Raw genomic sequence first — 141,508 nt, forward strand, 5'->3', positions numbered from 1 at the left:
TGGCTGGCGTGATTTCTCCTGATGAAGAAAGAAATTGGTTTGCTACTACACAATGAAAGTAAAGAAGAATATGCAGGAGATACCCTAGGGCATCTGCTAGTCCAGTCAATTTTCCTTACTTGTGGGAGTTATGTTCTATAGAGCCGCTGTAAACAGAGTTAGAAAATACTGAACCACTGCTCCTAGGGGAAAAAAGATACTGTATGTTGTATGGGGCTAAGGTGTGAGCTCCATTCCGCCTCAATCCCAAGGGGAAAAGGAGGAGCCTGCCATCTCATGGGGTGGTGAAGCTTCCCCAGGGCTACTCAGAGAGCTTTGCATGTTATTTGGGGGTGGGGATGGGGAGTGGCTCCCTCCTTAGGCTGTAGAGGTTACCTTTCCCGATGGCAGAGGCAGGAGTGGGATACTGTGCTGGAATCTGTTAGGTTGTTACAAAGGTAACTGCAGTTTAAAAGGTTAAAAAAACAAATTGCAAAAACTGCAATTAGTTTTGCACCAACCTAATATATCCAGAGTTTGTCCCCCACAGGAGAAAGAGAGCATACATGAGGTCACCATAGGCCCAATCCAAGCAGATCACCTGGAGAAGCAGAGGGACCCAAGCAATAGTTTTCTCATTAGTGTCTTTGATTCAGTCTTAAGATCAAGTTCCAATTCAATCTATACTACATTGATACCAAATTTTCCTGAAAACATAGTGTCTCTCCATGTTTTCTAGCCTAGCATTCAAAGTCTTTCATGATCTGACTCTACCTTCTTCCCACCTCAACTCCTACTTCTCTAGCCAATGTTTTTGTTCCCGGTACGCCTCTGCATCTTTTCCCTACGTCTGAAATAGTCCCATGATTGTGGCTCTATTTCAATTCTGTGAAATCCTATCCTTCCTCAAAGTCCAACTCAAATGTCACCTCCTCCATGAAGCCTTCCCCAAACACCTCAGCTTAAAGGTATTAGCTGCAGTGTGAGTAAGACGGATCCCAGAATGGGACAGATTGGCCTGATTAAATGAGCTAACAACTGGAAGAGGCATAACATTAGCACGTTCCCATCAATACTGATTTGACTATTTAGTAAAATGTATACAACTCAACTGACAAAAAGGGACATGATTGACATAAAGAAGCAAGATCTCTATTCTATATCCAGAACTTCTCAGGAAGATACAAGAAACAGATGAAATTTTGTCACAAGAAAGGTACTTTTATGGTAGAATAGAGTTCATCGGGTTTTCACAGAGATTGGATGAAGGACCCACATTGATAGTCAATGTCCAATTAGAGGGCAGAAACCATATAGTAATCTGAATAAGGAAAGTTTAATTTATAAAGTTATTAACTGTAGCAGAGGATTAACTAGAAAGAGAGAACCCTGGGCCAAGGGAGTATATCCACAGAGGGAAGGAAATAACTTGGAAGAGAAGCCCCCTTCGCAAGGCTAGGACTGAGGCCTGGCTGGAGAAGTCCACTGGACAGAGAAAATCGCTGGGTTGTTCTGGGCCTGAGCAGCTCCATAGCTGGTCTGAGCAGAAGCTGGCAAGCAAGGAATTTGAGCAGGGACTAGCACGCAGGGATCACTGCTGTGGGGTGGAGGTAAGCAGAGGCTGGCAAACAGGGAACCCCGCTGGGACTCACTGGGAATTTACCCTCTGGGAATTCTGCGAGGGAAAGCCATCCACAAGAGGTACCACCAGAAGAGATCCTGGGTAGAGGTCCCCACAGGGAAGTGCTGTGTTCCATTGGCTGCCAGACGCTCAGCTGCCACACGTGCTGCAGGAGCCAGGCCTGCCGGAGCTAGCCAGTCCTGGAGGCTGCTGGAAGGAGGACAATGGGTGAACCAGAAAGAGGAGCCTAGTCCTCTCCCAGTGGCCCTCCAGCTCCCTCTACTGACAAAGCTGAAAATCGTGCTAACTGCAAAGGAGAGATGCTTATAAATCCAGCTCCAGAACCGCGAATTAATCTGGAGCTGAGAGATGATACATTGATAACTGAAACACTGCCAAAACCATTATCTTCTTGAATTTTTTAAAAATTTATTCGGGTGACAATTGTTAGTAAAATTACATAGATTTCAGGTTTACAATTCTGTATTACATCATCCATAAATCCCTGAATTTTTATTATTCTATTCAGGATACAAAAGGATTTGTAAATCAACTTCCCAGGTACCTAATCCCAGGATTTCTCTAGACGCCACCACCACCACCATCATCAAAGAATCCCAAGGGAACAAAAAACATTATTCAGACTTGCTCTGGAAGAAATCCCTGCATACATTACCTCCCTGATGTAGGACAGCATGTACTATGGTATATAGTAAGCACTATGTAAGTGCATGCTGCCTTTCTTTTTAATGTAACATGAGAAAACTGAAGCTTAAGAACACACAGTAAGTGATGAACATAAAAATTTAAACCTGGGACCATTTTATTAGAAAATAGGTGTTCTGGGGGCAGCCAGGTGGCTCAAGCGTTTGGAGCTCCGGCTCCTAACTCCGAAGGCTGCCAGTTCTATTCCCACATGGGCCAGTGGGCTCTCAACCACAAGGTTGCCAGTTCAATTCTTCAAGTACCACAAGGGATGGTGGGCAGCGCCCCCTGCAACTAAGATTGAACATAGCACCTTGAGCTGAGCTGCGCCCTCCACTCCTAAGACTGAAAGGACAACAACTTGACTTGGAAAAAAAAAAAAGTCCTGGAAGTACACACTGTTCCCCAATAAAGTCCTGTTAAAAAACAAACAAACAAACAAACAAACAAAAAAAAACAGAAAAGAAAACAGGTGTTCTGTTCACTAACTCAGCCTGAATTTCTTACCAAAAGAGCCTAGTTGTACACACATGTCCACTGGTGGGGGATTCTATCAGCCTTCTGTTTCTGGAGCACTGGGTAAGTGCTATCATCGTGCTAAGTGCCGTGTGTGCCTTTTTCTGTGTAATCCAGGTCACAGTCCAGTGGGTAGACATTACTAGACCCATTTTTCAGATGAGGAAACTGAAGACTGGAGAGGTTAAATAACTTAACCAAAGTCCTCACCTAAGTAGTGGCACTGGGATTACAATCCAAATAGGTCTGACTTGAGTGCTGAAGTCCATAACCACACCATGAGGCCATCCAGTGGCCGTCTGTTGTACACTGTATTTCAAATATTCTCAATTCTTAAGTTTTAAAAATACAAAATGAGGTTAATATATTTTTCAGCTGCTTCCAAATAATAAAGGGGATTTTTCATTTGAGACTCCTATGCTCTTTTAAGAAATGTCCAGCTGTTTTACCAGTAGCAGCCCCGTTACTAACCCTGTTAGATTGACAGGGGAAGAGTTACTGATATGGTGCCCCTTGCCCATCTTCATTCATTCCAGGGGAGGTTGGGCAGACCCGGGGGAACTTGACATGAGCAATCTGCAACTGTCTAGGATGAGGATTGTGGCTGATATAGTAAATAGTTTTGGGCTTGCGTCTTACCCTGCATCAGCTTGCTGGAAGCATCCCACAGAGGGGATGCGCGACCCAAGCTGCTGAGTCCCCTTGGGCCTCCACTTTATGTTTAACCAAAAGTAGATCTCAGTGCACATTTTTGTGCCACAAACTAGAGCAGAACTTATATAAGTACTGAAAGAAAAACCTACTTAAATATTTGCTTCACCATTCATTACATTTTATTATCTCATTTATATGACTATCATGCCAAAAATATCTGACTGTGACAAAGGCAGATACAAGGAGAATTTTAAGAATTTAATACCTCATAACATATTGTTTTAATTAACTCGATTTTATAAAATAAAGTTCTGACCTATTTTTAAGATGAAAAATAGATTTCTGAGAGCCTTCTATAGGCGTCTCAATCCATGGACATTTGTCAGTTGTGATATTTTCCTGGAACTTCAGGCAGCTCCACAGCTAGGTCTAATGTCTGTCTGTTCCAGGAGTTCCGGATGTAGCCTGAAGAGGATTTTACGTTCTTGTAAATCTCACTAAACGACAATTACAAAACTTGATAATTGCTGTTCTAATTAATGGAAAGTCACCTTGCATAATGTCCCCAGTTCTCACACTTGTTCCTGTAAACTGCTCCATTCCGTTCTAGCATCGCGCCACACGGTGGCAGTCTTGTTTCTCATTTCTTCTGTATTTTCACAGCAGGGATTCTCACTGTTAATGAATGGGTGTTAGGTTTAGAAAGAAACCAATTGATGGAGAACCAAGTTCTGGAGGAAACTAGTAAGAAAAGTAATGTGGGCCTTTGTTTCCTTATTTATAAAATTGAATTGATGTCCAAAGTCCCTTCTAGATCTAACTTATGATTCCAAAGGTGACTGGACACTGAACCTGAATCTATTAAGATGGTGGGAAGAGGATGGTGGGACAAAGCCTTCAGGAGTAAGTGAAAAGTAGGGAAGTGAGGGTGTTCGCAGCATTTTCCAAATGGAAGGCATGAAAACAACAAGCCCAGCAAACCTCTTGAGTGGTTAAAAGTCTCCAGAACAAAAGAGATTAAGGAAGATTGTGATGGAAGTTATAACAAGCTAGAAAACACTGGTGTTCAGTATTTAACTTCCATATCCTAGAAAATGTGCTAAAGTCAATCCTTGTGTATAAAATTACCATCTCAGAAGAAAATTGATTCTATGATTAGAATCAATTTCTAACCATAGTAACTCTAACAGCTTCTAATATGGATGAAAAATACAAAACCACCCAATCCCATCAAGGCAGAGTTTTGGTGAGGGGGAGGGGCAATACATGATCAATAATATTGTTAACTCCTCTGAAGAAAAATTAATACAAAGACAGCAGTGTACTACGTGTTTTTGTCTGTGGTGTCTAAAAAAGGGGAGACAAAGAATTTAAAATGCCTTCTGCAGCATTCTTCAGGAGAGAAAGTCTTGATCACATTGCATATACTATATTTGGTCTATTTGAGGTGAGTACTATTAAATAAGATACTATACAAATTTGATAACACTTGTCCTTGAAAGTATCCAAGTATTTTTCTTCGGACAATTTTTCTGATCACCAGTTATCTCTGTTATAGAGAAAATATCTTACTCAAATATTTATTTGAAGACAACAAAGTGTTTCAGAGCACAAGCTATGGAATCAGACAAAGCAAGTTCAAACCATCATGCCACTTGAGCAACTTACCCAACCTAAACCTTTTCCTTATTATTGTAGAGATATACTAACATACCCCGGAGGGTTGCGAGAGTTAATTAATGAATGTAACGTGTTGAGCAGTTTCCGGCACATACTAGATATCCAACAAATGGCAGATATTTCTCACTCCTCTCTCTCATCCCTAGAGAACCACTGATCTACTTTCTGTCATTATACATTACTTTGTATTTCCTGGAATTTTATGTAAATGAAATCACACAGTATGTATTTAGTTTTGCCTGACTTTTTTTCACTCAGCATAATTATTTTGAGATTTGTCGATGTTGTTATTGTCCGTATTCATAGTTCATTCCTTTTTATTCCTGAGCAGTACTCTATTTTATGGAGACACCACAATTTGTTTACTCACCTACTTGTGATGGATATTTTGATATTTTCTTGTTTTGTGCTGTTACTGCAAAGCTGCCATGAACATTTGTGTTCAAGTCTTTGTATAAACATATGCTTTCACTTCTGGGAGTAGAATGGCTGAATCATGATAGGTAGAGATTGAACTTTTAACATACTGCCAAATGGTTTTTCTAAAGGGGTTTTACCCTTTTCATTCCCACCAGCAGTGTATGAGAAATCCATTTCTTTCATATCATTAACACTCGGTATGATTTTTTTTTTTTAAATTTTAGCCCTTCTTTGAGTTGTGTAGTAGTATATTGTGGTTTTATTTGCATTTATCTAATGACTAGTAATAGCATCTTTTCATGTGCTCATTTGCCATCTGTATATTTTCTTTGGTGAAGTTTCTGTTAAAATCTTCTGTCTTCTTGTTTAAGTTTTCTTACAGTTGAGTTTTTAGAGTTTTCATAAGGCATATAATTTGCAAGTATTTTCTCCAAGTCTGTGGCTTACATTTTCATTCTCTTAACTATGTCTTTTGAAGAATAGAAGTTTATTTTGATGAAGTCCAATGTATTAGTTTGTTCTTCAGTGGGTATTCTTTAGATGTCATACCGTATATAAGAAATATTTGCCTAATCTGAAGTCATAAAGTTTTCCGTATGTTTTCTTCAAGAAGTTTCATAGTTTTATGTTTTATCTTTAGGTGTAGGTTCCATTTTGAATTAATTTTTATATATGCTTCAAAGTATGAATTAAAGTTGTTTGTTTGGTTGATTTTTTGTTTTGTTTTTTTGGTTTTGGTTTTTTTGTTTTGTTTTGTTTTTTTGTCTTTTTGCAGGTAACCACTGAATTATTCCAGCAATATTTGTTGAGAAGCTCTGTTCAAGAATTTTGTCTACTGATTAAAATTGTCCAGTAATTTTCATATCTCGGACTCTTTTTGTCATGTTTTGGTAAAAGTCATTTAAGTTTCATAAAATAAATCTAAGAGTATTTAATATTTTTCCATTCTTTGAAACACTTTATGTAATATTGGAATTATTTTTCTTCTTTGAGTTTGGTACCTAATATTTGGTATTCAGAAAAGCCATCTGAAACTGGAATTTTTGTGGGAAAATTTTGGCTATTAATTTAAGTTCTTAGGTGTGGCAAAATATGCTTTCTAGGTATTTGTCCTTACATTCTATATTTTCAAATTCATTGGTATATATGAATCCTTATAATATCCTGATTATTTTTAATGTCTATAGCACCTGTAATGCTGTCCCTTTTGTGTTCCTGATAGTAATTGTTTGTACTTTCTCTTTCTCTCAAGTAATCTCATTTAAACAGATATTTGTTATTTTTTTATTATATATCATATGTTCTATTAAATATATGTGTTATTAAATATATATATTAGCCATTATCTCTTCAGATATTACCTCTGCCCCATTTTCTCTCTCCTCTACTTTCTAGATTCTGATTAAATGTACATTATTCCTTTCTCCTCTATCATTTATGTCTCATACCTTCTCTTCTGTATTTTCTTTTTGAGTCTGTTTCATTTTGTTAAAACTTTTATGTATTTAAATGTGTTTTTCCAGGACCCATCAGCTCCAAGTCAAGTACTTGTTTCAATCTAGTTGTGGAGGGCGCAGCTCACAGTGGCCCATATGGGGATCGAACCGGCAATCTTGTTAAGAGTGCCTCACTCTATCCAACTGAGCTAACCAGCCACCTCTGTTTCATTTTTTTAATATATTTTTTTACCTAGCTCATGGTTAACCAATTCTCTTTTCAGCTGTATTTACTCTGATGTAGAAGCCATCAGTACATTTTTAAATTTGTTACTATATTTTTCAATTCTACAAATTTCATCTTGTCCTTTTTCAAATCTGCTATATAGTTTTTGCCTACAGATATTTAAAATTTGCCTTTTTGTGTTAAACAGTAAGCTTAGTTGCTTTATTACCTGTACGATAACCTTCTGAATTCAAATATGAAGTATTTTGTGGCTTTATTTCTATTGTCTGTTGTTTCTGGTGGTTCTTGTTCAAGTTGCCCTCTTTCTTTATGTGCCTGTTTAAGTCTATATATGCTGGTGATAGAACTTGCAAACTTATTCATGGGAATAATTTGAAACCTAATAGAAATCTACCTTCTTACAGAGAGGTCTGTGTTTCTTCTAGGCACCTAGGGACACTCTCAATCTGAGATCATCTTGATATAAGTTCAAAGCTTGAAGTTCCCTGGATTACTGAGGTGATGAAAACGATCACAAGAGGACTTTTTTACTTCAGGTACATTCTTACCCTCAGGATATAGCCCTTCTGTGTCCCACCTTAATGTCAGTAGGATCTCCTGTTCAACTTTCCACTTTGTGCAATCCCTGGGCTACTGCTGTACCTTTCACTGTGTGAGGATATCAAAATGAAAAGTTCCAATTCTAAGGATTGGCCAATCCACACAGCAAAAATGCCTTCTGATGCTCACTTACCTTGGTTTTTAATTTTGAGCTCATAGTTCCTTATTCTCTTTATAGTATTTGCTTTTACAAAAGGCGTCTAGATTTTTCTCCCAACTTCTTTTCAGTAGTTTTTAGCAAGAGAGTTGGTCAATTATCAGAATCCTGAGGTCCATTCCTTTCTTTCTGAGTCATTTTGCTATTATATTTTTTTAGGGAGTAGTGTGTGTCTTCAAAATATTCAAACTTATTGGCATAAAGTTGTCCATAGTGTTCTCTTTTTACCTTTGCTATATCTGAAATTAAGACTCCCTTTTTCATTCCTAATTGTTCATGTTTGGGCTTTCTCTCATTTTTCTTGGTCAGACTCATAAAAGGGTTGTCTATTTTACTACTCCTTTTTAAAAAATCAACAAAATTCTCTTTATTTTCTCTGTTTTTTATTTCATTAAGTTCTGTCTTTATCTTCATCACGTATTTTTCTACTTTCTTCAAGTTTTTCATGCTATTCTTTCTCTAACTTCTTAAGTTGAATAGTTAGCCCATGAATTTTCAGGTTTTTCCTTTTAAAAAAAAAGGTTATTAAGTGTGTTAGTTAAACCTTCTATATCTCTACTAATTTTATATCCTTTATCTATCAATAATTCGGAAAGATTTATTGGCATATCTACTCTGATATAAATTTGTCTATTTCTTATCCCATATTAATTTTTGCTTTTATTTTCCTAATATTAATATGGCTACTAGTGTTTATGGTACATATTTTTCTGGAATCCTTTGCATTTTTTTTTTAACTTTCACACTTTCTGTTCTTTAAATATAAAGAATCTTTTGGAGACAATATATATATATTTTTTTAATCTACCAGAATAATCTTTGTTTTAAAAGTGGTGAACTCAATATATTTACACACAGAATAAAGTTAAATTATTCTTAATCCATTATTGTATTTATTGTATTTTCTGGGTTGTTTTTTTGTTGTTGTTGTTTTTCGTATGAGAGTTTAATCTATTTACATGTATTATGTTTACTTGAAATTTAGAAGTTGTTTCCACTATCTTGTATTATGCTTCTTTTTTGTTCTACTTTCTTTTTTTCCCTTTCTTGTCTTCCATTATAATTGTTTATTTCTTTTATTCTTTAATTTTGCCTTCTACTAGATGGGAATTTATATACTCTTTTATGTTCTCTTTATAATTGTAGTAGTCTTTTAGTAATTTTATTTAACAACTCAACAAAATCTAAACTTAACCACACCTTACCTCCTCTTTCAAACAATATATCAATCTCCACTAGATCCCCCAACTTAATTGAGTTGCTAAGTATGCATGATAAAATTTCCAAAGTAGAAATAAAGTAAATAACTTCCCTACCGCTAGAGAGTGAGATGCATTTTCAATTTAATTTTTTATTTTATAGATTTCCAAATAATGTCATTTATCTTAGTTGTGAATTGAATTGCTTATCAAATGACCAGTTGAACTTTTGTTTCAAGAAGATGACCTAACAACACATATTTACCTCCTTAACCTTTCAAAATTCAATAAACTAGAAGAAATACAAACATGAAAATTAACTCATAGCAGCACTAAAAATGAGTCGGAGTGCTACCAGAACACCAGAACAGTGAAGAATTTCTGAGTCATACAAAGTAGATTTCACCCTATACTGTTAATTCTGAGAAGGGGAGCAGAATGGCAGAAGGAGAGGGATTATAGGAGACTTCATTTTGTGTGTGTATGTTTGTGTTGTCTGAATTTCTACAAAGAAAATATATTCATGTATTATTTATGTAGAAAATAAAGGTTACATATTCATTTATAAATAAACTACATGGATAGAGATTTAATGGTGTAACCTAAAAGAGCTAAGGATCTTTGAAACCCATACATTTGACAAATGTCACAACAACTCTTCCAAAATGTGTTGTCATGCAGCAGCCTAGCCGACTGTCTCCTCGTGCCTTTCTTTCCTTAAGGAAAGAGTCTGTGAGACTGTGCCTTCTTGGGACCTTGGTTCATCTGTATTCTTATGCTTTATGTCTCCCTATTTGACCCCCAAAAGATGGTTTGTCAGCCAAGGACAGGTAAGATTTCTCACGGGAGAGACAACCTAAGACAGGCAGAACCATGTGGGGACCCCCATGAGCTACCATGAAAAATATGGAAAGGGGTATTGTCTCTTTCCCCTGTTCAAAGAGAGCCACTGCTGACACTGGCTTTCCCTCTCACTCGATTGTGAGAGAAGTCACGAGAGCGATAATATCAGCTCTCCCTGTTTAGCTCAACAATAAGGTTTCAACATGAGAGACTTGTCCCCAGGAGGGTGCATACCTTGATTAAGTCATCATGAAACTTTCTGCTTTGGCTGTTTGCAGGCAAGGGTGATTGGTTTAAATCATTTTTCTTGTGTGATGTATGAGACTCACAGACTATGGAAAAAACAATGTTACTTCCTTGTAGGATCAATAAAAGCCACCAAATGGCTGGATTCGGGGCTCCAGTCTTTCACAACTGTGAGACCCTTGGCCCTCTGTGATTTAACTGCATTAAGTCTCTGTTTCTTTTTTTCTTAAAAACTTAACCAACGCCGCCCCTTCTCGTTCCCTCACTGCCAGTGTTGCGCTGGATGTGACAAAAATGGAGCAAACATCAGAGACAGTGGAGATATTTAATCCATATGGAATTTATTTTGGTTATGAAATAAAGATCTGACTATACACACAGGGTGCCAAAAAATGTATACACGTTTTAAGAAAGGAAAAAAACTGTATTAATATATACTGATAACAAAAGATGAATACAAGTCACATTTGACTTCTGCAATTACAAGAGGTGCTCAAAGTGGTTATCTTCAGCATCCAGACACTTCTGATTTTGGTAAACTACTGTTTGAACAACGCAGACTAATTTGTTAACATTGCTTAAAATGTGTATACATTTTTTTGGTACCCCTAGTATATTTTTTCAAATGGTTAGCCAATTGTCTGAATACTATTTATTGTTTACCTTCTTCCAAAAGAGTTGAAATGCCACCTTTATCATTTACGAGATTCCTTTAAATACATGATCTGTAATTTCTAATTTTTTCCACTCATATTTTTGTCCTTATCTGCCCAATTCTACACTGTATTAATTATTGTTGACTTTTAATGTGTTTTTATATCTGGCAGTTTAATATTCTTTTGCAAAATTGTCAATGTTATTCTCTTGCATTTTCTTTCTCAGATGCAATTTAGAATCTGATTAATTTCATTAAAATTACAATTGGCTATTGATTGGGATAATATTAAATTTATAGATATTTATTTATAAAATTAATATTAAATTTATATAATTTGAAGAGAAATGACTTCTTTATGCCCTCGATCTTTTCCATTGAAGCAGTTTTAGACTTGCTTCTCTTTTCTCTCCATTTTCTTCTGTTTCTCTCTCCATGTCAGCTTTGTTATCTCCTAGTATCATCCTCTTCCATATAGAAGAGGATATATCAGCCTGTTGCCCTCAATTCACAACTTCCCAGTTTAACTAACAGAAAAGGAAATTGTTTTTTGCTAGATGCACCTCAATAAATCCTGGGGTTGGACACTCTTTATCGTGGCTTAGTCATAATACCCTCTTTTCAACCAATCACAAGGCCCAGAAAAACCACACAGTAATTTGAGCAGAGACAGTGCAATACAAAGAATTGTAAACTATAATAGGGGATTGGAGTATTGAGGGATTGGCTAGGAAGAAATAAAGAAAACTCTAAATAACATAGAAATCGCACATACAAGGAGCAAGCACTACCCTAAGGCTGAGATGGAGCACCCAAGGAAGAGCCCCCCCACACCCCACATGGCTGAGCTCCATACCTTGTTGGAGAGGCCATAGCCACGGCTCCCTGAATGACACAGAATTTGCTGTGATGCTTCATACACAGAATTCACTGGAAACCCATCCTCTAGTTGCTGGGGAAAGCAATTCATGGAGTGGTATCTTGCTAGAGGCACGCTCCTAAAAAAAAACCTCACATGATGGAAATGTTTTGGGGATAAGCTGCATGTGTTGCAGGAAGCAGACACTTGAGAAGCTGCTCACATTGTGGGAGCTACATGCACTACCGGAACCTGCCTGGCTACTAAGCTTCCCGATGCACCTTTCTACAACAAAACAATGCTGTATTTCTATGTAATAAGATACTGCTACCCTTCTTAGAAGTGATGTTCTCACCTTTTCCCTGAAATAAGGAGGCAGAGTCCTACAAATTATTTCATCCATCACTGGCTATATTAATTAATCCTCAAATTCAGTTACAGTTCTACTGAATGTTCTGTTACCTAAAGACTAATTGGGAAGTTAACTTCGGTAGTGAGTTGTATTGTGGCCTCAGAAAGCTACAACTAAGTCCTAGCCCCCAGTACCTGTGAATGTGTCCTTATTTGGAAATGGGGTCTTTGCAGGTGTAAGTAATTAAATTAAGGATCTTGGGATGAGATCATCCTGGATTTAGAGTAAGTCCTAAATTAATGGCTGGTGTCCTTATAAGCAAAAGAAGAGGGGGATTTGAGACACAGAAACACACAGAGAAGATGACATGAAGATGGAGGTGGGGGATGATGGAGATGCCTGATCACTGCACTGTGCACCTGAAGCTGAAGCTGAAGAATAATGAATGTCAACTACAAGTTTATATACACACATATATATACATATACATGTATATACTTACATATATATGTGTGTATATATATATATATATATATATATATATATATATATATATATGTATATACTTACAAGAAGTGGAGCACAGCATTAGGAATAGAGACAGTGGAAATGTAATGGCTCTGTGCAATGTCAGAGGGATAGTGGATGGGGGAGGGGGGTTCACACAGTGTGAGGGATATAAATGATAAACATCTAAGTACTACTTTGTCTTGTGCACCTGAAACTAATAAAAAAAAAAGAGATGGAGGCAGACATTGGAATGATGTATCATAAACCCAGAATGCCAAGGATTATCAGGCAGCCACCAGAAACTAGTTAAAGGCATGGAACACATTCTCCCTCAGGGACTCCAAAAGAAACCAACGCTACAAACACCTTGATTTCGGAGTTCTGGCTTCCAAAACTGTGAGAGAATTAATTTCTATTGTTTTAAGCCACCAAGTTTTTGGTACTTTTGTTGCAGGAGCACTAGGAAACTAATCGAATTTTCAACAACTTGAATATAAAATAAACATGAGAAGGAGAGAAAGAAAATGATATAACAAGCCAATTGAAAATATGCAAAGATACTACAATCCCCATTTCTGTACTTGTTCCCAAGACTATAACTAATATCTATAGCTTCCATTTTCCTCTAATTTGTAGTTCCCTTACCCTCAGCTGGAACCTCAGTTGGTTGGGATTCTTTGCTTGGTGGAGTGATCTAAACCTTCATTTCCAAAGGGTCTGAGTCCTCAAGCACCCTACCTTTTATTCTGGGTTGCTATAATTTTTCATTAACCTTGATATTAGACATGGAAATACTAAGCGGATCCCCGAGAATCCCATGGGTTCCAGACTGTCTTCCTTGCCTCCATAGTGTACAAGCAAGCCAATTTCCCTGATAGTGCCACCATTTGACTATATAGTTCTAAACGTTTACATCTTTGGATGGGGATTTATTTGTATTATTAGTTTAGTTAAGTGTAAGAGAGTTCAAAATTACTGTATTTTGTGTGTGACTTTTCTGTATATTTTGTTCATTTTTAGGTGGTAGTATCATCTTCCCATTTAGTGAAACGATTGTTGCTTCTCCTGCAAGAAGTATTCTGTCCTTGGGGACTAAAGTTTCCACATGAGCAGCAGTTCAAGTTTCCAGGTAAGGGAGGAAAAATTCTGAGAGTGGATTATTAGGTGAAATTGTGAGAAGAGCCACTGCCACTGCCATATCTTGATTCATACGCATCCTGGCTATGAGAGAGAGACCATATGATGGTCTCTGATCAAAATACAGAGGGTGCCAAACAAATACATACACATTTTAAGAAAGGAAAACTCTGTTAAAATTGTAATACTCAATATATACAGATAACAAAAGATGATTGCAAGTCACGTTTCACTTCTGCAATGACAAGAGGTATTCGAAGTGGTAACCATCAGGGTCCAGACACTGGTTATGGCTAACTACTGCTTGAGCAACATTGACCAACGTGTCCACTTGTATACATTTTTTTGGCACCCCCAGTACACGAGTTTCCTGTAAGATAGAGTACCATTTTTCCACAATGTTACCTCCCAACCGGGCCATAAATGAGTTTTTAGTAAGTCATCTCACTGTTCTGTTAAGCCAGTTGCTTCCAAACGGTAGTTCATGTGGTGAGATCAGTTAATTCCATAGACATGGACCCATTGCTACACTTCTTTTGCTATGAAATGAGTTCCCTGATCAGATGCAGTGTTGTGTGGAATGTACTGTTGGCAGGAATGTGTCGCGTCCAGCGCAACACAGGCAGTGAGGAAACGAGAAGGGGCGGCGTTGGGTTAAAAAAGAAACAGAAATCAAATGAAGTTAAATGCACAGAGGGCCAAAGGTCTTGCAGCCTCCTAAGACTGTGAGCCCCGAATTGGGCCATCTTATGGCTTTTATTGATAATCATACAAGGAAGTAGCACTGTTTTTTCCACTGTCTGTGAGTCTCATACATCATACCAGAAAACTGATTCAAACCAATCACCCTTGCCTGCAAACAGCCGAAACAGTAAGTCCCATGATGTCTTAATAATGATGGTATGTGCCTTCCTAGGGACAAATTCTTCATGCTGAAACTAATTGTTGAATAAGGAGGGAGGGCAGATGTTATCACTTCACTGACTCGCTTCCCAAGCAGCTGATGGGAAGAAATAGCCATAAGCAGAGGCTATCCTTAACCGGGGGAAGGTGGGGCTGTGCCCACCCAGATCAACTCCGTGAGTTTCCCTGGTGGTACCCACACAGTTCTGCCTGGCTTGGGTTGTTTCTCCCGTGAGAAATCTTACCCATCATTGACTGACCAACCATCTTTTTGGGGGCCAAACAGAGAGGCATGAAGCGTAAGCATAATGATGAAACAAAGTCCCAAAAAGGCACAGTCTCACAGACTCTTCTTTCCTTAGGGAAAGGCACGGGGGTGGGGGGCGGACAGCTGGCTAGGCTGCTGCATGACAACAGGAATGTACTCTTGTGAGTTCACAGATAGTGATGCTGGCGGACCTATGAGCAGTAATGGCCAATCCATTTCCAGAATATGTGCTTATTTTAATAAGGATGAGTCTTTGTTCGCTCAATGATGAAAGAAGTCCAATGTAATCCACCTAGCACCAGTGACTGGTTCATCACCTTGGGGAACAGGGCCATATCGGGGACTCCATCCATGTTGTTCTTTGCTGTTGACAAATTAGACACCTGGCAGTAGTGTCAGCAAAGTGTGCATTGGGAAGGAGAAATCCAGTTTGTGGAGTACATGCACAGCATGCATCCCTACTACCTTGGCACTTTGTTCATGGGACCACTGAACAACACTGGGGTGGCTGGGGAAAGGGGCTGGCTGACATTCCAGCGTATGCCATTTGGTGGACCTGATTAGTAACAGTCTATTCTGCAGTGGATGCTTTTAGTGTGCCTTCAACTAGGTCACAAATATCTCACTCAGATAAATCCACCCATATACCTCTTCCACACACTTCCTTGTCACCAATCTTTCAATCCTATTCCTTCCAAGTCCCTGTCCATCTAGACAAACCATTAGCAATTGCCCATTCTGGTCATTGCTCACTCCAGACGTGGTAAACAAACAAACATACTGTTTGAATTATGCCCACTTGGAAGACTTATAAAGAAGGCTTCCATGCTTTAGGAGCTTATCAGGGGAGCGCATTGAAACCAGGAGGCAAAACCCTTTCCTACTTCAATGTCTCTCCAGCGCTTTCTACTGACAAAGCTTAACATTGTGATAGCAAGCAAAAGAAGCATATTTAAAGGGTCAAGACCCATCTTCACAGAGCAGTCATAAAGAATGAATTTGGAGCTAAGAGCAATAACTCAATAATAGTATAGGTGCTACATAGTTGCCCCAGCTTAGCTCAGAAACCCATGTCTCTATCAATCACTGTGGCTGTCGCACCTCCCATTTGGACTCACATTAGATTCAAAGTAGGCAAAGAGCAGTAGTTCCCCTAAATATGAGGGAAGAATACTACTCCCAAAAGAAAAGGAGTTCTGGGTTAACAAACAATAAATGTTACCTATACATCACCCTTGAGCTGCTTAGTGTACACACACACACACACACACACACACACACACACACACAGAGCTTTCTCCATTATGTATACTTTCTCTTAACATAAAGCAACTATCCCACCGATAATTGAAAATGTCCTCAATCTCCTCCCATTGGGAGGAGAGAACTCAATGTCACATCCAGACCAAATTCAGCATCTTTGAATGTAGTCAGTTTGATCAGGTCCAGATACAGCTAGATGATGAATAATGAAAATTTTCCCTAATGCGCAAACAAACAATAAGGGGCAAGGAGGGGGAGGAATAATGAAAACTAATGAGAAAGGGCAAAAAGGAAGTTCAATATGCAATGATTGTGAGACTATACCACATCCTGTTGGACAAGAATAATACCATGTTTCCCCCAAAATAAGACCTAGCCGGACAATCAGCTCTAATGCGTCTTTTGGAGCAAAAATTAATATAAGACTCAATCTTATTTTACTATAAGACCGGGTATAATATAATATAATACCAGGTATAATATAATATGATATAATATAATAACGGATCTTATATAAGGTCGGGTCTTATATTAATTTTTGCTTCAAAAGACAGATTACAGCTGATTGTCCAGCTAGGTCTTATTTTCGGGGAAACAGGATAAGGGTAAGAAGGACATAGCTTTTCCAACAGAGAAATGAGATCTTTGTTCTAAGTGCCAAGATTTCCTTTGTCTATTATCCTCAAACACCCTGCCTTAGAGTAGGGAGAAGGAATCTCCTGAGACTGCCCTGACAACCAAATTCATCTTTCTAAAGATCCAGACTGGGACTTTGAGACAGCACACCAGTAGATGCCTTTTGTCAAGCTGAGGACTTTCTGGCAATACCTTAAAACTTACTTGGCTGCCAGTCAATGTCATTTGGGGGAAATCCATTAGCTTGTTATCAGAAATCTTGTTGCGGGCGTCTGGATGGCTCAGTTGGTTAGAGCGCAAGCTCTTAACAAGGTTGCCAGTCCCATTCCCACATGGGCCAGTGAACTGCGTCCTCCACAACTAGACTGAAAACAATGGCTTGAGCTTAGAGCTGAGCCACCACTGGGCGACCGGTTGGCTCAGTGGTTGGAACGCAGTGCTCATAACACCACAGTTGCCGGTTCGATTCCCATATGGGGCAGTGAGCTGCACCCTCCACAACTAGATTGGAAAAAAAAACCCCAGCGACTTGACTTGGAGCTGAGCTGCGCCCCGACCCCTACCCCAACTAGACTGAAAAACAACTTGACATCCTGGAAAATCACACTGTTCCCCAATATTCCCCAATAAAAAAAGAAATCTCATTGAGACATAAACTTTGAATATAGACTCCCTCTTAGGGTTTCTCTCTCTTAGAAACTGGCCTGGCAACTCTGTTAATCTCCCTAGATCTTAATTCACTGTCTTTGCCATAGACTTTATCTGAGGGCAGAAGGAAGGAACAGGATGGGGTCATAAACCCAATTTACAGCATCAGACTCTATGCCCTAAGTTGCATACCACTCAACTGGCATACTGATTAAGGGGGCACAGAAGATATATGAGAAGCATCCCGAGGAATGAGGCATGACTGACTCCACTGCTCTGCTAGGTCTTCACATTCCTAGTTAGTGTACTGTGTTTCCCCGAAAATAAGAGCAGGTCTTATATTCATTTTTGCTCCAAAAGACACATTAGGGCTTATGTTCAGGGGATGTCATCCTGAAAAATCATGCTAGGGATTATTTTCCAGTTAGGTCTTATTTTCGGAGAAACACGGTATTAACATTATGTGGGGCAGAAATTTTAGTTGTCTCAATTGGCAAAGTAGATATTACTATCTGATCCCTATCAGTATAGGATAACTAAACCACTGGCAGAAAGGACTCTTAACAATGTTGTTTGTCATCCCCACTATCGCCTGTTTCAGAAAGGCCATGCTGAACCAGTTTGTCTCGCTCATAGCACTAAGGAAGGTAAGCAGTAGCTAACATATTCCAATAGACTGATTCTGTTTTTAACCAAGTTCATAAAGCTAGAGGCTTAGTGGTAATAACTGTCATTAGTAAAGGATCAATATTTGTTTTAGATACCAACCCAACACAGACAAATGCTTTCATAAATATAAACTTGAATGCTTAGATGTCACAGGTCAAATTATTAAAAGTTTCAAAATGTGCTTCTCAATTTCTATACCTATTTCATTGGTGATTGGTAATTTGCAGACTGGCTTTGGTCTATACATCACATTTTAAGTAGCACTGATCTAACTGATAAAGCTCACTATTTGCCCAGCCTAAGTATCAATTTCTATTTAATCAAGAGTCTCAGTTCAGAGCATATACTGTATATTCTAACCTTGAATAATGGAGCTCATTATAAGACCAGCAAAGGCCATGCACGGTCTTTATCTCATTGTCTTACTTCTTTCATTGTGAATTTCTCAGTCACAGGAATAGTGTATGGGCTAACGTGATAGTGTATAAGCATTCTATAAGTCAAGTCTATGGAGAATGGTGCTTGCAGAAAAACCAAATCCAATTCCAGAATGAGGAACTATTAGAGTGAGACAAATTGTTGACTGATCTATGCCAAAGGGAGTCCAAAGTAATTGACACGCTTGATACCAGGTATCTTGCCGCACCCAAGAAGGAGGGTGCCTCATAAAGACCTTAGAATTGGTCACCATTGCTGTAAAATTGACTTTTCAGCAGTAGCAGTAACCACCGGAATACTGCCTTTTCCTTGGTAAATCAAATCACATTACTTTACAGCTTAAAACCCTTCACCTCCCTATCACTTGGAAGAAAATCCAAATTTCCTTCTACAGTCTACAAGGCACTCAAGGTTCAAGGCCTTAGCTTCTCTCATGTCACTCTTGTTGCTCTAATCACCATACCCCATCTATGCTAATACAACAGCAAACTCTTAGCATCCCCTCTTCCCTCTGCCTGGAACACTATGCCACCCCTTCTGCGCCCATCCCTTTCAGATAACGGTTGAAATGTTACCTCTTACAAGTTGTCTCCCCACTACCTCATTGACATTATTTTCGAACCCAGCCTCTTGTTCAGTTTCATTATACCTAACACAAGCAATAATTAATTACTATTATTTGAAAAACAATTTTGCACAGAAATTGAAACATAATGGAGATTCCACAATTCTGCAGGTTTTAAATGCTCAGATATCTTTCTGAGCACTCAGCCTGGGAAGCAAAAGATCGAGGCATCTTTGGAGACCCAAATGGCTTCCACTCCCCAATTCCCCAGAAGTCAGCCCGCGTCTTCTCTTTTCCAAGGAGAGTGGCATTATCATTTTTCATCCACGAGTCACATCAATCACTGGTGGGTGCCTATGAGCCCGCCTCGTGGCCTTTCAGTAAGTCAGAGCTGCCCCTAGACCTCATCCACGGCCAGAGGTTTCAGACAGCAGCCGAGCTGGGAGTGGGCTCCGGGGAATGGAGGAGGCGCGGGGTCCGCACGGCCCCGACCTCCCGGGCAATTACTCGTCTCGCTCCCGCCCGCTGCGCCTCTCAGGCCACCCCCCTTAGGGGCAACGAGGGCGCGCTCGGACCGTAGAACGGCCCTTCAAACGGGCGAGTGTGAGCCCCTCCGGATTCCTCGCGTCGTTCCAGGGCTACGTGGGCGCAGAGCCGTGCAAGACTCCGGTCGCCCGGCTTCCCAGTGAGCGCCCTCCTGCACCAGTCATCCCCACCTGCTACTTCTGCCCAGCGCCCCAGCCCGAGCCTGCAGCCGCCCTCTCCCACCGCCCATGCTTCCAGAATTGGCTCCGCGGTGCAGAAGCCTCTGCGGGGCCTCCCGAACCCAAAGGTCTGTCCTGGCCGCACACCCACGTTAAGTAAGGAATCTCGGAGGGACAGGCCACAGAAGTGTGACCCGAGATGCCTGCATTATCCACATACCTATCGTCTACCTACCTACCTACTCTCATCTAATCTGTCCATCCATCCATCGTCTGTCAACTTCTTTCCATTTTAAGATTAGGATTAGAATTCTTTAATGAGAGCTTTATCGCCACGTCGTAAATTAACGCTCTTATTTTAACTGAAAAAGCGAAGTAGGACTTTTTGAGACAGGAAATGTCTTAGGCTTGGAAAATAAATTATGTTGTTAAGAACTAGCTTTGCTAATTATTTTAAATGGTGGAACTTTTCTATAAATTGAACGCGCTAACGAGAAAGTGCTAAGGTTTCGACAAAAAATTAAAGTCCATTTATTATACATTAGGCCAGAAATTACATATTCATGTTTAGCTATCATCTAAAAGGGTACAATGGACACAGAGTTGTTTTCGAAAAAAAAATTTATTTTGAAGTCTAGCCCAATAGCACCGCCCGTCCCCCCCCCTTACCCCACCTTCCCTAGTTCGTCGGCTGGAGGGGCCTGACTTCCGGATCAGAAAGGAGGAAGCGAAAGTGGGGGAAGAGGCGGGGAAAGTGACGGGAGCAGTGAGAGCCGGAAATGACTGGCTAGCGAGGCACCCGGGGGCGCCCTGTCCGGCGGCGCTCTAGCCCCCGTGCAGTGTCTCTATGCTCCTCCGCGTCTGGTCTATTTATTGTCGCGGAGAAGCGGCGGCCGCCCCGCACCCGGAACAACAAAGCGAGAAAGACGGAGCCCGAGCCTCGGGGGCTCCTAGCAACGGGCCGGGGCGGGAGTTCCATGGAGACTGGGGAGCGTGCCCGCCTCATCATCATCCTTGTCCTCCAGCTTATCCTTCGCGTCCGACGCAACCGGCAGCAGCGCTGCCGCCGCGTCCTCTGCCGCCGCCCCCTCTTCCCACGGTAACCTCGTAGGCGACCCTGGGAGGGGGGAACACGGGCGGCTGGGCGGCCGGAGTGCCCGGTGCAGGGCATCTGGGCGCTGGGCGGGCGTGTGAGGAGCGGGGGCTGGGCTGCGGGTGGGGTGTGCGGGGGCGGATGACTGGAGGAGAGGCGCTCAGGTGGGGGAAATAGGTCCGGGGGCCGAGGGAGTGTCCAGTTCTTCGGAGAACAGAGTGGTGTTTGGGGATCTTAGGGATAACGGAGTGGGGGTGGGGCGTAACTGCTTGGAAGCGTTATCCAACGGGGTGTAGGACAAGAAAAGAGGTGTTTTATTTTTTATGTTGGCCACCACTGGGAAAGATAGGAGAAGGGAGATTTCCCCCATCTGTCTCTCTGAAGCCCTCACCCAGGGAGAGAGGGATCGCGCAAAGATGCTCGGGGTCCGTTGCTTCCCAGGAAACTTAAGCAGCCTTTGCTGTGGCGGGAAGGCTCCCAAATAGCACCATCGTCGGTCCCTGGTTCTAGTAATGCCAAGAGCCCCGTTTTATTTTATTATTTTTATTAACCAAAAAATGTGCAGAAGGATCTGGAAACTGGGGAAGATAAAATGAATTGTGGGTAGGGCTGAGCAGGGGCAAGAGTCAGGATAAGCGCTTAATAACATTAGCCAGTAAGAATCCTAAAAGTAAATTTAATTGTGAGTGACGGTTTTTAAAACTCTCTTCTGCCGAGATGTGTTATCTGCGGGCTCTGTATGTGCTCGTTGCAATAAGGCTTAAACTGCAGTCAATCCACATCTGTGAGCTCTCTTAACTGCATCTGTCACCTGCAGTTCCAAAGCGACACTGGCAGTTAACCAGCGTGGGCTTGTGTATTTAGGGTTAAGAACAGTGCCTTAAAATTGGCTCAAGAAAACAGAAGGAAATAAGCTTGGTGTGATTTTGTGTGAAGAAACAATGGCAGATTCCCTAGGGAAATTGAAAAAGAGAACTATAAAGAGCAAGTTCATCTATAATCTGCAGTCTCTTTGGAAGTTTGAGAAAATGGCAATTCATTCAAATCGAGAAGGGGTTTTTATTACTGTCTTGTTTAAAGAATTATTCACAGTTTGGAGTGTCCAGTTAAATACTTACCCGCGTATGTTCTCTCTCTAAACCTTACACCACTATTTAATGGTTTTATACTTTCCAAAACAATTCTAGGTCAGTAAATGAGGTTCTTCTGTGGCACACGGAAAAGGTCTCATATACTCACTACAGTAATACCATTTTTGTGTTCAGTGGGAACAGAGGTCTTGATATAAAATCAAAGATTAAAGATGAAAATAAAACTGATAAATCACAGCTTCTGTTTGTCCTCTACCTTTTTTTTTTATCACTGTGCCTTGTTTCTCTTAAAAAGGTGTCATCCTTATCCCCAGCCCCTCCTTTTCATATTTTCTGCCCTCAAAATCATTCTGAGAAACTGTAATGATCTATTGTGCGCTCTTGATTTTGACTAATACCATAATATAGAGTTTTTAACTCAGGCTTTTTCATGGAATTGGGGGTCAATGTCTCTTGTTAAAGGAATTTCATGTGCAAAGAGGTGGGCTGTTTTCCTTTAACAAAGATGGGAAGTGTAAACACTGGGAAACTTAAAATTGCATTTTGAGAATCTCAGAAGAAAAACCCAATATTGTCATCTTTAGGTTAATGAATCAAGGACCTTTGTATAATTTTTCATAATAGCTGTTCTTCTTTAAGGGACCACACTTGAGGCTGTTGGATGTTAAGCCCCAGGATTTTCATAGTGCACGTTGAGACATAGTGAATTCCCTGTCTCAGGGCTGCCATCACATTCCCTTCACCTAGACCTTATTTGCTGTTGCCTCTATCCCTTCCACGTTTGAGTGGGGGGTCAAGCCCTTCCACCTTTATTAACAATCCAATATGCTTTCCCTGCTCTCTGCTCTCACACTCTCAGCATTTGGTGTTTTATTTCCTCTCCTTACTTAATCATGTCCCAATCAAAAATGATTTGTTATGCTATTTGTATTATTTCTGTTTCTTAGGGAGTTTTCAACATGCGTCCTTGGCCTGTATATCCTTTTCATTAATGTTACTTTGTCTGTTGTATATTCCTTCTGTATCCCTCCCCTTTACTTGGAGAATTGGAGTGGTCATGTCAGATGTTCTGTATTCATTCTGAATAACTTGGTTATGCAATACAACAGGTTAAGAGCCTTATGCTGAGAATCAAAAGACTATATTAAAATAATGCATGTAAAAATATTTGAACTTTTTAATAGAATAAACGGTAGTTTTAGAAGTCCAAGTGGTGGTACTATAATTGTAGATGTAGTCACTTTTTTAAGGGTAAAAGAGTATTTGCAGAACCTGCTGTGTGTTTTTTAACTGAGTCTTGGATTTTCATATTCTAAAAAACTTAACATCAGTCTTTTCTGATCATTTTGCATCCAAATATTTGACTGAAATGACATTTTGCCCAATTTGAGGGGTCATTTGAAGTGACTTCCACAAATTTTTCTTCATGTGAAAAATTGTCATATCAAAATTGTTGTGGTTATGGATGTGGCATGTTATTTGAAAAATCAGCAAATACTGTATAATCTAGTTGAGTGGGTATCAGTGCTGTTTTAGGTGAAGGAGGCCTGTAATCTGGTGATTGATTTCCTTTTGTTGCATCATAGACTATGTGATGAAATTATAATTGCTATGAAAAGGAAAGTTTAAAATGAATTTAGAAGAATTTATAGTAGACTGTTTCTTCTGTGTCTCTGAGTCAAAACCTGTAGTGCTTTGAAAATTTAGCTCTATTGTGACATTTGAATTAATAAATAAAGATTTCCTGCAATTTACACCCACATTTGTTATACCTTTTATATGCCTGATGCCACATCAGGTATGCAAAGCTGGGTGAAAGTTGTTTCTATTCACGTGCTTTTTGTGCACTTGTAGATAGCAAAGAAATGACACACATGGATATAGACAAAATATGACAGACAAAAATTTGAATTTAAGATGTTTTAATTACATGCTGCTTGGTGCTATAGTTACTGGTGTATGTATTTCATCATGCCTACAAAATTAGAAGCTTCTTGAGGTTCAGGACAATAAGTCACTATCACATTGTATGTTCATGCTGTGTGTGTGTGTGTGTGTCTGTGTGTGTGTGTGTATAATTGTGAAAACGCATTATTCCAGGAGTATGTCATTACTGGAAAGGAATCAGGTCATATCAGAAATTGTACACATTTGGTCTTACCCTGTGACAAAGGGTGATAAAATTCAGAATTTGGTTAAATGGCTTATTTTGTACTTGAAGCATGCTGCTGGGGATCCCATAAAACGTTAAACACACTAAGGTGAATTCTGGGCTGGTTCACATCAGCCTTCATGTGGGTCAATAATGAAACTGTTTAAAATTTCACCAAAAAATGCAGCACAAAAGTTTGCTGGGAACTCTGGCCATGCGATATTCCTCCATCAAGACAAAGTACTGAAAACTGTATTGTTGTGTTAAGGACAGAGTTTTCTCAGGACATGTGTGGATGACTTCAGTACTTCGTGTTTGGCACCATAGACATTATAGACATTGGTTTATGGTATGTTTTTGTTTTTAACTCTTTTTTTTTTTTTTTTTTAACTCACAACCTTTTAAAATAAGTAAAAAATTGTTTTTATTCATGAAATGGTTCCACAGAATCACGTGTTAACCTTCCTCCAACCAATAAATGACAAATATTTTCATTGCGAGATAATAGTTTTGATGAAAATCAGTTAGACTTTCTTGGGATTAGGGTTAGTATAGAGCCTCAGAGTGTGGACTCTGGATACAGGCTGCCCGAGTTCAGCTTGGTGCCAGTACTGCTTCCGGCCTTGAGCCAGTCACTAAGTGTAAAGTGCTTAGAACAAGGCTCAGCAGAGTTAGCTGAAAAAACATGAACTGGTGCTAGTAATGGTGCTCAGTAGTGCATTCAACATGAACCATTAGACCACTTGAATGCTTTGTTTCTTGCACTTGGAAGCTTTCTATTAAAGCATTGACATTCTTTGTGATCACTGACTGTTGGACTCATCTCTGCTGTTAGATTTTGGGAGGGGAAGCACTTTTGTTTTAATTTTGAATTGTCACACAGGCATCTGGTTATCACTTATGGCAGATGGACTCAGTAAAAAGAGACATCTCTGTTTCTAGGAAAAGGAAGGCAACAAAGCCTGGTCTGGCTCTGTGTCGCAGCTATTGAAAGGCTATTTCCCTGTGGACTCGACCGCTTGTTTAGCTGTGTGGTACTTCTGAATAAAAGCAATAGACCCCAATGGTTTCATTTAGCAGAATTAGTCTTTCTTTAGAAGACACGATTTTTTACTTGTATAACCTTAAATGATGGTAAACTTGAAACTTGTTGGTGTCATTGTCAAGCTATTTAACTTGAGTTTTCTGTGTCACTATAAATGTTCTACATAGTGGCTGTCGTGTAATTTTAGAGGTAGCTGAAACTGCTGCTCTAGTCCAATAATTTAAGAGGCTCAAGAGTGACTGTATAAGATTGCAAAATTATTTGTTTATGGTAAGGCGAACACCAAATACTAAGGCTACCTACTTGGGTAATAACTTGATAATTATAGCTTTGTTTAACTGTTCATTGAAATAGCTAACTTTTTAAAGTTAAGTCCAAATGTTACAGTTTGGTTGTATGGACATTTGAAACTTCTGACTAGAAAATAAATATTTATACTTATATACAATGAATTGCAAACTCTTTTTCCAGTTTTGGCTCACATCCAGGTCTTGGTTTTTAGTTGAAATATTTTTTTATAAAATATGTACTATAGAAGTTTATATGGAATATATTATTAAAAGTTTGTTTTGCTTTAACTGTTCAGAGGTAACGTTTTAGAATTTCTTCTTCTATGTTGTGCTGTTTTTGTTTATTTGTTATAGTTTTTATACCCTTCCCCCCAGAAGATTGGCAAATATGCTTGTATTTAGAGGTGTGTCTTTGTTTTCTTGTTTAAAGAGTATAAAGTCTAGTTGATACTGTTGATCTGAGTGATAACTACCTTGGCCAGAATAGATTTAGTATTGATGTAATATTGTTAACATTATTTCTGTAGTCATCATGGATTCTGGATCTAAAAAATATTGAGATAAGTAAGGAAATGATGGCGCGTGCTCTCGCTCTCTCGTACTCTCTTGTTCTCTCTCTCTCTCTCTCTCTCTCTCTCTCTCTCTCTGTCACACACACACACACACACACACACTGTATTAGAGGATTTTTTTAGGAAAACAGGTCTCCAAGGTGCCAGTGTTATTTTCCATAATAAAACCTGCCTGTTTTGAGATAAAGATCTGTCTAACACATTGTTAATGGCGCCCTAGTGTTCTTTCCACCATACTTTTTCAGGGACAGATGCTACCGTCCTTCAGATGTGAAGATACTAAAGCCCATGTGTAACCCAAAAGTGCATATGTGAAGATGGATTATTTGGTTTACGACAATAGTCAACATTTATAGAACCTAATTGTTGTTTGCACCTCAGCTAAGATTCATAGTGAACGTGAAACTTTTGTGGAGCAAGAACCACCTCATTCTTTTTAATTTGCCAGATAACTTTTGTTGAGCCACAAAGCCTCTTTTTTCTTTCCTGCTTACGGCTCCAGTGAGCTTCGTGGGTATATCCAGTTACTTGTCTGCATGTGGAACGGCGTGAGGTTGTAATGAGCCTCCTGGAATTGCTCGTGGGTTGCCGACATTCCCGCATCTCTGCTGGATGCAGGTTATGGTGGTTTAGGAGGCACAACATGTTGAAGACATGGTCCCTGATTCATTAGACCTTCCTCCACACAGACTTAGTGTGCTCATCTCAAGGGGCGCTAGATTTCCTAACTCGGTTCTCTTTTTTGGTAGTGGTGGGACGGGGAGGAGGAGGTAAGAGATGTGACAGGTCTCAACAGTTCCCAATGGAAAAAAAAGCTTGATGAATAAAACTTTTGTCATCTTCTCAGCAGCATATTGCTAATGTGAATCTTTAAGTCATGATAGCAGAGAAAACCGTTGGCTGGCTAGTAATCTTGAAAATTCTGCTTCCATACACAGTGTGACACTACTTGGATAATTGTTCATTTGTGTGTACATGAAAAATATGTGACTGTTAATTTACTCTGTAGGCTTTTTGTTTTGGGCCTGTCAAATTGGAAGAGATTCAAATGTATGAAATTATATTCTTAACTTAATTTGTCTTGTCTTGTCTCCTCACTCTCCCTTTGTAAAAAAAAGGAATAATGACTTTATCATCAAGCCCTGTTGAATTGGATGGTTGCTGTGCTAGAAGTAACTGACAGGATAGCCAGCCTATGACCAGCCGTCATGGAATGAACTTAGCTTATGGATGAGTTCGGACCCTTGGGAGTGAAATAGAGGGAAAGGAACTATGTATCAGAAGTGCTGAGGGTCTGTATGCGTGTTGTAATAAAAATAACTCTTCCTTACCTCAGAAATGTATTATATTTCTGTATTTATAAATGCTCCTGGAACACAGTTGCTCCTCAGGATTTGGGGATCTGAACCCAAACCAATAACAACATGTTAAGTGCAGGAACACTAAGGAGAACATACCAGAAAGTGGAGGAAATAGTAGGATACTGTTGAAGAACTTACATGGTTTGGGGTTACTAAGCTTATTGTTACAGTGAAAAGCGTCTATGCTTTCCACTCAATCTCCTAACCCCACAATTCTTTCAATTGTTCTTAAAGCATTCATTTAATTCAGCAACTATTTATTCAGTTGATGACCCAGTGCCAGTTACTAAGCCAAATTCTAAAGACTCACATTTATATGAAACAGTTCTCTTCAAGGAGTGTGGTGCCTCCAGTCCAGGAGCCAGTTATACAGACAGCGCCTTTGCATTTTCTGTGCCCTCTGCTTGGGGTCTTTTCTCTGAGTGTTTCATATGGCCGGCTCCTTATCCTTCAAGATCTAATTTTAAGAATAATTTCTCATCTTTGAGGAAGGTAAGAGGCCTTCCTGGATCATTCCTTCTCAAGTTTCTCTTGTGTCGTCTTTTTTCTTTATAGCGTAGATCACATTCTCTCATTACTTTTATGGCTTCTCTATTTTGTTGTTTCTTCCTCAGGAATACAACTGTCTTGACCTTGTTGTTCTGAGCTAGGTTCCCAGTGTCTAGCCGCGGTGCTTGGTTCACATCAGTTGCATACTGAGTCAATGCAATAACGAGTAATAATTTGTTAGTTGAAGGAGTGGGGAAAGGGCATCCTAGGCAGATATAAAATCAGGAAAGGGTCTGCTATTGCAAGAGGAATGGTAAAAAGTTGAGACTGTTAATGTGTGTTGGAAGTGGGAAATTAGGTTACAAAAGGTATATTGGAGATGTGAAGCTCACTGCATTCCAAGCAAATTAGATTCTGTTTTGTCCCTAAGAGCCAAGAGATGTTTCTTTCAACAGGGCTGTAGCACCATTAGGAAGATAATTCTGGTTGCCTATTTGGTGGGTAGATGGACCAGATTGGAGAGGTTGCAAGCAGGGAGCTCCATTAGAAGGCTGTAGCCATCATGACATGTGAAAGCCTAAAATAAAACATTGATGCTTTTGATGTGGAGAAGAAGCTAGATGAGAAGTTAACGGGGTGTAGGAGAAAAAGACCAGCTGACGGGTGATTCTGAAATTTCTGAGTCACGTGTGTGAGTGTTGGATGGTCGCTCCATTAACTGAAATTAAGAATGAAGAGACAGTATTTCTGAGGGGATTAATTAATTTTGGATGTGTTTTAATGTAATTAATATGCCTAACAGATGGTTAAGGAGCCATAAACTACTGAATAGCAATAGCAATTGAAGCCTGAAAGCTTAATGAAGAAAAGGATTTAAGGCAGTGATCTTAAATTTCAGGGATCTTAAACTCATTTGAAAATATCAAGAAAACAGAGGCCTCCTCATGTACATGTCCAAATGTGTGTGTACATATATAAATAATTTCAAGGGATTCCTTACCTAACCTGTTGTTGAGCTTTTCAGGGCCTGGCATAGACTTCAGTTAAGAACTGAGTTAAGGAGCAGACAGAAAAGTATTTGAGATGGGAGGAGAACCTAGGAAAGGTACCACAGAAACAAAGGATGGGGGTGGTACCAGAGGGAAAATTTTGAAAATCAGAGGTTCCCCAGTACTTTATGACCTGGATGGGTCTAATAAGAGGGAGTTTCAGCTGTGACACTATTCAGCAGTGAGCCATTCAATCATCACGTTTCACACCATGCAGAGGCAAAAGGCAGATTGTGACGATTTAGTGCATGAATCCAAGTTAAGGAAACAATGCATGGTAAACAGAGTGCAGAAATCTTGATGTTCTCTGTGATAAAGTCCTGATATGAGACTATAGCCCCTTTTAAAGACCTTCTTACTGAAAGGAAAATTCCATTATTTTGATGACCTATTGTGGTGTTTCAGTCCAGTGGTTCTCAACTGACTGCCCATTAGAAACAACTTGGAAATGTTTTAAAAATCAAGGCCCTACAGAGGTTAGTTAAGCAATATCTTTAGGGATTGATCCTCTTCATAGTTTTTATTTTGTTTTGTTTTGTCTTCTTGATAGTTAAGAACCAGTGTTCCAATCAGAACATTTCCTTATCACTCTTGTGTGTTGTATGTAAGAAGCCTCTTGTTTACTTGTGTGTTATTATTTAATTACTCAGTTTAGTATTGTTCTAATTTTAAATCAGTGTCCTTTAGTCTTTCTCACAGACCTTAGTTTCCAATTTTAAAAAAAAATGTATGGCTTTCTTTTGATCTTTAGCCAAGTTCTCCATATGTATCTTTTTTTGAGTGACATAGCTCTCAATCAATTAAAGATCTATCTAGTTCTAAGTAAAACAAGAAATTTTGTTCGTTTTTAATTAAAATATGTGGGGTGACAATTGTTAGTAAAGTTACATAGATTTCGGGTGTACAATTCTGTAATACATCATTTATATATCACATTATTGGTGCTTATATGTAGAACGAGTATTCATTTTATAATCCTGTTTCCTTTTAGTTAAGTATGTTAAATTTTTTTCCCAAATAGTAACAAAACTATTTTTTAACTGGAAAAGTTTGAACTCTGTGCACTATTTCCCAAGCAGCTAATTTCATAATCTTAACCTTCCTTTTCTTAACCTGGATGTCATGCATGGCATAGTCCTTACAACAGGCTGTCTACACGAACACAGGCATTTTTAACGAAGGGTAAACCTATGAAAACAGTTGAAAGGAAACTGTCAAAATAGGAAATTTCACTTCTTACGTTTTCACCTTGCGGTGCTTTCTCTTGACTAAATTCTTAATGAGCTGTCAGTGGTTCAAGTTTGAACTCTGCATTCACACTCGAAATAAAAATCAGAATACAGAGAAGTTTTACTTGACGCATGCTCACCCTGACACCAACCAGAAGCTGAAGGAGGGTTTGTTAGCTACCTAGTGAATTAACATTTATACTTGCAAAAAAAAAAAAATAATAATCTTTACAAAATTTTGCTGTTTTATGAGTGAGCATCAGCTTAATGGCTAAATTAGTCTCACAAACTGCAGTTACTTATTATGGGTAGCTTGGGACAAATATCAAGATACTCTAGAAAGAGATAAACTTCTACTCTTTTAAATGATCACCAGTAATATGGGAAAATAGGGAAACAAGTAATGCCTGTGGAGAAAACTGATGCCTTCCACTTGAAATGAAATGACCATGATAAATTTACACTTTAAATGAAAAGAACATGATAAACAGTTTTGTTGTAATTTGATATCCAAACCAGTCTACAACTATTTATTATAGTTTGAAACAGTTTTGTTGTTGGGACTTTTTTTCTAAATTTGCTGTTAAAATTTAGCTGGTTTTTTAAATACTAATTTCATTTATCAGATACATCAAAATTGTATTTATTTTTACCCCTTGATTTTAGACTTGAGGAACGTTATCTGTTTTGTGTTCCAAAGCTTGAGGACCGTAACAAACAACTGGAAATCCTTTCCATTTTTGAACATTTCTCTATTCGTGGAAGATGAAGAAAGGATATAATAATATCCTTTAACAATGAGAAGAGTTAAATTTGAATGCTTACCATGCGCAAGTACTGTGTGCTAAGTTCTTCGCATGAAATTTCAATTTTCACAACACTCTGTGATGTAGGTACTGTTATATGCATTATTTTACAGATGAGGACATCGAGGCACAAAGGTGTTAAATAATTTACCCAAGGTCACTTGACTGATAAATGGTAGAGTCTGGATTTAACCCAAGTAATCTGCTACAGAGTCTGCGCTCTTAAACTTTAGTGTGTGTGTGTGTGTGTGTGTGTGTGTGTGTGTATAGGTACTGCTTTTTAATAATGTCAAGCTAACAATTAAGCTCTTACAGACATTGTATTGAATGTGTTTAGTGCCTTGGGAGCTATGCCAAGACTAGGGTACAGAAATAAGTAAGATTTGCTGGTCATGCATCTGAGAAGCTCATTGTCTACCAAGGAGACATATATAAGTAGGAAATTTCACTAGTGTTGGAAAATGCAATGATAGTGGTATGGATAGCAACATGGTAATGGGACTCAGGGATACTCTGGTTCAGTCGTGCAGGTCAGATGTCTTAGTTCCTTTGATTTCTTATTTTACCCATCATGGTTTTCATTACCTTCTATACTAGGGTTTCCAAATTTTCACCTCCAATCTAGACCTAGAGCTATCCTGAGGAACGGACTCTTATCTGATTGTTTTGTACCTCCTCTTGGATGTCTCCCAAGTTCCTTCAATTCAGCATATCCAAAACAGAATCCTTACCCCTCCTTTCCATCGCCCCTGCAAACCTGCTCTCCCTCCAGTGTTCCAGTCTCAGTACATAGTATCTTAGGCCACAAATCTGGAGTCATCCTCCAGTTCCCTTTTCCTCTTCCCTGGATCAATCATGAAGCTCTGTTTATCTGTCTCCTGAAACCTTCTCTCTTCTGTCACTTAGTTCCGTCTTCATCCCCCCTGCTCCCCACGACTGCCATCTCTCACCAGAACTACTGTACTAGACCCTGCCTGCCTTTTCTGCCCATTATTATCTTCCAGTCCATTGTCCTTTCACAGAAGTGGCAGTGATTTACTCGTATGTTTTAAAACCAAATATATCGTGTGATCTCTTGCTTCTCTTTTAGGTCACTATTGCTCTTGGGATAAATATGAACAATTTTCACATGGTCTAGAAGGTATGATTTGACCCCGCCCTGCGTCTCCAGCCTGGTCTTACGCCACTTTCCCGTTTCACTCTTTCCACTCTAGCTATGCTGGCTCTCCTTCAGGTCTGAACAGTTTATACTTTTAACTCACCTTCTCAGAGCTGAGAGCCCCTACATTCCCTCTCCCAAGTCCTGTCCACTGCTGGATCCCCAAGCCCTAGCAAGGGGCCTATGCTTAGATTTCCAGTTCACTTGCTATAGAATTGGTTGGATGAAGGTGATGCTGAGCTATAGAACAAGGAGAAGTGGGCCAGTGTAGAAGTGGAGATAGATCATTTTTAACAAAAGGAATGGCATAGGCAGACAAAACGTTAATATTCTTTACATAGAGTTTTTATACATCAGTAAGAAATCTCAGAATTAATGAACAAAGAATGTGAGACAGTTCACATACAAGAAATACAAGTAGTAATATTTGAAAACTTCACTCTCGTTAGTATTCAAGGAAAATCAATATTGTTATTTTTTTATATCCCAGGTTGTCAACAATTTTACAAAATCCTTTGTTGACTAGATACCACAGCATACACATATGCCAATCTTGTTTAATTTGCACAAATACATGGGTTTAGCAGCTTCAAAATGTGTCTGTATGAGCATAGAAAAAAACTTAGTAATTACCACTGTGGTAGGATTATGGGTGACTTTTTTCTTTTTGAGTTTTTCTTATGTAATCAGAAAATGACATGCTGTCTTCTTTAAAAGGTATATATTAAGACTGTTGATTTGAAATACTAAATCTGTCCAGAATTTTGCTTTTACATAATAGGAAATCGATATGCTACATTTCTCGTCTTTGAGTTTGAATCCCTAAATTTCAAGTTATATTCAGTAAAAGTTTTTCTCTTGTCATCTGTACTTAGACATTAGTTAAAATTAATAACTAATTTGCATTGGCTAACATGACATTACTTTAGTAGAGCCTATTTAATTTGTGAGGTGTTCCTGTGGTGGTGAGTAAATGGTGGTATTTGCGTTTTACAAATAAGGGTAGGAACAGTTCAGAGCTGTCACATAGCTTCCAGTAGGATCCTCATTTTAAACATCTCAGTTTTCATTACAGATACATTTTAGTCCATTCTGAAATAGTGAAATTCTTAAGTAGGCCACTGTCTAAACATTTGGTTATATATTCTTAAATTTCCAAACACTTCATTTGTTTTCAACTGAAACTTTTTTCATGAGAGTGTAAACTACTGACTTAATCTTTTGTTTTAATCACTCAGAAAAATCAGCATCATTTAAATCTATCTTCACCTTTTAAATACCATTACAAATATTTTTATTGACTGAAACATAAAATACACTCCTCTTTACTATTTTTTTCTTTAAATAGGTAGTTGCTGGCAACCCTCAGAGTTACTGTTAATTTCCGTAAAAAAATTTTTGTAGTGTTAGTACAGATTTTTTAAAAATTGTAACAATTTATTTTGATGCAAGTTATTCACATGAATGCTACCTGTTCACCAGTCTTCAGAATTAGTATTAGATTGAATCAGAGATATAGTAGGTGGAGACATTCTCGTAATGAGGATGGTTACTTTCTGTTTAACTTAATGTACTGATGGCTTTGTATATCAGATACTTTTGCTTTTACTTAAGCACTTGCCAGATGTTTCACATTATATGATGGTATCTATATAATACTTTCCTTGGAAGATACAAGGGTTTTTGTAACCAAGCATACTGTTAGTATATATATATGTATATATATATATTTTTTCATGTGTCTATAATACAAACATGCCAAACCCAAGGACTGGTGTATAAGCTCTTGGGCCATGCACAAAAATGTCCTCATGATAGAATGTCACCCCACCAAACAAGTTAAAGGTTTTACAGTTTTGTTCACTGTCTATGCCATTGCCCCTTAGTACATCTAACTTTCTTCCTTTACTGCCCCTTTGAACTCAAATGCATGTTGAAGGAAAAGTAGGAAGTTCAGAATTGGGATGTTAATTTAGCTAAAGTACCATAGTAGCTGTAGACTTAAACGAAATTTAGTACGTAATTTCTAAATTTGTCTATAGTATATCTTTAAGATGTTAGAATCTGGGATTTTAGAATTAGATGGGATCTTATAAACCATCTTGTCTCATCTGCCACCTACTATCTGAAGACTCGTTCTATAACATTCCTAACTATTAGTTAATTATCTAGTACTACGTCCCCCTTTTTTGACACTTACCTTCTGTGGAGCCCACTACTTTGCAGTTATTTGTTTTTTGGTGTGGCTCATGAGATCTACTTCTGTGTGACTTTAATTGGATCTCTCAGTTTCCTTTTTATTCAGATAGTTGAGAACAACTGCTGTCTTCTTTGTGCTAAATGTCCTGAGACTTTCCTCACACGACTCTTTTTATATCTCAGACCATCCTACTTTCCTCTGGATATCAGTGCCCTCTTTAAATGACATGGTCAGGATATTCTAGATGTTTCAGTAACAAAGGGACTCTTACTCCCTTTGCTCTGGACAAGCCTATCTAACCTAGGCGTGTTTTTGTTTGTTTGAGTGTTTTGTTTTCTTTAAAGTAACATAATAAAAACCCCATGTTGTCTTAGTGTAACCTATTTTGAAGAAAAGTCTTTCTTAAATAGCTTTTAAAAATTATTATGGAAATTTTCAGACAAATATGTAGGGAGAACAGTGTAATGAACACCCATATGTCTGTTGCCTAGATTGAACAATTGTTAAGAGATGAAGCAGTAATAGTGGCATTTTTGGTCTTAACATACAATTATACCTACTATCCATATCCATTCTGTACCTCAGAATAGATTGTCTAAATTGGTTCCTATGGCAAGATTCCAGATACCAAGAGAGTCATCTGAAACTTTATCCAAATCTATTTGTTACTAAGTTCAAATAGTGAAAAATACCTATATTTTAAAACTACAGACATGACATTCCCCCTTGAATATTTCAATATGCATCTCTAAAAAATAAGCATATTTGTCTACGTAACCACTCTATTATTTTATCTAGCAAAATGAACAGTAGTTCCCTATTATCACTTATCACTCAGGATTCATGCTCAAATTTCCCTCAAATATCTCTTACAGCTGTTTTGTTCAAACCAGTATCCAGTGAAGGACCATAATATACGGATGTTGTGGTCATTTTAATAAAAATGTGAGCTTTACATTTTTCAGTATTAAATTTTATTTTATTGATACTGCCTCATTGGGCTTGGCTCAGGAATCAGCAAACTTCTTAAAGGACCAGATAGTAACTATTGTAAGCTTGTTGGTCATTTGGTCTTTGTCAGAACTACTAGTCATTACGTAAACACATGAGCATGATTGTTTCAATAAAACCTTTTTTGTAGAACAGCACTGGCCCTTTGGCTGTAGTGTGCAGATCTGTTAAGGTCTTGGTTTTCTCTGTCTGTTCATGTGACTTCACAAGTTTTGCAACTGTTCATTAACCATTTGGTTACAGTATTCAACTACATGTGAATCCATCATACAGTAATAGCTGCCATTTAAGAAACATATGTTGTATGCTATGTACTTGACATAGATAATAATATTGGATCCTTAAAAGCACCTGGGAGGTACAGTGATATTATTACCAATTTTCAAAAGAGAAACGTAAGGTGTATGCGGTACTATTAAACAGATGTAAAAGAACACCCTCTTTCTAAAAGGCAGAATGTTCAGTTTTCTCCATCTTGGTCACAGGCCTGGGTTGAGAGGCTATCAAGTGTAAGTAATCTGTTGGAATCTCAATGCAAAATGTCTGTTTCCTTATCTGCTATTTTGGGAGCTTTATAAAGAAGAGTTAGTTTAGATGGCATGTCTTACTTTTAGAAAAGAGTGATCTATATAAGACCCTGTGGGTTCGTGTTGTGTTTGCAAATGAGTCCATATCCTTCTGCCATTTTCTAAATCATGGATGGTAATTTATTTGGTGGTTAAACCTGTCAGGGCCCTCCCTCCGTATCCTCAGATGCAACTTGAATACATTTTAAGTTGCTAGAATCTACTTTTCTCTATACTCATGTTTATTTAGTTTTATTCTTTTGGCTTTTAGTTAGATTTTAGAGTAATTTTTGTTTTGTTTTCATGATAGTGTTTGTTGTGGCCTTTCGGTTTAAATATCTTTTTCCTGGTGTGGAAAATTTTAAATGTGGTAGTCTTGGATGCAATTTGCCTTAAAAGCCAGGAGGTGGCAGTGTTTTTCAGGTGATGCTTAAGGTTGCAGCTTGATGATTGCTGAAGTAATGTTTTTAAATACCACTAGACAGTCAGAGGACCTAAAGAACAGTGTGTCCTTGTCCATAAAATCATGGCTCGAGGAAAAAGTTGCTTCATTTTCTACAATGCATTTTAATAGAAAGCTAGAAATAGGACATTTCCAGAAGTTAGAACAGCTGAAATTTTGAATTTTGCTTTTTATTAGAAGGAAATATTTGACAAATTCATACTAGGTATTTATTTAAGAAACAGGATGAAATACCTAATTAAACCGTCAGTATTAAACTGTGGGCAGTGGGAAAATAACGGATAATTTAAATCGAAATGGAATTTATTTTTTTATAGTAAATCTAATATATATTTGTTGTTTTAAAAAAGAAAATCTAGACTCTACAAATAGAAGAAAAGAAATTTTTTATGCCACTCGGATGCCAACTCTGAATAGAACAACTGTTAACATTTTGGCTATATAAGTACATACATAGATATATAAACCAAAATGAACTCCCATTTTTTTCCCCACATTTTGGACCTCTGTCTACATTCATGCAGTTTTATAATTTGTAAAATCTACTAGTAGCCTGTTATATAAAACTGCTGTACTGTATTCAGCCAGTCCCTTCAAAATGGACACGTAGGTTATTATTAACAAAATTGTGATATATAATTCTATTTATACTTTGCTCAGTTGAATTATTTCTCCAGATGCATTCTTAACAGTTGACTGCAGTTCGACCTATATGCACATTTTAAATTATTTGAATGTACACTGCCAGATTATCTCCTGTAGAAAGTTTTTCTACCAAATTATAAGAGTGTTAGTTTACTCACACCTTCACCAACACTCTTTGATATTTGTCAATATAAATAAGTGGTATCTCATTCTTTTAAGTTAGCATTTCCTTATTATTAGGGAACTTAAACACCATGTATTTCTAAAGGCAGAGAACTTATAAATAAATAGTCCATGAAAAATAATAATGGAAATTTAAATGTTGTTAGGATCCAGAGATAATCAAAACACATGTCCAACTTAAGACACACCTAAAGCACTTGGTTGTAATCAGCCTAAATGTTGACAGGTACGAGGCATCCAACTTACTTTCCAATGTAAGAAATTAGAAAAAAAGTAGATATGTAGAAAGAAGGAAATGATGAACATAAGGTAAAAAATTTAATAAAGAGGATCAACTGACTGCTAATAGTTTTTGTTCTTTGAAGAAACTTAACAACATAGAAAAAACATTCAGCAGGATTGAAGGGGAGAAAAGCAGTGACAAGTGATATTATAAGGAAAAAGAAGTAAGTATATTACAGCAGAGATTTTTAAAATGTATTTAAAAATCATGAAAAATTGTATGCCACTAAATTTAAAAATTTAAGAAAACTGACTTAAGAAGAAATAGAAGACATCAATTACCTTAAAACTCTTCAATAAAATTAGTCTTTTTTAAAACCCACCAAGCAAACAAACAAGAAACAGATTCAGACAATTTTCAGATAAGGTCTTCTAAACTGTTCTCCAGAGAATTAAAAAGGAAAGAAAGAAATCACCCTAACTTGTCTAATGAGTCTAGTATAACCTTGATACTCAAACCAGATAAGGACAGTCCAGGAAAGGAATACTATAGGCTAATTCTACTTATGAACACAGAGGTGCCAATCCTAAAGGAACTGTTAGCAAACCAAATCCATCAGAGTGTGTGTGTGTGTATTTATCATGACTTACTTGGATTTAGGAATATAATACATATGTAATGGTAAAACACCAATTCAGAGTAGAGGTTTCCCCTGGAGGGAAGGGATGAGGGTGTGGTTTGGGAGAAGTAAAAGGGGAGGCATCAACTGTATTGTAATGTTTATTTTTTAAGCTGGGTAGTGGGTACATAGACGTTCATTGTATTATTCTTTTTTCCCTTTTGTGTATCTTAAATATTTCATACTGTAGTGTTGGTAGGTGTGACTAATTTGTGAGTTTATATGTCACTTTCAAATATTATGTTTTTTTGTGGAGTTACTTAACATTCCCTTTGGAACTGTATAAACCAGTTAAAAATTTACATATAAACCGCATGAAATATAATAGTCTATATACATATGCTATAGTCTATATACATGGATATTCTGTTAAAAGGTGTGTAGGGAAGAAAAACACTCCTGGTTCTTTTGTATTCATATGAAAATAGGTGGCTTTGGAAGTTGAGTTTCTGGCTTGCCAACTTAAGTTTTTTCCATGCCTAATTTTAAAAGAAATACTTTGGAATTCTAGGTAGATGAGAAATTTAATATAGACTGGAGAATGAAATGTTGGATTTTCTAGCATTCATTCACCATATAACAATTGACCACCTACTACCGTAGGTGCCAGACTTAGTGTTGAGCCATGGGAATGTATAGACCTTTAAGATACAGTCTTTGACATCAAGAAGCTCAGAATTTAGTGGGGGAATAGATGTTCCAGCTGCTTAACTATAGGTAATGTAATAGTCACAAGCAATTTGGAACATTTCTTCTCCACTGGGAATTAGTTTCCACCATCTTAACTCACCTTTTTTTTAAAAAAAAAATTTAAGTTTTATGTGTACTTTCAGGAATAACCTACGCCTTTTGAACTACTTTTAGGAGTAATCAATTCCTCTTTAAAGTTTACTCAGGAAGACCTTTTTTAACCCATTGATAAATTAGCTAGCTACACTTAAAAGAGATACGATAAGCTGTCAGATGCTCTGTAGAAACTGAGATTTGTCCCTTTCACTGGATTGCCATTCTAGTTATCCTACTTAAAGGGATATAATATGCTTAGCCTTAAGAAGTGGGTGTTTGAACCACTCTGGTGTTACAGAATAGATAAACAGATTGAAAATGGGTCTTTTTTTTACACCTCTTCACAAATGTGGAGTCTTTCATATAGGATGCCTGTTTTTTAAAGTACTGACTTCTTCATAATTATTAAAGTAATAATATTTCCTGAGGCTGCTTTCCAGGTTATTAATCTAAAATGTGAACACTTAGTAACTTGTGATATGATGAACTATGCCCATGACCTCATTTTTAGAATTCAAGTTGCTCAAGTACAGAAACAGTCATCTATTTTAAATTAATTTCATCTATTGTAAATGAATTTCAGGGCTTCTTTGCATTCACAAAGATTTGCTTTACTCCTTTCTTGACTTATTGTTGTCCTACGTATTGTCGTTGAATTCTCCCCTCAGATAGTTCAACAGTTTAATACTCAAGAGTAGTAGATCTGAGTCAATTTGTTTTAGCCTATTTGATGTAAAAAAATCTGTGTGAAACAGTAAATTTGACATAGTTTCGTCATGCGTAATTTCTCCTTAAGTTGTGCTGTTAGTAACCTATTCTCATGGGATGTGTGTCGATTAGGATTAGGTTTGACTACATATAACAGAAATCCAACATATGAGGGGCTTAAGATGGAAATTGATTTTTCTCTCATCTTCGTGAACTGAATTAGGAAGTGCAGGGATAATAAGGAGTGTCACGGGATCAGAGACTCGGGTTTCTTCTGTGTTGACTGTTCTCCCGTCCTTCTCTTCCAGTCTCATGATCCCAAATGGCTCCCGTCCTCATGTCCAAACTCCAGGCAGCAAGAATGCAGAAGAGCAGAAAGGCCAAAGGGGTGTTTGCTGGTCTAGTTCAGTCCCTCTAAGCAGACTTCCCAAAAGACAAAACTGTTTCATTTCATATTTCCTTGACCAAACAGAATCATGTGGCTTCTTGGCTGTACCTGTTGCCAGGGAGCCTGGAAAGCATAGTATTTTATTTCTGCCACAGTGTGCCCAGCTAGACATCTGGGTTCTGTTCCTTTTGAAAGAAGGGTGGAATAGACGTTGGGATAAGCAGTTAGGAGCCCCCACCTCGCAGTTATAATACAATCATGGGAAGTGATGCTAAGAAATCTATTCTGCCTATTGATTTGACCTTATTTTGTCCATAATCACTGTCATTTTTGCACTATTTCCCAGATATATGTTCTAAGTCCTTTTCATACATTTTTATAATCCCCACAACACCATCTATTACATGTCATAGATGAGAAAAACCAAGGCACAGATAGATTGCATAACTTGCCCAAGTTCTAGTAACTAGTAAAGTGGTTAGTCAGACGTTGAGTCTGTTGCTGAAGATCAGTATTGCTAACTGCCTCTGCCCTCTGCTGATTACTCTACCCATACATCTATCATCAGGGCCGCTGCTACCTCTGCCCCACCTGATACATACAACTCATTTAAGGTTGCTCAAACATACACAAAGAACAGAAAAAGAAGAAGATAAGCAGATTGAAGGGAGCTTAAAAGCGAGGAAATACAATGAAGTGGAGGTACAATTGATACACAGAATTGGATGTTGTATGTGTGACCCTTTACAGCTGTTAGAAGTCTTGGTCTGACTTACTGTGTTCCATCAGATACTGAAAGGCAGAAAAACAACGTTGAATTTTCTTTATTTGGACTCTTGGCACCTTCATTGTTTTAGTCACATAATAGAATCCTTATAAAGAATACTAGTTCTATGTATCATGGCTGCAAGGAATCGTAAAGATAATTGTAATGGTATTATTACTGTTTTATGATTTTCTTTTTGTGGGTTAAATAAGTTGAATTACCATTACTTATTTTTTTTTAAGATGTGGAAACAGAATTTTTTAGCTGGATATGGGTCATATGCTCAGTACAAACTGGGCTCATTTTTGTTTGTATATAGAAAAGCTCCTATCATAGTTTTGAATAGATACATATTTTGGAAGATTGATCTTGATGAAAATGGTGAATTACTTGTTAGAGCTCCTTGACAAAAGACTTTGCCTTACTCATGTTTTCCTCCAGTATCCTCAGTGTATAGAAGGTATTCAGAAGTGAAGAATGAATGAATCAATAACTAGTAAATGAGAAAAGTCTGTTAATAAATGCCATAAATAGAATTTCTGCTTCTTTAAACTTAAGTCAATTACTCTATCCGAAATAGAGGAAAACTAGGTCATCCTTTTCATAGCCCTAGCAAGTGGGACATGGGAACCATGGAGTCCAGCCCTTGAACTTGGTGTGTTTAGAGAATTGTCGTAACTGAGATACACCTAGAACACAATGGTTATAAAGGCAAGTGGCAGGAGATAAGTCTGGCAGGCTCCTGGCGTATAAAAGTTACTTATTAACTTTAAAGAATGAAAGTTAGGTCCAGATTTGGAAGGATATTATACGACATGTTATCTTTTTTAAAATGGCATTTTTAGTGGGGAAAAGGAGGACATGATTTGAATAGTATTTTAAAAAATGAGTAATAAAGATGGTGGGTTTTCTTTGTGTTTTAGTTTTCAAGATTGTGAAAAATTTGCAAAGCATTTAAGTTTAATTACTTTATTTTGTTTTATTTCTCAGGATGTGATCTTCGTGGTGGGAAGCTAAGTTTTTAAACTACCCCAATGGATGCAGACAGTGATGTTGCATTGGACATTCTAATTACAAATGTAGTCTGTGTTTTTAGAACAAGATGCCATTTGAACTTAAGGAAGATTGCTTTAGAGGGAGCAAATGTAATTTATAAGCGTGATGTTGGAGTAAGTATATGAATTTTGGTATGTGTGCTTACATAGCCTAATTTTATAGTGCTATATGCATGTTGTACTAAAACGTATTCACTCTACAGGTAGTTTGTCTCTTACCGGGTGCCAGTTGTACTGGATACAACTGTGAGCCCTGTTGTAGAAGCGGCCCCTCCTCTCGTGAAGCGGCAGCTTTTGGAGACTTGTCTCCAAGTCTTACCAAACCCACTGGCTACTAGACATTTTACTGTTCTCTCCATTGCTTTCAGCTGAAGAAGGGGCTGTTTATACTTTCATGTATACTTATTCAAATACAGTTATAGTTGAATGATGCCCAGGCGTGCATGTGTGTGTGTAGTAAATTTTGCAGTATGTTAGCATACCCCACTTTAGCCAAGATAGTTGGTATTCTTTAGTAACAAATTGCTGGAAATATCGTTCATGTCCTAACCTGTGCATTTTAAATTTTAGTTTTTGTTAAACCTGCAATATTTAAAATAAAAGCTGGTAACTTGCTTTTAACCTTAATGTTTTGAGATTAACATTATAAATGACATTGGGTGTTCATTTGGCTTTTATAAACCAAAGAATGATGAAAGAGATATCTTATACATTTATTATAGAAATTAAGAATATATATGAAGGCTTTATTTAAGCTCTAAAAATTAGATGCCAGTATACCTAGCTAAATTATCATTAGTTCCTAGTACTAGAAACTAAGTAAAGATGAATGAAATTCATTTAAAATTTTCAGTGTCCCACAATTAAAGATTTTCAAGTTATTCAATAATGCCATCTTCATTTAAAAAAAAAAGGGTAAATATATCTGCTAAAAAGTTTAGAGAGGAAAATGTCTAACACTACTTTTAAACTTAGCATGCCATATGGTGAAGTCATTTTTCCTAGGAAGGTTACTGAACAAGCTGAGTTGATGGACAAGCTGGTAATGAAAGACAATTAAATGTAGAATGAACTCAGTCTGGTGTTTCTCAGCCACTTGTGTATGAAATTTCATAATGTATTTTAGCTCAAATTTTATTTTGGCTCTTTGGTAAATTTTGTCTTCCCAGATTTGGTAGAGCTTAGATTCTAGTTTGACAATATGGCACATGACAGAGAAAGGGAACACCTCAAAATGTGACAGAAGCTTTAAGGTGAAATGTCTGATTCATTTGTGTTACATTATTCAGTAAACATTTATCTCTCTTACACATAATGGGCATATCATAAATATTTCCATAACTGAAAAGTTGCGGTGAAATTTAAGTTACATGTTATCTTGGACCTTAGTCCTTGACCTACTTATATTTACTCTGTAGGTAATTTCGTTCAACCCCATAGCTTTAAATGCCATTCATATCTAAAGAAATCTAGAATTACATCTCCAGCTCCAACATTTCACCTGCATTCAAGATTTGTATGTGGGCCTGGAATATGTAAGACAATATAAAGTAGTGATGGGTACCATGAAGCAGAATAAAGCAGAGTAAGAATTTAATAGAGGGCAGTGAAGGGATGTTTGTTTTGCTGGAACAGTCAGGGAAGGCCTTTCTATGCAGGTGACATCTGGTGGGAGACCTGAATGAAATGAGAATATTGAAGGAAATATATTCCAGATGAAAGTAACAGCTACTGCAAAGTTCCTGAGGTTTGAACAAATTTGCCATGGCTGAGGATCCATGCAAACTGAAAATTCCAGTTCTGTGACCGGAGTGGACTGAGAGATGAAATGTTTACATACTTTACGTTGATTTCAAGCATTAAGGAGAGACTTATACAGACCCATGTATTTTTCAATTAGTTAAATGTTGTTTTGTATTAATACATTCTTTTGTTCAGTATGGTACTTGTTTTCAGAATGGGTGATTTGGAGCAGTTATTTCAGTCTTGAATAAGCTTGGAGTATTTAAACATTAAAATAACCACATAGAGCCAGAACCATATGTGAAAAAGTAATCCTTATTATGTAATTGGTTTTTTTTCTTTCAGAAAGTATTAATGAAGCTTAGAAAACCTAGAATTACAGCTACAATTTGGTCCTCAGGAAAAATTATTTGCACTGGAGCAACAAGGTAAATGTTACTTGAGCTTTTAATTTTAATCTTAAAAATTTTCCATCATGGATAGTACATTTCTAGACTTAAAAAAATCATGTGTACAGTTTTTCATGTTCCTCAGTATAAAATTCATTTCCTGTATAACTGTTAATCTTTTTCTTTCTTTACAACCATAGTGAAGAAGAAGCTAAATTTGGTGCCAGACGTTTAGCCCGCAGTCTGCAGAAACTAGGTTTTCAGGTAACATTTTCAAAAACTATCCCAACTGCAAATACTCAAGGATTTATTTTTGTGAATTTAAAATTAATAGACTAAAGAAATCACCACAGAAACTCCTCTCATGATTGACCTTTTTCTAGTTTTTTTATACTGTTCTTCAGTGTAAAAATTTAGTAGTAATACCCATTTGGGTATTTGTAAAGGATCCTCGCTTTTTTCCAAATTCTTTCTTATAAAGAGACAGACATGTCTCCTTACAAGTTAACTACCTTTTCAACTCTTTGAGTTTCTTCACTTTTTACGGAAAAAACAAAAACAAAAAATGTTTTTGATCATCTCAAGAGTTAAGTATGTCAGGATGAACAGAGAGAGCTGCTCCTGCAGCTCCTGTTGATACGTACAAGCTGGTTGGCATGCTCTCACACTGGGACAGTGACCATTGCTAGCAGGTTAACCTTGTCAGATATAATTCTGTAGAGGTATAAATTTGAATAAAGTTAATGCACTTTATGGACTTGCTAAGTCACTTGCAAATGATGAGTAAATGAAAGAAAGATAAACGTGAGCTATGGTCCCTGAAGAGGTGGGCCGCAGCTGTTTGGGATTTGGATGGGAAGTGATGGGAAGTTGAGTTTCTTTCTGATGATTTCAGTCCCCTGAGGGTGAAGGTGACAGGATGCTACTGAAGTGCTGCTGGGACATGGGAGTTAGTGCTTGTGGAGAGTAGCAGTATAGAGACACGATTAATGATGGTGCCATGTGCACAATTTTATAACTATACAGCAGCCTTGTGCAAGTACTAAGATGGAGGATGCTTAGTTTATCCATAATTGTGGTTTTATGAGGAGTGTTTGAAAAGATGATAATAAGATGAAACCATTCGAGATATTGATAGGAATGACTAAAGTTATTAATTTGAGTTGATACCATTTTCTGCCTTGGATATTCTTGTCTTAGCATAAAACTGGAAATGTTGAGAGAAATCCCAATCAGTTAAAAGCATAATTTTACCACTTTATCCCTAACTCTATACCCAAAAATAAACATCTAACTAAACTCACAAAAATGTCGTTATACCCTACTGCGTATAAGAAAAAGTCTGATCTTTGGAGTTCAGTGTGCACTCAACTATTTATTGAGTTTTAAAGTGACAGCTCTTCCGTTTTGACTCTTGAAAGGAGGACTCTGCTTTGATTTTTTCCTTCACTATTCACTCTCCTATCCCAGTAGATTAAATATCCCATTTAAAGTATCAAAAAATTAAACTAAACCATAAGATTCAAAATAACTCTGATGAACTGTTTTAATCATGCAAACATCTCGAGTTTTATTTATTAATGAGGTTTTTGAGGTTGTTTTTTTTTCTTTAATTATAGCATTTAAGGCGTCATTGATAACTTAAAATACTGGATCTATACTTAAGATATCTGTTTTAGCTTGTTTGCTTTTATTTTTAAAGATTGAAACTTAATTATTAAGGATTTCCCTGATGAGCAGATTTTTTTGTTGTTGTTTCACAATAATTCATTGAGTTTTACTTCTCTCCTAAAGGTAATATTTACAGATTTTAAGGTTGTTAACGTTTTAGCAGTGTGTAACATGCCATTTGAAATCCGTTTGCCAGAATTCACAAAGAACAATAGACCTCATGCCAGGTAGGTCTTTGAAAAATCAAGATAATTTACCAATTTGAAATTACTTGTCAGGCTATAAATATTTATGTTAATTGTGACTTTTTTCGTATAGTTATGAACCTGAACTTCATCCTGCTGTGTGCTATCGGATAAAATCTCTAAGAGCTACATTACAGATTTTTTCAACAGGAAGTATCACAGTAACAGGTATTTTATGATACTTAAACCAAACTTGTCAGTTACGGATTGAATGAGATAAGAGGTGCCCATGCCAAAAGAGAAATAATGTCTAATTTGTCCCCTTTAGTCACTTTTGCCCTTCAAGGGTAACCAATCTCTTGACTTTTAACACTGTAGATTAAAATACTCCAGAGAAATACATTTTATGAACATCATAGAGGTTTTACATAAGCAAAATATTTAACCATAGTTCATCCCTATTTGTTATACATTATGTATATTTTGCTATATCTTTTGAGTCTTGTAAGTATTTGGAAGGGGTGGTTTCAAAGACTACACATAGATGTCAAGGGGTAGCGTTAGCTGTGCAGGATGATTTTTAGAGGTACTGTGGTTATAAATGGTACGGACATTACTTAGTAGGCCCAACTTTTGACAAAATTGAGTTAAGGGAAATTAGTATGTTTGAATTTTTATTTTTATTCCTTCAATCCTTAGAGTAGAATAGAAATTATTAATTAACACCTTTAAACGCTCAACAAATAAGTTTTAGTTTTGATTCATACCATGAGTTTTCATACCTTCCTTGGAGCCTTTTAAAGCCTATTGCCAGGGTTCTGCCTGAATCTTAAAAATCCTTGGTGGGGAGCAAGTCTGTTTGTTCCCTTCTTTCAACTGTCTGTTTTTACACTTCGGAACCCAGACTTCTGAGGGGCCCAGAGTCTATTGATAAATCCCTGCTATGTCTAGAATAAAGCGATGCATATGGAAAATCCATCTTGAGTTAATAGGTAATTAACACTGTAACAAACTTGACCTGGTTTGTTATTATGCATTATATACTTATATCTGGAATATCCCAGGACACATTAACAATTCAGTGAACACATAGTCAGTGTTGCCCGTGGACAAAGCACCATACTCTGTGAGGGGGTGCGGTGAGCAGGAAGGAGCAGAGCAGGATAAGATGTGATCAGTACCCAAAGGGTACACATTGGGGGCATACATAGGATTTCAGGATCTTTCAAAGGAAGTATCTATTAGGGAAACCGTATTTATTCAAATTGGGTTTTATGAAAATATTTTGTATTGTCCACCTTTATGTTTCTTTTGAGCTATTTAAATGAAAATTTACAGTTTTAAAGAGTTATTCCTATGGAGGAATATAAATTGTATAAATTAATAATATATAGTGTTATATAATTAATTAATATGTAGTGTCACTTCATTCACTTGTGCTTTTTTATTTTCCTATTGACTAAGCTGTGAAGGTGAGGTGGCCAGATTAGTAGTAAACATGGTGCTGCCAAGTAGTCGTAAATCTGTGGGCATTTTTAGACCATGTAGTTTATAACAGCCTCTGGTTTCCCAACACTTTGGAAGCAGCTTTGTTTTGCTCTGCTGTGTTCCTCGATGTTCCTGGGAGCTTCAGTAGTAGCCTAACTAAAAGCCAGATTACAGCGACCAAAAGGACAATACTCGTCTCATCCCATCAGTCATTTCTTCCTTTAATAAACCTATTATAGCACTTCTCATTCTCCTCCGAGATTGGTTGTGTGCATTTTTTTTTAAATATGCTCTTCACACTGGTGCCCCCAAACAAGATAAGGAACACCATTTTTGTTCCAGATTTCCTTTCATTGTGCAGAAGAAAATGTTACTCTCTTGGTGTTTCATATGACTGTGTGTATAATTATGTCAGTGTAGATTTTTTAAGACAGTGATCCCAGAACTGCTTGGATATTTTTCATTCTGACAAGTGAGCTTTTTCTAGCACTCTTTGCCTCTTCTTACTCCTTCCTTCATTGTGTTTGTTACAGGGCCCAATGTAAAGGCGGTCGCTACTGCTGTGGAACAGATTTACCCATTTGTGTTTGAAAGCAGGAAAGAAATTTTATAATTCATCGCTTAATTGGTTAGAATCCCTAACTGAGCACCTTTTAAACCTGCTGCACATTAGACTCAAAACAAAAGGAAAACTGGACCAACAGTAATTGAGGAAATAGACTCTTTTATGCATTCACGGCTACAGTGTAAGCACCAGTCCCTTTGGATTTTATTTCAGACCTTGCTGTAATATAAAAAGGAAGTTTACAAGACATGACGTTGCTGCTTTTACACAAAGACATTCTATTTATTTTCGCAGTAATTCTCATGTCCCCATAAACAGAGCTGTCACAGTGTGCACTACCTTAAATTGTTTTGTTGTTATTTTTTTTCCAGTTTGAGCTAATGTGTTTTATTTGTGAATAGTCTTTTACATTTTTGTATGCTGAATATGGGCACCAAAGAACCTGTAAAAGTTATCTTTTTCAATTGAATGTGCACAAATAAAAGTTTGGAAAAGGTCTCTCTTCATATCCATTCTGTAACTTTTATTCCCCATTTTCTATTTTAATAAAAATTGTATTCACAATTCTTTTTTTTAATCTATGCAAGCTTAGACTTTTGCTAAAGTGTGTTGGCTTCTTTTTGAAGTGTGTTTTGTAAATATATATATGCCACGTGTATATAGTCTTTTAATGCTCTGTTACCAAATATCAAATAGGAATTTTTCTTGCAGATACAAAAAAAAAAAAAAAAGTGTATAAATTCTAGGTAACTGGACTAGAAATTTATAGATTAAGCATAATGTTTTATGTTGCTAATTTAATATGATAGAAAATGTTAAATATCTTTTAAAAGTAACAAAATTGTAGTTTTAAAAAGAGAAACCTCTTATCTACAAGATGGATATGAGAAAGAAGCTGTGATGGGTTGTACCTCATATGTACCTTTGTTATTCTGGAAAGACTCAATGCTTGGTAGAGGGAAGTAATAATCTAGGTTGGTACTCAAGGCTATACTAAGAGTCTTGTCAGAAGTTGATATGTTGTGCTATTTTAACAAGAAGTCTCCACAAGCTGCCTCTGTGCCACAGTATCATTATAATATAGTTCAACTTGAACTTTAAAGCCATTTTGCAAGCTGTCTCTCTCCCCTTGCTGTGTCTTATTTAATGGAGCTAAAGAGTGACTATTCAGTATATGAATGGCTACTCTGAAAGTTAAAATACATATGCATTTGTGAAGCAGTGGCTCTCTGGCTCACCCACAAGCCCTGGATGGTGACACAGGATCAAGCTTGCTGTTGGGCTCTGCCACTGCATTTAGGAGTTTGGTATAACCAACAATGGTATTACCTAGAAATAAAACTGAGTGGAGAGTCAAACAAGTGTCTCAGTTAGGAGAGACAATATTCTAATGCAATTTTCCTTTAAAACCTGAAATTCCAAAATGCTTTGAAACCTTTGTGAAAAATTGCGACATCTTAACCTCCATATTCTTTTTTCTTTACCCTATTATAAAATCTTGAAAACCTAGCTTAAGCATTGCACTGAAAAAGACATACCATTTTACGTTTATTTGCATCTTCTTGATGCCTTCCCCGTACCCTGCCTCTGCCTCATAAGCAGGGGGCATAGGCTAACTTGTATATATTTTCTTTCTTGTGAAAGACTTGTGATTTTTACACTTCCGTTCTCTTTTTTTACATTTGTGTTTATTTGCCTCATTTAAAGTTCCAGTAGGGAGAGATAACCTCATAAAATAATAGTTAATAAAATTCAATGAAAAAGTTACAAGTTCTGAGAAGACCTTTAAATTTTTGAGATTTCCCACTTAGTTTTAATTGACAGTAATTAATAAGTGACCTCTTGTTTTGCTGTGTTCCCAAAAAAGAAATATAGAAAGGGGGAAAAACTTGATTACATGGCCAAGGTACAGATCCAGGTGTCCTAACATTTTCAGTATTTGAGTGACTTGAAACCTAGTTAGATCAGTAACTCGTCAAAATGCTTTCTCAGAAAAGAGGAAGAAAGACAATCTGACCGGGTCTGGTTTCAGGGCTGCTGCATGAGCGTCACTTGGCAAAGTGTCACGGATAACCCACAAAACTTAACAGAGCTGGTAAGAAATGAGTGCGTCTGATGTCTTCTGCTGGCTTTTCACAAGTGCTGTAAATTTTTTTATAAATAAAAACTGTGAATATATACATACAAATTATAAGTATTTCCCCTTTTTTATTTTTGGAAATCAAAAAGCTCTGATTGGAGGTGCATTGTGTAAAAATTAATTTGAAGACAATTGTTTATAGACAGGATAATAAAAGAAAAATATAAAGTGTTTTAAGATACTGAAGTTAAAATCACTAGTAATTAACATAATAGGTTTATATACAATTTCCTGCCGATTTACAATGAATGGCTAAACCAAGAAATAGCTAAAGTGTTTGAACTTCAAAGAAAACACATAGTAATTTTGTTAAATATCTTACATTCTGTGATGCTTTCCAAAGAAAAACAATTTCACATTGATTACCTATTACAGTTTTTAAAAAAATCTCAGCACATAATTCCACCAAAGATTCATAATGAGTTTCTTAAATTGACACTATAGAACACACTTTCCCTTTTCCTTCCAAAACAAATGAATAAGAAACAATGCATGCTCTGATTTGCATATCACATGACCATGGCAGAATTAAGATCTCAAAACTCCTTTCCTCAAAATTTCCCCCTGCCAATTTTAATTGAGATAGTACATTTCAGAACCAGGACTTTTAGTCATTCTTCTGAGTCTCTGATAATACAGTTTTACTATTGTTTACATCGGTTATAGTCTTCCACTGTGTTACAAGGAAATATAGATCATACACCCTTATATCAAACTTAGGACGGCTTGTTATGGGCTAGTAGGAAAATTCCAAGCTGAATAAAAAGGGTTTTTGATTTTTAGGATTCTCTTCAGGTTAATCATATTTTTGCATTCCTTTTCAAGTTTGATTGTTCATACTTTGTTTCTTATGTTTTCCATAGATTATAATATGAGTAATTTAATGGGTTACTACTTAAGTGGTTTGAGATCCTTTACTGTAGATTTTCTATCATATCCAAATTTTATTGGTAAAATGCCTCACCAAGTCTTAAATTCAACTGGAGAAATACACACGAGAGCAACCCATTGTTATGTGGGTGAAAAGCCAAGTTTCTGGTACAGTTGGCGATCTGTGTTTCATCATAGAGAAGAACATAGTGAGGGAATTGTCCTGATGTCCGAGTGTCATTTATTATGTCTGCAGTCATCTGAAAGTCAGCATCGATTATAGTCTGTGTGCCATAACCTGAGGTAGTGATAATCCTGAGGAGTGCAAAGAATTGCAGGCAACTCTTGGTTGCTGTTAAGTTATCATGAATGCCATACAAAGAATTTTATAAGCTTAGCTTAATAAACCAGACCTAATTGCTTAGAGATTTGGAATAATAACCTAACGGCCTGACTCCTAATGTTTTAACAGCTATTTCTGAATAAATATGGTCCCAGGATTTTGAAATTGTCCTCTCTATTCATATTTTTTAAATGGATGGGAAAATACTTATTTTTCTCAACTATTGCAGAATTATTTCTTATAATATTTTGTAGTACTAACATGATATTGGTAAAATATATTTTACATTACATTATAGTTCATAATTTGTAAAAATAAGATGCATACTCTTTGTACTTGTTAAACTATAATTAGGAATTATCACTAGCCAGGACCCTACCCTAATCTAGAATATATGTGGAGTTGTCCACATTGTATCCTGGGTTTTTTGTTTGTTTGTTTATTTTACACAAGACCCAGTGCAAGTAGTGTCTTAGTAGACAAAAAACCATAAGCTCGTGTTTAGACCACTTACGTGTCTGAATAATAAAGCTGCAAATAGCTTAAGGCAAAAGGTGATTCCATCACTAGTTCATAGTCTTTCAAAGACTGCTCTGTGAAAAAGGTGGAAAGCATTAAACCAGCCAGTATTTTTTTTTTTTTTTTAACGTATCCTGTTCAGAGTAAGAAAGATCACTTGGTACCTTACACTTCATTTACCTTTTGTGGGTGGAGATTAAAGATTATCTTTATAATTACAGGGTGTCCCTTTAAAACTAGCTCTGTAACACTAAAAAAGCATGGGAGTGGCCAATATATATTGTTATGAAGGCACCCTACTAAGTGTTCTTATACTGTATCAACCTTTGGAAGGTTTTGAGGCCATTAGACCTCTGGAGAAAGCTGCCGTGGTTGTCCACATAGCTTTTTACACTCTAATAGCTGCTCTTGGGGTTTTCTTTTTTGAAGCTGTTTTGGCACTAATTCCTCTTGGTGATGACTCATAAAACAAATGTTGTTTTTCACATAGTTCCTGAAAGAGAAAGAGGCACTAATGAAAATCTCATTCTTTGTTTACAGTACTTAACAAAAATGCGCAGGCTATTATTTTTTTTACATCACTCTGGGGCTTTAATGTTTTAGCTATCCAATAAAGACAAAATCTTTTATTACAAAGCCTTGATGTATCATAAAATTCATGATACCACAGAACTTTGGTCAATCTCATGCAAAGAGTGAGTGGGTGGGGTGTATTCTCAGAACACGGCATTCCTACATGCAGAGAAGGAATCCAAGGATAGTACCATGTTTCCCCCCAAAATAAGACCTAATGGGACCATCAGCTGCAGTGTGTCTTGGAGCAAAAAAAAACCCGGATCTTATATTAATTTTTGCTCCAAAAGATGCACTGGAGCTGATGGTCCAGCTAGGTATTATTTTCAGGGAAACAGGATATTATGTAGAACTAATGGAGGCCACATCTCAAATCTTTTTTTCCCCAGTTTTCAGACTACCAATATGCCTGTATTTACATCATCTGCCTTCTGCGTTATCCCCTTGCTCCTGCATTGACAAATTATTTTCTATAGGATTATTCCCCTCAGCATAAAAATATGTTCTAGTATTTTCCGTTTATTAAAAAAGAGAAGGCCATCTTTGGACCTCTCTCCCCTTTCAGATATTTTCCCCTGGGATTAAACCAGTTAATCAATTGGCCACAACATACCTGGTAGTATGCTGGGTGCTTTGGGTAGAGAAGATAAAGACCCCTGCTTTCCAGGTGCTTACATTTTAATAGAGAGAAGAAGCACATAAGCATGTAATCTCAAGTAGCAAAAGTGCTCATGAGAAAATAAACGGGCAGGGAAAAAGAATGGCTTAGTTGGAGAGAGGTGCTGTATCATACTGGCATCTCAAAAGGGGTGAAATCTGATCAGAAACCAGAATGAAGTTAGGGAGGGAACCATGTGAAGAACTGCAAGTTATGTACTTGTATTGTGCTTACAGAAAGACCAGCATAGCTAGAGCATGACAAGTACATGAATGAAAAATGGGATCAAAAGACTTTTCTTCTGGCTGGCAGGGGCAGGGGGGAATCCACCCTAGGTTTCTATATTGATGGTAAGGAGAGATCCAGCAGAGGTGAAATATAAAGGATATAGGGGTGAGCATGGAGAAGCGAAGGGGAGAAGGGGAGAGGGCGTGAAGTGGTTGGCCTCACCGAGGAATGATGGAGTTAAGAGAGACCCGGAGGGATGTTTTGGATACAAATACTGATGTGTGGAAGGTTATGAAAGTTCATTTCTGATTGTGTCCATTTTCTCAATGAAGTCAGAGCAAGGCCATCCGCAGGAATAAGGAGGGCTGAAGAGGTGAGGTTTCCAGAGAGAAGGTGGTATTGAACAGTTGTCTAGGAGGGAGGCAATTAATGGACCAGGAACATATGTGATTATTGAGGGCTGCTTGAGGTCGGTGATCGTGATGTGAAATGAGACCCAGCCCTCTGTGTGCTTCCTCAGCCATGTTCAGCTGTGTGACTGCAGACTCCCACTTGGCACGCCTTAAAATGTAAATCAGATCGCGGCATTCCCTTGCTTAAAATGCTTTAGTAGCTTCCCATTGCACTTAGAATGAAATCCAAACTCAGCCAGCAAATCCCTACACACCAGTCTCTACGGACTTCCTAACCGAGTCTCAAAGATTGCAGCCTCCTGGATTTCTTTCGATCCCTGGAACAGGTCAAGTGTTTTTCTGGGTTAGTCTTTGCGGTAGCTGTTTCTCTCTGCCTGAATTCTTTTTCTCCCTATCTTTGAAGGGGGTTGGCTCTTGATCACCCAGATTTTATCTTAAATGTTATCTCGCAGTATAACTTCCTCAGGTGATCCAATCAAAAGTAGCCCCCCCGATTATATCTCACTGGTGCATTTTAATTCTCAGGGCATATTTGCTTACTGATTAATGCTGTTGTAGCACCTAGAACAGTGTCCAGCATATAATATATGCTCAGTAAATATTTATTGAATAAATGAATTTGTATGAATGAATAAAGGAATGGCCGCATGAAATTAACTGCTAAAAGTGAAACATAAGCCTCAGAACTAAAATATTTACAAAACGTTAACTTGTTGGGTTTCTCTCTATGTTTCCACCTAAACTGGGAAAAAGAATAAAAGTCACAGCTGAAATAGCACAGGTAGCAAACGTCCCATTTTGAGTTTGTAGCTGGCAAGGCAGAAGTTCAAAATAAAATCCTTTCAAATTACATTATTGTCCAAATCTTTCCTGACCTCTCAGCTTGTATTTTATAAGAAACTTAACAACCTTGGAAGAATATTTGTTTTTTCAGGCTGGTAGGAATAGGAGTCAAAGAACCCAACTCCAAACATGAAAATGTTAAGCAATGAGTTAATCGATATTATGAATAGTTTCCTTTCTTACTCCTTAGCCAATCCTTGGGATATCCACCTCTGAGTTATCGGTTTTCCTGGTGACAAAAGGTAATTCACTGTTTCCTTAACTCCTAACATAAAGACTTCCTTAACTCTGCAGGGTCCTTCCTCAGTCTTCCAAGTTCCCTGCAGATTCCCTGTCCTAGCAAGTTCCCTGGGCTTTCTGCCACCCCACTTAGCTAGTTCGACAACTTTTCAATAACATTACGTATTTCAGTTTGTCTGATATTTCCCTCCAGGGAAACTTGTTTAGCATGTATACTTCATATATACTTTGATTAATTTCCACAATTGTCTGCTTACGTTGTTTTTTTTTAAATGGGTGATTCTAAGTATATGTGTGTTTAACAGTTCAAGTGTGATAGGTGAATTTAACACACTTAAAGAGTTCTCCATTTTCATTTAAAAAGCGTTTGCCAATCTGCTGCTTCAAGCTAAGACAAGCCCTACGCTCTCTAGGGTGGCATAAATAAGGATTTGCCAAGATTGCTGAAAGCAACTTTGTTTCCTGTCTGTCCTCAGTACTGGGCTTCCCCACAAGGGATACTGTTACTGCTGCTACCAGTGAGTTTAACATGAAGAATTATTTTGCCACCTCATCTTTCATAATTATTTGTGCCAGTGCCCTTACCTATTTGTTTTTCATACCAACCTCCCATTGGATCTCTCCTGATTTGCAGTTTATAACTTTCTTGGAGAGGGTATGGATTTAAGTTTGAGTAATTGCATGACTCAAAAGTAACAGAAATGTGATTCAAAATTATTTCCTAATTCAGAGTCTTACTAATTTAGACAGATTCCTTCCCCACCCCAAACTCTGACTGAATAGTTTCGTTGAGTTTTAGATCATATATATGTTCTTAAGGAATGTCTTATTCAGGTCACTAGATGGAAAGATGGGCTTTTCTGAAATTTTGCCTTCAAATTTTCATTTAATTTGCAGTGTGATACTTTCTGACAGCCCTCTATGAAAAATAGATCTAAAAGTTTCTTAACTCATCGAAAACATTCTGCTTTCAACTTAGACTTTTTAAGAAAAAGTGCAATAAGGAGTGATAACAGGGAAGGTCCTTAGCATCCTTCAATTAATTCATTATTTTCTCTCTGCCTCAATTTTTTTTTTTTTTTTTAGTTAATGTTGCTCACAAGAATTTTAACAAATCTTTATTTCTAAAGGAATTTTTCTCCCCCAGCTAGTAGATGTGTAGCTGAAAAGTGCGTATACACAAGGTGGATTTTTCATAAAGCCAATGAGCCTGAAGCCTGGGACTCCACTTGCACAGCCCTTCCAAGACCCACCCACATAGTCATGCCTAAACATTCATAATTTGTAGTATTTTTCTTAAGCCGGGCCTTCAAAGGCTTTGGCTCCACAAAACATGGATCCGCCCCTGCTTGGCTACCTCTGTGTTGAGAACCAGCAACTCCAATGTAGATATTTCTCCTCAGCTCCAGCTCCGATGTCCACGTACTCTTCTTTCCTCTCCACCTGCATTCTCCCAGAGGCGCTTCACATACAGTCTGTAGAAACTGAACTCGGTATTGCCCCGACCCCCACCAGACTCCTGCCTCCCAGACCTGTCTTCCTGCTCTTCCAGGTCTTAGGTGGGTGAATGTCCCATTGTATAGTAGGTTCTCTAAGCTACAGAGATCCTGGTTCCCTCCATTCCCGCACCTGCCTTTTCCAGTCTAGCTCCGAGCTGTGTAGTACTTTCTATCTCTACACCCCAGCCAGCCCCATTGTTTCCTCCAACTGACTCCTAGAGGTCTCCCTCATTTCCATTTTCCATGTTTGCCAGAGTGCTCCTTCAAGAATCGGGTTGCTTTCCCCCGTGCTCCATTGTTTCTAACATGACGCACTGCCTTCAGGATAAAATCCACATTCTTTACCAAAACAGATAAGACTCTTCCCGACAGCTCTCTGCCCTGTGCTCTGGGCTCATCTCTCAGTTCCCCAGCTCAGAATGTGTCCTGTCATACCACACCGGTGAGTGTACCTGCCTCTGCTTGTGACCCCCAACTCCGACTCCCTGCCATTCCTCTTTGCCCAGATAACTCTTTCAAGATTCTGCCTTGGCATTATCTCTTTCAGGAAGCTTTTATAGACGAACTCCAATATACATGAGACTTTCCTTTGTGCCATCCAACACAGTAATGGTCTGTCTTCTTGTCTGCCTCCTAAAGTAAACCTATGGATTCTTTGTCTTCTTATAGCTTCGGTTCTTTCCTAGTATAATGCCTGGTCCACAGTAGATGGCCAACAAAATGTTCAATAAATAGTATCTGAACTGCTGGCGAGGAAGTGCTGTGGTTTAGCCAGTATATCTCACTTACACCTCTTCCTCCTCCCATTGCACAGACTATATAAATTAAGTCACATCCTATGACCCACAGATCAAAACCTGTATGGTTTATACTATTACCCGTGATCTAATCCCCACATAATGAATTCAGCATTGGCCTTGTCCACAAGTTACTGAATTTAACAGTGGATACTTTTTAGTCATCTGCTGGGAATCAGTATCAAGCTACCGTGTTTCCCTGAAAATAAGACCTAGCCAGACAATCAGCTGTAATGTGTCTTTTGGAGCAAAAATTAATACAAGACCCGGTATTATACCCGGTCTTACAGTAAAATAAGACCCGGTCTTATATAAGACCTGGTCTGATAGTAAAATAATACCGTGTCTTATATTACTTTTTGCTCCAAAAGACACATGAGAGCTGATTGTCCCGCTAGGTCTTATTTTCAGGAAAACACAGTAAACACTGTAAAGTTTACATGAGAAAGATAATAGGCAGAGACCATTTCTGGAAACCAAAACTTTATAACCTAGTTAAGGAGGTGAAACCACAAGAGGGTTAGCTAAGGCAATATAGAAGACAGTGGGACTAGAAAATACTGAAAATCCAGGAGAAGAGAATGCTCTCCAGGGCTAGTTACTCAGGGCTTTCAGGATGAGGATTTGAGGTGGCCCTTAAGGCATAAGGATATAGAGCTAAATCTTCAGAAATACCTATAATGTGGGAATAGAAGGAGAACTAAGGAGATACCATATTTCCCCCAAAATAAGACTGGGTCTTATATTAATTTTTGCTCCAAAAGACACATTAGAGCTGATAGTCCGGCTAGGTCTTATTTTCGGGGAAACACGGTACATGTGGGGATGATTTGTTTTACCTAAATAGGTAACTAATGTGAAACAAGCTTTAGGGAAGGATGCCCAACAGATTTGAAAAACACTGGTGTCCTGGCATCTCAGTTTTGGAAAAGGCCTCAACTGTCAGAAATGTTTCCAGTTTACAGATGAATGCATCGAGTTATCAAGATCTGAGGCTATTGTTTGAATCATCTACTGTAATTAATAGTCTTGTTCAGATTCTAGGCTCGTTAAGAAATCCAGTCATTTGGCTTCAATTTGCAGAGAGCCAGGCAATGGTATATATATAGCCAGCCTTCCTGACAATTGTGTTTTTCTTTATAAGAGAATAAATTTCATTCTAATTTTATTTTTTAAAAACAGCCTTCTCTATATCAAAAAGTAGCCCTACAATTTGATACTTACCTTAAGGCTTGAGGTAAATGTTTTGCTTTACTAAAGTGAAATGTTTTTAAATTGTAAACCATTTAAAAGTGTATAAAGTAAAATGAAAAATTTCTAGTCCCGCTTACTATACATCCTAATAAACCAGGATTAACAGTTTGGGCTATATAAGTATGTATGTACACATATGCCTACCACCAGTTTATGTTTATTCTTCCTTCAGATAAAAGCAGAAGAATCACGATGCCCACAATTTCATGCAATCATACATTTCTCTCTAGTGTATCGAAAGTATTTTTAGAAGAAAGTCACAAACTAAATATGTAGTTTCCCCCCGCTGTATTAAGACCCAAGAACAAGTATCTCTACATTTTCAAGTAGAAGGATTTAATCCTAGGAAGAGGAACAAGTTCCCCCTTCATTCCTGGCCCCTGTACACCATCCCCTTCCCTAGCAGTTAGAACGTATGAGTTCCGCTAGTGAAAGAAAAGGGGAGTTTTTTTTACAGCCCATTTCTAAGTTTAATTGTTTAAGTTATCTTTCCAGGTGAAATTTATTTAACCGGTTTTCTGAATGCCTATTCAAATAAGAAATTCTTGATCTTTCTTAAGCTTACTTTGCACCATATTTGGAATAATTGTAGACATTGAAGCCTGAATTTTCCTGATAATCTTAGTGTTAACAAGTGTTTAGGGCTTAAAGAGACTGGCGGGGTGACACCTGGAAGGACTGAAGGCCACGGTTCTAGCACAGGGTGAGCCTGAAACCCTACAGGACCTCCCTGAAACCCCAAACAAAAAAACCCTCCTGTGCAGGGAAGCTAGGGAGAGGAGAGGTGTTCTTCCATCCTTACTGAAAAGAACTTTGAAAGGTTCACTTAGTGGAAAACACTGGTATCCTAATTCCTTAGCTGAGTCACCCACATTAAATACATAAGAGATAAACTGGATTTATGTTTTGAGATATAGTTTTAAACCTAAGGGAATATGCTGAAATAATTCAGACATTATTATGATTTAGTTGTATATAAAAGCTGCATTTTTGACCCAAGAGTGCTGTTCGGAGATCAATGCACATCATACTTACGCCTTCGCCAGCTCCATTGATATTTGTTCCAAAGAGCATCCCTTTGTCTCAGGTATAAACACAACAACAAACACCAGGGCTGCGAGACTCATGATTGCATATATAAAGCACACCCATGGCAGACCAATGAGATCTAAAAAGGACAAAAGAAACTGGTTACAAATGTGTTTTGTGTGCTTTGATCCCACCTATGGACAGCTGCTTCTTAGCACATGTATAAAAATGCATGTATTTTCAAACATGCAAGGTAGTATCCAGGGAAATAGCAATCACAAATTAAAAATATTCCCAGCCTCTGAAAGTTTCATGTTCATAAACCACCCCAGCTTTCTCTGGTAAAATAAACAGCAGTCTTGTAACTAGTTTAAACCCAACGCCATCTTCTTGGTGAGCATGCTTTTCTTTTTCAAAATGGTAATGTAATATGCTCTTTGCAAAAAGAGAACCTGAACCAACACAGAAACATATAAAGCAGAAGGTGAAATATCTCCTCTCTTTCCTCACATTCCACAATTCCTCTCTAGGAAATCCCTGCCATAGCAGTTAGGTTTCTACTTAGGGAACATTTTTAAAGACATATTTATGCAGATGGACTTTTCTTGGAATGAGCTCACCCTTTTTTGACTTGAATAAATCATTTCATGTTGGCAATATTTTATCATTTAGTATCTAGCAGCATATTTGTGATGCTTCTTCCTGGATTCAGAGGAAAACAAAGTGATAATGGTTCCAATGAAAGGAATTCACTTGCTCAGTGAATTGAGCTCAGTGAATTCTTGCGTCCACAAGAAGCAGGATGGATCTCACCTGCTCACCTAGTTTTTCCTCTGACCACTTCTAGCCAAAGTTACGGTCCCTTCGTAGTTACTGACCAAGGTCAAGGTACATTAACTTGGTGAGAGACGGCCCCCAATGCACTTGAATCTGCCATTTGCATTGTGCCACCCCCTGGCTCAGCAGCAGAAAGTCCAGTGTGCCAGGGAGTCGTGAGAAGGAAGCTGGCTCTGAACACAAGCTCAGACCAACCACAGGCTGAAACCGTGTAAATAGCCCTTCACAGCCACAAGTCATGATTGGTCAGCCAGGAAAAGTAACCCAAACAGTTCCCTACAAGGCAGTTTTGTGAATGCAGTGTGGAATGAGCTAGGCATGTTAACCACTTGTCAGTCGGTTGTGGGGATGAGGGGCGCAACAGGAAGAAGGCACGGCCCTACAGTTCTTCTGGCCGTTTTATTTTAACTCCGGTCCCTCTGCTTTTCTTGCTGCTAGCACTGGGGTTTGCCCAAGTGAGTGCTTAATAAAGTGCTTGTAGAATTGGCTCTTTTTCCCTCTCTGGAGCATAAAACCAGAATATAGAGGGTGAAAGAAACCAAAAAAGGTTGTCTGATTAGACGGTTGTGTTTGAGCAATTTCAGTAACTGGCTCACCACTTCACAGATTCTCGCTGCATGGTGAGCTTTCCGTGTTAAAAGGTATTCCTTACTAATTCCTAACCTCAAGTCTACCTTTCAAGAACTTCTGTTCAGAGGTTCTGCTTTGTCCTCTGAATTGTCTCTTCCCATCGCTTCTTCATGACATCCCATCCCCAAGCATCCTCTCGTCCGAGTCCAACAGCCTGAACTCTTGCAACTGTTCTTCACAGACCATAGGTCACATGCCCATGTCACTAGATTGCACTTGCTTGGTGGACACACTGCAACCCTCTTAAAACATCTAAACAACTCTCTTGAAAAATATACTCAGAGCTGAACTCAATATAGCAGCTCTATCCTGACCACTGCCGAGTAAGTTTATCTCTCTAGAACAGTCTGTGTCTGTGGGGACAGAGTCCCAGAAAGCAGTTTCCAGGCTCGCAGCCTCATGTGGAAAGGTGCTGGCTTGGTTATTAGATTGCCATCAGCTGTAATCAGATGGCCATGAGCTGTGGCTGGGCAGCCATCAGCTGTTACTCGTTGGCTATTAGCTACTAATATAACTGTCGTGGCTACGCTAGGGGGTTGATTGGTTGGTTGGTTGGTTGGTTGGCAGGCAGACAGGCAGACAGGCAGACAGGCAGACAGGCAGACAGGCAGACAGGCAGACAGGCAGGCAGAGAAGTGGACCGCGGATTGTGGCTAGCAAGTGGGGTTAGCAAGTGTGGATGGCAGATTGCAGATCGTGTGGATCCTACTTCCTGTGTCTTGCCCAGCCAGCAGCAAGACTGGGGTGCAGGAAGACCCCATGTAGTGGGGTACTGGCGGATGTTTGGATTAGTGTCTCGACCAGCCGCCAGAGAGAATATAGTGGTATGACTCCCCTATTTATGGCTCCATGGGTGTTCCTTTTTGGCCTCCCCATATCCTGCATTCTTGTGCGGGGAGCAGGACCAGAGACCCCGCGTGGCAGTGTTTATCTATCTGTGTAGATGGAATTGCACTCAAAAGGTTGGTGTCCAAGGGCTCACTGCCCTTCTGTGTTTCACTTGGAAAATTGATTTTTGAAAGTATAGAATTTCAAACTTAGTCCAATTAAATATCATCTACAGGTTTCAGATCATTGCAGGATTTTTAAAACAGTGGATATGCTTTCCCAACATTTGTTCTAAAGCCTATGCAGAATTTCTGAATCTTCTGTAGCTCATCCTATATATTAGCTATCCTTCCCAGAGACTTGTGTCATCTGTTTTTGTCCCTTAGCATTTACATTCTTTCTTTTATATTTCTCTTTCTCCATATCAAACATCAGACAAGGTTTGTGTCTGTGTGTACATGTGCGCTCAAGCACGATCTTAATAGGAGAAATATGGTTAGTGCTAATGACCAGTTCCTTTATTTCCTTTAATCTTGGACTATTTCTAAAAATGTAGGAAGGATATAACATTAGAAAATTGTATGTAAAAACTCAAACCATGCTTATTTAACAACTCCAAAAGTTCATTTCAAAAAGTAGATGTGCTCAAAAAAAAAAAAAAGCAGTTTACAAGATTCAGAAGTACTATTATATAGATATATACTTTTTTGAGTATATATCCACTTTTGAAAAGTTATATATAATATATATGTATTATTCACATTCATCCAGTTCTCTTATAACTTGAATCATTACCCAAATACATACCTTGCAATTGATTGATATGTCTCTTATAATTTAGTATTTTACCTCCTTTACTCCTCACCCCAACCACACACACTTTATATTTTTAATGAAGAAACTGGGTCATTCATTTCATAGTCTCCCCAGGCAGAATTTTGCCTATTATCATATCGCATGACCTATCCTTTGTGTTTCCTGTAAACTGCTCTTTAAATCTAGAGGCTTGGGGAGATTTACATTTTCTTGTTTCTTTGTTTGCAAAATTTATATATATTATTACATATATATATATATATATATATATATATATATATATATATATATTCACACATATATATGTATTTATATATATATACACACACATATATATGTATATATATAAAGAAAAAAGGAAAGAGAAAACTCAACTTTTAGTCAATTTTGGAGGATACTGGGGAACAACCTCACTATTTCAAAAACTAGAAAATAAAGGGAAAGTTTCAAGCATTTATGTTTCTTACGTGACCCATATTTCAGGGTAGGCAAATAATAGTTAGTAGAAATTTCTTCTAATAGTTATAGAAGAAATTTCTCCTTAAAGAAATATTACAGATAAAAATTTAGAAGGAAAAATAAAATAAACATAACGAATCTGGGCAATGGTCCTCCAAGGAAGCTGACATGACAAATGGAGACAAGCAAACAAGATGTGCCTCAAATGGCAGGACACACGCCATCCCCTGTGAAGGAGACTGCAAACAAACAAGAAAATCGAAATCTCCTCAAGCCTCTAGATCTAAAGTGCAGTTTACAGGAAACACAAAAGACAAAAGGTCATGGGATATGTGACGACAATTGGCAATATTCTGCCTGGAGAAAACTATGAAAAGAATGACCCAGTTTCTTCATCAAAAATACAAAGTTGTGAGAGTACAGGAGGGAGGAGGATAGTAAAAGAAGGTAAAGGGAGTCAAATATATCGGAATGAAAGGCGAACTGACTCTGGGTAGTGAACACACAATGCAATATACAGATGATGTATTATAGAAATGTGCACTTGAAACTAAATATCATTCCAATAAATTTAATTGAAAAAATAAAGTTGTGGGGGTGAGGAGGAGAAATGGGGATGAAACCTACAAATTATAAGACATACCAATGAATTGTAAATTATATATTTGGATCATGATTCAAACAAACTATAAAAAATAATTATAAGACACTTGGAAGAACATGAATACATATGTTGACTGCTACCGAGGGATTATTATTAATATTTTCAGGTGTGATAATGATATTGTGGGTATAGTTTTTAAATGTGTTATCTTTTAAAGGTCCATGCTGAAATTTTATAGACAAGATGATATTCTGTCTGGGGTATAACTTAAAATAATTTAGAAGGCAGAACAGGTGGTGCTACACATGAGTTAAGATTGACAGCTGTTTAAGTTGGGTGGGAGGGTCATCAGTTCCTTGCCGTTCTCTTTACTTTTGAATGTGTTTGAAAATGTCCAAACCAGAATGTTTTCTAGGTGAGTGTACTTCCTTAACATTTGTCCCAAGAACACAAACACACTAGAGGAACAGGATGTGTCCTTACCAGTCACGGTCAAAAATGTCAAAGAGATGAGGAGGTTGATGCCCCAGTTCATGCTCGAAGTTAAAGCCATGGCTCGTCCTCTGATTCCACCGGGGAAAATTTCACTAAGCAGCAGCCAGGGCACTGGAAGAAAAGGCAGACGAGGCAGCAGAATTATCAAAAAGCCATTGAAACTGAAGGGCCCACCCTCGTCTGTCCTGCACGATGTGTGGTTGGAGAGCAGGGCCATGAGCTTTTCCCTTCCCTGCAGCCAAGTGAGACAGGGCTCAGGAGAAGCACAGGGAGCCTGACCATAGTCCCCAGGCATTGGGAGAGAAACTCAGAGTGCTGGTATGGGACCCAGGCCTGACAAATGCCAATGTGAGGAGCAGTGGTTGGGGCACAGAACCTCAGGCTCAGTCTGCTGCTCTACCTCTGGGCCTTTTCGTGTAATCTCCTTTGGCCCTGACCTTGGAGAAGCCCAACCTCACAGCTACTGAGTGGGAAGGAAATAAAGCTAGGAGGGCGGGCGGGAGGAAGTTGGCAGCTGTTCTCAGTTCTCCTACTTGGGCTTCCAAGCTGGATGGAGAGATGCTCTAAATTAAATAGAGCTCCAAGATTTGAATATTGTACCCAACTAAACATTTGAATTTCTGAAAAGAGACTCCTCTTGGCACGAAAACTAATCGGAGGACTGTTTATTAACTGAGAGTGACAGGGAAACTTATAGGAGCTGCCTGACAGGATTAGAAAGAGCAGTAGAGGAGTAAATTAATTTGTCTCCTGCTCACAGCCTATCAAACTGAGTTTACCTAACAAAACAGTTGTGAGTTCTTACAATGAACTGAGCACTTTACAAACCTTATCTCATTTGATCTTCACAAAATCTTACAAGACAGGAACTATTACTCCCTCTTTTATAGAAGAGGAAAGTAAGAATTCAAGGACTTCATAATTTGTCAAGTTCACAGGTCTCAGAAGTGGCAGAAGTGGCATTGAGCCCTGGCGGTCAGTCTCCAGAAATCAGGCTTTTTAATCATGGTGCTCTCTTGGTGGTGGCTGAATAAATGTTTGTTAATCAATAATTAAATGTGGAGCGCAAGCACCTTCGATTCTGAGGAAAGAAGGACTTAGGAACTGCCCCAGCACTAGTTCTGCTGACAAAGTCACCTTGTGTTAGAAAGCCAGCATTTAAATGCAGACCAGCTGCATCATCCTAACCCAGAGGAGGTGGTGGGAGGAAGAAGCAAGAAGCGAGGGAGGGCCCCACTACCCAGCAAGCACGTAGACCACCTGTGCCAGAACCGAGCATTCATCTGGGCCTCTACTTTACCAATGCCTCTCGTGACACGAGAAAACATCTGATGGTAACTTTGCTGTTTGAAAGTAAGAAAAATAAATTAAATTATAGGAGAGGGCTGGAAACACACTTTTTTCTTGGTTATCTTCTCCAAGTGAATCTATATAGGTTACCTTTAGGGCCTGGATGGTAATTATAACAGAAGGGACATGATTATTACTATTGTTCTAATCATCAGGGAATTCAAAAATGAAAGTCCATACTTTCCCCCTTCACTCCCTTCCCCAAAAAAACCTTCACTAGGTTCTTGCAGATTCTATCCTTGACAACCAGTGAAATGCTCAGATAACCTTGTCTTGAGATTTGCAAGACTGGGGAGCCGGCTCTGAATAAAATGATAGCTGTGTAATTCTGTGAAGCCTTTGTAATGACCTGTTCTTGGGCAAATACAACATAAAATTACGTAAATCCTTGAAGCTAAACAATCTGTGCCACAGACCAATCCCCCTATGTACCTTCCTGCCATGAATATTTAACATGGGTGGGGGTGGAGTGGAGGGTCCCTTATGTGGCCTTTGGCTTTAGCAACTGTGAGAGGAGCTGGGGGAAGGGACACTCTTCCATTTCCTTTTACTAAAAGAATTAGCACAGGTTTCCTTCATCTATTTTCATCCCCACCTCACCGCCTATGAAACACCCTTCTTCCCCTCCCCACCTTTCATCACGATGGCCTTTGGAATTATTTGGTGGGGTTTTGGGAAGGTCATTGCTGGGGTCATCAGAGCCATGTTGGACACAGATGAGAATGAGTCGATCCTGCTCTTATAGAAAGTGATGGCTCTCGCCAACAAGGAGATAGGACAGTTGCACAAAGTACTAAGTGCTCAGTCTGAGCTGTCCAGGTTTTGCCTAAAAGCGCCAGAGATCCACACTGAAAACCTGTCCTAGGCATGCATTCAATGCAGCAATGAACTGAATACTGAAAGAGAGACTTCCTCAGTGTCTGATGGAAACTTGTCAGGCAAACCTTGCACCTGACACTTCAAAAGATAATGTTTCATTGCTGAAAGCTTCTACTTTTTTGATCTAGTGGAAAGAATTCAAGAGTTGTCACTTTGGTTTATCTAATAGATGAACTGGATGTTGCAACAATTGACAGGTGTTTCAACGAGGACAGCTCAACGTCCTAATATGGAGCCTGTCAAGTCACAAATAAGGAGAATATTATTTTAACAATGATTTCAGAAACATAAAATCACAGGTTTTCAGATCCAGAGAGTGAAATAAAAAGTCAAAATGACACTTGCAGCAAGATAGACCTTACTGAAAAGGCACGAGTCTTTCCATGGCTGACTTAGGAGCAAGATAGTGCCCATGGATAGTGCCCTCCATGTGCCCTGGAAATGGGCTGTGAATGCCCAAAGCAGAAGGACTGGAGAAGCTCTGTTTTAGTTCATAAGGAGCACAGATGTGTAAACCATCATCTGAGGATTTATTATGTTGATATTTATAATATAATGACAGGTGTACATTTTCTTAAAATCACTGATGTTTTTTCTAATGAGATGGCCTAATTTCTCGCCCAAGGAAAATCATGTGACTGTCACTGCCATAGTAAAGAAGGGGCTCTCTCTGATTGTCCTCGTTATCCCCTACCTACTCTGATGATAGACCTACAGGAGATGCTTTGTGCTATTTGCTTGTGAGGAATCCACAGAGTATTCAGAGACACAGTGAACCACAGTGAGTGCAGCCATTGCAGTTTAGCATGCCCTGAAGCAATTCTCCTTGTCTATTATACCTTTAACCCTATCATCGCAGGACTACCTCAGCAATACGTGCCTCTGTAAATGTTAGCATCTGCCCACATCTTTAAGGTCTTCTCTATGCTTCAGGGATTGAGGGAATTTTGGATTTGCTGGAAGGTAAATGTCCACAGATATTGGAAGTCATGTTTCACATGACATTAAATCACCAGGGCTGCCGGTCAGAACTTGCCTGATGCAGATGAAATAGGCAGATAGTGCTTACAGCTGCACAGAGTATCCTAAAAAGACCATGAAGGACAAATACATTGAAGTGTCTCTGGGAGCAGTAGAGGACATGGACTTAGATTAATTGGGACAGTCAATGGAAATGACTAAGTCCTACCACATGTGAGCTGCCATGTTTATCTCCTCCTTCCTCCATATTTTTGCCATTGCCATAGTTTTTCCCACTGAGGGTGTCATTTCACTCCCTGTGCTTTCAGATTTAAACCCTACAGCTCTCTGGGCACTCTTTCCATTTGGTTTGAGCTCTTCCTGAATCCCCTGGCATGCTAGCCCCAGGTTTGAAAGATTCATGGAGGTCTTGAAACTCTTAACAAAACTCCTAGCAACTTTGGGGGAACTTCTACACTCAGCCTGTAGAGTTTCCAACAACTTGATTTGCCAAGCAGCCAGTGTCCTGTACTTTGTAGGAGTGAAGCCAAATCTTATGGCCTTTATTGTCTTTGCAAGCAGTATGCAGCACACCTAGTTCTCTCATTGCAAACAACTACTTAAAAAGTGGATTTGAAAGGGAATATGCCTGTTTCCTTCCAACCAGATGTCTAAATTCTAGCCTCATAAGTTCCCTAAATGGTAAAATTACGTTCTTTAAAAAAACATAGTTCACCATAGGCCACCATCTCCAACATCAACAATGATGGGGCAGCTTTAATTTATTTTTATTTTTTATATTATCCCTTCTCTCTGTCTCTCTGAGTTTTCTTCACTCCTTTTTAAAAGAAATACTTTACACAAGGCAGGCACCATCTTTTCTGTGTTGGGTTTCTCCCACATGGCTAAATCTGAATCTGAATTGGTCTGGTGAGTTCCACTAGGACCACCCACCCCAACCCAACTCCCCCAAAGCCAGAGGCACTTTCTCAGTGAGCCGCCAGCCCCACCCACATTGTATTCTTTCTTGGAAAGCAATTGGGACTCTGTGGACCCCAGGCAGGCAACGACTGGCCTAGAGAGGTGTGCTCTGAGACTTTTGCTGAGTAGCTCCAGGCTCAGCCCTGGCACCAAATCAGAATCTACATTAATCTGGTGACTGCAACTCTTCCCACTGTAGTGACTCCCTGCCTTAGCCAACTTGCATACTACATGATGTTTTATCGGTGGCTGAACCTTAAGTGAGCCAGCAGTTGGCAGCAGGCCTCAGAGTGTCCTGGCTTTTTGCAGAGCTGTCCCAGGCCTAGTACTGGTGGTAGCCATAGTCAGTTCACAGTGTGACCTCTCCCACGCACCTCCACAGTTAGCACAGGCAGTGAACAACCATGGAGCACTTTGTAGCTCTTACCAGGTAGTCCCTGGCTGGTCACACGCAGTAGGTGACCTGGGCCTGCACCGGACCCCCTCCTAAGAGGCTCCAAAACCAATATACTTGGAAGATGACTTCAGACCACAGCAGAGCACTGCCCAATTAGCCCCACAAATGGCGCACACAAAGGGTGATCTCAACAGGCACCAGAGTCCTCTGGGGCAAATCCCATTCAGTGGAGTATGCCCCCTGCATAGCAACCCGCAAGGTATGGACATGGTCAAACCCTACAGCCAATTAGCCTAAGGGTCAATCCCACCTACTGACGTACCAATAGCAATCAAGGCTCACTATAACAGGAGGGCACACACAACCCACATAAGGAACACTCCTGGAGCACCTGGCAGGTGACCAGGCAGACTGTGCTAGGGTTCCACAAGGCACCTACTACGTAAGGCCACCCAGCTAATACTAATAGAGAGCAGATCTACCTAATACATAGAAAGAAACACAGAGAGACAGCTAAAACAAGGAAACAATGAAATATGTTTCAAATGAAAGAACAGGAGAAAAATCCAGAAAAAAATCTAAATAAAACGAAGGCAAGCAACCTACCAGAGACAGAGTTCAAAACAATGATTATAAGGATGCTCAAGGATCTTAGTGAGAATTTCAACAAGGAGATTGTAAGCATAAAGACAGACAAAGAAACCATGAAAAAAACAGAAGTGAAGAATACAATAACTGAAATGAAGAATACACTAGAAGGAATCACCAGCATATTAAATGACGCAAAGAATTGAATCAGCAATTTGGAAGAAAAGGTAGCAGAAAACACCTAATCAGAACAGCAGTGAGAATAGTGTAAGAGACCTCTGTGACAACATCAAGTATTACAACATTCACATCATAGGGGTACCAGAAGGAGAGGAGAGAAAGCAAGGAATTGAGAACCTATTTGAAGAAATGACTGAAAACTTTCCTAACCTGGTAAAGGAAATAGACATACAAGTCCAGAAAGTGCAGAGTCCCAAAAAAGATGAACCCAAACAGTCCCACACCAAGACACATTATAACTAAAGTGGCAAAAGTTAAAGACAAAGAGAGAAACCTAAAAGCAGCATGAGAAAGACAACACTATGAGGGAGCTTCCATAAGATTGTCAGATGATTTCTCAACAGAAACTTTGCAGGCCAGAAGGGATTGACATGAAATATTCATGGAATTTATACTAACTTCCTTGGAAGATAGAGATAGTGTCTCATCTGGAGCAAAAGTGTGTTTACTATCCAGTAACTTAATGATAAAGTCTCCCTGCAGGGAAGAAATCAGGCTGTCTTAATGTCTATTATAAAAGATTTAGGTTCCCTAAGCTTGGGGTTCCTCTTCTCTAAAGTAACCCATCATGTGTGTAGGTATCATCTGACCCTCTTCATGTTGCCCTGTGAGTATTAGGGTTTGGGCAACTGGTTCAAATGCTGATATTCTGACCATTGTTATTGCTAGGAGTAACAAACATTCCTTTGTCTCTGACCAGGCTTTCTTGTGTCTTTTGCCAACATGCAACTATGATAGTCTAACTTGGTAGCTTGCAAGTAGGCTAAAATGGCTAGTTTGCAATTCTTGAAAGTTTGATTACTTGTGGCTATGGTATAACTTTTCTACAAAGATCTTTTATTATTATTATTATTGTTAACTTTGGACTGCCTATTCATATCTGAGGGATTTAATGTGATTCATAAGCCTGAGATAATCCACTGAAATATTTCTATAAGCTCTAACGCTAATTAAGCAAGCAAAAATAACCCCCAAATTCCAGGTTCAGATTTTCACATATTTCTCTTAGAAAAACCATAAAAGAATTACCTTGAACTATTTTTGGTAAAGAGTCAAGATTAAAACATTCTAAATTACTAAACCAAGATAGGAATAACTATCCCATGATGTGGCTAATCTCCATCTTATTTATTTATTTTTTGCTTTTCAGGGGAAGGGCTGGGTCTCACATTTGGAGAAAACAATAGAAATTTGGAAATAAATATTTTGTCTAATACTATAATTTTTTAAATTCCCTTAATCTTAATATATTTCAAACATGAACGTTTTTAGTCATCAATTGATTTGGAGATGGGCCTGCATTCTAAATTGAATAGCTTTATTCAGATATAATTTTCGGTCAGATGTGCATGGGATTCTATCCAAAACACATACATCTCTCATTCCCTAGATATTGACTCAGATTCATACCAGAGGAGAATCTGAGTATCAACACTAGACTAGAGGGAGACTTCCCATTTAATCACAGAAGCTGAGAGAATGTCAGAAACATCTCTTTTTGTTTTTTGAGATGTTTTTGACTTATCTAACAAATATTTATTGAGCCCCTATTGTGGGGCAGGCCCAAGGTTAGGCTCAAAGAAAGAGCAAACAAAACCTTTTGTGTGCACACAGGATATATAATCTAAATTAGTTGCACCAACTTAGAAGAGTGGACATTTGTATGTTTCTCAGCCTACATCACATCTGTCACCTTTCACCAAAGCCTCGAGATTTTCTGTACAACCTGTCTGGTTTCCTAGGAAGCTCTCTTGACTATAGGTAATCCAAAATTGAACCATACTTCAAGCCACAAATCTATTTTTTTCAGTCTTGATCCAACTGAACTGGTTTCTAGAATGGGGGTGAGGAGGACCATAGCATCATAATTCAATATAAGACTGTAGAGCACTTCCTGTGTATCATGACATGACTTAAGCAAATGGCTGCTGATGTCAATGCTGCCATTATCAGAACTATTCTTCTCATGTCTAGACCACAATCAGAGGTTTAATAAAACTAATAACTGAGTGTGTTGAGTCCATGCTGCATATCAAAAACTAAACTAGGTACACGTTCTACAACTTGCTTCACTCAACCCCACAATCACACTATGAGATAGACAGTATTGCCCCACTTTCTTGATAAGGAAACTGATGCCTTCAGAGATGAATGGACTTGCCCAAAGTCCTATATTGTGAAGCTGGGGCTAATGGCCAGGCAGTCTGATATCAAAGCCTCATCCAAATTCAAACACTATGTTGTACAGCCGCAATAGGCTTTCTGGCTGTTTTCCTAAACCTTTAAGCTCATGTCCCCCTCACGTCCATTTGACCTGTCATTCTCCCTGCTTAAAACTCTCTCCCCCCAGATCTTCACATTGTTTTCTTCATACAAGCCTTGGCCCAAATGTCACCACCTCATAAACGTCTTCTGTCACCACCCAACCCAAAATAATCCTCCTCCAAGCATGCTCTTTCATTTAGCCTTCATTTTTCTCTATCACTAAATTTTAACACTTTTCTTTTCCTGAAGATGTATTATGCCTGTGTTCATGTTCTTGCTTATTGACCATCCCCACACTAGCTCCATGAGGGCAGGGAGTGGATCTCACTCAGCCATCTCTAAATCTTCAGCACCTGGCACCATGCCCAGTACATCATGGGTGAGAAATACACATGTGTTGGATAAGTGAGTGAATCAAGAGGGCTTTTCTCCTCTCTCTTCTTTTCTTGGTCACTCCAAGATGCTTTCTTGCTGGAACTCCTGCCTATTTGGTAGAAGAGATTGGGGGAGGGAGGGTGACTTTGTGTCACTTGTCCTTTAGTCTTCAGTGTAAGGTTCTGCTCGAATGTATGAATACAAAGGTAGTAAAAGGATGGCAGTCACAGCCCAATTAGTGAACTTAACATGCGACCTTGGACAAATTCCTTTCATTTGCTCATAATGAAAATATATTAATCATGAGATGTAAGAAGAGGCCAATTAATTTACAGAATTTGGAAATTTAAAAAAAGCCCTGATAATTATTGTGAACAGAACAGCCACACATATTTTTTGCGTTACAGTGCCTATTTAAGAAAGGGTTTCTATGCAAGTGTCACCTCAAATGACCTCATGAGATAATCATTTTCTGCCTTGGGTTTGGGCTCATCTCTGCTTTACTTTGGAAGCATGAGTAGAATAGAAATCTTCATGTGGCTCTAAGTCCTCACAATGTCAAGAATCTTCTCCCCAGAAGCATGAACCATGATAAAGATATTCAGTCATTAAAAGGAGCTAAAATGCTGATCAGGACCACCCCAGAAATACAGTGGAGAGTAAGGTTAAGATTTTGAATAGATTTAAAGGGAAATAAGGTATGGAAAACAGAATGTTTAATAACAGTCTCCAATAAAAGTGGTAGAGTATGTATCCTGATTTTATCTGACAGAAAAGTTTTCATATTAGTTATAGAGAAATAGAGGGCAGAGGTTCTTTACCTCTTTGAGCCATGAACCCCTTCAACAGGTTGCTGAAGCCTTTGGATTCCTTCTTAGAATAATATTTTAAATGCATAAAATACAATACCTGATTCATCCCCCCTCCTGAATTCCAGATTCTAGGACAACTCTATTATTTTACAGTTAGGGAAGCAGAGGACCAGAAAGTAAAATGACGTAAGACATACACTGTAACCTGAAAATAGAAACACTTTTTGACAGAAAAAATTATGCTGGGATTTAATACAATTAAGGAATGTTGTTCTAAGTCAAACCATGTTTAAGAAGGTTTAATAAACATGGTATAATCTTGCTTTCAATTTTAGTTTAGAACAACAAATACTTTTCCCTTTAAGCCTCTGTTTACAGAAAGGATTTGCTTTATTACAAGCGATCAACTCTCTAAATGAAATACTTGAGCAATAATCATATTAGGTTAATAAGTTTTAGAATGCATTCAAGATCTGGTATGAAAACCTTGCTCTTAATTAAAATCTTCTTTAAACTCCAGCTGGTTCATGCAGTTCATGCTCTAGAATATAATTTCGGTGATTAAATTGGAATTCCTATGGTATGTTTTCTTTAAAGGTGAAAAATAAGCTACAAAATGAATATGGACATAAATGACCGACTCTTGGCAAGAAAAATAAAAAGGACGATTATTCAGATCCCTTCTAAAAGCTCTAGGAGAACCAACAGCCCCAAACCACAGAGGGGAAATGACTGCTTGTTCTGCTTACAGTGGCTAATACAGGATTCTGTGTGTCAGGCTACATGCCCCCCAGCCTCAGGTGTGAATGCCCACTCAGTCCTTGGAATTTGCAGTTATCAGTTGTAGAAACCACAAGATGAAGAGTTTTTTTTCCCCTTTCATACACCCAAACCTCCTTCAACTCTAAGATCCTTTATCTCACTAGTATTGCTTTTTGTCTAAGAAATTCTCAAGGGGAGTTTCTTCTCTACGTTGTAGCTAAAAGTAGAGGTGCCTAAAAAATCTGGGACTACTTTAAGGTACCGTGTGTCCAAAATTCCCAAATGTCTATGACTTGACAAAGAAAAGCCCTAAATGCCTCCCGCGAGTCATTTCCAAGCACTACTAATTCTCTTGCATCTTTCCTTATGAGAAAAAACACGAGTTTTAGAACTCATGCCCATGTGATGGAATATTCTGAAAGAAACTCATGATGGTACCTGGTAGGGAGAGGAGTTTCTTTGACAGTCTAGCATTTCAAACTCACATGGTACTTAGTTTGCCCCCTAGATAGCTTGACACATGTAAAGATGCATGATTTGAGGTTTTTTCTATATCTGCATCTTGTTTTTAAAGTCTTTCCCCACTTCCCTCCTTAGAAACACAAATGTATGCCTACATGGTTTTCAAGCAGACTTATGCAGTGCTCACTTAAAGGGAGAGAAGAAAAAAATGAAATGTCATTTCTTTCCTTAAAGAGCTTATAATCTAAACTCTTTCTTACACTCTAACCATATTCTGGCCAATAAACCAAAACAAATGTCCAGAAGCAATATGCTGTATCAGTAAGGACTAAGTTGTGTTACCATACTGTAACTTCCATTTATATACTATACCATACTCTATATCATCCAAAACACACATACTTTAGCTCATGTGATGCTCACCTATATTCTGAGATAAGACAGGTATTATTATGCCCAATTCATAGATTAGAAGCAGCTTCAGAGAAAATGAATGACTTAAAGATCACACAGCCAATACGGATTAGAACCGAAATTTTCTGATTTTAAATTCAGGCTTATTGTAGCCCAGAACTGAACTATTCTACATTAGAAATAACTAGTAGTTCATACAAATAAAGACCTCTAAGACATGGAGTGAATGCATAGAGGAGAGAAGAATTTCATTGAACTTAAAGATAGGAAGGATTTGGGTAGAGTAAAGGGGGGAAGGAAAAGAAGCCACAATAAGAGCTTTGTGTCTCTAGACTTGGGCATAGAGCAGTGGGGCATAAAGAAACCCAGAGAAGTAAAGTGGTGCCTCATTACACAAAGCCAGGAGGCATCATTCACTTTATAGTCTATGTGGAGTTTACAAGTACTTCTGTATGAATGGTGGCCCTAGAACACAACTCCATAGAATACAGTGTAAATGGTGCCCCCTAGAGTTGTGCAAATGCCTTGAGATAGTTGGGTGAGATGATGGAAAGTCTTGAAAATCACACAATTTTTCCCTCAAAGATGGGTGATATAGTAGTAGAAAAAGCATGGAGTTAGGCTTCAGATGCCTAGGGTTCTGGTTTTAAATCTGTGTGATCGCAATCTCCTGGAGCTTGTTTCTATGAAAGGAAAATGTTGGACTAGATCATTTCTAATCTCCTTTTCACCTTTCAAGGCATTTGACTTCTCTGATGAGGTAGAAAGTAGGACTCCATGGAAGGTGTGTGAGCATTGGTGACATGTGGAAAATGGTATTTAAGGAACACTGGTACGGAGGATGGATGGGCTGAGAAAGGCCTAGAACTACAGGAAGGGTCTCCTTGCAAGCTAAGAATGAGACCATAAGGGCTAGGCTAGAATGGCAGAAATGGGAAGGAAGAGATAAACACAGGGGCCATTGGTGAGGGAAAATCAAAGAACATTTGGTCATTGACTGGATTGGGAAAAGGCCCCAGAGCATCAAACCTGAGTGACTAGCACAGTAACTGCCCAAGAAAAAGAAAGGGAAGTTCCCCTGGTGTGAGGGGATAAGAATTCAACATTGGGCTTCTTGTGTTTGGCTGACAGTGAAGCATCGAGTGGAAAAGTTTAGTACTCATTGGGAAAAAAGAAACTAGAAGTCATGTGAGACGACTGAACTGGAGATAAGTGAGAGTCATCAGCTCAAGGGAGATAATTAACGTTCCTGAGAAAATAAATATGAAATCTTTCATAATGCATTAGCAAAAGAGTGTTTTTAGATTTTATAACTGAAGAAACAAAAGCCAAGAGACATTAATGAAATGACCTCACCTCTTTTTTAACAGAGATGGAATGGGAGCTTGTCATATATTTTCACAATTAATGTTTTCATGAAAAAAAAAAATAAATGTCTATTACCGCAATTGAAGACAGAATACAGAGCTTTTGAACTTTTCAAATATTTCTTTCCATATTCACATCTATTTTTTCTTACTCTAGAGTTTATTACTCTGGTGGTTTTGCACTGTGTTAATTTAGCTAAGCTGGAACTATGTTTCCCAGAATTCCCTTTCATGTGTAGTTCTGGGTTAGGGTTGGCAGGAAGAGAAATTTGCATGAGACTTGGAAGGCTAAAGTGACACCTAAGCCCTGTGCTTGGGGGGTTGGTGCAGGGCCCTAGACATCTCTGCAGCTTGTGCATATTGTTGTGACCTGCTGAATCTCCTTGTAGGTGTAGAGGAACAGCTAGTGACACCGGATCACCTTCTTCAGCTTCTCCAACTACTCGGCCAGGCACATTGGAAGCGCTCTATGGAGAAGAATCCCAGTTTTTCTGCAGGTGGCATGTGTCATTATTCAAGTCTATGCAGTGAGAGACAGATGTGGGCTCCAGTTCATTCTCAGGGGTTCCACTTTGTCCTAGCAGGGTCCATTGTCTTTGCTCCCCTGAGGTGAGTGCAGCTTTACCTTGGGCTTGCCCTGCTGACCTGCAGAGACTTCAGGCTGCAGCCAGGCTGAGGCAACAGCCTTCCTCAGGGTTCTTCACCAGCTTCCCTTCATGGCCCTGGATAGTGACTTTCCTTTTCTTCTACGCGTCCCCTTCCACACTTTTGCTTTCTTAGCATGACTGTGTTAGGTCTAATCCCTGTAGGTAATTCCTTACCCCATATCACACACAGTGGTTTTGCTTCCCTGATAGAATAGCTCATACTGTCTTATTATCTAGGCTTTTCTATACCCAGACTCCCTTTAATTGACTGTGCATTTCACTGATTCTCAAGGGACCATTAGCTCTCAGAAAAGGGTGATGAAATTTTAAAATGCATTTTCATATTTTTAAGTAGCCATCATGATAGACTGAAAATGAATATTAAAGCACTGGCTACAACGACGTCTGGGAACACTAACTATAGGCTTTAGGGGGCTGATCCCGGAGCCTCCACGGTACCTAGAACTACCCGGCTTCAGTTGTTAAGTGAGAAAGAAAGAAACTCCTATCTTGCTTAAGCCACAGTTATTTGGGTCTTTTTTATAGCAGAACTTGAATGTTAACCAATATACGTATTAAACATTACCTTAATTAAGTTCAGTTATTCAAGTACATGCATATCAAAGACTCCTATATCCTGATCATTCTCCTCCTCCTGTTTTATCCTGTGGCTCAGCCTTATAAAGAGTACGTGCTTACTCAACCTCACTGAACTTCAGGAAAAGAGAGACTGTCTCTATCTTGAATAAAATGCAGTGTGGCCCATTTAATAGCCTCACGATGCCCTGTTTTCATTCGTCCTTACTTCTAATGTATCTTCCTGGAGAGGACTGAACTAAAACTAATTAACATTTACTATCAAAACCAGAGCAAGACTGCCTGTTCTTGTCTTGGGCTAGAGATTAACACTGAATTTCAGAAGACAGTATGTTTTCATTTTTTGAGCAAGCCACTTAACTTCTCTGAGATCCAATGTCATCATTTGTAAAATTTGCTGAATACCCTTTCTTCACAGGCTTGTTGTCAAGGTAAAATGTAGACCTCCAAAGTATGTAAAAACTTCCTACCACAGTATTTGACATAATGAGTGTATATTAGTTGAATTTAAAGCTTAAATTATATTTTAAAAGAATTCATATGGAATACTATCTAAGTCATGCAAAAAGGTAAATAAACAACCTCCAATAGTTTTTTTCCAAAATCAGATTGTGTTTCCTGAGAAGGGGAACTCTTGCTCTAATACAATAATACATCAAATGATATATTAGTAACTGAGGATTTGCTACATTTTTCAAAGTTACCCCAAAATTAAAGAGAGACGAGCAGCATTAGCTAAGGAAGATTCTTACCATGAATAGGTTGGTTCTGGAAACAACATCAATGGCTCTCATAATATGTGGTATGTCATAATCTCTGCCAACTTGAAAGTTTCTCTGAGTTAAATCAAAGAAGGTATCCTTTTCTTTTTGTTAAACTTTTCTTAGATTCTTAATTGATTCTTGACGTTTCAAATGATTAGATCAAGTAATTGATGTAAAAAGGAGATATTTTTAGTTTTATGAATGTGCAGAAAAAAAGATGCTGGCAAAGGAAATATGTGGAACAATACCACCTGAAGTTTACCAAAAGAGCAAAATCTTGTACCTATTGACATAAAAAAAAGTTATGCCACAAAGTTATGCCTGGTTACAAGATAATACTCATATCTTGCCCTTCTGATAGAGTTTTGAGTTTCTGAAAATAAAAATATAAGATGCTTGCTCAGATTTCATTAGATTTATATATCTGAGTAACCATATACATATTGTATGGACTGCATGTTTGTGTTTCCCGATATGTTGAAATCTTAATCCTCACGGTAATGGTATTTGGAGATGGGTTCTTTGGGGGGTAATTAGGTCATTAGAGTGAAGCCTCCATGAATGGAATTATTGCCCTTATAGGAAGAGACACAAAGGAACCAGTTAGTCTCCTCTCTCTCTCTCTCTCTCTTTTTCTCTCTCTCCTCCCCTCACCCCCTCTCTCTTCCCCTCTGCCATGGGAGGACACAGCAAGAAGGTGTCCTTCTACAAACCAAGAAGCAGAATCTGCAAGTCTCTTGATCTTGGATTTTCTAGCCTCCAGACTGTCAGAAGTAAATGTTTGTTGTCTAAACCACCCAGTCTTTGGTAATTTGTTATAGCAGTCAGAAACTACTAAGACAGGTAGACACCCAAGATAATTGAATCCTGAAATAATGGTAAAAACGTGTTTCCAGGAAACTGTTCATTAATGGTATTTATTAATATCATTGTTAAGTCTTAAAAAGCAGAGTCAAGGTTCAGGAAGAAGTCAGACAGATCTGAGACTGATAGTATTGTAGTGTTTACTCTATCGGCCCATGGGGAAATCCCTTATGGGGAAATCTGTCTACTCAGAGTGCCAGAAGTAGGGCCAGCTTCTGGTCATCCATGTTTTGACCATGTGGCCCAATCTTTCCACTACTGATTAGATTACAACAACCACCTACAACTTAGCACAACAAAAAACAGAATCAATCAGATTCCTACTCTCACTCTGGAATTTCAATGAATCATATCTAGAGACTGATCTCACTTAGAAGTGGGAGTAGACTGAAAGATGAGGAAGAGTTGGAGGAGAGGCCATATCAGCCATGAGCAAGTTCAGTTATTAATTAGCTCAGATTGAGCAAGCCAAACCTGCTGGTTGCCGACCAGAAAGAAGACACAAGGAGTATAGCTCAGTACATTTAACTATAATCTCTTTGAAGACAGGGACATTATCTGTTGTGTTCATTACTGTTTCCCCAGCATTTTGCATAGTTCTTCATTATTAAAAAATTAGTCACTCCATACATATCACTTGAATGAATAGTTAATGAGTTAACAGTGGATCATTAACTCAGCCCTCAAATAACTTTCTTTCCAGAAACATTGTCCAGTTCCTGTCACCAGAAACCTACATTGGTTCCTCTTTCTTATTCCACACAGTCCATGTCTTTTTATTATTCCTAACCTCCATCATGTCCCTTTATTTGAGCAAGTTTGTTTGGTCCTTGATCCTTGTCAACAAAAGTTTTAATACTAACCGAGAGAGAGAGAGAGAGAGAGAGAGAGAGAGAGAGAGAGAGAGAGAGAGGTGAAGGGTAGAAGTTTAGGGTGGTAGAAAGAGACTACCCTGGATTTTTAAGCACTTTATTTTCTAGTGAAAGGCCCTATTTTCTAGTACAAAAGACCCTTCACAATTTCCCTACAAAGAGGTTTAAACTTTTGATGTGAGGCTAAAAACAACCTATTCTAGGAAACTCTAGAGAGTTTGTTTCAGAGAAGTGTTTAAACTTTGCCATTGGATAGACATATAAAATAAAACCCCCTTGTATCTTTCTCCCTGTAAATTGTTTGTACTGTGTTCAAAGGGAGTAACTTAACTCCCACTCTCCTGTTTAATAGACGAGAGTAAAGCACCCTGGGAGGTTAATCTAGTGATAAAATATACTTTAAAAAATGCATTCTCCTTTTCAACTCATAATTTCCTTCTTCTTCATTATTACTGGAATGTATCCACTATTGCATCTCTAAGAAAATCTTGATTTTTTTTCTTTCACCTATGAAGACCAGATGATATGTAAACACATATCATCCCACTAAACTTTGCTTTCATAAAGCAATATATTCTTTTAGGCAGTAAATATCTTTCAAGGTCTAGTTCATCCCCAATCAATTGGTGTTAAAGTCTCTTCATGTGACAGATAATGGCAAACTTACCCTTCGGGGGAATACTAGCCCTGCACATTTCACAAAGCAGATATAAGCCAAGCATCCTTTCTGCATCAGTAGAAACATCAAGTGGCCAATATTTCCCTCTCCTGCTCCTAGTAGTTCTAGATACAAGATATATTATAGCTGTGGGATACTCTCTCACTAGTCAAAAGCAATACGTTAATATTTATAAGGGGTGAGAGGGAAGGAATAAAAATACTTACTCGGTCCAAGACCAACTGAAAAAGCAGCAACATAAACAAGCAAGCTGGCTAAGGATAGCCATTTCAAAAAAGGTGGGACTTCTGCAGGGTCTGTGACTATCTGGGATTCAGTTTGGCTCAGTCCAGCATTTGGTAAGGATGCTGAGGTCGTCTCTCCTCTCTTATCCACATCATTTCTCGTGGGCAGTAGTGAGCTTCTGCTGTGGGATGTGATCCCCTTAAAGGACTCTCTAAAAGTGTCGTTACTGGCTGAGAGGTTTCTTGGTCCATAAAATACAGACTCATCCAAGGACTGGTTGATAGGACTATGGCTTCTGCAGATGTTGGTGACATTCATGTGGACATTGAGATTGACGATGCCCATGGTCAGCAATGAGGCTGCCATCACGGAGGAGCCGACACAGAGGAAGGTTTTGCTTCCGACATGGTCTACGAGAAGAGTGGCTGGGACGGTGCTGATGACCTTGACAACCCCGACCCCCGTGGAGGCGAGGCTAGCTGCCTCGTTGCTGTGGAAGCCAACAGATTTCAAAACAGTTGATGCATAGAATAATATGTTTGGCTGGCCAGTGATTTGTACAAAAAACACCAATGTTAGGCCTATCATTATTCTGGTCCTCATGTTGTCCTTCGAACGAAACAGATCCCAGAAACTATACTGATATTCATCTTTTAGGGAAGATTTGATCACAGTGAGTTCATCTGTTGTAGCTGAGATGGGTCGCAACCTTCCCAGAACCTTGCTAGCAGCTTCCTCCTGTCCTTTCATCACCAGAAAACGCGGACTTGGAGGAAGAAAGTACATTGCAATGGCTTGCAAAACTCCCAAAGGAATGACAAGGCCGAACATGTACTTCCAGCCATGGGAAATATTAGCAAATGCGTAATTTGAAATGTAGGCAAAAAGAATGCCAATGACAATCATCAACTCATTCAGTGACACCAGAAGACCTCTTCTGTGTTGTGGGGCAATCTCCGCAATGTAAACACAGGTGGCAATTGAAGAGAGTGAAATGGACACCCCTACAGCAATGCGTCCCACGATAAGAACTGTGTAAGATAAACTGAGTATTAACACTAGGCTTCCAAGTCCAAGTAGGCAGGAAGACAGCATGATTGCAGCTCTTCTTCCATACCTGTCGATGAGGACCCCTCCAGTGAGAGAGCTGAGTAAGGCCCCAATGAGGAGAGAGCTGACAAACATTTCCTGCTCATGGCAGGTCAGGGCTAATAAGGTTCTTATCTGAAGAACAGCACCGGAGATGATCCCAAGCTCATAACCCACCAGCAGGCCACTGACAGCAGCTGTGACAGATGACAGGAGAGTAAACATGCCACAACCTACAAGCAGAGGGTAGAAACAGACATGTCAGTTGTGAGTTGTTCTTTTAAACATTTTATATCTGAGTGGACACTTAACCTTCTGTAAGTGAGTTTTTCATAGCACTGAGTATAAACACACAGATAAGTATAATAAAATAATATGCTAACCAAAAAAACCAACCAAAAAAAAGGTTAAATATAAAAGGAAAAATCCTTTTTCTTTTATTTTTGGGAGGAGAGGGGCGGAGACATTTAGGAAGTCGTGTGCTTCTGTTTGTGATGTTGTTGTAAGTGTCCAGCCGATAGCTATGCAAGATAAGCAGATGACAGATGATGAAATGAAGACTGAACAAATAAGAACACACTTCAGTTCCTGCGTTGGTATTGGATCAGAAATTCGGAGAACCCACTCCTCTGGTTCCAACCCAGTTCCCTAAGGCAAACCCTGGAGAGCAGGATAGAGCAGATAGGAGCCTCAAGAAACGTTCCTGGCTTACCATTGGGTACCCTGGGGAAAACGAAGCCCAGCCCCCAGGAAGCCTTCCTCATGTCTGTCTCCTTGGCCACAACTAGGCCACAGTTGGCTTTTGCTGAAGTGCAGGAGGGCGTGGTGGGGAGTGGAGGGGGTGTAACAAAGTTAGAGCTGTGTCAGAAAGAAGGGAGAAATGGATGCAGGGGAGGAAATCCACAATATCCATTACTGGCTCTGAGTAAGGAGGAAGGGATGGAACATGGGGAAAGAAGAGCAAAAGGGAATTTATGTTGTTCTATCGTTATAATGTTAAACGCGGAGGGAAAATGGCAAAATGACAACAGTTACTAATTTTCAGTGGTAGGTGCACAAGTGTTTGTTATATGTTTGTAACTTGTCAAAACTGAAACCAAACCAAACCAAAAGTAGGTGAAAGGAGACCACTGCTGGGGCAGGAAACAGCAGTGAGTGAACAAAGCCTGAGGACAGGAAAGCTGTCATCATGCTCTAAGGCCTCTTGGGCAGCCAGTACATCATGTGTGGGGCACAGCGGAAGCTTGGAGAGGTAGGAGGGAGAAGGCATCAGTGACGTGGGTAAATACAAAGGAGACACTTCATCCAGGGCCTGGCAGGTCACAGGGGCAACATTTTATTGTATTCCACGTATAATGAGGTCAATGCCCACTGACTGGCAAGGTGGTGTTGACACTCTAAATGAGTTTCGTGCTGCTGTGTGTAGATGAGTCAAGAGGCAAGATGAGTATCAGGGAGCAGTGTGTTGCCTTAGTCTCAACACAAGATGATGGTAGCTTAGACTTGAGTGTAAGTAGTGGAACTAAAGACTCATAGATTCAACAGTTAGTTCAAATGACTACACTTGCTCATGAATTGAAATTGGAGCATAAGGAAGTGGGTCAGAACCCAAGATGGCTCCATGGTTGGAGCAGTTGGTTGGGTGATACACTGACCCTGGGAAGACTGGGAAGAGAACTGGCTATGAATGGGAGTAAAAGGAGCAGTGGAAACCAAAAGTTCCATCTTAGACTTTCTAAAATGTTTTGTTTGTTTTTACACATCAGACATTAAGACAAGCATGTCAAGGAGGGAGTTGAGTATACAGAGTTGAAAATTAAGAGGTAAGTCAAGGCTGGAGATATGTATTTGGGATTCAGGAGCATGTATTTGGTATTTAAAGCCATGGAAATGGATGCGATCACGTACGGGGGCAGAATAGAGGGAAAAGAGAAGCGGGACTGGGCCTGGGACCTAGGGAATGCCAACATTTAGAAGAGGAGGCAACAGCAAAGGATACGGAGAAGAAGGAGAACTGAGATGTGTGTAAAAAGCACTAGAAACATGTGCTTGGGCACACAATGATCACAGGCTGAGCTAAGGCTTATTTAACCCTACCAATGTGGGGGATCGAGGGTGTGGTTAAAAAATGTTGTTTAGCTCTGGTGAAAGGAACAGGTCAAATAAAGGTGATCTACACCTCTTCTCACCACAAATATCCAAGGCATTTTACATCTCCAGGAATCTGATGGGATATGGGAAAGTGGGAGACTCCAAAAATAAATTTAAAAAGGACTGGCCATTTAGATGGAGGCGCAAATAAAAATTCACTAATCCATAATAAAATAAAATAAAGTACTTTATGAGCATTGCAAACACAAATCATTAAATTGAAGTTATATCAGCAATTCATCCAGCTAATCAGAAAAACAAATAAATATTTGCACTCTTGCACAGCAGGCATTTTCTAGACACTTGAGGTACATATATAGCAATAAAACAAAACAGATGTGGTGCTTGCACCTCAAGAAACAACATTCTAGCGATATCTCTATTATCTATTATTTATTATGTACTGTTTTAATTTTTACATGCAGAATGACTTGAAAGTACTCTTTTATAGGTTCACTCATGTCTTCAATTGCCACTTTTTTTTTTCCCTGTGTGATCTTAAAAGCCTCAACAAATTCCTCTACCACAGGAGAACTGGGTCAAATTCTTACATTTGGCTGAGAATATTATATTGCTTCATATCTCTACTTATAATTCTTCATTTTATCTATGTTTGATGTGCTGATTATCATGTGTGTTTTAGCTATTGATCTCTGATAGTCGATTGGAGAAAGAAGGGACTTGGAGAATGAAACACTGGAGAGGCATAGTGAGTGAGGCACTCCAGAAGGGGACTTAGAGCGACAGAGGACAGCATGAGGATACTGAATCAAGGACATGGGGGAATAGAGGCCAGAACTACTAGAATAGCAGAAGATTGTCCTTGCCACTTTGTCCTTCTCCTTCCCCTTCCTAGTTTTCCTCTTTTTTTAGATGGGAAATAGTGCTTCCCTACAAAAGGAAAGACCCCTTGAGATAGCAGAGTCCCTTCCTTTGATGCTCTAGTAACCTACTTTAGAGACAGTCCAAGGGGACAGGTTAAGGAGCAGTGGGGGTAAGGGGTGGGGCAAGCCAGCTTCCTGTAGTCTGGGGAAAATGTCTTCCAATAGAAGAGGGATTCAGCTTTTTCTTCTGCTTTCTGGACTTAACTTCATATACCTAACTCTTTTAGCCAATGCTCATAGGATATTGGCAGACTGAGATGTATGCAAAGGGTCTGGAAACCATCCCAGTTTGTCAATGTCCCTCTTGAGACCCAGATGCTAGTACTAAGCATGATTCTTTAGAGACATAGTAAATCATTTCTATAAGAATTGGTTAAACAATTTTTACAAAATTAAAAAAATTTAAATTATATATCACATTATCTATCTCACTATCATCTATCTATCTAATCTAGCAAGGAAATTTACATGTAAAAGCTTAAAAAATTGTATTACGATATTTTATGACCCTATTACCACATGACGGGGGGGGGGGCATACCAACATGGTTTATATGCTTCAGAATTATGCTAAGGTGTTCATTGTCTGACTTTTATTTGAGGGATATAATTTCCCCCATTATATGCTTTAAGTGGTACTGCCCAAAACTAGCTTTCCCACTCATCTCATGACTGCTACTTATTACTATTGAAGTTCTACTATAATCCTCAAGCTGCCCATTCTGGATTCTGAATTCAAACTCAGTGGGGAAAGCTAGTCTGTAATGCTCCCAAGATTGCAGCCCTGTGACACCTTATGACTTTGTAGGGGTTCAGAACTAGCCACCCAAAGATATGCCTTAGTGATATGCAGATTATTTTAAGCCTAAAGGCAATCAAGACCATGCAGGCTTAAGAGAAACTTCTGCTCCCCGCTTAACTATCCAGAAGAATTTAAATTAGGGACTTGGCCCATGATAAGGGTTATCACTAGAAATCACTTTTTACCTTCCTATATGGCAGGGCAAACTAATAATTGCTGAACATGTGCTGTCCCTGCAATTGCTTCTGAAGCGCCAGTGTACCTTAGCGCAGAATGTTGTATATACCTCAAGTTTTCTTTCTGTCTCTGACTCTCATGTATGTGGGGTTTCCATATATGTGTATGTAATTAAATTTGGTTATTTTTTTCTTGCTAATCTGTCTCATGTCTATTTGATTATTAGACCAGCAGAAAGAACCCTGAGGGTAGAGGAAAGTGTTTTCTTCCCATTCAACTTCCATCACAGGTAATTTTCCTGGTGCTATTTTACCACACAAAAACAATGAAGAGAAACATAAGGAGTGGGCTTTTCCTGTGTCAACTTTTTGGTTGATGATGATAGAAGCAAGATGTCATCCTATGGATGTCAGAAAGCAAAGATCACTTTTCCAAGAAATCTGGCATTGAACAGGAAGAAAGAGGATGTGGTAAGAAGGTGGGGTTTATGTTTGCCTAAACACAGATGGGAGAGTTTGGGACAGCTGGGTGGACAAATGAGAAACAGTCAGTGCTAGAGGAGCGAGTAGGGTGAGGAATCATAATTAATGCCTTTTCAAAAAACACTCAACCTGAAATCAAACAGCCCGCCCTTAACGTTCCTGATGAAGTTTTACTTCGCTAGCTATTTTGCTTGTGACCTTTGCTTTACAGGAACCCTTCCTTGACATCCCTGTGTTCCCCAGAAGGGCCATAGGGAATTCTCATCCTTTTGTGGACATCACAGTAGTGGCAACTATCTGGTGATTGGCTACGGGTCCCCACAGGATGTTGGGTCATGCATGCACTCTGTGTTGCTGATTTGCTAGAATGTGAGCCATGTTCTTTTTGAAGCAATGATGATTCTTTAATAAGGTAATGAAGTAAAACTCTTCCTATCAAAGATGTGATCGCAACCAGGAGGGTTTATGCAAAGGAGAATGCCAAGACCCTCAGCAAGGGCAAAAAGGACAGACAGCCCCCAGAGGCCATGAGACTGCAGCCAATATTACAATAGCTTCATTGTCTGCCCAGCTCATGGTGACTCAGATGAAAACACACAACTAAATGGCCTGCAAAGAAACACTCAATTTTTCCACAATATTTGAGTTTCTGTCTGCTTTCTTTTTTCCTTTCTTCACATATGCCCATCGTTACATATGTACATAAAGGACACACAATAAACACTTGCTGACTGACTAAATCCTACAACAGAATGAAAAGCGTGCATACACAGGTTTGGTTTGGTTTTGGCATGCGGCCAAGTAATTATACAGCTTGACCAACTGAATGCTTCACAAATTTAGAAGACCTCCTATTTCTTGTGTTGCTCAACAAAAACTTGCAGTGGCCCCCAAATGTCCTTGCAGTTGTGGTCTCCCCTTTCTCTGCTCCTTCTTCCTGAACACCAACCCGTCTTTCAAGAGTTATCACAAGAGCCACCTCCTCCACGATGACCACCCTGCTCTGCCTTATTCTGCTGCTCCACTCCTACCCCCTCAGCGCTTCCACTGTGCACAGAATGTGTGCTTTCAGGGCACCTGCCACATTTTAAAGGATTCATTTATTTACCTGTTTGTCGTCCCCTATTAGACTGAAAGTTCCTTAAAGCCAAGAATTCTGTTTCACTTATATCTGTATTCCCACTTCTAGTCTTTGGCACAAGATAAATACTCAATACATGTTTGTTGGGTAAATGAATAAATGAATGAATGATAACAGCACTCCAGAATACCACACCTTGGTCCTCTTCTTCCCAGTTTTGTCAGCAGGCTAAGGTTAATATTTAGTATTATGTAATGGTTAGCATATAGAACTTTATCTTTGCATAAATGCTTAGCATTTGAACAGCATACTGTTAGCATTTCTATAAAGCTTTCAGCACTATTATTAGCTAGTTAACTTGAAAACCATTGCATAGACCTTAAAATGTTTCATTGTCCCTTGTATATTTATATTTTATTAAATGTCAGCTCAGTGCACGGACATGTTCTCTAATCAATCAGACTCAGCGTTTAATGGTCCCTTTTCAGGGGAGCAGATTTTTCAGGTCCCACTACAGTCTCTAGGAACCAATTCTTCAGCACATCCAGATTACCTGCTGTTTCTGGAATATGCTGTGCACTTCCCCAGACTTGTGCTGGTCTTCATGCTGTTCCCCCGCACGGCATGTCCTTATCCTACTTCAGTCTAGGGAAACCGACTCTATCTTTGAAGATCCAGCTCAAATATCCCCTTTACAAAACCTTTCCAGACTCCCTCTCTTTGGTAAGCATTAATCTCACTTCTCTCTTTGCATCCATGGCCTTATAGCATCCTGGATTTACTGAGTTACGTCTGTCTCTGCTTTAGATGGGGAGCGTCTGTATGGGGGGGGTGGGCACACAGTGCCTGGTACAACAGCTCAGGAGAGACTGTTGGGTGCCACAAGAAGAAGGAGTGATGGCTTAACCAGAAAGCTGCTTCACACAATTTCCCAGAGGGCAACTCCCATGAACAGTTGAGGTGTGGTATTCCCAATAGCTGTCAAAGGTCCCAGATACTGCCTTTTGGCTCTGGACCGTGTGTGGTTCTGTCTGTGGTGGTTAATATTGGGCATGAGCCAGTGCCTTTTTCTAACCACTATTCACCCCTCTCCCTGTACGTCAATCCTCTCTTTAGCATATAATGAAACTCTGACCAACGGAAAATTTGGCCTCTCTCCATACCTACTATTGTTTGACCTTTTGCAGACAAAAAGATAGGAACTTTGCTTTCTTTCTTGTTTCTCCAATCCTTGTTTTGATTAGACACACTTTCCTGAAACCAGTCTTCTCGAAATTCTATTGGCTAGGGAAACATAAAGAGGGGACATTGTTTAAATTTGCACATTTACTCTTCCCTGCATCTTGCTTTGTTTTGAACTATCCTTTTCTGCCTGATTACTACATGTATGACTTTCATTCTTTTTTCTCTCTCCTTCCGGCTCTTTCTTCTTCCCCTCCTTCAATGTGAAACTTTCTCAAGGATAAGTCTGGGTGATTGTTTCTTCTAAGCTTTTCTGTAACTAGTTGAGTTCTACTCAGAAAAGATTTCTTCTAGTCATTTTGGTCCCCCCCCCCATTTATTGAGTCATAATTCTTTATGTGTTAGTTATATATATTCCTTTCCTCTCTCACCTCTCGCTCCTTGTCCTTTTTATGTACATCTAGAATAGCTTCTCATATTTATCCTCCACATCACAGATTTCAGCTAATAATTCTGCTTTTGCAGTTTTAGTCTTCTCACACTCTTTACATGTCTTATATAGGCCTATTTGCATCTCCATTCTCAGCTAGCTCCTTTAGCTGTACCTCAGTTTACTCTTATTATTAGATGTTGTCCTAGATCTTTTTTTTCAGAGTCCATTTTCACAAATTTATACAGAACAAAAATCAGATACTTTACAAAATTTCTATGTTTCCTGTAAAAAGAAATTTTAAAATGCATGTGTTGCCTTGGTATTTAAAACGTACTTGCCAATAACCAGATTTGTTACATTCTCTTTACCCAGCCCGCACAAGTCAGTGGCATTTTTGACTGTAAGAAACCAAGACCCTGACAAATACGGGCTTAAAACATCATGGCATTTATTGTTTAATTAGTGAGATGACCAGCTTGAGTTTGGTGTCTCCAAGAATTCATTATCTATCCTTCTGTTCCTGCCTCCTCAGAGGGCTGGCTTTTGTCCAGACTTGTCATCATATGGGCAAGGTGGCTGCCACAGCTCCAGGCATAAGATTCTCTCACAACCAGTTTCAAAGGCAAGATACAATGGGAGAAGGCTTAGGGCAAGACCTTTTTCTTTTTATAAGGGAGGGAACTTTCCAGAAGCACCTTGAAAGATGATGAGGTTCAGGACACAGTACACCAAAATATGGCACCTTGGCATGTTGAATATTTTAAGCTGAAGGAGTTTGAGAAATGACAGAAGCAGGAGGGTTCCTTTGGCCTTTCCCTCACTCTTCCCCCTGAAGCAGGTCATAAAAGCCTGTAAGAGGTGCCCTCCCTATACCAGGAGAAAAACAATCTTATCTCCAAAGAGAAGCCAGGAAGAATCTGAACAAACAGGCCTTGCTATGTTTCCCCCAAGTTGACTACACTTACCTCATACTCTCTAAGATATCATATTTCTACATCAAACCTGGCATCAAAATACTCAGGCTTAACCATTTCTTCAGGTCTTCATTTCCTTATGAAGGCTCTCATGTCTTATAAAACTTATATTAAATAAATTTGGATGCTTTTCTGCTGTTAATCTGTCTTTGTCAGTTTAATTTTCAGACCCAGCCTGGGACCACAAAAGGATTGAGGAAAACTTTTTTCCTCCCCTACAAAGTTACCCCAATGTCTCTTTGACCAGAACCAGTGGGATCCGTGGTCAAACTTGGCTGCAAGAGAGACTGAGAAGTGAGTATCTAAATCTTTTAGTTCCCCAGATGGCAGCAGCAGAGGGAGTTGGAACAGCTCTTAGCTTGGCAGTGTCTGACCTCATTCTAGCCACTCGGTTGCAGTTGGAAATTCCTCTAAGTTAGACCTTAGTTAAAACTTGACAATTGATGTGCAAAGCCACTAGCCACATTTCTGACGTCTAGCAGTTATTTTTCTGGTGTGGCTCCATTGAACTGAGAAAGGAATTTTTTCTTGGTCCCCTGACTATGAATAAGGGATATCATACACGCATTATTTAAAGCAGTTTGTAGTTCCTTGCTTATCCAAAAGAGTCCATACAAAACTACAACTTCTATAGCGCATCATCCCAGGGGCTCCTCTAGGCTTTGTCCCTTCTTACATTGACTTCATGTCTCAAAACGCAGTGGGCACTGTCTTTCCTGTCTAGCCCAAAGTGGCTGCAATCTTAGAAATTGTAGCCCCTACAGAGATATAGAAAGAGAAGTAATAATGACAAGACAGGAGTGGGAAGAATTGCATTGTGAAGCAAAAACTTCTGACCATCTGAGAAAACAGCTCTAGGCGCTATAGACACGTCTTCTGTGTCTCTGGAGGGTGAAAATTCTCTCAATAAGGGATGCAGTCTGTGAAAATCTAACATTTTACTGTCTTATTTTATATTTGACATCCATGTTTGCATTTTATTTACGGTTAAGTTCTAACTCATCGAGAATATATCTGGCTTTAGTGCTATTGTAAGTGTGCAGCTCTTCCCTTGTTTTCATGGGGATTTTCAATAGAGTTAAGAGGGGTGAATCTGGAGAACAAACTGGCAGCCATTTTACCTAGAGACTTGATGTCTCTTGGATGGAGGTTCTCAATGTGAGAGATGTGGTGAACTATGGACATTTGAAAACTGAGAAGGTCTTTGAAAAGGACCCTCATCCCATCAATGATTATTGGCTGTTGGAACAGTAGTAAGTAACACACATATCTGTACTTCAAGATTTTAAACATACATGGATGTGATAAGGTGTTTTTTTTAAATTCTAAGTGCTAGTGAATGCAAAAGTAGCTTTCTGTCATTTTATATTTTCTAATCAATAAATACAAAACGGTGAAGACTATTATGTGAAAATTTGAATGTGTTTTTCTATTTAAAAAGGAGTCCATGTACTCAAAAATGGTTGCAAGTCACTCTTAGTGCTGTTTAAATTATTTATTTAGGGATACAAAATGGGAAGGAAATAAATAAAATTGTAAAGTCTGTGGCTGTAAAGCTCTTAGGAAAAACACTTTATTTACTAAAAAATAAATGCCTGGGTGGTAGGGGAGAAGCCCATAGGGCATGTTGATAATACACAGCCAGACTATGAGAAAGAGGAAGAGAGAAAGAGAAAAGGCCAAGATGTTTTATATAATATAAAGGGAGGATTTTGACGTGTGTGTGTGTGTGTGTGTGTGTGTGTGTGTGTGTGAGAGAGAGAGAGAGAGAGAGAGAGAGAGAGAGGAAGGAGAAGAAGAAGAAAGAATAGCTAAAAGAGCTCAGAAATAGGAGAAATTGAAGAAAATATTACGACAGGTTGTCAAGTTGTGGGAGGTAGGAATGGGGACAGAACATAAGGGAACAATTGGGCAAGAGGTCTGTGGATTTTAGAAAATACTGGTTTATAACAAATTCCTTATGGTGGATTTGACAAGAGGATTTTAAGAATGGGCCCAGCTCTCTTCAAATCATTAGTAAAAATCTATAAAAGCTTGTGTGAATGGGATTTGAGTACATGAAAGAAAAGGAGCTATCATCCACTTAGGGATTGGAGCAGAAGTAAGATAAAAGACTAATGTAGGAAGTGAGGGGCAAGATTCCAGTGGAAACAGGAAGTTGGTGCAAAAAGCAATCAGAAGAACCACAAGACTCTTGAGGACAAGGCAGGAGTGAGAAGCAAGGAGGCATATAGATTTAGCCTTACGGGAGCTGAAGCTATTTTTATTTAAATATCTGGTAACTCCATAAAGCTAGAGGATTTGGAGACATGAGATGAAGTTTTCCAAGACCCCCTAATTCGGTGATCATTTCCATTACTTTCAGAAACTTTCTTGATTTCTCTTGAACTGATAATGGTTTCTTCCTAAGTATTCTTCCGCCTAAGAATTCCTCCTCTCATGGTACAGAGCACACAAAAGTGCATCATATTGGCCCTGCTTATGTCTTCAGATTCTTTTGTCGTCTTTTTTTCTCCCGTTTGAAGTCTGTACTCTCATCACACAAAAATATTTGCAGTTCCTGAAAGTGTCATTCTCTGTTCTCCAAATTTGTATACAAGATAATTACTCTACTTAGAATGCTGTCTGTAAACCTCTTGGCTTCAGTTATGCTTTGTTGATTCAGCTTAGCCACACTGTCTTACAGAATCCTTCAAAAACTGGCTTCACTGTCCCCCGGGCACTACCAGAGTGTTATGTATCTGCCCACCTCTTCCATTGTAGGTGTCCTGATCTCGTTTCTCCCCACCAATTGCTAATAATCACCTACATTGCCTGGATGTCTCTTGTTCATCCATGGACCCAGAGGCTAGCATCATATCTGAATCATAATAGACACTCAAACTTTGTTAAATGATTGTCTTGTTGTTATTTAGACTCTTATCTTTCTGATGAGTTGGTAAAAATCTATGGACATGAATCACATCTTTGACTCCTTTTTCTACCCTGAAGTGTCTAGCACCATGCCTCTCAATAAGTATTGCTGAATTAAAATACTTTTTTTTTTTTTAATACTCTTTAGTTTAGCTCAACAAACACTTTTTGACTCATGTAACAATTCAGCGTGTACTAGGTGCCAGCACTGTATTGGGCATGGATGGCAGACAGTACAATCAGCAGGGTGGTCCTGTGAGCTCTGTGTTAAGACACTTCCTAGGTTACGTCTGGATCTGATGGCACAAGATGGTGACACTTGGGCTCCATGCATGTGATCCCTGACGGAAATACAGAGAAAAGGCATAGTTCTTACCTTTTCTAAGCACTTGCAGTTAGCTTAGAGCTCTGATAGGTACAATAATATATATTTTATCTGGGAATTTACACTCTTATAGAAAAAGACATGTTACATGTAAAATTAGGAAATTAGCTAAAATAGAATGCAATAAAGTTCTGAAATGAGTGTAATTGGGTACTCAAATTCACCAAACAGAGCAGGAAGTAGAGACATCAGTGCTGGATGGTATTATTGATCAAATGGGCAAAACCCTGGATTGGATATAGGATACTGAGCTTCAGATCTCTGCGCTGCCATCTATTATCTGTGCTGCCTGGAATAAGCCACTTTGCTTCTCTCCAGGAGGCACCTGGGCTTAATGGTGAGGGTACAACCTGGAATCAGAGTGCTTGATGTTGACATGTCCCTTAACCTTTCTGTTCTTCTGTGTCCTCGTTCCTAAAACAAAGATAGTATTACCTACTTCATAAAGTTTTTATTGAAAATAAATGAGATAGAAGTACATAGCAGTAAATGTTTGGTAAATGTCAGTTGTTGCTTTCTTAGCCTCAGTGTCCTTATCTGTGAACTGTGGGTAATATTACTTCACTGAGTTGTTATAAAGATAAGAAGATATAATTGTGACAGAAGCTCTTGGCCATGATAATCATTCAACAAAGATTTTATTTTTAGTCTGGATGATGAGCAAAAGGAAATAAAATAACAATTATGCCTTTTTACAAATTCTTAGATTCATTTGTTTTTGGCAGTACCTACATAATTGGGCCTACAGCATGAAACATTCTTCCTGTGATTTTGCCTTGGGGTTTTTATAGCTTTGTTCCTCAATGGAAAGGAAAAAATATCATCAGTCTGGGGATGCTATTTCAACATACAAATTAATTCTAATTACAAATTTCCCCCCTATTCTTAAAAAACTTTTCACCTCTGAGGCTGAGATGCCATTTCAGGCAGGTTTCTAAATTTGCACTACACATAGCTCCCAACTCTGACTTCCACAAAGTAGGGCAACAGGTGAGCTCAGGAGCAAAATATTTTGGACAAAATAATATGGACATAGTTAAGTCTCAGAGATTAGCAATGCCAGGTAGACCTGAGTCATAAGTGTTTCTTGTTTCTGAGAAATAATTACTTCCAAGGGAAGCACAATTTAACAGTTTAAAGTTAAATTACACTTGATTTACTTAAGGAAAAAACAAACAAAAAAATCACTTCTTTAAGTTACATGAAAAACTGCATTTTATTTTCTCCCTGATATTTTGGCAGCACCATAGAAAGTGACTCACGGTTCAAAAATAATGACGGCTCCTAAAATTAGAATAATGTGATAAATTACTTTAGTCTTATTATTACTTCCTTAAATTGTATAGAAAATTTAATATATCACTGAGGTGTAGCCAGTTAGCAAATGCATGAATAAGTGTGTTATGACATAGGAAGGAAAATGATACCATTGAGCCAAATCAAAACAAAATAAAATAGGATAAAACCTATATGAATTTATGATATACTATAAAGCTAACATATTTGACTCAAAGTTTCAGCTGGGAAGTATTTGGGGGTCTCAGGTTTTGTACCTTTAACTGAGATTGAGTAATTTTTGAGGAAAAATGTAATGAGAAATCATTCTTATCTGATATTTGGTCTGAGGGGAAGCAAAGTTTGGTACCCCAAAGTATGCCTTTTGGGAGATTGGTTATTTTAAGCTGGTTATTTTTTAAGAAAAGAAAGACTCAGGAAAAACCTTTGATCTTCCCCCTAACTGCTTAAAATATTTTATATAGAGGATCTGCTCCCAGAAGAGAGCTACCGTCATAGACAACTATAATTCAATATGAACTTGGTGTGTTAGGGAAGAACCTAGAAGACCCCATTGATCAAAGTCCTCTCTGTGTCCCATTATTAAACATGGCCCAGCAAACGTTTATTTACCAAACATTTGCTTTTCCATCACCATTTGAATTGTCTTCCTGCCATATGATGTCCCAAACCACCATACTCCCCTTCTCCTTAGCTCAAGATGGCATATAAGCCTTAAATGCCCAGTCTGTCCTCCAGTCTCACATTCTTATGGGACCCCATGTATGTACATTTGTAATAAATAGTGCTATTTTTTCCTGTTCATCTGTCTCGTGTTATTTGATTAGTCCAACCAGAAGTTAGAAAGGTAGGATGAAAATTTATCTTCCTGCCTCCACAGGTCAAATAGCAACCTGGGAATGAGACCATTTCTACTTTTCCCCTTTCTAACCACCATAATTTGGTGTCCTTTTACATGGCTTTCATTGCCTATTGTATTCAATAACTCATTCTCTTGGGGAAGACTGTTACTGAGAAAGAAAAAAAAATTGAACTAGGGAGTGCTGACTCTGCTTAATTTAAGAATCTTATAAAACCAGTTCTTGCTTATAAAATCTGAGTAAATAGCTGCTTCAGCTCTTAGAAGCCCAAGCTAATTGTACACTAATGGAGGGTGGTTTGGAGCTCTCAGAACTTTTAAACCCTGAAGCTAAAACAATACTTGGGTTCCTCCTATTGAGAAAATGCTACCTATAAAAGCAAATTTAAGAACTATTAGGTTGGTGCAAAAGTAACTGCAGTTTAAAAGCTTAAAAATAATAGCAGGGGTGGCCGGTTCGCTCAGTTGGTTAGAGCGTGGTGCTAATAACACCAAGGTTGCCGGTTGGATCCCCTCATGGGCCACTGTGAGCTGCACCCTCCTTAAAAATAAATAAATGAACAAAAGAATAATAATGATAATTGCAAAAACTGCAGTTACTTTTGCACCAACCTAATAACTATTTTTCGAATGAAAAATAGAATTCCACACATCTATAGCAATTAAAAATTGCATTTTAAAACCAGCTGACTCACCTTTGATATGTACCTGTAAATTGGAATTTCCTCAGTCAGCTCCAGAGTGGATTCAATATATTTTGAGCTCTGGTTTCACCAGCTACTATAAGATCTGGACCAGTAGAAAGTACTCCCTTGAGAATTCACAAAGAATATGTCTCGAGGGCTCACATTAGGGTCCTATCAGCTACCACTAGGCATGTTCCTGGGAACTCTGGGTGTCAGCTCCTGCTGGCAAGCTTACCAGAGACAAGGATAATGTTTAAAATATTTAACAACTGGGATAGGGGCATTGACCTATCAGAGCAGACACTGGCTGTAAAACCAGTTCAGGCACACTGGTGTCTGCCAGCTAATTTCAGTCACTCCAGATTAGCAGCACTGCTTTGGCCTGGCTTCGTCCATATCTGCCAGGCCTTGCCACTACAGGCTCCCACACGTGTGTGTCTGCTGCTGTTGTGGCAGCCAAGAGGTGGTCTGTGGCAAGTGACAACCTCTCGGGCCTCTTTGGTGACATGATCTTAAAGGGTAATAAGAGCCGTTTAAGATCTGGATGGGGCAGCCTGGTGGATCAGGCAGTTGGAGCTCCGTGCTCCTAATGTGGAAGGCCGCCGGTTCGATTCCCGCATGGGCAGTGAGCTGTGTGCTCTATAGCTACACCTCAACAATGGCTCTCCCTGGAGCTGGACTGCCAATGTGAGCTGTGGTGGGCCGCCGTGGGCTTCAGCGGTCAGCAGCCAACGAGGTGAAGCGCGAGGCTCACAGAGTCTGTGGTGAAACAGCTCCCGCCAACTTTGTTTAGAGCCTTCTCCCTGCCTAGATCTTGGAGAAGCCATTTGCCCAGTCCTTGCAGTCTCAAATTTACACTTTTAATGTGATTTCCAACTGAGGTTAAATATATAGTCAGAGAGAGATAAGTTAACTAAAATGAAAAGGGAGATAGTTATCTTTAAATATGATCTTATTTCCACACAAAAGAGTTCATAATTTCTCATATATTCACATGTCTATAAATCCTGTCACTTCCTTGGGAATATCAAACTACATGCAAACATTTTTTGTTATCAGCCATTAATTTTTTAAATACATGTTTTTAAAACACAATAATTTTTGTCACTTTACTTTTTAATATATGAAAACCTGAAGGAAAAAAAAAAAGGCAACGGCCCAGACCTGGGTCTTACCATAGTGACTGGTCTGTTGTTGGAATCGCTTCTCTTACACGTTACTAGGTCAAGAGGATTGGCCTGACTTTCTCTTCCCTGGGGATAAGTTTATTCTCCAAAGTCCCTTCAGTCTTACAAGCAGACTTCCCCTTGGGCTGCCCAAGGAGGCCTGAGAAAGCTGGGCCTCACTGGATTCAAGAGGACTGGTTAAGCTAAACCTGGAGGCCCAATACTCAGTAGGGGCATAGTAAATATGCCCCAACGGAAAAAAATGACCTGCCTAACCAGAGTAATGATGGATATGAGGTTTGCTGAATGTGATCCCACTCGAGGAGCCTGATTGGGGGGTGGGGGGGCTACAAGGGATGAGAGGAAGCAGGGAAACAGCCAGGCTGCAGGTCCTTCCTTTCTCTACCTCCCTTCTCTCCACTAGAGCAGGCCACAATGACCTGTCTTACATACTGACCACCTACTCGGCTTCCATTTGTACAAAGTTCACAGCTTTAAATATATTTGAGAACAACTGCTTCATCTGATTAGAAGTGTGCATTTATTAAATTTCAGACTGTGACAATAGTTTAGTGGTTACCAGAGGGTAAGGGGGGTGGGGGGTGGGAGGTGAGGGTAAGGGGGATCAAATATATGGTGACGGAAGGAGAACTGACTCTGGGTGGTGAACACACAATGGGATTTATAGATGATGTAATACAGAATTGTACACCTGAAATCTATGTAATTTTACTAACAATTGTCACCCCAATAAATTAAAAAAAAAAAATTTCAGACTGTGGCATCTGACACTTAGAAGGGTCTTAGAGAGCATGGAGTGCAGCCCTTTCAGATGGATCAGAGAGTCCAGTTCTAATGATCTGGTTTCCAGTGCATTCAGTGGCTGGACCTGTAGTGCTGAGAACCTGCATTCATACAATGGATATTGTTCTTGGTTTCTGACCTTTTGGGCAGATCCAGAGGAAAAAGCAGTACTAGTGGGGTAAAGAGCGCCTTAAGGAAATCTTCTCCCTAGCCAGTTGTTTGAATCATGAAATGAGAAGAGACTCAGAGACCCTGTGTCTGAGATGGAGGAAGAGGTTTTAGGCCTTCTAGGTGAGAGGCTGCCAGGGTCAGCTTTGCACCAGCCACTGCATGAACGTGGGCCAACCACACATCTTCTGGCCTCATGTTCTCCTTGTGTGAGATGATCCAACAGTGCACGTTTCTCATATTACCTATATCTGTTGGTTCTAGGCACCAGAATTTCAAGCTGAGCTCAACCCTGCCCTATCAAGTCAGTTACAACATGTCTATAAAGACTGAAAAATTTACTAAAAATGTACCCACTTTGAGTTAAAGATTTTTGAAAATGAATTTATATTCATTAGCTTCTAGTTATTGGAACAGAGCATTCTTTTCAGTTTAAGAGGGGTTGGAGAGGAAGACCTGCTAACACTTTTTATTGTGCACACTGACATTAAGGGGGTGCAATTACAGAGCTTAGGACCTCTGTTTTGTTACATTTTTCAGTATCTCACATGATTTAATTACCTTGTCCTGGATTGTATAACTCATTCCTCTTTGGCTTTAATTATTCCATCTAGAGCTATAGAAAAACTTGCTATCTTCAAATGTAGGAACAGTATGATCATTTTAAAGCACATTTTAAATACTCTGAATTTCCTGGATGAAACATTTAGGCTTCCTCTTGTGCATAATAAAGGTTCATTTAAAATTAAATTTAAAAGATAATTTGTGGTATTTATTCATTTATTACTTTTCAAGAACATAAGCCATTGAACTTTAAACAGAAAATTGTGCATGCATTCAACCTTTACAAACACATATACATCTTAAATTCCTTTTAGATAATTGTAAACTTGTGCAATTTAACCTATTAAGAGTACTCTGTGCTTTCAAAGCCATATCCAAATTTAATAGTCAATTTTTAATTGCTACTGTGGAGGCCCACCCAGGACAAAATTTTTCATCTTCTTTGTGCCATTATCACTGACACTATTTAGTTAACCTTTTTGTTGATTTCACTACCTCAGCTAGTCCTTCAGCTCAATCTTCCAGAAGTTCAGAGAGGAGAACTCTTTAAATCTTTCCCCTTACCCCCAAATACAAGTTTCCCTTGCCTACTTTTAGACTGAGGAGTCAGTGAACACATTTAGAGAAACTCTGCTTAAGAGAGGGCTAGGCTATATTGAAAGATGACCCCAGATATTCATTCTAGAAAGAGGAAAGTAAGAGAAAGTTGAGCAAGGAGCAGGACAGGGAAGAATGACAGCTTCTCAGTTCCCCAGGAGGTACCACTCTGTGTCTCCATGAGAGAGGTCGTTGCTGCAATTCTAAGATCAGACAAGCCCACAGTGCAAATATAAGTATACAGATCCATTTCAAGGTGAAAGGTAAATGCCTTTTGTATCATTTGGTGTTTTGGATTATTCATGAAATTCCAATATATGGTCTAGGAATGTATTATATGGCTAGGGGGAGCAGAGCTGAGGAAAGCAGTAGGAAGAAAAAAATTATCTGTGTTTGATTTCATTTCATATTACCATTCCTTTCTATTCCTTTGAGAACTGAATGAATAGGAACAGACAGCTAAAAGTGTGCCATGTTTTTGTGGGAGTTGTAAATGTGCAAGTGAAGAAAAGCATTTGGTTTAGCACAGATAACTGAAATGAATTTAAACCTTTCCAAATTTCACCTCCAGAAAGAAATGAATTAAAAGCTCAGTTCGAAAGACCAGTTTTAAAGAGAGCAGGAGCAAGGGAGCAGAGGTTTTAGGCGCTGAATAAAGCTCCAATTCATTACAGATCCTGGAACCTAAAAACCAAGCTGTGTTCATTGATTATGTAACTAATAATTTTATGAAGCCTACTTAAAATAAATACTGATTTAAAAATTATAGTTATAATATCCACTTGTTGCAGATTGTCCATGTGTGACAATAAATGCCAAAGTGGGTGTGTGTGTTTACACTTGACTATCTTATCAAATGCCCCAAAATGAAAAAAAGATTTATACATTGTATTGTCAGCATAATCGATGGGACCCACCTTACCAGTAGTGGGACTTCAGCCTTCACATTATAACTTCTTGTCACTCCTCCCACCAGATCTGTCTCCTTTTCTCTGTGCACCTAGCACACTGATGTCTAAACACACGCACACGCACACAGGAGTGAGACACAAGTTCAGCTTGCTACTCTAGACAGTCCCCCAAGCCCATTTGCCTCACTTTACCTCTGGTCCAGGAAGGATGCCTGCCGCTGTTGGCTCTGTCGCTGCCATCAGTCTCTGCTGGTCTCCCCTTCGGGTTCAGCAGACTGGGGCCCTCTGTGTTTTCAACAGGTACCATAGTCACGTAGAAGTTACAGCCGTTCCCTCCGCACCAAACCACCCCGACTTCCCTCCCTGACAGTAGTGGTCACTTTCCCCATGGTCGCATGCTAAAGAAGGTGGAAAAAAAAAAAAAAAAAAAAACTTCGAGCAAAGCCAATGTGATTTGTGACCAACTTTGTTTCTATTTCAGAAGGCTTTGCCCTTTTCGGTGACACAGGCAGTTGCTATTCCAAGCAGCCTATCACAGGCAGGGGGTGGGCCAAGTCTCCGAGGACTGTTTTTGCCTTCAGATGTAGAGTTGGGCGCAAGGGGTTAAAAGGCTTGGGAACAAACGGGAGCTCGGACTGATTTTGCGTTTGGCCATCAGCGAGGGGTAGCGCTTGTGTTCTTGCACCTTTGAAAAGAAACCGAGAAAAGAAACGCAGATTCAAACACAGGCTGAGAGTGAGGGCCCAGAATACTAACAGATGGTATCAGTTAATCTTGCAGAGAGAGGAACAATTTATGCCAAGACATACCAGAAGGAAAAGTGTGTCAAATTTTCAACAAGACTGTCATTCCAAGAGTCATGACACTTACCAGTTTACACAAAGCATAAAATATCTTTATTGTTTTAATCTGATTTTAGACTAGGTGAATGCCTTGTATACTCTCTCTCTCTCCAAGGCCTGTCAGACAAATCAGGGCCTGAGACCAAATACACACACACTCAGAATGCATAGATTCTTTGGACTTCTTTTACCCTTGGATTATAACAAAATAACACAATTGATTCATGCATAGTGGTCTTTAAGAGAGAAATGAACTCTGAATCTTCTGCCAGGTTATGTGATAGCTTGATTGTAGGAGAAAGGTACTTGCAGTTCAGAAAGGCCAGACGGTATGCCGCACTGTGTGGGTATGGTGGTCATATAATCTGAAGCAAAATCCAGCCATGAGAAAAAGAGTTTTTTCCTGATTTGTGAGTATGTTTATATAAAAAAAACTGGCAGCATTACGACACTTTATTTTCAGTTATGTATTTAGCAAATCATATTTATTGAAAAATCTTGAGCGGAAATTAGGATTATTTTAGAAAACCACTGGAAGTGAAAACTAAAATTGATGGAGCACTTACTATGTGCCAGAAATTGTGCTAAGGGCATGAACTCAAACAATTCTTCTGAGAAAAACTTGTGAGGCAGGGACCCATATTACAGAAGAAGAAATAACTTGCCTAAAGTCTCACAGCTACTCAGGGGCACAGCTGAGACTACGAAGCCAGGTGGTCTAATGCTATCACTCTCCTATATCCTAAATTCCCAGGCTTCTCCTCCTCTGATTTTCTTGGCTTCTTGTACTTTCAGCCCATCTTGACATTAAGAAGATGCCACGAAATATGGCTTTTAGTCCTAGTCATTCCTCCAGACAGAGAAAAGAATTTGTGCTTATAGAGGGTGAAGCTGAACCACATGGAACTCTCTTTCGGCATTTTAGCTGGATCATAACCCAGCTCTAAGTTAATTTATCGTTTGTACATTTCCTTTGCTCGTCTCCAGCTATTTCTATACTTTTCTTATCCTTCAGGGAATCAGGTAGCAAATGAAAAAACACTGTAATAATTAAATTAGTATTTATTATGCACCTATTGTACGTCTGCTGATAGCGCTGGAAAATGGAAGTTCTCCAAAAATAGCCTGGCCCCCTCCTGATGAAGAGGTGAGTAGTTCAGAATTCCACAGATCAGCTTGTCCCCATTAAAGAATGTAGTACAATGACGCTTTAGTTTTTATTAGTTCCCAGGATGTGCCATGATTGTAGAAGGAGCAGCTTTTATCTGTGAGACACATATTTCTCATCAGCTCTCCATATTCTCTCAGCTTCTATCTTCTTTCAGCTCAGAACCAATGACCGCAGTGGGGGGGCATGTTCTTGCAATGAATCAGTTGTATAATTGTTTTGTTTATGATCCCAGCGGCTTCTTGGCACCATGAAAGTGTTGGGGTGTTTGTTGTAGTCTTTGACTCAGCAAAAGATAAACCCAATTCCAGAATTCCTTAGAATGGCTAAAAGCAGTTCAATGATTCCCACTTTGCTTTCTATAGTCGAACAATACAGGAACTCCAAAGGCATAAACCGACAAGAAATCAAAAAGACTAAGCAAACGATGCCACTGACTACATTGTCTGCTGGTGCGCTGTTTGACGTTCCACTATTGGCCTGACATGGGCCTCTGGCTATCCCAACTCTGTTCTGTGCTCACTTTATTCTCTTACCTCAGGTAAAAGTTGAAGGAGAAAATTCTTTTCACCTAGGCTAGAGGAAAATATTCTCCTCTCAAAACTTCCTTAAGAACCTTGTATTTCTCCTTCACAGTCTTTTGCACGCTTATAATGTATTTTTTATAGTTACACACAATGATTTGACTAAATCCACCTAATCTGCTAAATAGTAAGCTCCACGAGCGTGTGGATTATATCTTTTTGGTTCATTATGAAATTCCAAGTGCCTGGCACAGAGTAAAGACTCAGTAAATATTTGTTGGCTAACAGACTGATCCCTGTAAATCCAATCAAGTTTAGCATTACTAGAATGTAAGCTCCAAGAGGGCAGTCACCTTTGTTTTTCTCGTACATACCATACGTTCATCTCTGTATCCCCAGCTCCAAGCACAATACAAGGCATGTAGTAGACCCTCAATAAATATTTGTTAAGTAAATGAGCGCTCACAATGGAGTTTTTAATGAGCTGAATAGCTATTTCATTTTTTAATATCAAAACCCATAGGATGGTTGCCTATAACACTTTGTCTTCTCTCTCCTTTCTGTTACTCTTTTTAAAACAAGTATCACCACAAGCTGTCCCTCCTCCTTGGAGTTTGAGCCACTATCATCATTAAAAGCTATTCCTCCATTCAAGGAATGTATAATCAGCAGACAGCAGACAGACAGTTCACCCCCCATAATCTCAATCATTTTGTTACATACCATTTTAGACCACTGATTCATAGGGCTCCCAAATCCAAAAATACATATCATGACTTATAAATTGACAAAACAGGTAAAAGGGGAGGAAACAGAAGGCAAACAACATTACATGCATCCACTCTATGCCAGGCCTATTTTTGTGGCAATTTTTCTTAAACTTCACAACTTACTGAAGTAAATGCTATTGCCTCCATTGTGCAGAAATTGAAAGTTTATGGATCACATCCCTGATCAAAAAATAGTTTCCAATGTTTTATCGTGAAAATTTTCAATCATAAGGAAAACCTAGATTCTACAATCAACATTTCACTATGTGTGCTCTTTTACCATCTATCCCTCTATCAATCCCTTTATCCATCCACTGATCCATTACTTTTTACACATGTCAAAGTTAAGTTGAAATGCTTCACTACGTGTATCATTAACTTGAGTTCAATATTTGTTTAGGTTTTCTTTTCTTTGAGACATTTTACACACAATGAAGTGCACAAATCCTAAGGGTACCATTCTACGAATTCAGAAAAGCTCATACATATGTACAATCCAAATCCCTATTAAGTTACAGAACATGACCATCAGCCCAGAAAGTTCCTTTATGTGTCTTCAGAGTAAATTTCCCCCTCAACCTCTGGAAGCACCAATGTTCTGATTTATTTCCACGTGTTACCTCTGCCTGTCTTAGCTCTTCATATAATAGAATCATAGAGCATGTTCTCTTGTGGAAGGCTTTTTTCACTGAGCATGATTTTGAGATTCATCCATGTTTTTGTGTGTATTAGTAGTTCATTCTATGTATTTCCGAATAGTATTCCATCAGTGAATATAGCACAGTTTATCCATTTTCCTACTGATGGAAACCTGGGCTGTTTTGTTTGGGCTATTAGAAATAAAGCTGTTATGAGCATTCTTGTTCAAATCTTTTTGCAGAACATAACATTTCAAAGCACTAGGGTCCAAGTTCATTCGATTCCAAAATCCACATGTTTTCTACTACACCCTGTTGCTTCTCTGCGGTGTAGCCCATTGTTCTATGTTTATGTAAAATGCACTGTAGGAGTTTTTTATCCTAAAATGGTTCATTACAGTGTAAACACAAATGGGGAAAAATGATCTTTAGACAAAAAAAAAATCCAGATACAAATTCAACTCTTTATTATTAACCATATTGCAATAAAATATTCATGCTGGTATGATGTTTTGGAAGAAAATGTATTATTTTACCCGTTTATACTATCTAAAGAACTCCTTTCTCTAAAAGTTTTCTCTAAAACTTTTTCTCTAAAAGTTGTCAAAGTAACTTTTCTTCTCATGGGTAAAATACCAATTGTAACATACTGATTAAAGTTCCTCAGATCACAGATAAGTCCACTTGATATAAAATTATATAATAAATCATTAAAGGGTAGCAATGGAAAGAAATGTTATTTCTATTATTTTAAATGGGAAAATCAGAGTAGAAAATTGCATGCTAGCTACCATTACAATAATTTTTTTAAAAAATGTATGTGTATGTTGGTAGAGGCTAGAAGGGAACTTGGAATAATTAAAAATAACTAATATGTTAGAATGTAATCTTAGGGCACATTAAGGAATTTAGACCAGTCCTAATCATGTAAAAATCATGTGTAAAAAGTATTTACTGAAAAAATTGTTTTCTTAATGTTGTTATAATGTATATCTAAGAATAATTCTAAAAAAATGTTCTTCGAAGTTAGGGCTGCCATATGCTGTTGTGCAATTTATACACTATACAAATATAGTTGGGTCATTTCGATTCATAGACAGGAGAGGTTTTTTTGTTTATAAAACAGGAAATGATAATAAAAATATCATTTAAAAAGGGGCAGCTTTTCCTAATTTGCATAAAGATGCATTTGGCAACTAATCAGGCTGTTCAAATTATAATCTTCATTTACATTGCACTGTCTTAACTATTAGTCTGGCCTATGTTTGCTTATGTACTGCTTATCTATATAAAATGAGCACCCATCTCCATTTGATTAGCTATTTTTCAAAATAAATTATTTCTGATTTTTAAATTTTCAGAACTATTAACGTGTTCTTTGAATGGAGGCATTCACAAAAAAACAGTTATTCAATGACTAAGCGTTTCCTTGTAGGAAGGGAAGGTTATCCTTCCTTGTATACCATGATGTCAGAAAAAGTTGCTCAATCCTGTGTGACAACATCAGCCTTTATTGGCTTGGGAACTCTGGTCTGCCTTCATTACATGTCTCCTTATTTACTGGTCAGTGAGGGGAATGCTGCATAGTAGATCGACTGTCCCACACAGAAGCTGGAAAGTTCCCTTTTCTGGCTTCCTTTACACCTAGGGTCAGGCTCTGACACGCAGATCACACATCCCAGATTTTGCATCAGAAACTTGTGGCACGAAGCAGTAGGATTCACAGGCCCCATTCCTGCAACTATGGTGGCAGTGGTTCTGGTCACCATGTCCAGTGTTCAAAGTTACTAGATATATGCTCTGCCCTAGGTGGCTGGCCCAGCTCAGAGAAGGACTATGGGAATTATTCTTGACTGCAGAGTCTCCAGGTGGGAGCGGGTTTCTGAACTCATCTAGCTGAGTCCTTTGTTATGTGTGCAGAGGCAGAGTAATCACAAAGCTAACAAAGCTGAATACTCAGGGCCCCTCACTCATATTGGCTCTTCCAAAGCCATGGGAGGGGCCCAGCAATGCATTCATATGTTCATACATTTTTGTAAAATCTGCAAAAGTAAAATAGGTTAAGCATAGAGCCCTGCAATGATTTACTAACCTGTTCTCCTTATTAGACTGTAAACAACATGAGGCCATATTGTGACCGACCACTTTCTTCACTGCAACTCCTCTAGATTCTAAAATGGTGTCTGAAACTTTGAGTTGCTTGCTAAATATTTGCTGAACATAATACCAAAGAAAAGGATGGGGAAGAGGGTGTAAGCAATCAAAGTTCAAGTTGATATTCTGTTGTTTCATTACAGCATGATTTTGAAAGTAGGTTCTAGGACTAGTCTTGGTTTTAACTCTGACTGTACCACTTGCTAGCTCTGGAACATCTTTATGCCTCCATTTCCTCATCTCTAAAATGGTATAATAGCACCCATCTCCTAGGGTTCTCATGAGGATTGAATGAATTAACATATGAGTACACTAAGTATTTAGAACAGTATCTGACCACAGTGATCCTCAACAAATGATAGTTTTTGTTATTGTTGCATTCAAGGAACTCCATAAAAATGTAAAGTAATAATAGAAAAAATGCTGGTTCAAGAGTAAGATAAAATAAATTATAATGTTGGAATTTTTTGTTTGTTTTTTTATTATCCACATGACTTTGGGCAATTTTAATCATCCCTCTAGACTCAGTTTCTGCATCTCTAAGACAGGAAGACATATACTTGCTTTGCCTAAAGCTACTAATTCTGTTGCCACTCAGCCAAGTATCCACCCCCCCCCTTTTTTTGGACAATATTTTTGTAATTTTCTTTGGCAAAATTACATGCCATTTTGGTGGAACTGCCAGCTAATGTACACCAGCCCCTAGCCAAGAAGTAGGCTTATAACTGCCTACCATGACAACCAGATGCTCTATCCCTGAAATGTGAGTCTTGAGAAGTGACAGAAGCACTGTACCTGAGTGGAAAAGTCAGTCATTCCCCATGGCAAAACCCAGAACAGACCATCAACTAATTTCTACTACTCATTTCTCCAGAACTTTCCTGGTTGTACCCAAGACTTTATTCTTCCTATTTTTTCCTTCAGTTCTATAAACCACTTCAATATGAAGCAACAAATTCATTTTTGGCTGTTACTGTTGACCAGAGTCCAAATATTCCCTAACATAAGCCTTCTAAAAGGAGTTTAGTTAATAAAAAAATCAGATAAAGTATCTGAAAGCACTTTAAGAACCATTAAGGCGCTATATAATTGATTCACCAATGTGGCTATAAGAGAGAACCAGGTTAATGCTTAGTCTATTTGTTTATTCATTCAAATCATGCTCTCTCTTTCTAACTAAGGATAGAAGCAGCATGTGACAGTAGACTGGCATCTGATGCAGTGGTGATAAACCAGAAAGGTCCATGAATCTCCAGCCTTCACAATCGCATGACCTGACTCAACATTTCACAGAGCCATGTACCCAGCTGGAGGCCCCTGGGAAGATCTGTAACTCTCAGATGAAAACCTGGGGGCTGACCTTGTCTACTAGGAGAGAAGGTGAGATGGGAAAGCACCAAGTATAAAGGATTGAGGGTATGTATGTCTATATTTTTTAACCTTCATCTTTAGAGAGTTACTCATGAAATGGCAGGTGTCAATGTTGGTCCTTCTCTCCTTGTTGACAAATAGAGCTGATACCTTAAAGCTGAGAGGATCAATTTAGCCATTAAGAAAGGAAGGATCTGCTAGGACAGATCTTCCTAATTCATCTTCTACAGAGCTTTGTTGTCCCTTAAGGTGTTAATAGGCATTCTAAGGGATTAAAAAACAAGAGGGCTCTTTTCATCATTTAAAAAGTCTGAGAAATTCTCCATATTATAGGGTGGGGACAGAGACCCAGAGAGCAGTTTCCAGGCTCTCGGCCTCACATGGAAAGGTGCTGGCTCTGGTATTAGATGGCCATCAGCTGTAACCAGTTAGCCATTGGCCGCTAATATGTATATAACTGCTGTGGCTAAGCTAGCAAGTGAGGATTGCAGCTAGCAAGTGGGGTTGGTGGGTTGGTTGGCAGAGAAGCAGACGGCAGATTGCGGATCGTGTGGCTCCTGCTTCCTGTGTCTCCAACCCAGCCGCCATCGAGAATATAGTGGTATGACTCCCCTACCTATGGTTCCGTGGGTGTTCTTTTTGGCCTAGCCATATCCTGCATTCTTGTGTGGGGAGCGGGACCAGAGACCCCGCATGACATATATGCTGTTCTTGAGTCACCAAAAACATTTTAATATCTAAGAAAAATTTCAGCATAGACACTAAATAGTTTTAATGTGGATTTCTCTTAACGTCTTTAATTTTAGATCCTTAATTTCTACACACACACACACACACACACACACACACACACAAAAGCAACAACAACAAAAAATCCCCATTAATTCTTAGAAAGGCACAGTTTGAGAAATTTGCATTAAGATATTTGTGGGACCAGGTGGCTTTGCTCACAGCAGGCCTCGAATCTGAATTTGCTCTTCTCTGCTGCCCCCTTTTGATAGAAAAAAGGAAGAGCAGGTTTCCAGTTACAAGGGACTGAGGAGATGGCAGTTAAGTTACTGCTGGTGTCTGTCTGTCTACTGGAAAAAGAGAGCATGTCAATCGTGGACGTGACATTTGTCAATCATTCTGTGCAGTTTTTGTGCCTCTGTTAGCTACTTTTTCATGCTGCATCTATGTCTGACCAGGTGTCCTTGGGCCCTATAGTAAAGGGAATATAGACATTCATTTAAAAACTCAATCATGCATCAATATATTTATTGTGCGCTTACTATGTGCCTGGCACAATACAAGGTGACAAGGATCGAACAATGAATGAGGCACTCTTGTGGAAGAACTGGAGACTTTTCCAGACTGTGTGACTACATTCATGGCACCTGTGCCTGACCTTCCTTTTGACTCTAACATCCTTCTGTTCTAAATGTGGCTCTCAAAGACTGAATGAACACTTCCTTCTTCTTATTACATCCAACAACCATCATTTCAGTTTTCTAGATCCCAAATTCTATTTAAATTCTATGGACACTTAGCTTTTTAGTTATAAATGAACTCCTTAGGTTCATGTAATTTTTGCTGTCTCCAGAATTCTTATGTCGCTGTCTTACACTGAGACTTGAGGCAGAATCTCTCACTTGAAGCTACCGTGGGCATGGAAAGGTATTAGTTCCGGGAAGACATCTTAATGGAATTCTTACGGTGTAAAGGAGCATGAGCCTTTCTAGGGCTCAGGAGAGTTTTTCTGATGCACAATCATTATTGAGTAAGTAAACTGATCTATAAAGGAAGTCATTCATTATTATATAGTAGGATTATTAACTTCATGTTATCTTTTATTATTAGAATTACAAAAAGCATTTGTCAATCCAAATTACTTGTGCTGCTGAACCTGATGTGGGCCCTGGGCCCTGCAGATGCTACTCTCACTTTGCCTCACCCCTGACAAAGGACTGACGAGGACAGAGACTTGTCCAAGGTCAAGGTACAGGTCAGTAACTGGACAAAGATTAATGTCATGACCTAGTAACTCTAATTTTCTCTTTCCTTAGTTTCTCAGGTACTTTCTGTTTTCTTCTCTACATGCTAAAACATTTAAACATCATAGCAAGCAATATAAAATGTACTGCTCTCACTTACATGTGGAATATAAAGAACAAAATAAATGAACAAACAAAATCGAAACAAACTCATGGATACAGAGAACACTCTGAGGGTTGCCAGATGGGAGAGGGGATGGTGGGGTGAGTAAAAAAGGGGAAGAGATTAAGAAGTACAAATTAGCAGTTACAAAATAGTCATGGGGATGTAAAGTGTAGCATAGAGAATACAGTCAATAATATTATAATAACTATGTATGGTGCCAGATGGGTACTAAACTTGTCTCGGGGGGTGAAATCACTTCATAAATTATATAAATGTCTAACTGCTATTCTGTACACCTGAAACTAATACAACATAATTTTGAATGTCAACTGTAATTTTAAAAAATTCATAAAATGTACCGAAGGGCCAAATTTGCCATGGTCAGGGAATTAGAGGATGAGTAGACTTTCTGATGAATATTCTGAAAGGAATTTTATTTTTATCATCATCCTAATATGCATTACATACCTCCCTGTCTTAGTTAACAAAGTGTAGGAACCAGTCAGAATATTTTCTGAACTCTTCTGTGGATTAGTGTATTGCGTTGTTGTACAATGATGTCCTGAAGAGTCACTGACGTGTGAAACATGAAGCCAATTTAGCTTCTTTACTCAATTGCTTCTAGCTGGTGACCCTCAAACATTTTTTGCTCAAATACACTTTAAAAGCATTTGAAAAACTCTTGAAAACTTCTGTACTTCTTCACGTATTTTAAGGCTGACATCTAAATGTTTTACCATAAATTTAAATAGTTGCAAAGTCTGTATTTTCTAGAGCACTGTATAATGTATATGTTCTTTAAATATATTCAGTAAAAGCAAGGAATTATAGATTCAGTCTGTGGACAACATCTGTCACATATCATGGTAGGCCTCTGTGTCACACCAAAACTTAAATAATACTTTCCATCAGGAAATATTTAAACTATTTTTTAAGTCCAAATAAGCATATTAACGAGTGTCTTCTGTGACAGTCTTCTCATTTCTGAATTCTTGTTCTAAATTAGATCGATGGTAGGCGGAAAGCAGGAAAGGGATGTGCCATGAGTTGGAACCTGAGACCTGAACTTTGCATGAGGAGCAGACAGGATCAACACCCATCTCATATTGGAAAACTTGTAAAAAAAGTAAAGCAACTAGATCTATCAAGTCCTAAATGCATAATACTCAGAGAAATAATCCAATATAAATAGGCTACATTCTATATGACTCCAAATATATGGCATTTTGGATAATGGTCCAAATATATCAGCTTTACAAATATTGTATAAATTCCACATGCATAATTTATAGAGATAACTGAGTGTGTGCTCCATCCCAGCCCATCCCCACCTGGGCACCCACAGGGAATCAGGGCTTGAACCACCCTGCCTCGGGGTTGTTGAGAAGCCGACTATTGAGAAGGCAACAAAGACCTGACCCTGAGAAGACATGCTGCCTTCTGGCTTTGGTTTTGCCAAAGTCCAGGCTGATGGAGGGGGATTGTGCTGCATTATCCAACAGCTAGCGGGAAGGTGGGACAGTGCTTGGGGCTTATACTAGTTTCTAAAAGAATCTGTAACAAGGTATCCCAAACAGCGTAGCTTAAAACAACAGAAATTTATTCTCTCATAGTTCTAGAGGCTAGAAGTCTGAAATCAAGGTGTCGGCATGCTGTCTCTGAAGGCTCTAGGGAAGAACTCTTCCTTACTCTTCTAGCGTCTGGTGGTTGCTGGCCATCCTTGGCATTCCTTGGCTTGTAGACACCTCCTGTCAGACTCTTCCTTCATTGTCACTTGGTGTTCTCCTTTTATGTCTGTATCCTTTCTGCTCTTCCTTTGAGGATGCCAGTGATACAGGATGACTCCAGTCTGACATCATCGTAACTAATTTTAACTAATTACATCTGTAAGAACCCTATTTCCAAATAAGATCATATTCTGAGGTTGCAGGAAAGACATAAATTTTGAGGGGATACTGTTCAATCCAGTACAGGGCCAAAGAGCCAGAAGCAACACTCGACAAGTGGGGCTTTGAGAATTGGGGGAGGAGACAGAGAGTTTTGTGGTGTCACAATTAGTGAGGATCCTAAATGCTTTCCTCAGGGGATCCCAGAGAGGTACCAGGGCCGGGCTCACAGTGGCAATCTGCTGCACTTAGAGGGGTTTGGGCACAAAGTGAGGTGACTACCACCTCAGCAAAGATTCCTGGGTCTAAGTGTGCCCTGAAGCAACAAAATCACCCCACCAAGGGACTGTGGGGCTTGTAAAGGAGAGGCCTCCATTGTAGATCAGTGACCAGATGGTCCTTTTCAACACTGTGACTTCCACGTCATTTACCCAACCTGGGAGAGAAGGAGCCCCCAAATGACTGAGAATAACTTTTTTTTTTTTTTTTTTTTTAACCAGTGGGGGCTTATATAGTAGATTTATAGGAACACAAGAAATGTGACATTCCTTACAACCTGTGATGTACAATGAAATTCATAACAACTATGCATGAGGAATAGTTGCAGAATTTATCTGAATTCTTATACAATCCATGGCTGATTACCACATTAAAATTGGTCGCCATTGATTCTTTGACAAGGTCTTGACCCTTTTAGAGAATTGGTCAACAGGGCTGAGTGAAGAATTCCATAAGTCACTGTTGATTTGGGGAAAACCAGTGGATTTTCAAAGAAGATGTTGGAAAACAAAACAAAACAAAACATAAACTATAAAGTGCTTTGAAACTCTTGGGCAGACATTAGGCTAGATGTTCAACAAAAAATGTCAGAAAGAGAACACAAAGAGAGCCTTGCTTGAGTTTATTGAAAAGATTTATCCTGCTGCATACTTCAGGAGAACCTCATGAAAGGGAAGGACACAGATGGAAATCTTTAAGGTCTATATCTCGAATTCTGAATTTCTTTTAAAAATTAACCCTTTTCAGAAATACGAGAGCAGCCCCAGTGTCTTCCAGCCTGGCCATGCCATCTGAGTAACAGGCTAAGTGGTTCAGATTGATAGTGGAAGAGGCCTGGGGTAGAAATCAATCAGAAAATAAGTGACTGTGGGTCCCAGGCTGAGAGAAGTGGGAATATGAAATAGATGACACCACAGTTACAGATATCCAAGGCCAGAAATGATATCAACTAATGAAATATCCCAGGTATATTATTAGTCTGCTAGGGCTGCTGTAACAAAGTACCATAAACTGAGTGGCTTAAACAACAGAATTTATTTTGTTGGTTCTGGAGTCCAGAAGTCTGAGATGAAGATATCAACTTGGCCATGCTTCCTCTGAAGTGCTAGGGAAGGCTCCGTTCAAACCTCTCTCCCAGCTTCTGGTAGTTCTTTGGCTTGTGGAAGCATAATTCCAATCTTAGCATGGTATTTTCCCTGTATGTGTCTGTGTCCAAATGTCTTCTTTTCATAAAGACACCAGTCATATTGGATTAGGGGCCCACCCTACTCCAGTGTGACCTCTTCTTAACTAATTACATCAGTGAAGACAATTTCCAATAAGGTCACATTATGAGGTTCTGGGGTTTGGAATTTCAATATATTAATTTGGGAGGTGGGCTCAATAGGGACTCTGCTCAGAACAACCTTTCTTCCGACATTCTCCAGAATGTCTAAGAACATCAGAAGAGAATTTTTTAAAAAAGGCCAGAGGACACTGCAGGTCAATTCCCTAAATACCCACCTTAAGGACATATAAGAGGCTTGGGTCTTTATACTAAGATTAGAGTCTTTGGTAGAGAAGGAGCTGGCTCAGGAGATTTAGACACTTGTTACTTGGAACTTATTATTTTAAAACAGGCATGGGTACGTGCAAAGCTAAGTGCCTCAGCTTGCTGCATACTCGCCCTCACTGCATTCTGTGTCTACTCCCTCTCCTCATGCCAACTGCTCTCTTATCCACTGAAGCAGGTGAAGAAAAGGGGAAGGTGAGAGGCCTGGAAGTTATTGCTCACTTCACTGAGTACCAGAGCAAGGCACGGATGGGTTGACTTCAGTGGCCCGCATCCTACCTCGGTGATAGATGGGAATCTACCACAGCAACAAAAAGCTTTGGTGCCCTCCGGCAGGCTTTGGGAGCTTGGTGTGGGCACCCTTCCACAGGCCACCTCAGAACTGGAGGCTGAGGCACAGAGAATCCTTCTGGTCTGGGACCTCATCAAGGAGACATGGCTCTTATTTGGTCCTTAAAGGAGTGGCCCTGAACCCAAGTGAAGTGATTGCAACATGGAGGAGGTCCCAGTGGCTCCAGTGAAGACAGGGAGCCCTGCCTAGGCTCATGTAGGAAGATGCAGAGCAAGCCACTGAGGGTTTAGGGAAGCCAGAGGCCTGTGTTTTCTTTTCTTACGCTAGACTGCACCCAGGAATGAAGGTAGTGTGTGTTCATGGTGATCAGTGATCCTGTAGAATCAGGGAGGGGGCAGGGAGTGCAGACACTGTGTACAAGAAACTAGGCTGAGCTGGCTCCTTTAGTTTTTCCTTTTACTCCACACTACAAAGGTCCTGAAAATGGGAGGAAGAATAGTGAGGAAGAAAACAGCACAATTCCCTAACCCTAACCTGGAACCAGATCTATTTTTTGTAAAAAAATTGACTCTCTACCTCTCCAGCTGTCTTTAAGCCAAACACTGCTTTCCCACACTTGAGGTTTGCTCTGGGCTTCATCAGATTAAGAAAATTCCAAGCCTGGGAATGCATATAGAAAGTTGGGGAGTTGCCTACAGGTGCACCTGCTGTGGACGCTGGCTCCCCTGACTAGTAGAACCAGAACGTCTGGGGAAGATCCCTCTCTAACTGACAAGCTGCTTCGGGCAGGGTAACTAACATCCTAGGAAACGTAGACCTGGTCCTTTTAGAGGGAACACGGGATAGAGGGTAGTTTTCTTTTCAGAGACTTCAAGATTGTACAGAGAGGCAGGAAGGAGAGAAGAATGATGCAAGATCATTCCTTGAAAATATCAGTTTGTATCTGCATCTTGCTGCTAGGGTGAGTTTACCTCCCCCATCCCAGAAGATAGACAGGCCGTTGTGTTCCCAGCTACCCTGGTGCTTTTGTGTGGCACTGCAGGAAGTAGCGGTTGCCAGGCACCCAGAAGACAGCCCTCCTCCTGGCTTTTGTTTTGCCTAGGCCTGGGCTCATTGAGGGGAATTAAGCTGCCTGAGAGCACGAATAAGTGGAGTGAGTGCTCGGGGTTGAAAAGACCCAAGAAACTGTAAGGGAGGAAGATTTTCGAGAGACACCATCCAGAAATGGAAGGGAATGGGGAGCTTTTCTGATTTCCATACCTAGAGAAGCAGCATTCTCCCTGCCACCCAGACACACACACACACACACACACACACACACACACACACACACTCCCACTACCTTGAACATTTGGGCAAAGCTGGCAGACTCTTGGAGGAATGGATTCTAAGTTTACGCAGAGAGGTTGCTCCTCCTCTCTCCATCCAGTTGTTGTGGAAATTAGAAAGCAATGTCCCAAGCTGTCCCTTTCACACATGGATTGATGAACAGAGTGCAGAATAGATTTCACTTCCTACTGGCTCCTTCACTTACACAAACCTGCCAGTCCTTTCTCGTCCCAGTTCTTTATAATTATTATTAATTCTTCTATTGGATTTTTCCACATGCCTCCAATTCTCACTATAATACCTCCCAACTTTTAAAACTAAACTTATTTTTACATTTTCAATACTTATAATATCTATGTTTTTAGTGTCTCCAGCTCTAATTAATTTATTCATGGTTTGTCTATAGATTGTTTTTAAACATTGGTACTCACCATACCACAGGATGATTCTGAATATGTTATTCACTACAGACTAAATGAAATAATGTGATGTGATGCATAAAGAAAGAATTGTACTCATGGGTCACTAAAATCTGTAACACCACAAGACAAAATATGTCCCAATGTTAAAATTAAATAATTTATTTTCTTATACTATGTCAATTGCTTCAAATTATACCACATTTCAGATTGCTTCATATTTGAACCTTGACTTTCTTATAGATGTTTGTTATTTCTTTTACTTTCTAATTGTCTTTGTATTTTCCTAAAAGAAGCATATGCCTTTACCTTTTCACTAAGGTCCTCTAGTTTCTTAATTATATTTGTTAAGGTGAATCCACTGCCCTTCTTTGTCATCTTGTTTTAATATGAATAGGTTGCTTTCCAGGTCCACTGCATAAACTTCATCATGGTTTAGTCTCTCTTGACCTCATACTTTCTTCTTCCTTCAATTCATTTTAAGTTTTCTTAAAATATATCCTCAATATTGTTTTTCAGAAGGAGAAATAGAAAATCTTCTGAGCTATTCATATCTGAGAATACCTTTATTTTTTCTTCATGTTGGAGTAATGGTGTGGGATGGTACATAACTAGATTAAAATAACCTTTCCTTAGAACTGTGAAGTTACCTAGCAATAGGATGGCCACCTAATTACTACCTAAACTGTGGTATTCTTCCTCCCCTCAAAATCTGGTATTCTAAAATTTTTTATCTTGGTTTGAATCTTTTTTCTCCCCATTTATTACTCACTCTCATTAGTTTTCAATTTGAGCTGTTAAATTTTTCTTTATATTTTAGAAATATTCTTGTATTATTTCATGTATTATCTCCTCCCCTTTGTTTTCTCCAGTATCCATTTCTGGAACCTCCATTGACCAAATTTTGGGTTGATCTCTCATGTATCAGTTATCTATTGCTGCATAACAAATTACCACAAACTCAGCAGATTGAAACAAAACACATTTACTACTTATGCTTTCCATGGGCCAGGAATCTGGGCATACATAGTTCAGTTGAGTTCTCTGCTCAGAGGCTCAAAAGACTTCAGTCAAGGTGTCAACTGGAATGCAGTCTCACTGGCGGTTGACTGGGGAAGAGTTTGCTTTGAAGCTTCACAGAACTCATTTCCTTGCAGCTCTAAAACTGTGTGTCCTTGCTTTATTGGGAGTTTATTGGCTGGAGGTCACCTTCAGCACCTGAAGACCACCCTCAGATACTTGCCACATGGGCCCCCTAATATGGCTTTTCTCTTCAACACCAGCTGGGGAAAGAGAATCCCTAGCATTAGTCTCTTAGCAAGAAAGGATCTTGTAATCACAAAAGTGACATTCCATCACCTTGGCCATAGTCTGATTACTAGAAGAAATCATAGGTCCAACCCACACTCAAAGAGAAGGGATCACACCAGAGAATGAACATCAAGAAGCAGGAATCGTGGAGAGTTACCTAGCGTCTGTCTGCTGCATCCCAGATCTCTTAATCACCCCCACCCCTCCTCCACGTTTTCATTTTAACATAATTTTTCCTTTAGTCTGTATACTGGAAACTTTCCTCTTCTTTATTTGTCCATTCTTCCTGAGAATAAGAGGCCAATGAAGTAGGAGAAAAGTTACAATAGTGTGATGCTCTGGATGTGTAGTGAACAATATGTTTCACGGTGGGGAGAGTGGTCAACAACGTTAAAACCATTTTATTTGTTGATGCGTCAAAAAAGATGAGGACTGATCATTTCCCCCAGCCCCATTGTGCTTAGCAACATAGGAACATTGTGACCTTGGCAGGAACCATTTTGGTGGAATGATGGGGATAGAAGCCATTTGGAGTGGGGTTCAAAGGAGAATGGAAAGAGACAAACCAGTCAGCAATTATGGATAATGCTATGGAGGAGAGGGTTTTTTCAATAATAATTTTTTCCAGTTTTATGGAGAAATAATTGGCGTACTGGAGGAGTTTTTCTATTAAGAGAAACAGCAAATCAGGTAGGAGTTGGGCAAGGATGTTGGATAAGAGAGAGATTATTTAACATGTGAAAAGTTACTACATGTTTATATGCTGGTGCCAGTGATCTAGAAGAGAAGAGCAAAAATGAAAGTGATACAGGAGAGAAGTGGGGCAATAGCTGGAACAATACATTTTAATAGATAAAGGAGAACAGAGTCTGATGTGCAAGTGGAAAGATTGGCCCTAGAAAGGAGCATAGAGAGTTTGTAATAAGAGGAAGAATGATGGTTGGGAAGGGAAAGGTTAATAGGAGAAATATGGCCTTCTCCCATTGAGGGGACACAGGAGTAGGTGGTTGACCTTGAAGGGTTGGGGGAAAAGGGGAGAGAGATTGACAGAGAGAGAGAGGGAGAGAAGAGAGAAAAGAGCTTCCAGTTTTCAGGGTGGTCAATTAAGACAACCTAGAGTTACATAACAACACACACCATTACTCCAACATGAAAGCAAAATAAAGGCATTTTCAGACATGCAGACCTCAGAAAATTTTCTACTATTTACCCTTCTGAAAAAATTTAAAAAATACTGAGGATCTACTGCAACAAAACTTAAAATGAATCAGGAAGAAAAAAGTTTCAGGCCAAGATTACTTATGGTAAATGTGGGGAGAGAGTCCCAAAGAGCAGTTTCCAGGCTCTCAGCCTCAGGTGGAAAGGTGCTGGCTCGGTTATTAGATGGCCATAAGCTGTAATCAGATGGCCGTTCGCTGTGGCTGGGTGGCTATCAGCTGTTACCGGTTTACTGTTACGTTGGTCACTAATATAACTGTTGTGGCTACGCTAGGGGGTTGGTTCATTCATTAGTTGGTTGGTTGGTTTGTTGGTTGGCACAGAAGTGGATGGCAGATTGCGGTTCTTGCTTCCTGTGTCTCCAACCCAGCCACCAGCGAGAATATAGTTGTATGACTCCCCTATCTATGGCTCCGTGGGTGTTCCTTTTTGGCCTCACCATATCCTGCGTTCTTGTGCAGCAGGACCAGAGACTCTGCAGGACAGTAGATAAGCCTAGAATTGTGGAGTTATGCTGGGAATGGACAGTACAACATGATACCACATACATTGTTCTGAAAACAACTGTTAATCTGAAAACAAAATGCACTCTAATGAGAAAGAAAGAAACATTTTTTTTAAAAGCTGAATCTGACAGATTTGGGCTTCTTTCAAAAGAAATGCCACATCTGTGCCTGGTTCTTTCCTACAGTCTTTGAATTATCAGTAAAGTTTGATGTTGGATGAGATTGATTATTCAAGGGAGTCTGCTTTGACAATTCAACTGTTCTACTCTGAAGACAGGTAGGTAGGCAGATGTTATTGTGGGAATGGTGAATACATTCTTCTCTATTTTAAAAAAAAATTCTCTTGGGTTCCCTGGGCAAACTTTGATTTCTCTATAATTAGTCATTCTGTTTATTTTTCTTGGTCCTTCTCTTTAGATGACTAATTTCGGGGAATCGCTCTTGGTTACCTGGCAACAAGCTAGCTGAAACTGATGGGTCACACCTCTCGGGGTCAGAGCCTGAAATTTCCTATGTAATCAAGTGCTTCACCTGCCTCCACTGGGAGGGCTGCTACCCAAGTTCAACTTCTCACAGTAGAAAGCACCCTCAGATTTTCTAGATGTGGACTTTTCCTAGGAGGTTCCTTCATAACTGGCACCCAAGCGCAGACTTCTTAGTACCACAAGCCAAAATGTTTATTTGTCACATCTAAGACCACAGTCATGCTCACTTTATACAAATGAAGAGCCACAGGAATCAGAATCTCTCTGCTGGAGCCCATCCCCACAGTGTGTTAGCTGCTTCTCAGAGCAAGCATGCCTCTCTACAGAGTGTGAGAGACCAGGGTCCTCCCAGCTTCCACCTTGTATATCTTCTGGTGTTTGCCCACATCTCTTGGGAGACGGCCTGGTGATCCTTGGTTATCCTTTCCTGTTTCATGAGGCATAGATTGATGTATAGAAGTGGTGGGCATGGCTTCCAAAGCCCCTGCATTGGTGTATTCTCCCAACAAGAATCTTCCTGAAACCAGCATACTGTTAAGAGAAAAGTGTGTGTGTGTGTGTGTGTGTGTGTGTGTGACAGGGTTTACTTTTGGGTGGAAGCCCTGAGGGAGCACATATGGCAGTTATGAACTTGATCTATAGTACTTACATGTGAGAAAGATTGTAGTATTCTAATTAAGTACATCAATCATGTTTTGGAGGTGTCATTAAGGATCTGAAGACTCACATGGCACCCCCAAACACAGACTGGGCTTCTAGTCTTTATGACTATCACTGCCATCATTGAGACACCCATCTGTCATATTCTCACTGCTAAGAACTGTGCTTAGCACATCATGGGCAGTTAATTAAAGTCTGTTGAATAAGTAAATAATGCTTGAATGGTTACTCACAGTGGACAGGAGGATCTGTTACCTTGGTGTCCAAGGCCATGACTCTTAATGGTTGGTTTCTGAAGGGATAAACACACAGCACGCCCTTTCCTCCACTGCTTGAGACCAAGACCAACTGAGATGGATGCAGGAATAGTGCCTATGGAACTGCAAATACCACTTTAGAGAATGGCCAAGTGTTTTGCTAACACTAAAGGCTAGAGCTAGACTGGTTCACTCACCCAGCCCAGGCTGCTCTGGACACCTGCAGTCCTCTGTTACTGAGGCAGAGCCTGCAGAACCAACAGCACAGTGGAATAGAGAAAGATGGAGACCTGGGATGTGTAGGCCCGGCTCTTTCTCCCAACTTATTCATCAGAGTAGTTGCTTCTCCTCTCCTGAGAGGACTGTGATGGGTGGAGAGAAGTCACGTATTTTACTTCTATAGAGGTCTCTCCACATGGGAGGAAACATCAAGAAAGAGAGTAAGTGCATTCCCCTTGACATCGATTTTCAGTTCTTTTAGCAGTCATGAGCCACCTCACAAGGGATATCTCCTCTTGGGGGTGCAAGTGCCCACCCATGATGCACCCTAAATTAGCCATTCCTCTTCAGGCTCTGGAACTAACACTCCCTGTGATCTTGTCTGGTCAATTCTGGCTCCTTCGCTCTCAGTAGCCTATGCTCCCAGAAGAAAGTGTTGGAGGGACAGGGCAGGGCTTATTCCAAGTGCCTTCCATTTGCTATTCTGCAATAACAATATCCTTGAAGCCCTGGAACACACAGTCAGAATTGAGTGTCTTAGGATGTGAAAGGGGCAAAAATAACTCTCATTCATCAGGTTTTCTACAGAATAAAGAATAAAATGCAAATAAATATTCCAAAAGTTATTCTTCTCACCTTGTTAAAATAAATAGCATTTGCAATTTAAATAATAGGCATTTTGAGTTGATTTGTTCACAATTCAGCATTGACAAAGGAGGAGAAAGATAACATAAAGTTTAATTCTTCCTTCCCCTCGTGCATCATTGAAGATTTAGCACTGGAGCTCAGTAATTCTATGTTGACAGAAAGAAGTCTTTTTTGGAAAGATGGGACTCTGGCCAGTTATAAAATAGTCAATTCTTAATGTTCCTCTTCTGAGTAGGCCTTCTGGTGGTACAGGCAGCTGCCTGCTGAAAGATAAGTCTGACTCAATATGACTTTCAAAACAGTTCTGCTTTGAAAGGAAGACTCAAAAGACCAGATTAAACTATAACTACAAATAAACCATGACAGGCTTTTTCTCTGGGCGTGGATGAAGAAACAGGTCACCCAGATATCATTTGCCACAATCTTGTGAACGCAAAGGGGAGCCAGATTTAGGTAGAATACTGAGAGAAGACATGCTGGGTTCTTAATGACATCTTTGAACTAGCAAATCAAACTAATCCTATCCTACCTCTGAAATGTTGAATTATAGAAGCCTACAAAACATCTCTCTTATTTGAACCAATAAGTAGAAAATTTTTTTAAAGGAGAGCTAATATCTTTAGCTATTTTTTCACCATGAATCTGACTTTTTAAATGATATTCAGTCCCTAGGTAGCCTTTGAAGAAATATAGCACAAAGCAGTTGTGTTTTGATAACAGGGAATGAAAGAAAAAAAAAGGAGGAGGAGGAAAAGGAGGAGGTGGAAAAGGAGAGAAATAAAAGCACAAAGTTATTTTTAAAGCCAGCCTTTGGACATGCAAATTTTTACGAGACTGAAACAAAAGGAGAAAAATAAAAACCATCCAGAGAGTTTTTCATGAAGGTAAAAATCACTCAGTTTAAAGGACTTTTCTTTATTCTGAGATTATGTTCTTCCAACTATGTCCTTCACAAAACATGAATGGTGGTGATAATAGATAATAGCTGAACTAAATTCTCCATTTGAACTAAAAATTGGGCAGCTTTATTATGGCCCACCTTATTAAATAAAAAAAAAAAAAGGGTTACCGGTCCAAAATGTAAGACCTACTTCACTAGAGGAAAAGTCGAAGGCCAAGGGTACATGAGCTCCACAGGATCCGTGTTGAGATAATGTCGGAGCAGGCTCGGTGTGAAAGGCAAAGGAATGAGAACACAGGAAAGCTGAGGCAAAAGGATGGCGAGGCCCATGGAAAGAGCAGAAAGGAGCTGGTAAAAGTGAGAATTCAGGAGGGCCCTTTCCATACCCTTCCTTTACGTGATCTTTGACCACTGAAGTGAAATATATGTTTCATAGTGCCTAGTGCAATGAGGACTATGTGTTTCCCGTTGTAGGATTAGTAATTAATCCATACTTATGTAAAGGAAGAAGAAGAAAACTGATATTCAATATTTGATGTTCCACTTTCTCATTGGATCCTCACACACTATCTTTTTAGCCCCACTTTATACATGAGGAACTGGGGTGTCTGAAAAATTATCTAAGTCCGTAGAGACTGTAAAGGATGAAAACCTAATTTGCATGAAGGACATGTTATTTCACCTACATCACACTGCTCAGCATTATCCTTAATGCTAAGAATATCCAAAACATAAAGCACAAAACCACTTATGTTAACATTTAGATTATATTATGATTTTAAGACTTTTACTGCAGAATATTAACCATCCCTATTGTATTTAATTCAGACCAATGGTAAAATGAATCTATCAATTCTGGGCTCATACACCTAATGTTGGTAAAATATTTAAGGGTTGTCCAGTGGGAATGGGGTGATTAAGGTTAGGATTTTCAGAATCTTGCTTGTATTTTGGAATTTAAATTTATTAGCCACAGAAGTATATAGCAGAAGATTATAAAAGAGTTTGGCTTCTCAAAACTCTTTTACAAAATTTCCTTAGAGGGGTGGGGAAGTGGGAGTAGAAGAAAGGGGTGGGATTCAATAAACAAACTATATTTCTATATTTACTAAAGTGGTACCAGGTCTTTAATTAGTAATAATATGAAAGGAATACAACATAAGTGAAGAAGCCTGAGAATTGATTTTTAGATTTTAATAGAATTCATCCTCGCTATACATTTTAAAGGAATACTAAGCACAACTCAACAAAACAATAACTTGACTCTAGAAACAGTGTCTCATTTATGAATGTTCTTTAATCCTGAACTTTGCCATAGTTCCATGTTGATAAATCTCATGATCAGATCAGAAAATTTTTGTCAAAAATTATATATTTTCGTGCAATCTATTGCTGAAACATGATGAAGCAGCAGATGCAGCACTTAGTAAGAAAATAAAACTCATTCCCCCATCCCGATTTAGAATAGATTTATATATCCTTTGGCTACTTATAAATCTGGAGATTTGCAGTTCTTATTTAAGTTCCTCGACAACAACCAAACCCAGCATCTAGCCCTTCATCTTTGCTGAAACACTTGAAAGGAATAATTTTCACCATCACAGTAATTCAGAATTTCTTTCATGAAACAAAAATATTTGGAGCTTTCGAAAACTCCATATATCCGAGGGACAGGTAAACAGAGCTTTCTGCCCTTCACTCTCTATGGAATGGAATCAGCCTTTCTCTTTTTATAAACAGAGGAATTGATTACTTCATATATTTGGAAAGGACACATTCTAGATTGTCTTTCTACTGCCAATTCTTAAACTAGGGTAAAGTTGGCTTTTTTTTTAACAAAAAAAAAATTTTCACACTGCTCAAAGGAGAGTTGTATAAGAGCTAAATTTGAAGAGTAAGTTCCAATATAGAAATAGGGACTATGTTCTCTGGAAAACCTCCTAATCAGCAACATTTTGGCCATGGTGGAAATCTGGAAATCACAGGTTAATATTCTGTGACCTGATTTCATCTGCCCTTGATCAAAATGGTAGACTGGGAATGAGAAAAGCAGCCCCTGGTTGCAGGGAGCTGGCCTGGAACTATCAATGAGGTCTTGGTTTTGTTAGCACTCACCGCTGGCACTCACAGCTAAGTTTTGTCCTTTTCTGTTGAACAAGAACAGTTTCACAGAACATTAACACCAGACAAGGCCATCTGTGACCATGATGGATCAGGACAAAAACAAATCCACTCTGTATTCATGCCTGAGAACAGACCAAAACATAAACGTTCTGCAAACTACAAAAATGACTAAACATCCGCCTCGCCTGGCTAGGAGAAGTGACTGTTTGCTTCTTTACCAGTTATAGATTTAGCCTCGTTCTATCCTCTTTCTAGATAAGATTCACTAAGATACCTGTTAGGGATAGAATTGTGCCTCCCCCATTCATATATTGAAGTCCTAGCTCCTAATATCACAGAATGTGACCTCGATTGGAAATGGTTTGTTGGAAATAGTTACATTGAGATGTGGTCACACTGAGGTAGGGTGGGCCCGTAATCCAATGTGACTGGTGTCCTTACAGAGAGGAGAAATTTGGACACAGACACAGCTACACAGGGAGAACACCATGTGGAGATTAGTATTATGCAGCCACATGCCAAGGAATTACCTGGAAGCCAAGAGAAGGGTCTGAACAGAGACTTCCCTAATACCTTCAGAGGGAGCACTGCCCTGCTGACACCGTGAATTTGAACTTCTAGTCTCCAGAACCATGAGATCATAAATTTAAGACACCCAGTTTTTGCTACATTGTTATAGCACCCCTAAGAAACTAATGAATACCAATTATAGAATGACCCTTTTTTCTGACAGCATCAAATCCAGAGTGAAACGTTACTTCTTTGAACTCTCCTCAAAATCACCTAACAGCCAAAATCCTATGTCCTTTCTCGCTTCCTCTTATCACAGTTCCCCATGCTATGTATTATCCTCGCTGCAATAAGTCAATAAAACCAACCTTGGATAACTGCAAATGTGTCCCTGATGGCCTTTGGCTGAAGGGCATTGACACAATTCAGGAAACTTTTTTTTCAATAATGGGTATTGTATAATTATTGCTTGAGCTTTTTGCAGGGAACCCTTAAATTCATGTCATGAATGTCTAATCTCGACCACCTCCTCTACATTATAAAAAGACACATACACATCACTGGTAGGACTTTATCCATTATCAAGCGTGCTCTTGATTGCTTTAAATGTGAATTTTTCATTGTTTCTGCGTTTTTAAAGATCATTTAAAATGTTTTGCTATCTTTCTACTTTCATTGTCTTAACATACTTTTTTTTTTTTAAATTCAGCTTTTTCTCTCCTTATACTTTCTGGTCTTATTTCATATAGACTATGTTATTTTGAGTCTTATTGAAAATTTTGGTCTGGCCCGGTGGCTCACGTGGTTGGAGCTCCATGGTCCTAAGTCCGAGGGCTGCTGGTTCGATTCCCACGTGGACCAGTGGGCTCTCAACCACAAGGTTGCCAGTTTGACTCCTGCAGGGGATGGTGGGCTGTGCCCCCTGCAGCTGGCAGCGACGGCTGGACCTGGAGCTGGGCTGCGCCCGCCACAGCTAAGGCTGAAAGGACAACAACTTGAAGCTGAATAGCACCCTCCACAACTAGGATTGGAGGGACAACAACTTGACTTGGGAAAAAAAAGTCCTGGGGGTGCACACTGTTCCCCAATAAAATCCTGTTCCCCTTCCCCAATTAAAAAAAAAAAATTCAAAGAGTTTTCTCAATTTTTCTTCTGGGTTCTGTAATAAATTATTTTTAGAGGTTCTCTCTTTTATTTTGAGTCTTCAATATTATAAATCTTTTCTGTTGTTTTGTAATACATTTTCAAAATCTCTGTGATTATTGTTTGTGTATATAGTAGATGAGGTTATCGCTAAAAAATATTCACTTCTATGGAGAAATATATGAGTCCAGCCTAGATCAGCCAATCCCTAGCTGACCCACAGATCCATGAAAGTATTTATTGCTATACATCACTAAGATTTTGTGGTTGTTTATTATGCATTAGTAGACAAGGAATATACCCTGTTTTTTCATTTATTTGCTTGCATATTAGCCCATTCATTGATGATGGGCTAACTATCAAGATCCGGAATTTGCCAAGTTGGATGGATAGATGCCCTTGATTTCACCTTCTGACAATTGGATGCTGGCTAAATTTTCTTTTTAGATCTGTAACTGTTTAGTATATTTGGCTCTTAACCCAAATTCTAGCAGCTGACAAATTACATCATCTAACTTTGTTCTGTGGAACCCATGGAATTTTGTTCCACCCCCTAGCAGTTTTCTGACATTGAACACAAAGAGAATATGAAAAATGATTCCCTTTAGAACTGGCACTCTCTGTATATAGCACTTTAGTTTTGGAAATTACTTATCTCCAGATTCAATGCACTCCCTCCTTGTCCAGTTGTCCTTAAGTGGACATGAAAAGAAAGGCTCATAGAAATGGTGGATAGAGGTAGGAATAGCAATGTGACAGTCTAACAAAGCAATAGCCACAGAGGAGAGAGAGAGTGGTCTGGTTTTCTTTTCCATCTAGGCCTTACATTTCTGGGCCAGGGGCAAATGGTTTGGAAGATATTAGGGTTGTTCAGTTTCCTGTCACAGCACGGGCTAGGTGTTTCAAACCAAGTCATCCACTGGAGTTAAGAAACATGTCTCTTAGAGTCTTAATTTTCAGTGTTATATGCTTTCATAGACTTCTTTTTTCCCCATATAATTCTCTTAAGAATTTTAATAAGAAGCAGAGAGAGGATGGATCCAAAGCTCCTCAGCAGATAGAATTTTAAATTAGGGAATAAATATGAATATAATGTATAATCAGAATATATGTTCCTTATGGGCAGAGACTAATTTTACATTTCATAACTCATTTATAGCATAGTGTTGGCACATGGTAGTTGTTCAATAAATTTTCTTTGGTGGATAAAATCAGGTTGATCTAAACCATATATAATTCCTAATTATTCAGTTAGCATTTCTTGAGAACTGTAAAAGAAATTTCATACCCATTTCCAAGGTGAAAATATCCTGCTGCTCAGATACTAAGCCAATTCACTATTTACTTGATATAAATTAGTATCAACCCCATAAATTTATAGTGAAGGTTTAAAGACTATTGGTTCAAGTAGTTACTATAATGTTACTATAAAAGCAAATGTGTTTTACAATTAATTTAAATGTTAGATTTTATTACATGCCACTCAGAATATATGTTCCTTAATAGTAGTGCTTTAATAGTTTTCTTCAACCCTGTAACATTAGCACCTAGTTGCTTAATATACATTCATTGAATGAATGAGTGAATGAATGAATGAATGAATGAATGAGCAAATAAAGTCACACCGAGTCCTAAGTTCCTGCTTTGGAAGACGAATCAATGGTTCCTATTACCTATATTAGAAACTGACAAGTCATTATATAAGTTTATCATTTGTTGACACCAACCCAGGTAATGAAAACCCCAGAACGATTAACCTCAACATAGGTACAATCAGCTAAAAAGAAATTATTCCTAAGTAAAACAAGATATTTCTTGTCTAAACTTGTTCATGATTAAAATGGTTATGACAGGCATTAACAGCAGGTGGTTCCATATAAATTCATACTTGCTCCTTATACCAAAGCTGCTTAGAGAAGTTTCCTTTAATTATGGTGCAGCAACTCCCTGAAATATTCAGCATTTATAGCAATGTTGACATGGGTTCATTCCAAAGCTGATTTTAGCTACTATTAGTGGAAAACATAGGTTGAACAATGAAACCAAGTACCTTGGAGACATTAGCAAGTAAATATTTACAAAAATATTTACATTACATAAGACAAATGATTTAAGGAATTCTGTATTAAACGATTTTATTTATCTTATTTTATGGGGCTTTACCTCAGTGAATCAGCAATATAATGAAGAATTTAAAATTTAATTACCGTCTAGCTTTTAAATCTTAGGATTTTACAGTTCTTATGTCCTGTATTTTGCTTTTCAAGGAAATAAGATAAAAATGAATGTTTTAAGTTTTTGAAATGACATAAAAAGGTACTTTATTTTTATTCTCATGGATGCATTGTTTCTCTCTCATCATGTGAGTACAACCAAAATGGTATTTCAGAAATTTTGTGAATTTAAGTTTTCTATACTTTTCCTTCAGTTTAATTCTAAATTTTGTGTTTGAAGGTTAGAGAGAAATCATAAAACAATAAAGCAACAGCATCACTATGTAAACAAAAGCAAAAATCCTCTTTGAAAAAGCGGCTTGTTTCAGTGCCAGAACTTTCTATAAGGATCATTTGTAGTGCTGCCCAGGCTTTTCCCAGCCAACATTGCCATCTATTGGTAATGTTATTACAGTATCTTACAAAATGAAATTTTGGTTGATAAATGATGAAGCCTTTGTTTACGCTTTTGCTTTGTCAGTTTTGTGAATTTTATTCAAATTTGCATGGCTGGAAGGAGGTTTCTTCTACTTCTTGAACAAATGACAGAGTTTGGTGTGGTGACTAAGAACCCTGGCTTTCATGGCTGCACTCTTTCCTATCTGTGTGACCTGGCAAGTTACTTATAGCTTCCTGGGTCTTTGCTTTCTCTTCCATAAAATACTTAGAACAGTGCCTGGCACATAATATGTGCTCAATTAATATTAACTATCATTATTACTTTCTTCTTAAGGCAAACATGAACAAAACCTTGTCGATTATTTTCTGGGAACGTTCTTAATTTCTAAGCTATTTCCCATGCGTTTGTTTTAATAGCCCTACAATAGCATAACATAACGGAATGTCTAAAATTGTACTAAAGTTTTATTTTCAACTCAGTGGCTTAAATGTATTTAATTGAGAGTCACTTCAGCTTGCAACCTCTTTTTTCTTTAATAGGCAGCACTGGTTTTATTTAGAATTTTTACATTTTTCTATAAACCCAATTTATTATGGTGACAAAATCTGAAAAAAAGATAACTATGAAAAAATGAAAAATCAACAATGCTTTAGAAATGCACCATATACTTATTAAGAATGGTTTCTAAAATACAAATATTGCAGAAGACCAACAGCTAGGCATTCCCTGCAATCTCAGATAAGAAATTCACTGAGGGCTACTGTGACCTTCCCATGCTGCTTCTTTTCTCCCATCAGCCAATTTGTCCCCTTTCTTCACTTTAAGATGTATTCAGTAGGCTCCTGCCTTTCCAATGTAAATTTGCCTCTCTTTTCTCAGCTCCTACCAACTCTCTTCATCGAGTCTCTGGATCAATATGAAAAAGGCCCAGGAACATAGCAGGTGCCTTCAGAGTCCTCCTCAGAAGGTCATGGGGAGGAGGCACGGAGACGCTTCCATCATAGTATCTGTGACTGGGTCACAGACATCTTTTATAAGTCGCAATTAACACACAGTGCAGTTTAAATAATAACCCACATTCCTTCTCACCAGAGACTTGGTAAAACTGCTACCAGCTGTTTCTGCCTCAGTCCTGTGAGGATCTAATTCTTTGGTCATTTGACTTCCTCATTGTCTCCTTTGCTGACTCGTACTCTTGTTAAATCTGAATGGTCACTTTTCTCGTATCAGGACTTTCATACTAATTGCAGAGAACTCCTGCAACACATCCAGATCTAGTGTTTGGATTACCACACAAACTCCTGTCCTACACCAACCGGCTCTGCTTTGTTCTCACCCCATCTTCATAAATGACACCCACCTTTCATCTAATTGCTCAGGTCCAAAGTCTAAGATATACCTTTATTTTCTCTTTTTGTCTTGCATCTCAATTGCAATTCATAGATAACTCATCAGCTCAACCTTCACAATACATCTTGAATCTGACCTTTTCTAACCTCCTTCACTGCTAACACCCCCAGGTCAAGCAACCCTATTCTCTCCCTGGACTGCTGAAATGCCTTGGAATTGATCTTTTAAAATGTAAGCCAGATCATGGCCGTTCTCTGCTTTCACACGTCCATGTTCTCCCATCATATTTAGGATACAATCCACTCCTTACCATGAGCTCCAGGCCCTGCAGAAATTGGCCAGGGATGACCTCACCCATTTTCTTCCAGATTTCTTCTCCCACACTCTGCCTGGGCTCACTAGTTTCTGTCTCTCCTCGAACTTTCCAAGTCCATCCCGCCTCAGAGCCTCTGCACTTGTTGTTTCATCCACCTGAAGTATTCTTCCCCCAGATGGTGCAATGATGTGCTCCCTCACATCATTCATACCTCTGCTCAAAGGTGACTTCACAGCAAGGCCTCCACTAAACGTGCTAACTAAAGCAGTCACCCTCTTCCTTATCCCTGTGCCATTACTCTCATCCCTGAACCAGCTCTATGTTCATTTGGAGCACGAATTACTCCCTGGAATTGTGTATTTATTTATTGGTTGTGGGTCTCCATCCTAAGGTGTATACTTCTGCAAGGCAGGGTCTTTCTGTTGTTCACTGCTATGCCCCCAGTGCCTACCATATAGGAGAACTTTTTAAAAATTGAATTCATGTGAAAATTAAATTCATGTGAAAATCATTCAGTAAAGGAAACTTCAGGGTCATATTAACTATTTCTCAGACATTACATTTAATTATTAAAAATAATAAGTACCACTTAGAGAACTTACCAAGTGACAGGTACTACACTAAGCACTTCACACATGTTGTCTGATTTAATTTTCACAGTAATGTGAAAAGAATCCTGTGTATTGCAGATGGCAAACAGACACATGAAAAGGTGCTCAACTTCACTAATCATCAGGAAAATGCAGGTAAAAACCACAATGATATCACCTCATACCTATCAGAATGGCTATCATCAAAAAGTCAAGAAACAAGTGTTGGTGAGAATATGGAGAAAAGGGAACCCTTGTGCATTGTTGGTGGGATTGTAAATTGGTGCAGCCACTAGAAAACAGTATGGCGGTTCCTCAAAAAATTAAAAATATAACTACCATACAATTCAGCAATTCCAGTTCTGGGCATGTATCCTAAGAAAATGAAAAAATAATTTGAAAAGATATATGCACTCTTATGTTCACTGCAGCATTATGTACAATAGCCATGATATGGAAGCAACCTAGGTGTCCATCAATAGATGAACGAATAAAGAAGATGTGATATATATATATATATATATATATATATATATATATATATATAATGGAATATTACTTAGACATAAAAAGAATGAAATCTTACTATTTGCAACAACATGGATGGACCAAGAGGGTATTATACTAAGTGAAATAAGTCAGGGAAAGACAAATATTTCACTTATATGTGGAATGTAAACTCAACAAATGAACAAAACAAAATAAACAGACTCATAGATACAGAGAACAAACTGATAGTTGCCAGAGGGCTGGGCAGTGGGTGGAATGGACAAAAAAGGTGAAGAGGATTAAGAGGTACAAACTTATAACATAAATAAGTCATGGGGTGTAATGTACAGCCTAGGGAATACAGTCAATAATATTGCCATAACTTTGTATAGTGACAGATGGTGGCTAGATTTCTCGTGGTGATCACCTTGTAAGGTATATAAATCTCAAATCACTATGTATGAAGCTAACATAATATTGGATGTCAACTATATATTTCTTTTTTATTACATTTATTGGGGTGACAATTGTTAGTAAAATTACATAGATTTCAGGTGTACAATTCTGTATTACATCATCTATAAATCCCATTGTGTGTTCATCACCCAGAGTCAGTTCTCCTTCCATCACCATATATTTGATCCCCCTTACCCTCATCTCCCATCCCCCACCCCCCACCCCCCTTACCCTCTGGCAACCACCAAACCATTGTCTGTGTACTATATTTTTATTAAAAAGTGCTTCACATTCTAGAATAAAACAAACAGAATCTTACGTATTTTTTTAACTGCCTGATGACCTTGGTTATATATGAATTTTCATAAATTAAGAATGTTGTTGATTAATATTGATAAGTGGCATAGATTTTCTCAGATATTGTGTAGACATGTTTCTAAAACAAGTCTTACTCCTTGATTTACGTTGCCCTAAACTAATCTGTCCATTTGAGATTCTTTTTGAGACATGTCGGTAGTGTCCAGGGACTAACAGGTAGGAAGAGAGTCAGAGGACCATTACACAACCTTACTATCAGTATATGTTACAATAAAAGCAAGACTCAGATTGAATTATGTCCTACAAACAGCTTTTAGCAAGGCAGCACAGTAACAGCTATGCAATCTAGTTTTAAAAGCTCAGTGACGGCCCCGCTCGGTGGCTCAGGCGGTTGGAGCTCCGTGCTTCTAAATCCGAAGGCTGCCGGTTGGATTCTCACACGGGCCAGTGGGCTCTCAACCACAAGGTTGCCAGTTCAATTCATTGAGTCCCACAAGGGATGGTGGGCTCCGCCCCCTGCAACTAAGATTGAACATGGCACCTTGAGCTGAGCTGCTGGTGAGCTGCCACTGAGCTCCTGGATGGTTCAGTTGGTTGGAGCGCATTCTGTCAACTACAAGGTTGCCGGTTCCACTCCCTCCAAGGGATGGTGGGCTGCGTTCCCTGTAACCAGCAACGGTAACTGGACCTGGAGCTGAGCTGCACCCTCCACAGCTAAGATCGAAAGGACAACAACTTGACTTGGAAAAAAAGTCCTGGAAGTACACACTGTTCTCCTTCCCCCAAAAAAATCTTAAAAAAAAAAAGAAGAAAAAAAAAAAGCTCAGTGACTACTTTGCACGAAAGGGTCACTACGGGTCACTACGTGTAACAATATTCCGGCAGCAGGATTTAGCTAATGTAGTCAAATCAGGTGATTTTATAAACTGGTGCCACCAGGTATTATTTGGCTTCTTAGAAAAAGAGTTCTGAAGGATACAGGCAGCCGCTGTCTTCATCAGATTCTTATAGCGCAGTTCATGCAAGGACAAATGTTCCTGTACAATATTTCTAAGTAAACCACATAACTTGAACATCATTCCTTTTATCAATACAAAATTAACTCTAACAGCTCTTCTGCTGATGAACAGTCCTTATGGTGTAGATGGAAATAGTTGAAGCCTGTAGCAATAACCTCTGGAATAAGGTCTCCTGATTAAAGTGTTTCAAATGATAACAAACTACTTAAGGAGTGTGTATTCTTGATTAGGGAAAATATACTTCAAATAGCAAGTAACCTATCCTCAAGTGTTCATACTTGATACCCACACCACACTGCCCAAGCTGAAGCATTTAAGGGGAGACTACACACCATGCAACAGTCTAAATGGGAGGGCCAATTCTAGGGCTGCCTGAATGATGGGCAGGCTGGGCAGACGGCCAGAAGCACCTCCATGACGCCTTCGTGGATAACAAGCAGACGGAATGAAGCCCTCGCAGTTGCTAAAGAAAGACTTCTCTGAAGGCTTTACTGCAGTCAACTGTTGGGTGAAGCTATCTCTATTTTATTCCCACGGGGCCTGTGGTACAGTGGGAAGTTAACTTGGGCTTTCATCTACTACTCTTAGCCTCCTTTGGGAGCTCTGTGAAGCAGGCACCCATTTATCTAGGAGAGCTGTTTTGGGATTGTGGAAATAAACTAGGACCAACAAAATGAAAAATACTAAAGATTATTTATTCATAGCTGTGAGGGAGTTAGCCACTGTCAAATGGGCTTTGACAGGACTTAAGGCAAGCAGAGGAGTGGAAAAGCTTTATAATGGAAAAAGAGAAGGCTTCAGATATGCCCTGATTGGGGACTATTGGAGTGGGGAAGCAGTTGGTGCGATAACTAGAAGTGGGGAGTCCCATGTGATTGATTAGGGGTACATATTTACCTTTCTCTGATAGGTCCTAAGTTGAAAGCAGGGACAAACATTAGAGAAGCTGTCAGTTGTTATTCAAGTCCTGGCCATTTGAACCCAAGCTGTTACAGAATTTATTGTTTAGCTTCCTGGATTGTTACTAGACATAGCAGTTTGACTTCCTTCAACTCTGACTTCTAGCTGACTGGCTTCCTGCGTGGGTTACTATAAGTTATGGGTCAGAATTCTATTTTTAAATATGGTCTGGCCATTGTCTTTGGTATAGTCAGTCTCTTGGGGTAGTGGGCAAGTGGGTTGAGGTGACTAGCCAGTGCCAGGTTTTTTCATGACCTGTGGCTGCACCTAAGCCTGCCCATAAGGCTGGGAGCTGTGGGTTCCACTATTAGGGAAAACTGCTCCAATCTTTGTAAATGTCTTCTCACACAGCTACATCTGTTGGCCTGTGGCTTCTCTTTACTACCGTGTTTCCCCAAAAATAAGACGGGGTCTTATATTAATTTTTGCTCCAAAAGACTCAGTAGGGCTTATGTTCAGGGGATGTCATCCTGAAAAATCATGCTAGGGCTTGTCTTCCGGTTAGGTCTTATTTTCGGGGAAATATGGTAAGTGCTTCATCAGTATAAGTGCATCTGATTTCTGTCTTTCAGGAACTCCTCTAAATTTCTGTTTCATTGATGGTACCCTTCTTTATATATCATTTTCTTATATCTTTTCTGTTGTTTTGATGGCATTTTGGTAGCAAGAGGAACTAAATTTTTTCATTGCAGGATGATCTATAGTGCTTTTTATAGCAGAATAGAAAGAAGAAACTGTATTTTTCTACCCCTATTGCCACTTTTTGGAAAAAGTCAAGGCTCTGATTTCAGGAAACATTTTCTTTTGCACTGCCCCCCGGGTTTCAACAAACATAAAACTACTTTTAAGCTTCTTTATTTTCTAGGAATATTGCTGAAGGAAACCCTACCCCATTTTGTTTGGATAATTAGGCCATCAAAGAATTAAGTTGGAGCTGCCACAGATATAGACAGGAGGGTGGAGGTGGGAGGGTGAAGAATGAGATGATAATAATTGTAAAAATAATAATAATAATAAAGTCATTCTGTATGTTTTATGTAAATCAAGTCAATTAACATAAAATCTAAATTTAATTTGGAATATAATAAATTTATTATAAAATTATTACACATAGTCCTTTCATAGAAAGGAAATTCATTTTGATAGTTTCAACATTTACTTGCTCCAATATCTTTTTTCTGCAGAAATGGTTACTATATTAGATATTCATGTCACATTGTAGATATTATGTCATTTTTGATAAATTTAATTTTGAGGAGCCACATTCGTCATTGCTGACCAATTTTGGCAAAGTTACATATATTATGTAATATTAAAAGGAAGTTTTCAGAAATGCATCCAGGAAATTATCTCTGAAAATTTTGCTGTATTACAATAGGACTTAAAATAGATTTTAGGAAAAAAACTTATATGTTGCTACTCATCAATATCACATTCTTTACTATGGTTAGCATTTCATTTCAACTGGAAATTTTACAGAGTTACAATAGTTCTGCACATCACTTTGGTCATCGAGCATTAGAAAGGCCATAATTTTTTTTTTTTGATATAGTGACTCTTTCTTTTAAAAAATAGTGCTGTTATATTCTATGTAGGAAAATAATTGATTTTGAAATTTTGTTTTGGCTCATAAATGGGACAGACTCTGTGATTTACAGTTGAAATAAGTCTTCTTAATATTTCTAGTGTTTTCTATGTAGATAAGTCGGCATTAATATCAATACACTCTGTTATTTGTTTGGTCTCAATTACACATTTTGCAAAAACACAGTTTCTTTTTCTTCAAAACTTTCTTAGTGCTTTTGATGATTTCAAAAGCTTTATGTACACTGAATTTTGTTTTCTGACTTCTTTTGCTTATAACATTAATTTCATTTAAAATATTGCATCAAAGTAATAGAGATTAAATAAATTTAATAGCATTTATTTTTCAAAAGTATATTTTTGCTTGTATTCTAGAATGTATTAGTGCATCAATAATTTCTAAAAAATCATCTCATCTGTCACTGTTTTAGTTGTGTTGACTTTCCAACTGTGTTTTAGATAGTTTTCAAACATATGTTTGTTAAAAGTAGTCTTACATACATTACATTGTTTCAGTGTAGTCTAAAATTAATAATTTTAAAATATCTCTTATTGAAATCTATTGTTTTGCTATTTACATCTCCAGCACAAATATATGTAAATTTATTTTTATATGTAAATTTATTTTAAATATAAATTTATATATATATGGAAAGAGTTAACATAGATTTGGTTGCTTACTCTTTACATGCCTTCAAGAGAACCTGGAACCATGATTGACGCCTGGCCAACCCCTGGGAATGTAACCTTTGGAATGATCTTTATGTTAGTGATTGATGATTGTTGCTTACATCTGGAGCAATGGCCCATGCTCTACCAACTTGTCAGGTTGCTTTGCACAAACATCAAGATTGATAAGCTGCACCTATTTGCATTGTTGGGAGTCTGAGTTTCAGTTACCATGGCTGGTTGAATAGCAGGATATGCCTACATGATCAGCACCCCATAGAAGCCTGCGACCCTGAGGCCTGAACAGGCTTTCCTAGGCATAGATACTCCACACACATCACTGTAGTTCTCTGTCAAACTAGTTCCATGACCTTAAACAAGTTATTCAAGTTACTCACTTTCTAAATCTGTAAAACGAGGCTAAATATACCTACCTGTATTTAGGTTGTAATGATTAAATGAGAGACAAACATACATAAAATAATTGTAATTATCATTATTATTGTTTTATAAAGGAAGTGTTCATATTCAAAGATGACACATTTGATTATTTTAGGTGCTATGAATTAGGTTGTGAGTATGAAATTGCCAAGACCCAAAAATATAAAAGACTTGTAAATGTAGAATAAATGAGATAAAGTGAAGTCTTAAAAAAATGAATTAATGCAACATGAAATGGTATGGTTTAACTTTCCATCAAACAGGACCACCCTTAAGGCAAAGAGCTAAAGATTTTTTTTTTTTTTACCCATCTCCAGCTTTGAATGCTCCCTACACCAGGAATCTAACCAATAATTTCTACATGTGTCTGGCACCAAAGCTCTGCCTAGGCAAGAGTGTCTGCATTACATGGTGACACCCTCAGACAATTAGAGCCCCTCCTTTGAGGTGCCTGAATGGGAGACATTCCGAATGGACACAGTAAGTTACACAGAAGAGGAAAACACAAAGAAGTGCTGTAAGCAGAAACCAAGAGGCGTAGAATCGATGAATAAACAAGACTCGTGCTGTAGCAGAGAAGGCAGAGTTCATCATGAACCACAGGAGGAGAAGCTACCAGAGGAGGAATTTGCTGAAGCAAAACCCTGGTGCAAGAAGCAAATGACAGCAGCTTCTGTAGGGATATCACGTGGAGCTGCAGCTGGGTTCCAGAGAGACCAGGAGAGTTCTGTTGTGTGCTCAACAAGGGCCTCCTTCTCCTGGCATAGCTGTGCAGCTGTTTACAGGGCTTCCTCTCTCCCTCTCTTCTCAAAGCATCCTTACCACAAGCCCCCAAAACTGAGACATGCTGAATGTGCCTCTAGAAATATGTAGTTAACATCCTCTCCTAATTGCACCATGGAGAACTTAGGCTTGAGTGACACAAGGAAGCTCATTCCTATCAGCTAACACCTCACAGCAACTCAAGAAAACCATTTCTGCTCCCACTGACTCATGTTTTCTCTACTTTCCCTTACCAGTGTCTTTTTATTTGTGTAAATGTATCATTTTTAAACACTGTCACACTCATTATCTCATTTTATTCTCATGATGATTTGGGTGGGGGTGGGGGGGCAAAAGAGCAATGAACGGATTGCCCTTGTATGGTTGAGGTAGATTTAGAGATTTGCACAAAGTCAAGGGGTTAGTTCCAGATTTCCTAAGCTCAGAAAGTTGTTTATTACAGCAAACCTTCAAGGACGGAGGAAAGCAGTAAGAACACTGGGCCAAACTAATTTCAAGGAGACACCAACCAATGGAGGATGGGATGTCTATATGGCACTTTATGGTCAATGTAATCAGAGGCGTCCAGGTGAATTCCACTCGTGATCATGACAAGAATACATCTCGATTATCCACAAGTCTGAGGCCTCCTGTGGTCCATTCGGTCTAGCATTTGTCCCACCTCCTTTCACTCTCAAAATTGTCCCAATTTGAAGAATAGGCTACATGGTCCACTCTATGAATTTGAGGTATTGTTAGTGAACAAGTTGAGGAAAGATAAAAATACACTTTTCTTTATAACTAGGACAGAAAAGCATATTTAGAAAAAGTATCTTTTAGAAAATTGTCAATGATATATGTTTCTAAAACAAAAGATTTCTTTTAAGATTTTAATTAAAAATATAGTTAGCATAAAATATTATATTGGTTTCAGGTGCATACAATAGTTCTTCAACACTTATATACCTAAAGAAGTGATCACCATGATAAGTCCAGCAACCATCTGACACTGTACTATGCTATCACAACATTATTGACTATATTCCCTATGTTGTACATCACATCCCTATGACTTACTTGTTTTATATCTGGAAACTTGGACGACTTATTGCCCTTTGCCTTTCCCCCCTTTTAAATTTTTCAGTTACAGTTGACATTCAATATTATTTTATATTAATTTCAGGTGTATAACATATGGTTGGACACTTACATAATTTAAGAAAAGACCCTCTGACTAGTCTAGTACCCACCTGGCACTATACATAGTAATTACCATGTTATTAACTATATTCCCCATGCTTTACTTTACATCCCCATGATTATTTTGTAACTACCAATTTGTATTTTTTAATCCCTTCATCTCTTACACCCTGCCCCCAACTCCCTCCCATGTATCACCCTGATAAATCTAGTATCCATCTGACACCATACATAGCTATTACAATATTATTGACTATAATCCTTATGCTATACCCTACATTCCCATGACTACTTTGTAACAACCAATTTGTATTTCTTAATCACTTCCGCTTTTTCTATGTTTGTTTCTATGTATTAGGTGGGGCAGTTATGTCTCCCAGTCTTGCCCAGTGGACTTATGTAGTAGGTACCCTGTGGTGTCCAGTGTCACAGTCTCTGTGGTCACCTAAGCCGGGTGCTCCAGGAGTGTCCCTTGTGTGGGTTGTGTGTGCTCTCCTGTTATAGTTGAGCCTTGATTGCTGTTGGCATGTCAGTGGGTAGTATTGACCCTCAGGCTGTCTGGCTGTGAGGTTTGGCCACATCCAGAGCTCATGGGCTGATGTGCAAGGGACTTACCCCATGCAGCGGGATTACCCCCAGAGGGCTCTGGTGCCTGTGGAGACCGCTCTTTGTGTGTGCCACTTGTGAGGCTAATTGGGTGATGCTCTGCTGTAGTCTGAAGCCAACCCAGGTATGTTGCTTTTGGGGCCTCTTGGGAGGGGCCCTGGTACAGGCCCAGGTCAGCCTGTGACTGGCCAGGGACTATCTGGTAGGAGCCACAAAGTGATTCATGGTTGGTCGCTGCCTGGAGGCAGGTGGAAGAGGCCATGTGTGAACCGAGGACAGCTGCCACTAGTACTGAGTCTGGGGTAGCTCTGCAAAAAGCCAGGACATTCTGAGGCATGCTACCACCTCCAGCTCCCATAAGGTTCAGCTGCTGATAAAACCTCCTGCGGTTTGCAAGTTGGGCAAGAGTCTCAGTAAGTCAGAAGGGTGGAGTGGCAGGTCTCACCAGGCCAATCAGATTCAGATATGGCCTGTGGGGGCGGGCTCAACACAGGAAAGATGGCGCCCTCCTGCCAGCTGCATGGAAGGAAGGCTCCATACAGGGAAAATGGGGACTGTCCCGCTAGTTCTTGCCCCGAAGTTACACGACTCAGTCTCTCCTCATATGTCGCCGATGCCCCAAGAGTCACCATTCCTCCACTGGAGCCCAAGGTGAGTGTCTGCCCAAGCCCTTGGAGAGGATGTCTGGGTTTCCTGTAGCCTTCTATCCCACCCAGATGGTCGGAATCCCCACTGTTTTGTAAAGTCAGAGTTGTGGGGAATCCTCTTCCTGGCACCAGTACTCTGGGCTGGGGAGACTGGTGTGGGGTTTGGTGTCCCTCTCTCCTACATGGGGAACCTCTGTGGCTAAGATATCTCTCCTGATTTTCAACTGCCACACATGGGTATGGGACCAGCTCTTTTTGCGTCTCTGCCCCTCCTACCAGTCTCGACGTGGCTTCTTCTTTTTAGCCTTAGTTATAAAACTTCTGTGCAGCTAGACTTCAGATGGTTCTCCAGGTTGATTGCTATACTATAATTTATCTGTAATTCTGATGTGTTCACAGGATGAGGCAAGCACAGTGTTTATCTATTCCATCATCTTAGATCTCCTTTCAATATGTTTTGTTTTTATTTAAACATTTCTTGAGCATTTCAGTCCATGTTTCTGCAGGCTGAGTAAATGAATCAATTGCATTTGTGGTATGGGGTCAAGATTCTGTTCTGACCCAGTCTTTCATATGAGATTGGAACTACTTACAGTTGCTTTTTGTTATTTGGACAATATTTAATCGTGATGTCTTGAACTACTAATATATGTAGAAGGACAATTTTTCAATAGGTGGAGATAAAATAACTTCAAAGTGTGATTTTTTTAGCAGCCTAAGTTATACATAAAGGAGTGACTGAGATTGTATGATTGTAGGAGCAGATGTTGGTTATGGGCATTGTGGGGGCAGAGTCCCAGGAGAGCAGTTTCTAGGCTCTCAGTGTCACATGAAAAGGTGCCGGCTCAGTTATTAGATAGCCATCAACTGTAATCAGATGGCCATCCACTGTGGCTGGGTAGCCATCAGCTGTTACCGGTTAGCCATTAGCCACTAATACAACTGCCATGGCTCCGCTAAGGGGGTTGGTTGGTTGGCAAAGAAGCAGACGGCGGATTGCAGCTAGCAAGTGGGGTTGGTTGGCAGAAAAGTGGACGGCAGATTGTGGTTCTTGCTTCCTGTGTCTCCAACTCAGCTGCCAGCGAGAATATAGTGATATGACCCTCCTATCTGTGGCTCCGTTGGTGTTCCTTTTTGGCCTCACCGTATCCTGAATTCTTGTGTGGGGAGTGGGACTGGAGTCCCTGCAGGATAAGCACACATACTCATTTATCCATTTTTACAGAAACACATATTTTCTTCATGTGAGTCACAGAATAGAAGTCTAATATAATCACTTTTGCCAAGTTGACTGGTAATTCTACTTATTTTGGAATCAAGTCAGTCCAGAGCCTTATCATCCCAGGTGTAAATAATTACAGCATCCTAATAATTCTTTCTTCTTCAGTTCATCCTCAAACCAATACATCCTATATATTACCAGAAAGTTAATTTTCCTAGAATACTGGCTTTATTATCACTATATGCTCAAACTTTCAGAGCTTCCGCCTACCCCACATCATTAAAAGAAATTCCACTCACTCCTTTGAATGACTTTCCAAGAGTTCCATTAATCTCATCCTATCACTTCCAGCACTCCTATGGCTGTACTATTGGTAGTTTTCATTTTTGCATTTGATTATATACCAGTCTTGTACTGACATTTCAATTTATCTTGGTGGTAGATCTCTTTTTCTTAATAGAATTGAAAGGTCCATGGTCATAATGTCGTGTTTTTTTCTGTCTCAGGCACAGATAGTTTGCAGCTGAGGTGCTAGACGCTAAGCTTCTTGAGCACAGGAATTAATCACTTTGCCCACAGAATTTAGCAAAGCATCTGATACCAAATTCATGGTCAATAAATTATTGAACTGAATACACTTAAGATAGGTTTTTAGTATACGAGTTGAATAATTCACCTTTCTCCCAGCAGATGTCACTAAACTTAAGGCATTGAACTCTTAGTTTAGCTGTCAAACTGACATTCGTATTTTCAAACTGTGAAGTTCTACTGTATGTTATTATA

General features: G+C 38.9%; 2 protein-coding genes across 2 annotated transcripts; one reads left to right on the plus strand and one right to left on the minus strand.

The window, feature by feature from the left end:
* Positions 1 to 20,766: 20,766 nt before the first annotated feature.
* TBPL1 (TATA-box binding protein like 1) lies at positions 20,767 to 48,537 on the plus strand. Its single transcript, XM_019732770.2, has 7 exons — positions 20,767 to 21,009; positions 41,855 to 42,033; positions 44,008 to 44,090; positions 44,252 to 44,315; positions 45,846 to 45,949; positions 46,041 to 46,135; positions 47,929 to 48,537. The coding sequence occupies exons 2-7, from the start codon at positions 41,899 to 41,901 to the stop codon at positions 48,006 to 48,008; spliced, it is 561 nt and encodes a 186-aa protein (XP_019588329.1). The 5' UTR covers positions 20,767 to 21,009; positions 41,855 to 41,898; the 3' UTR covers positions 48,009 to 48,537.
* A 1,611-nt stretch (positions 48,538 to 50,148) lies between these two features.
* SLC2A12 (solute carrier family 2 member 12) lies at positions 50,149 to 100,648 on the minus strand. Its single transcript, XM_019732702.2, has 5 exons — positions 100,331 to 100,648; positions 80,517 to 81,857; positions 64,024 to 64,146; positions 59,373 to 59,505; positions 50,149 to 52,325 (listed from the first exon to the last, which is right to left on the minus strand). The coding sequence occupies exons 1-5, from the start codon at positions 100,443 to 100,445 to the stop codon at positions 52,178 to 52,180; spliced, it is 1,860 nt and encodes a 619-aa protein (XP_019588261.2). The 5' UTR covers positions 100,446 to 100,648; the 3' UTR covers positions 50,149 to 52,177.
* Between the last annotated feature and the right edge of the window lie 40,860 nt (positions 100,649 to 141,508).

The sequence above is a fragment of the Rhinolophus sinicus genome, linkage group LG05 (genome assembly GCF_036562045.2).
Source record: "Rhinolophus sinicus isolate RSC01 linkage group LG05, ASM3656204v1, whole genome shotgun sequence".
NCBI lineage: Eukaryota > Metazoa > Chordata > Mammalia > Chiroptera > Rhinolophidae > Rhinolophus > Rhinolophus sinicus.

Excerpts from the sequence above, each read along its gene's own strand:
- TBPL1 (XM_019732770.2), top strand. The coding sequence starts at position 41,899 with ATGGATGCAGACAGTGATGTTGCATTGGACATTCTAATTACAAATGTA. Across the intron at positions 45,950-46,040 it reads AACAATAGACCTCATGCCAG|TTATGAACCTGAACTTCATC; the intron begins GTAGGTCTTTGA and ends TTTTTCGTATAG. Across the intron at positions 46,136-47,928 it reads AGGAAGTATCACAGTAACAG|GGCCCAATGTAAAGGCGGTC; the intron begins GTATTTTATGAT and ends TGTTTGTTACAG.
- SLC2A12 (XM_019732702.2), bottom strand. The coding sequence starts at position 100,445 with ATGGTACCTGTTGAAAACACAGAGGGCCCCAGTCTGCTGAACCCGAAG. Across the intron at positions 59,506-64,023 it reads GACATTTTTGACCGTGACTG|ATCTCATTGGTCTGCCATGG; the intron begins GTAAGGACACAT and ends TGTCCTTTTTAG. Across the intron at positions 52,326-59,372 it reads TCAATGGAGCTGGCGAAGGC|GAACTATGTGAAAAACAACA; the intron begins GTAAGTATGATG and ends TTTCTCTTTCAG.